The sequence below is a fragment of the Salvelinus namaycush genome, chromosome 37, assembly GCF_016432855.1.
Source record: "Salvelinus namaycush isolate Seneca chromosome 37, SaNama_1.0, whole genome shotgun sequence".
In the NCBI taxonomy this organism is placed as follows: Eukaryota; Metazoa; Chordata; class Actinopteri; order Salmoniformes; family Salmonidae; genus Salvelinus; species Salvelinus namaycush.
In genome coordinates, this window is record NC_052343.1 from 19,116,399 (window position 1) to 19,238,294 (window position 121,896).

A 121,896-nucleotide genomic window follows, 5' to 3' on the forward strand; every position below is an offset into this window, starting at 1 on the left:
TCCCATTACCATCCCCCCTAGACTGTCGGGCCAAAGGGATTCGTAACATAAGTGGGGGCTCATCCGGGATCTGTCATTACTGACACCCATACCGCTTGTGCAGATTGTTTTAGTGGTCTAGTTCAGTGTTGAACGTTATAGCTAAAATAGAATTAGTGTTTGCTATTTGTTGGCTCTGTGTAGTATTTAAAAATGGCTACATTTGATTTGAAGTCCTTTTTGGATAACCCTTCGTGGGAGGTTTTTGATAGGTGTCGTAGAGTTGATTTAATGACCTTGGCTGACCATTATTCAGTATTGATTCCACAGAATGTCGTTAAAGCGGAGGTTAAACAATTAGTGTTGAATGTTTTGTTGGAAGAACAGGTGCTTGTATTACCGCTGCCTGAGCCTACTACCCCTGTAGGGGATGTTGCTGCTCCTCCAAGCCCAGTGGTGTCTGAGGGCGAGGCTAAAGCTCCAGCCACATTGCCCCGTTTTGATCCACTCTCCCCACAGTCAACTGGTGATACCAGGAGGGATGGCCGGTCAATACAGTTCCAACTGGAGGCGGAAGAGAGAGCCCAAATTAGGCGAGAGACTCTCCAGTTGGAGATGTGTAAAATTGAGGCAGAACGAGAACAGCGGCAGGTAGATTTGGAGATGTGTAAAATTGAGGCAGAAAAAGAACGAGAACAGGGGCAGATGGAGTTAAAAATGCGCCAGATGGAACTGGAGGCAGAGACAGCGAGGCTAGCCTTCGTTCCTGCAGTGACTGTTAGTGAGCCGTCCTCACCAACTAGAGCTCCCAACACTTTTGACATTAGTAGGCAGATTGCCTTGGTACCTTTGTTCAGAGAGTCAGAGGTTGACTCCTATTTTTGTGTATTTGAACGTATAGCCGTAGCCTTGAAATGGCCTAAAGAGGTATGGTGCCTATTACTTCAGTGTAAATTAACTGGTAAAGCCCAAGAGGTTTTGTCAGCGCTACCTCTTGAAGACAGTTTAAATTATGAAGTGGTCAAAGCTACTGTTCTTCGCGCCTATGAGCTTGTGCCTGAGGCATACCGACAGAGATTTAGGTCTCATAAGAAGTCTTCTAGTAAGACTTGTGGAATTTGCTAGAGAGAAGGGAAATCTGTTTGATAAATGGCATGCTGCTAGCAAGGTAACTGATTTTAACTCTCTCCGGGAGTTAATTTTGTTGGAAGAGTTTAAAAATTGCTTACCTGAACGCATTGTAGTGTACCTAAACGAACAGAAAGTATCCTCCCTGTCAGAAGCGTCTGTGTTGGCAGACGAGTTTGTGTTGACGCACAAGAGTGTTTTCGGCTCATACTGAGAGTAGAGTTACAGAATTGCCTACTTATAGCCCTAGTCGGCCAGCAGTATATCAAGCACGCCAGAAAAATGAGCGTCCCTGTTTCTATTGTCATAAGGTGGGACATATGATTAATGATTGCTTCCTGCTAAAACGTAAACAAGGGATGCCTCTTCGTGCCAAGCCACCAACAGGTGTTGGTCTAATTCGTACGGTTGTGAGGTCTGAAACGAAACAGGTGCCTAAGGGTAAATGTATTTTGAAAGACCCAGTTCCCGACCGTAGTTATGAACCGTTCATTTTCGAGGGGTTTGTGTCCCTAGCGAATGACGAAGCGTCTCAGCGTCCGGTTAAAATCCTTAGAGATACTGGTGCGGCGCAGTCGTTTATATTGTCTGATGTGTTGCCCTTATCCGACGATACATACTGTGGTTCCAGTGTGTTAGTTCAGGGTATAGAAATGGGTTTTGTCCCAGTGCCATTGCACTTTGTGAAAGTACACTCTGAGTTAATCAGTGGAATATTCAGAGTGGGGGTACGTCCTATGTTGCCAGTAAAAGGTGTGACCTTTATAATGGGTAACGATATTGCCGGAGGAAAGGTAGTACCCGTATTGGAAGTATTGGATAAAAGTGACCACGCTCTCTCCAATGAGCTGGCACAGAGTTATCCACATGTGTTCCCTGCTTGTGCTGTCACTCGTGCTCAGGCACGACAAGAGAGTGACGTGATAGATTTGTCGAACACTGTTCTGTTCAAAGAGGATGATCAAGAGGATGGGTTGTGCGCTACCTCTGGGAAGCTGATCACCTCTGACAAACAGCCCAGGAAAGAAGCGAAGAATGTTGAACTTATTGCTGATGCAATACAGTTACCAGTCACTCGTGAGCAGCTGGTTGCTAACCAAAAGGTTGACACCAAGCTTGCTAAATGTTTTTCTAGTGTTGTCTCATTAGAAGAGGTAAAGAAGAAAAACGTGGCTTACTTCATTGATGGTAATCTCCTCATGCGTAAATGGACATCCCATGATGACGCGGGCGGCGATTGGAATGCTGTTTACCAAATAGTGATTCCTACAGCCTTTCGACAAAATGTGTTATCCCTTGCTCATGATCACCAGTGGTCTGGTCATTTAGGAATCACAAAAACTTATGATCGGATTCTTCGCCATTTCTTTTGGCCAGGTTTAAAACAAGATGTGGCTCAGTACTGTCGTACATGCCACACATGTCAGATAACAGGAAAACCAAATCAGGTTATTCCTCCCGCTCCTCTTTGTCCAATACCTGTCATAGGTGAACCATTCGAACATGTGGTGGTTGATTGTGTTGGACCATTACCGAAGACAAAATCGGGTAACCAGTTTCTGTTGACAATTATGTGTATGGCAACAAGATACCCCGAGGCCATTCCTCTGCGAAGGATTACAGCCCCGGTAGTGGGTAAAGCCTTAATTAAATTCTTCACAACATTCGGATTACCTAAGGTGGTACAAAGTGATCAAGGTACCAATTTCCTGTCCAAGCTTTTCAAGCAGGTGTTAAAATCTTTGTCAATTACGCACCGTGTGTCAAGCGCCTATCACCCAGAGTCTCAGGGTGCGCTTGAACGTTGGCATCAGACATTGAAGTCTATGCTACGTAAATATTGTTTGGAATCTGAGAAAGATTGGGATGAGGGAGTTCCTCTAGTTTTGTTTGCTGCTCGTGAAACTGTACAGGAGTCCCTAGGTTTCAGCCCGGCTGAACTAGTGTTTGGTCACACAGTGAGAGGACCAATGAAAGTTCTTAAAGAACAGTTTTTGTCCCAAGAGTTGTGTACAGGAGATGAAAATGTGTTGGACTACGTTAGTCGCTTTCGGGAGCGCCTACACCAAGCCTGTGCTCTTGCAAAGGAAGCTCTGTCTTCCTCCCAAAGGAGCATGAAAAGACACTATGATAAAGAGGCTGTTTCTCGTCCACTACAGCCAGGTGACCAAGTACTGGTGTTATTGCCTGTTCCAGGATCTTCACTGTCAGCTCGTTTCTCTGGTCCTTATTTCATTGAGAAGAAATTAAGTGAAACTGATTACGTGCTTCAAACGCCTGATAGAAAACGCCAATCTCGTGTGTGCCACATTAACATGTTAAAAGCATACCACACCCGACCCATCACCCAAGTGGATAGTTCAAAAACAGAGGAAGGTACGGCTGTCTCCGCTGCTTCTACTGCTATGATAGTGGACTGTCATATTGATAATGTTGAGGGAGATGGATTAGAGTTGCGCAATACTCAGCAGCAGTGCGTTAGATTGCCCAACTCAGAAATGCTGCTGTCTATCCAGTCAGGTCTGGTTCATTTAACGGACGGACAGGCCGACGATGTTGTGAGGCTACTACACAGTTTTCCATGTCTCTTTAATGACGTTCCTACTCGCACAAACGTGTTGGAACATGACATTAATGTTGGAAATGCTACACCTATCAAGCAACACCCCTATCGTATCAACGCTTCCAAAAGGAAGATAATGAGGGATGAAGTGACATATTTGTTGGAGAATGACCTGGCTACGCCAAGTTCAAGCCCTTGGAGTTCTCCTTGCATTCTGGTTCCTAAACCTGATGGTACGTCCAGGTTATGTACGGATTATCGAAAGGTTAATTCTGTCACAATGCCAGATTCGTTCCCGTTACCCAGACTGGACGACTGTATCGACACTATTGGAGCTGCTAAGTATGTTACTAAGTTGGACCTCTTAAAAGGTTACTGGCAGGTTCCGTTAACTTCACGTGCTTCGGAGATTTCTGCCTTTGTAACCCCAGACAACTTCCTACAGTACTCAGTCATGGCTTTTGGGATGCGAAATGCACCAGCCACTTTCCAACGACTGGTTAACTCCGTATTAGCTGGAGTACCCAACTGTAGTGCTTATCTTGATGATCTGGTGATTTATTCGTCTGAGTGGTCAGATCATGTTGACTCTCTCAGGGTAGTATGTGAATGGTTGGCAGCTGCTTCGCTAACCCTGAACTTGGCAAAGTGCGAGTTTGGAAAAGCTACTGTTACTTATCTTGGCAAAGAGGTCGGCCATGGACAGGTGCGCCCTGTTGATGCCAAGGTCTTGGCTATAACTGCATTTCCCGCACCTACCACCAGACGACAGCTACGCCGCTTTTTAGGGATGGTTGGCTACTACCGTAGTTTCTGTCAATTTCTCTGCGGTAGTTGCTCCATTGACCGATTTGCTCAGTCCGGCTAAATCATTTGTGTGGTCTCCGGATTGTAAAAGAGCTTTTGAATCTGCGAAAGCCCTCTTGTGTAATACCCCTGTACTTGCTGCTCCGGATTTTGAAAAACCGTTTCAACTTGAGGTAGATGCTAGTGCCAGAGGTGCTGGTGCTGTTCTACTGCAGCAGGACAAGAGTGGAGTGGATCATCCAGTGTGTTATTTTTCTCGGAAGTTTAACAAATGTCAGACAAGTTATGCCACAATAGAACAGGAAGCTCTTGCTTTGTTGTTGGCTCTGCAGTACTTTGAGGTGTACATTGGTTCCAGTGCCCTCCCAGTGATTGTATATACGGACCACAACCCCTTAGTGTTTCTCCACCGTATGTACAATCAGAACCAGCGCCTAATGCGTTGGGCCCTGATTGTGCAAAATTATAATTTGGAGATCCGCCACAAAAAGGGTTCAGAAAATGTATTAGCAGATGCTTTGTCACGTGTGTAAAAATAATGATGTTTGTATGTTTTGTAAATGTGTTCGCAATCCCTAGGGTTGCGCTTTTAAGGGTGGGAGTGTTACGGATACAAGTGTTCTGTGTGTATCCTGTGTTTCTTTTCTCTCCTTCTCCCCTACTCACAGGTGACAATAATCATTCCCCAATCAGTCATCAATCAGTCGCTAATCGGAAGACACCTGCTCCTTTTCCCTTACCCAATCACAGTCCCTTTCCCTTGGTTTAAAACCCCTGTCAGTTGTTTTCTCCCCAGCTCAATCTCTTTGTAACATGCCTTCTGTCTGTAGATCGCTTGTGTGTTTTGCAGCTACATGTCACTTTGTCCCCACCTGTGAGTATTGTTTTGGTTATGGTGTTTGAGTGTTTGTTTGATGGTGGGAAAAGGGGGTAACCAGACAAGTCGCCCTTGGGCTACACTACCCGTAGGTAAACATTGTTAAAAACACTAGTTAGAACTGGGCGGACCACCCCCTGTATTTTTGGTTAGTTAGTTAGCTGTTTGTGAAGTAGGCTAGTCTAGCTTAGGGGTGTTTTTGAATTATTATTCTTTCATTCCTTGGGTCCCGCTCAGCCCCTTTTCCTGCTCCCCCCATTTACCGTGTGTTTATAAATAAACATTTAGTGTTTGACGGTAATTAAGTTGTCTGTTATTTGTTCTCACTGTTACGTTTTCACTACTATAATTTGCATGAGTTGTGTTACGGGTCCCATTACCATCCCCCCTAGACTGTCGGGCCAAAGGGATTCGTAACAGGGAGCCATCGCCTAATGATGTAGACTCCGTCTGTCACCAGACCTCGACGGGTCTCCCCCTGGTGGCTGATCTGCTGTACGCCACACTATGCATACTATATCAAATCAATGTAAATAGTCTAGGTGTCCATTTGATGAATTGTTCAGCAGTCTTATGGCTTGGGGGTAGAAGCTAGTAAGGAGCCTTTTGGTCCTAGACTTGGCGCGCCGGTACCGCTTGACGTGTGGTAGCAGAGAGAACAGTCTATGACTTGGTGACTGGAGTCTTTGACAATTTTTGGGGCCTACCTCTGACACCGCCTAGTATATAGGTCCTGGATGGCAGGAAGCTTGGTCCCAGTAATGTACTGGGCAATACGCACTACCCTCTGTAGCGCTTTATGGTTGGATGCCGAGCAGTTGCCATACCAGGCGGTGATGCAACCGGTCAGGATGCTCTCGATGGTGCAGCAGTAGAACTTTTTGGGGACCCATGCCAAATCTTTTCAGTCTCCTGAGGGGGAAAAGGTGTTATCGTGCCCTCTTCACTTGGTGTGTTTGGACCATGACAGTTCATTGGTGATGTGGACACCAAGGAGCTTGAAACTAGACCCGCTCCACTACAGCATTCGATGTGAATGGAGGCCTGTTCTGCCCTCCTTTTCCTGTAGTCCACGATCAGCTCCTTTGTCTTGCTCACATTGAGGGAGAGGTTCTTGTACTGGCACCACACTGCCAGTTCTCTGACCTCCTCCCTATAGGCGGTCTCATCGTTGTCAGTGATCAGCCACTGTTGTGTTGTCAGCAAACTTAATGATGGTGTTGAAGTCATGCTTGGCCACGCAGTCATGGGTGAACAGGGAGTACAGGAAGGGACTAAGCACGCATTCCTGAGGGGCCCCAGTGTTGAGGATCAGATGTGTTTTTTCCTACCCTTACCACCTGGTTGTGGCCCGTCAGGAAGTCCAGGATCCAGATGCAGAGGGAGGGTCCTTAGCTTAGTGATGAGCTTTGTGGGCACTATGGTGTTGAATGCTGAGCTGTAGTCAATGAACAGGATTCTCACATAGGTGTTCCTTTTGTCCAGGTGGCAAATGGCAGTGTGGAGTGCGATTGCGTCATCTGTGGATCTGTTGGGGCGGTATGCGAATTGGAGTGGGTCTACGGTTTCCGTGAAGATGATATTGATGTGAGCCATGACCAGCCTTTCAAAGCACTTCATGGCTACCGACGTGAGTACTACGGGGCGGTAGTCATTTAGGCAGGTTACCTTTGCTTCCTTGGGCACAGGGACTATGGGGGTCTGCTTGAAACATATAGGTATTACAGACTCTGTCAGGGAGAGGTTGAAAATGTCAGTGAAGACACTTGCCAATTGGTACGCACATGCTTTGAGTACACGTTGTAGTAATCCATCTGGCCCCACGGCTTTGAATGTTGTCTTGCTCACATCGGCTACGGAGAGCGTGATCACACAGTTTTCCGGAACAGCTGGTGCACTCATGAATGCTTCAGTGTTGCTTTCCTCGAAGCGAGCATAAAACATTTTGCTTGTCTGGTAGGCTTGAGTCACTGGGTAGCTCGCAGCTGGGTTTCCCTTTGTACTCCGTAATAGTATGTAGCAGGATTCAATCTTAGTCCTGTATTTAAACTTTTCCCTTTTGATGGTTCGTCTGTGGGCCTAGCGGGATTTCTTATAAGCGTCCGGATTAGTGTCCCGCTCCTTGAAAGCGGCAGCTCTAGCCTTTAGCTCAGTTGCCTGTAATGTTGCCTGTAATCCATGGCTTCTAGTTGGGATATGTATGTACGGTCACTGTGGGGATGACATTTTCAGTGCACTTATTGATGAAACCGGTGACTGAGCTGGTATACTCCTCAATGCCATTGGAGGAGTCCCGGAACATAGTCCAGTCTGTGCTAGCAAAACAGTCCTGTAGTGTAGCATCTACGTCATCTGACCACTTCCATATTGAGCGAGTCACTTGTAATTCCTGCTTTAGTTTTTGCTTGTAAGCAGGAATCAGGAGAATATGATTATAGGCAGATTTGCCAAATGGAGGGCGAGGGAGAGTTTTGTATGCGTCTCTGTGTGGAGTAAAGTGGTCTAGAGTTTTCTTTTCTTCTGGTTACTCATGTGGGCATGTCACAATCATTAGTGAGGAGAAATGGCACCTTTAAGTCAGCGCAAGCCATTTCCCTTTCCCATGCAGTAGGCAGCTATCTACCTGTTTGTAGTCTTAGTATTTGATAAGCAAGCTGTCGATGTTCAGGGCTCATTGTTCAGACAGAATGCCACCCGCTCAGGCCTTTTGACAACAGAACTGCTGTTCTAGCATTTAGTGAGGGTTAGATGAGACTGGGAGTCTGCAGTCTGCATTCTCCCTCCATTCATTATGCAGACCTTTCCTACCCCAGAGAGCTACAGCCCTGGCAATTAAGGACACCTGTACCATGTCAGATATAGAGTTTATTCATTTTCGATTTTGCATCCCAGTATTACACTTTATATACATCACAGAAGACTGACATATAACAAAACCATTTGACATACACTACCGGTCAAAAGTTTTAGAACACCTACTTATTCTAGGGTTTCTTTATTTTTACAATTTTCTACATTGTAGAATAATAGTGAGACATCAAAATGATTAAATAACACATATGGAATCATGTATTAACCCAAAAAGCTTTAAACAAATCCAAATATATTTTATATTTGCCTTGATGACAGCTTTGCACACTCCTTTTTCTCCCCAATTTTGTTCAATTGGTAGTTAGTCTTGTCCCACTGCTACGGACTTGGGAGAGGCGAAGGTCAAGAGCCATGCGTCCTCCGAAACACAACCCTGCCAAGCCGCACTGCTTCTTGACACATGATCGCTTAACCCGTAAGCCAGCCTCACCAATGTGTTGGAGGAAACACCGTACAACTGGCAACCGAAGTCAGCATGCATGCGCCTGGCCCTCCACAAGGAGTCGCTAGAGCGCGATGGGACAAAGCCATCCCTGCCGGCCAAACCCTAAACTAACCCGGATGACGCTGGGCCAATTGTGCGCCGCCTCATGGGTTTCCCGGTCGCAGCCGGCTGCAACACAGCCTGGGATTGAACCTGGGTCTGTAGTGCCTGAGACCGCTGCCCCACTCTGGAGTCGGAGTTCCCAATTTTTTTTTATTTGATTAATTATGAAAAATATTAGGCCACTAGGTCATTTGACTGCAGGAAAGGACTATGGTAGGATAGGATAGGCCTTCGTCACAATAAATGGCCACAGAGTGTTATGGCTCTATCATGACCATTAATTCAACTTTGAGGAGAAACTTTTGCATTCATATGGAGATATGCCACAGGCTGCACTATTATAGTGTGTTTGAGTTTATAATGAGTGTCTAATTGTTCAATAATAGCTAAGACAGAGGTAATTAATAGGCTGCCTATTGAGCGTGGGAGAACAGGGATACATACGGTACATATAATGACATAACAGTGTAATTGACTCCTTTTTATCACACAACAAAATAAAGTCATGAGCAATTTGAAGGTCATTCGGACAGCGATCGTTGAGTAAGGCTTGCCTGAAGTCTTAATGTCTAAGTGCTGAATCCTGCCTGATTTACATCCCCACAAGGACACAGAACATTCAGTGTTTTCAGTAAATTAGATTTCTTTATGATGGTGTTTTTTTCTGTCAGTCACAATGCTGTTGCATAACACGGTGTAATGGGACTCATAACTGTCATATCAGCCATTTTGCTGTTATGGATGTCAAACCCAGCCAAGCCAGTACTGCAGCATATCTACATGACAAGCCTCATATACAGTTGCATAAACTACAAGTTAGTATTTTTGTTTTCATAAGCGAGTGGAGTGGAGCCAAGCGGCCCCCTTTTCTCTAGCTCTAATCCCTCTTACTGGGTGTAGTGATAAGCATGTTTGACTTGGCCCACATTTCCTGTGTTTCTGCCTTGCCAAACCATGTGACTCCCAGTCCCTGTAGAGTTGGATAATCTGAGTGATGCCTGTTAGGCACTGCTCTCCTCCTGGACCAAGCAACAGAACAGCAGGGAAGGAAAACAAAATGCCCGCTTTTCATTTGCTTTCCTCCCTCCCTCCCTTTTCTCCTTCCCTCTTTCCCCTCTTCAAATGTGTTACTGCTCATAGATAGATAGAATCTGTTGGTGGGAGCTGGTGGCTTTGTTGACATGCTTTGCCATCTCCCTCCCCATGTGATAGGATTGAACGCCATAGGGCCACTGGTGACCAAACCGTCTCTGGCCCCAGCCCATTGGCCCGCTGAAATCTGTGATAAACCGTGCCGATGCAAGCTGTAGCCAGTCAGATCAGACTGTGTTGATTGAGGAGGGTGGTGGATAGTTGCTGTACACCAGTTGAAGGCTATTGAGATGCAGCCCAGTTGTCAGGGACACAGTCTTTGGAGCTTACACTAATTACCTCTGAAGAAAGAAAAAAAACTATTGTAATTATATTGTTTATTAATAAGATCCATCTTTATTGTTTTCTAAGCAGTGGTAGTTATCAATACAAACCAATTTGATAATATTATTTCTGTTATTGTATGGGAGGTTTTTGGCTTGGACAAGGCTTACTTTACATACCTTACTCCTGTTATTGTGGTAAACGTATCTTACCATATATGATTAGATGTGTTGAACAAGGCGTCACCAGCCAGGCATTGTTGTGATCCCTGTGGACAGTGTTATTGTTTTGCTGGTCGGTGCCACAGACTACACTGTCCTGATTAGCGGCTGATAGTTCTGCGGATGGCACAAAACAGCTGCAGTCTGTTTACATGCACGCGCACACACACACACACACACACACACACACACACACACACACACACACACACACACACACACACACACACAATCCAGCCAGTGAATCAGATATGGAAGGAGAACCCTCACTGATGAGGCGGTAATTATTGTTTTCTCCCAAGGGATTCTGGGATAGACATCACACACACCTACAGGTTTTCTCTTCCTGTCGGCTCCTCCAGAACGTTGATCACCACCAGGGTGTAACTCTACCTCTCTCTCCTCTTTCATTATAGCATGTTCACATGCTGAAAACTTTACCTCAAAAACAATCATCACAAAACAAACCCTTTATTTAAGTTACACCTAGAAAAAAATGTGTAGGTTTTAGAAGAATAACTACAAGGGTCCTCAGCTTTGAGGGCAGTATGTTGCTCTATGTCAGTATGATCGATATGGAAATGTTTACATTTTTTCAATGTTTTCTTTAAGATAGGGCCTACTACTAGGGTTGTTGTTTATGGGACTCATAACTGCTGCTGCCAGTTAAACTTCTCTGCCTCTGTGAATGTCTCTCCTTGGATGTACTATACACAAAAGTGATTGACAGTGTTTCCATGGAGATGGTGTATATCATTACCTTGTAGAGGCTATGTCATGTTTGCTGTTGTCTGTCCTGGGAGAGGAGGTAGAGGAATGAAATGAAATGGCTGGAGCCGGAACGATTCCGTCTGAGGGAAGAAAGGAGTGCTGAGAAGAACCTTGTGTTGCTGCTTCAGGCTACTCTGACAGGCCTTGTCTACGGGAAAGACTGACGGACTGTAGTTTACATACCATAGATAGTACTTTAGGAGTACTTTTTCATCCATTTACACTATCTTCTCTAAATAATATGTGCTTACCTCATGTTTTTGATTTTCCATGCTTTATAAAGTTGATGATATAGCAATGTACAGTAGTAGGCAGGGAAATCAGTAACTGGCAGGTATACGACATCTTCATAATCATTGTGGTGTTTTTGTTAACTCACAGGTGCTGCATACTTATATAATGTTTCTTCTGCATGTTTGTTACCTGGATTAGATTCGTGAAATCTGTACTGAACTTAAACTAAATAAACTAGCCTGTTGTCTAAATCCTATGGTGAGACATTTAATTGGCTTTCACACTTTGGCGTAGGTTCCTTTTGATTGAGGTCAGTGTCTCATAGGATAAGGTTTAATCATGTATAGGTCATCTTATGTAAACAAGTGACCCACTTCACTTTATAGCATCAACAGTGTTTGTGTTGTGAAATTGCTCCTGCCATTGTTTGTAGAAAGTTACCACGTCTGGGTCAAATACATAATGTCAAACACTTTCAAATATTTGAGAAGTGCTTGATTTCGTTTGCCCAAACCTACAAGGGAACCAACGGATTAGTCCCAAAAGTGCAAACTCCAGTTAACACATATCATTACACTTATTATCTATTTGATGTTTGGCAGCATATCTCGTTCAGAATAGTGTCCAATTCATATTCCTGTTATAATATTGTTGTGTTTTATTATAAAACAATAAAATATTGTTGAAATGGTTTGTTAAATTGAATTGTTAATGATGACCTTATTAAGTTATTGATCTCTCCTCCAATTAATCATAGCCAGAGTATGGAATATGCCACACCGTGAATGTGTTGCGTTCACTCTACATCATTATCAATAGCTGCTGTGCTGACTGCTGACATAACATAATATGATGAACTGTTTTGGTCTTGCCAGCAATGTCTATCTTTTGACACATATCTTTTGACACATTTGCCCTTGAATTTACATGGTCATATTTCCTATTTCCTGTTGCATGACCATGTTGTTACTGAATATGTGGTGTTATTTGTTATGACTGACTCCATATTTCCTGTTGTTGTTTTGTTTTGAACAGACTGAAGAAGAAATCCCAGTCAGTGGATATTGCCACTCAAGGATTCTCCCCTACCCTGGTGCCAGCCTCACCGATCAACAAGACTGACCCACCTGTTACCAAGACAACCACGTTGGGGGTGCAGCAAAACAATGCAACCAATTCCCAGAGAATCTGCAGTCCACGGTGCAGTGAGCTGAAACGCGGCTACACCATCGGTAAATGAAAAGTGCTAGAATTCTGACCTGCCCATCTGTGTGGTCCATGTTCCATGTTCCTCCATTTGACTTTCCTCTGGGACACGAGTCTGTGGCAGGAAGAGGAAGGGATGTTGGAGGGTGTGTGTGTGTGTGTGCACGTGTGTGTGTGTGCACATGTGTAGGTGCATTGTAAGGCGACTGACTGATTGAACCTCAAGATGTCCTCATTGCCTCAATGAGGGAGTGCTGGTTGGTGCTTGCGGCAGCTACAGGCTACTTTATATTTGTGTGGGAATATATTTAGCTATTGTCAGAGGTGTAGTAATAACACTTGAGGAAGCACACTTTCTGAGTTGTTAAAATGAGTTTGGGGAGTTCATAATGTAATTCTGTGCACACACTATCTCTGAATCATTCTGCCTCTGAAATGTGATTGCTCATTGACTTCGCTACTTTTGTTAGCTAGCTTCAAGGATGGACAGAGTACTGCACAAAGTGTTCTGCATGTGTCAGACTTTTAATTAATCATTTGGTTTAACCTTGTACACACACACCTTGTACATCTTAACCCGCGGTTAATAGAGAGAGGATTGGCTGTTGAATCAAACTGACACCAATGGCAAAGTAGGAGTGCAATGTAAGTCGGTCAGTTGGTCAGTCAGGACTGATGAATGGTGAAAGGAATCAGCTCAGTTTGATGGAAGAAGAGGTCCATTAATGACCAGACAGTCTCAGCAGGCCTATGGGGGTGATGTAACAACTACACTCTCTAGTCTTCAATAATAATTTACCCAATTCTGTAGCTGTGAAATAACCATATACCGTGTTTGTGTTCTCTGTAACCGGCTAAGTTATTCTAAAAGAATTGTGTACAGGTTAATGTTCCCCAGAACACCGTATGTCTACAGCAGTTTTCCTTCATTTAGCCTTTACCTATTTCATTTGTGATATATAATAAGTTGTGTCAACAAGGCTGTTTCCCAGTGGTCTCTTGCCTCATGCCTCACAACCTCATGCCTTAGCAGCAGTGTTGGGGGTTACTCGTTTCAAAAGTAACACGTAACGTAATCGGGTTACTTTTATGAGTAACGGAGTAAAGTAACGTGTTACTTTTTCAAATTGGGTAATATTGTTAGTTACTTTGTCAAACAACGCCTGCGTTACTTTCAGAATCATATCTCTACCGGGATGGGTGTTTCCATGATCGGATCTTGACTTGTTTCCTCATTAAGTTCTCGAGTGAGTGGAGAAAGGCTGTTTGGAGAAATGTCATGACAGCTGCTGTCCATAGAAATGTATAGAGGGCACACCTCTGATCTTTGCCATTGATCGCTTCTTTGATAGCAAAGCCAATAGAGGGCTTTCCTGTCTAGTGGCAAGTGTGCCCTCTATACATCTCTATGGGTTCATGTTTGTACGCTCTATAACCAGAACTGGCGGCTTTAGAGAAAGATTTTGAATGAAAAGATAAGAAATCTGTACAGATGTTTGGTTTTGTCAGAGTCTAGGTGATGTGGGTAAGGCGGAGTCAGGCACCACACAGAGATGAGTAATAATAGTTACTTTACAAGGAGAACGAAAATCCAGAATCACAAATGAGACAACTGACAACAATAAACACATACAAAACCATGATGGCTCCAGAGGGTTAAATAGGGAAATAATTCAAATGGGAACCAGGTGTGTACAATACAGACGGAACAAATGGAAAAAGAAATGTAGATCGGTGGACCGCCGAACGCCGCCCGAACAAGGAGAGGCACCAACTTCGGTGGAAGTCGTGACAGGTTTACAGTATACTGTAGATGGATATTTAAGCAGCCCATATATAGCGCAACACTTGTAGTCTAGCACAGGAAAGCAACGCCACAGATAAAACTGGTGATCAAACCTGAGCTTCTAGCCTATCCTTGGAAGAGCACGCGCAGCTCGCCTTGCCCCCCCCCCCCCCCCCCTCCCGACAGTCAAACAAACTGTGAGATTATGAGATTTGTTTAATGAAAGTAACACAATGTAATATAACTAGTATTATAACCTGGGTCATTTGAGCCCTGAATGCTGATTGGCTGACAGCCATGGTATATCAGACTGTACAGTCGTGGCCAGAAGTTTTGAGAATGACACAAATATAAATTTTCACAAAGTCTGCTGCCTCAGTTTGTATGAATGCAATTTGCATATACTCCAGAATGTTATGAAGAGTGATCAGATTAATTGCAAAGTCCCTCTTTGCCATGGAAATGAACTGAACATTTCCACTGCATTTCAGCCCTGCCACAAAAGGACCAGCTGACATGTCAGTGATTCTCTCGTTAACACAGGTGTGAGTGACGAGGACAAGGCTGGAGATCACTCTGTCATGCTGATTGAGTTTGAATAACAGACTGGAAGCTTCAAAAGGAGGGTGGTGCTTGGAATCATTGTTCTTCCTCTGTCATCTATGGTTACCTGCAAACAAACATGTGCCGTTGTCATTGCTTTTCACAAAAGGGCTTCACAGGCAATGATATTGCTGCCAGTAAGATTGCACCTAAATCAGCCATTTATCGGATCATCAAGAACTTCAAGGAGAGCGGTTCAATTGTTGTGAAGAAGGCTTCAGGGCGCCCAAGAAAGTCCAGCAAGCGCCAGGACGTCTCCTAAAGTTGATTCAGCTGCGGGGTCGGGGCACCACCAGTACAGAGCTTGCTCAGGAATGGCAGCAGGCAGGTGTGAGTGCATCTGCACGCACAGTGAGGCGAAGACTTTTGGACGGTGACCTGGTGTGAAGAAAGGTTGCAAAGAAGCCACTTCATTCCAGGAAAAACATCAGGGACAGACTGATGTTCTGCAAAAAGTACAGGGATTGGACTGCTGAGGACTGGGGTGAAGTCATTTTCTCTGATGAATCTCCTTTCTGATTGTTTGGGGCATCCGGAAAAAAGCTTGTTCGGAGAAGACAAGGTGAGCGCTACCATCAGTCCTGTGTCATGCCAACAGTAAAGCATCCTGAGACCATTCATGTGTGCGGTTGCTTCTCAGCCAAGGGAGTGGGCTCACTCACAATTTTGCCTAAGAACACAGCCATGAATAAAGAATGGTACCAACACATCCTCCGAGAACAACTTCCGAGAACACATCCTCCGAGAACAACAATGCCTTTTCCAGCATGATGGAGCACCTTGCCATAAGGCAAAAGTGATAACTAAGTGGCTCGGGGAACAAAACATCGATATTTTGGGTCCATGGTCAGGAAACTCCCCAGACCTTAATCCCATTGAGAACTTGTGGTCAATCCTCAAGAGGCGATTGGACAAACAAAACCCCACAAATTCTGACCAACTCCAAGCATTGATTATGCAAGAATGGGTTGCCATCAGTCAGGATGTGGCCCAGAAGTTAATTGACAGCATGCCAGGGCGGATTGCAGAGGTCTTGAAAAAAAGGGTCAACACTACAAATATTGACTCTTTGCATCAACTTCATGTAATTGTCAATAAAAGCCTTTGACACTTATGAAATGCTTGTAATTATACTTCAGTATTCCATAGTAACATCTGACAAAAATATTTAAAGACACTGAAGGAGCAAACTTTGTGGAAATTAATATTTGTGTCATTCTCAAAACTTTTGGCCACGACTGTATACCACAGGTATGACACATAGATTTTTACTGCTCTAATTACATTGGTAACCAGTTTATAATAGCAATAAGGCACCTCGGGGGTTTGTGATATATGGCCAATATACCACGGCTAGGGGCTGTGTCAAGTAACTCCGCCTTGCGTCGTGCATAAGAACAGCCATTGGCCATATACCACACCACCTCGGGCCTTATTGCTTAAATATAACGCTTTACTTTCCACACAAAGTAATATTGTAAAATAACATGTTACTTTTGTTTACTTTTCAAATAACTAATCCCAACACTGCTTAACAGCAGGGTTAAATCATGCTTAATGTAAAACAATGCTAAGAGCTCTTTGTGAATTTATTGTGTCCTGTCCTTTGAGCTTATGTGGCTAATTATCAATGTAAATGAATACAGTTAATCCCTGCTACAGTGTAAGTGCTCTGTTAGTGGAATAGTGAGGGTATGGATGTTAAGAGTGTGAATAGTGTGTGGGTCCTTTATTGGCTTTTTTAATATTTCATCTCTGGTGACGGACATAAACATACATCTACATGTCAATAAATATAAAGACAGTTAGCTAATTGTAATAGTTAGTTAGCTAGCTGGCGCTAACACGATTTGGTTCTAGGTTGCGACATTAGGCCTATATAATGGGTAAGTAACTAGACATTGACTAGTGACGGTCCCTCATTCTAAACCCCTATCTTGATGTGCTTTATAATCCACCCTTCAGGCTAAAGCAACATATCCAGCCAGCCCATTTGGATCATATCATGCTAATGTATTCTAATAGGAGAATAAATAATAATGTAGCCTAGGGGGACATGACAGCTTTTTGTGCTGTCTGTCTGTGACAGAACCTACCTCCTGACAGAGCTGTCATTACACCATCAAGACGTTTTAATAACCACACAATCAATGAGCCTCCAACCAGGTTCAACGCTTGAATTTCCACCGATATTCTGAGATGAGGGAGGCGACAGTGGCACTGATTACGCCCCAAATGAAACCCTGTTCCTTACATACTAAACGATGTCTATGGGCCCTGGTCAAAAGTAGTGCACTATATAGGGAATATGGTGCCATTTGGAGTGCAGACACTGAAGGATCTGGCTGAGTAGGAGTTGTAACCACCTGGAAGTACCTGGAAGGGTGCACAGCCTTAAGAGTCTGTCAGTGGGAAGCTGGAGCTAATGGCTTCTGAGAGGGTTATTCACCTTGTCCTTTTGTACAGTAGCTCTCCTTTCTCTCTTTCTTTCTCTCTCCGTCGGTCTGACTCGTTATTCCCTAATGTATTAGCTGTGTCTCTGACCTATGGGGTTTGTTGTGGGAATCTGTCTCAAGGATGGTAGAGGCAACAGATTTGTCCGTTGCTCCAACCTTGGCCACAGTGTGAGGTGAGATGTATTATCACAGTACAGCACTGCTGTTTGACTTATCTCTGTGGACACATAGACTACAGAGATAGAGAGGACGGCGGTGCAGGCTAACACAAATATTCTGGTCTGACCGAGTGAACAGACTGACTATTATTAGGGCTGACCTGGGTGGCCAGTCATTCTGGGGAGACGGAGTCACAAGGCCCTCTCTAAAGGGTCTGACATTTCTTTGTGTGTGCGTGAGTGTGTGTGTGTGCGTGTGTGTGTGTCAGGTTGCGATTTGGCTGCTACTGTTAAATGGAACAATGTCAGGATTTCTGCTATCTTTAAATTCCCATCTATCAATTCTACTTGACTAGCTAGAGATGCTGCTCACCGTTATGGTTGGTGACAGTTATAGGCCTAGTCACTGCTTTAGGCAGAACATGAGTGTTCCTTTCTCATCGTATTTCTTCTGTCTAAGGGGGTTTGTTGCTTGTGTTTACCCATAGTAATAGTTGCCAGGGGCGGCAATTACAGTATGTGCACAACTGCTTGTCATCTCCCACTGACACTGTATGCATTGGGACAGTTACTTTGAATTGGGACAATTCACTTTTTCTAAAGTATCATTTTTTGGGGGGTATCTTTGATTGTAAGTAATTCATTTCAGGCCTGTTTTGGCAGCCTTACCCTTATGAAGTCAAGGTGAAGACGCACACTGGTCCAGGTTGTGGACCAGAAAGGTCACAATGATAACACACCGATAATGTCCTTCCATCCTTCCACTGCTCTGTTGTTGTGTGCTATATAGGGAACACAGTGCCATTTGGGACACATCCATGATGCCTTACCCAGTAGGACCATCAGTAGGACCATCAGTAGGATCATCAGTAGGATCATCAGTAGGATCATCAGTAGGGCCATCAGTAGGGCCATCAGTAGGGCCATCAGTAGGGCCATCAGTAGGGCCATCAGTAGGGCCATCAGTAGGGCCATCAGTAGGGCCATCAGTAGGGCCATCAGTAGGGCCATCAGTAGGGCCATCAGTAGGGCCATCAGTAGGGCCATCAGTAGGACCATCAGTAGGACCATCAGTAGGACCATCAGTAGGACCAGTATGGCCCATAAGGGAGGAAAGGTCAAAACTCTGATTCATAGCTCTACGTTATGTGATGACCTGAGGTTCTCTCTGACCAGCCATGTGTTGATATTTACTTACTGTGGACTTGCTGTAGCAGGGTGGTTGTGATTCCCTTATGGTTTAGCTGTAGCAGGGGGGTTGTGATTCCCTTATGGTTTAGCTGTAGCAGGGGGGTTGTGATTCCCTTATGGTTTAGCTGTAGCAGGGGGGTTGTGATTCCCTTATGGTTTAGCTGTAGCAGGGTGGTTGTGATTCCCTTATGGTTTAGCTGTAGCAGGGGGGTTGTGATTCCCTTATGGTTTAGCTGTAGCAGGGGGGTTGTGATTCCGCTATGGTTTAGCTGTAGCAGGGGGGTTGTGATTCCGCTATGGTTTAGCTGTAGCAGGGGGGTTGTGATTCCCTTATGGTTTAGCTGTAGCAGGGGGGTTGTGATTCCCTTATGGTTTAGCTGTAGCAGGGGGGTTGTGATTCCCTTATGGTTTAGCTGTAGCAGGGTGGTTCTGATTCCCTTATGGTTTAGCTGTAGCAGGGTGGTTCTGATTCCCTTATGGTTTAGCTGTAGCAGGGTGGTTGTGATTCCCTTATGGTTTAGCTGTAGCAGGGGGGTTGTGATTCCCTTATGGTTTAGCTGTAGCAGGGGGGTTGTGATTCCCTTATGGTTTAGCTGTAGCGGGGGGGTTGTGATTCCCTTATGGTTTAGCTGTAGCGGGGGGGTTGTGATTCCCTTATGGTTTAGCTGTAGCGGGGGGGTTGTGATTCCCTTATGGTTTAGCTGTAGCGGGGGGGTTGTGATTCCCTTATGGTTTAGCTGTAGCGGGGGGGTTGTGATTCCCTTATGGTTTAGCTGTAGCGGGGGGGTTGTGATTCCCTTATGGTTTAGCTGTAGCGGGGGGGTTGTGATTCCCTTATGGTTTAGCTGTAGCGGGGGGGTTGTGATTCCCTTATGGTTTAGCTGTAGCGGGGGGGTTGTGATTCCCTTATGGTTTAGCTGTAGCGGGGGGGTTGTGATTCCCTTATGGTTTAGCTGTAGCAGGGGGGGTTGTGATTCCCTTATGGTTTAGCTGTAGCAGGGGGGTTGTGATTCCCTTATGGTTTAGCTGTAGCAGGGGGGTTGTGATTCCCTTATGGTTTAGCTGTAGCAGGGGGGTTGTGATTCCCTTATGGTTTAGCTGTAGCGGGGGGGTTGTGATTCCCTTATGGTTTAGCTGTAGCGGGGGGGTTGTGATTCCCTTATGGTTTAGCTGTAGCGGGGGGGTTGTGATTCCCTTATGGTTTAGCTGTAGCGGGGGGGTTGTGATTCCCTTATGGTTTAGCTGTAGCGGGGGGGTTGTGATTCCCTTATGGTTTAGCTGTAGCGGGGGGGTTGTGATTCCCTTATGGTTTAGCTGTAGCGGGGGGGTTGTGATTCCCTTATGGTTTAGCTGTAGCGGGGGGGTTGTGATTCCCTTATGGTTTAGCTGTAGCAGGGGGGGTTGTGATTCCCTTATGGTTTAGCTGTAGCAGGGGGGGTTGTGATTCCCTTATGGTTTAGCTGTAGCAGGGGGGGTTGTGATTCCCTTATGGTTTAGCTGTAGCAGGGGGGGTTGTGATTCCCTTATGGTTTAGCTGTAGCAGGGGGGGTTGTGATTCCCTTATGGTTTAGCTGTAGCAGGGGGGGTTGTGATTCCCTTATGGTTTAGCTGTAGCAGGGGGGGTTGTGATTCCCTTATGGTTTAGCTGTAGCAGGGGGGGTTGTGATTCCCTTATGGTTTAGCTGTAGCAGGGGGGGTTGTGATTCCCTTATGGTTTAGCTGTAGCAGGGGGGGTTGTGATTCCCTTATGGTTTAGCTGTAGCAGGGGGGGTTGTGATTCCCTTATGGTTTAGCTGTAGCAGGGGGGGTTGTGATTCCCTTATGGTTTAGCTGTAGCAGGGGGGGTGTGATTCCCTTATGGTTTAGCTGTAGCAGGGGGGGTTGTGATTCCCTTATGGTTTAGCTGTAGCAGGGGGGGTTGTGATTCCCTTATGGTTTAGCTGTAGCAGGGGGGGTTGTGATTCCCTTATGGTTTAGCTGTAGCAGGGGGGTTGTGATTCCCTTATGGTTTAGCTGTAGCAAGGGCCAGCAGTGTGTGGGAGTGGCCCCTGGCCTATAGAGCCCCATGCATTTTGGCAGTACAGCAGTATAGCCGGCCCCATGCAGCACACTCTCCGTGCTAGCTGGTCATACCAGCAGAGCCTCTTCTGTGTGTTGAGAACAGCCAGCCTGGCTGAGGCTGAGGCTGGTCACATAGCATCAGGGAGCTTAGGCCTCAAATCCAGCCCTGGTGGGGAGTCAGTGGAGCCTCTCACGGAGACCTGTTTCTGTGTAACCCTGTCTGTGTCCTGCCTCCCCTAAAGCCTTTCCTACCTACTGTAACTAACCCCCCCAGAACCTCCACCACCCCAGCTCTGCGCCACACAGCCATGTGGCCCAACAATGTGATCCTACGTCAGGCGGAGTCCTGGAGGCTCTCCCCCACCCCAGGACAAGTCCTGGGTTTAAGGCAGACTGCAGGAAGGTAATCCTGTATAAGAACCCTCCATCGTTAAGCCTCTCAGAGCAGGGCAGGACTCTCCACATGACACCCTGGTATGGTCAGCCACAGTGTTTGCCTGATGATAAGAAATACCCACAGGAGACAGGACACAGAAAGACATTGTAACGTTTTGCTGGGTGCATCACATTGGGTTTTTGCTTTCCAAAAAATCAACAATCCAAAATCGTTTTTGTTTTGTTTCCCTCAGGTAACATTGCCTGAACAGCCCAGAGAGTGCTTGAAATGTAATGTCCTTTGTTATGGTGCAAAATCAATGTTTTATTATTCTGTCTGTTTGTTATTATGTTCCCCACCATGCTGATTAATTGCCTCCCTTCCCCAGTGTCTGTCTGTCTGCCCCCCAGTGTCTGTCTGCCCCCCAGTGTCTGTCTGCCCCCCAGTGTCGGTCTGCCCCCCAGTGTCGGTCTGCCCCCCAGTGTCGGTCTGCCCCCCAGTGTCGGTCTGCCCCCCAGTGTCGGTCTGCCCCCCAGTGTCGGTCTGCCCCCCAGTGTCTGTCTGCCTGCCTCTCAGTGTCTGTCTGCCTGCCTCTCAGTGTCTGTCTGCCTGCCTCTCAGTGTCTGTCTGCCTTTCTCTCTGTGTCTGTCTGCCCCCCAGCCTTTGTCTGTCTGTCTGCCCCCCAGCCTTTGTCTGTCTGTCTGCCCCCCAGCCTTTGTCTGTCTGTCTGCCCCCCAGCCTTTGTCTGTCTGTCTGCCCCCCAGCCTTTGTCTGTCTGTTCACCGGTGTCTGTCTGTCTGCTCACCGGTGTCTGTCTGTCTGCTCACCGGTGTCTGTCTGTCTGTCTGCTCACCGGTGTCTGTCTGTCTGTCTGTCTGCTCACCGGTGTCTGTCTGCTCACCGGTGTCTGTCTGTCTGTCTGCCCCCCAGTGTCGGTCTGCCCCCCAGTGTCGGTCTGCCTGCCTCTCAGTGTCTGTCTGCCTGCCTCTCAGTGTCTGTCTGCCTGCCTCTCAGTGTCTGTCTGCCTGCCTCTCAGTGTCTGTCTGCCTGCCTCTCAGTGTCTGTCTGCCTTTCTCTCTGTGTCTGTCTGCCCCCCAGCCTTTGTCTGTCTGTCTGCCCCCCGGTGTCTGTCTGTCTGCCCCCCGGTGTCTGTCTGTCTGCTCACCGGTGTCTGTCTGTCTGCTCACCGGTGTCTGTCTGTCTGCTCACCGGTGTCTGTCTGTCTGCTCACCGGTGTCTGTCTGTCTGCTCACCGGTGTCTGTCTGTCTGCTCACCGGTGTCTGTCTGTCTGCTCACCGGTGCGGTGTCTGTCTGTCTGCTCACCGGTGTCTGTCTGTCTGCTCACCGGTGTCTGTCTGTCTGCTCACCGGTGTCTGTCTGTCTGCTCACCGGTGTCTGTCTGTCTGTCTGTCTGCTCACCGGTGTCTGTCTGTCTGTCTGTCTGCTCACCGGTGTCTGTCTGTCTGTCTGCTCACCGGTGTCTGTCTGTCTGTCTGCCCCCCGGTGTCTGTCTGCCCCCCGGTGTCTGTCTGCCCCCCGGTGTCTGTCTGCCCCCCGGTGTCTGTCTGCCCCCCGGTGTCTGTCTGCCCCCCGGTGTCTGTCTGCCCCCCGGTGTCTGTCTGCCCCCCGGTGTCTGTCTGCCCCCCGGTGTCTGTCTGCCCCCCAGCCTTTGTCTGCCCCCCAGCCTTTGTCTGTCTGTCTGCCCCCCAGCCTTTGTCTGTCTGTCTGCCCCCCAGCCTTTGTCTGTCTGTCTGCCCCCCTCTGTGTCTGTCTGCCCCCCTCTGTGTCTGTCTGCCCCCCTCTGTGTCTGTCTGCCCCCCTCTGTGTCTGTCTGCCCCCCTCTGTGTCTGTCTGCCCCCCTCTGTGTCTGTCTGCCCCCCTCTGTGTCTGTCTGCCCCCCTCTGTGTCTGTCTGCCCCCTCTGTGTCTGTCTGCCCCCTCTGTGTCTGTCTGCCCCCTCTGTGTCTGTCTGCCCCCTGTGTGTCTGTCTGCCCCCCTCTGTGTGTGTCTGTCTGCCCCCCTCTGTGTCTGTCTGTCTGCCCCCCTCTGTGTCTGTCTGTCTGCCCCCCTCTGTGTCTGTCTGTCTGCCCCCCTCTGTGTCTGTCTGTCTGCCCCCCTCTGTGTCTGTCTGTCTGCCCCCCTCTGTGTCTGTCTGTCTGCCCCCCTCTGTGTCTGTCTGTCTGCCCCCCTCTGTGTCTGTCTGTCTGCCCCCCTCTGTGTCTGTCTGTCTGCCCCCCTCTGTGTCTGTCTGTCTGCCCCCCTCTCTGTGTCTGTCTGTCTGCCCCCCTCTCAGTGTCTGTCTGTCTGCCCCCCTCTCAGTGTCTGTCTGTCTGCCCCCCTCTCAGTGTCTGTCTGTCTGCCCCCCTCTCAGTGTCTGTCTGTCTGCCCCCCTCTCAGTGTCTGTCTGTCTGCCCCCCTCTCAGTGTCTGTCTGTCTGCCCCCCTCTCAGTGTCTGTCTGTCTGCCCCCCTCTCAGTGTCTGTCTGTCTGCCCCCCTCTCAGTGTCTGTCTGTCTGCCCCCCTCTCAGTGTCTGTCTGTCTGCCCCCCTCTCAGTGTCTGTCTGTCTGCCCCCCTCTCAGTGTCTGTCTGTCTGCCCCCCTCTCAGTGTCTGTCTGTCTGCCCCCCTCTCAGTGTCTGTCTGTCTGCCCCCCTCTCAGTGTCTGTCTGTCTGCCCCCCTCTCAGTGTCTGTCTGTCTGCCCCCCTCTCAGTGTCTGTCTGTCTGTCTGCCCCCCTCTCAGTGTCTGTCTGTCTGTCTGCCCCCCTCTCAGTGTCTGTCTGTCTGTCTGCCCCCCTCTCAGTGTCTGTCTGTCTGCCCCCCTCTCAGTGTCTGTTTGTCTGCCCCCCTCTCAGTGTCTGTTTGTCTGCCCCCCAGTGTCTGTCTGTCAGACAGAGTTAGTGTTCCAGACCGTGTCTGAAATGACACCCTATATAATGCACTACTTTTGACCTGAGTCCAGGATGCAATATATAGGGACTATGGTGACATTTCGGACGCAGCCCCAGTCAGGCAGCAGGAAGTCTCAGATGTTTAATTGTGCCCATTTAAAGTAATGAGGTAAAGCAAAAAATTACAAGTAAAGTTATGACCATGCTTGGAAGCATTTTTTTCAAAGGTTAATGGTATGCTTTACTCATCCCCTGGGAGACGTGGGCTAGGTTGGATGATATAAGGTTATAAGGCTGAATGTCACCTCTGTTTTCTGGATTTGGAGCTTTGAATTTTCTTAGTCATTGCATATTATTCTCTTTGTGGATGTAGTGCTCTCTCAACCCTTCTCCCTCTCTCTTTCCCTCTCTCTGTCTCTTTCTCTCTTTCTCTCTAGTAGTCTCTCTCTCTCCACATCCCTTCACCCACACTGCATTCATTAACCGTCTGAATTATTAAGAGGCATATCTCACGGTAGCAAAGATTTAGTGACCAGGTGGGTCACAGCTATCCATTACACCAGCCATGCTTCCATTGTCCTACAAGGCTAATTAAATCAGACGTTGTAGCTCTTGGTTTTATCAATCTAAACAATAAACAGGTTTGTTCCATTCAGGACAGTCTTTTCTGTGTCTGTGTACCAAATGGCACCCTATTCCCTACATAGTGTGCTGCTTTTGAATAGAGCCCTATGAGCCCTGATCAAAAGTAGTGTACCATATAGGGAATAAGGTGCTATTTGGGGCACAGGCTGTGTAGAGGAGATGTTTGACTGAATTATGGTTAGTATCGAGCACAGACCAAAGACCAACATCAGTCCAGACCAACACAAGACAAGGCTTTGTTAATGTGGCATACCGGTGTCTGTGTCTCTTTCCCAGATGAAAGGGTGGGTGTGGAGGATTTCCTGCTATTTACAGCTTGAGAGAGATACAATAATATGTTTAACCGGAGCTACTATAAAGCATGGTTAGCCAGATAATCAATCTCCATGTTGGGATTTGTGTATCACACACGCGCGCACGTATGCATGCACGCACACACACCTCTGGTCTGACACTAACACCCCTCCTGATGTCATCTCAATGTCATTGGCCTATGATATGACACTATGCTAAATAGCACCACAACAAATATCGTCCAGATGTTCTTTGGGGCTTGGATAGCTTCCAAATCTATCCCATGTTAATTATTGTATATTCCATCTACATGATTACGTTAGGGACTATCGTAAGACTCAGTATCACTAACAATACAAAGGACAGCAATAGAGTATTTTATCCTCAATGGTCTTTTATATGAGTCAACAACTCTCAGGTAGATTCAAGCCCTTGTCATAGAGACGTTAAATAACTGCGTCCCAATGGCACCCTATTCTCATTATAGTGCACTACTTTTGACCTGGGCACATAAGGCCCAAAGTAGTGCACTGTAGGGAATAGGGTGCCATTTTGGACAGAACTATAGATCAATGACAGTGGCAATGGGATTCATAACAATGGCCATGGGAGAGTTTCAACTTTACCCAGCAATGAAAAACATTTTATTTTCTCTTGTGGTCAATTCAGCAGTGGGGAGCTGAATTTACTGCAGTGTACTGTAAAATATCTGCCTTTGGGCCAGTGGTGTAATTACGTTGACGTGAAGTCTCTCTGCAGCCCTCGTCTCCGCTACTCCAATCTGCGTTCAATTTATAAATAACACCGCGCAAGTAATCACACTGTTTCCACACTTAGTTTGGAGAAGTAAGTCTGCAGCCAGCCAGCCAGTCAGCCAGCCAGCCAGACAGCCTGCCGTCCCATGCCAGAGATTAATTACATACAGCTCAAATGAAGAGTAAGCAGTGTGTGTGTGCTAGCCTATTGATTCATTTTACATCAGGGGGAAAATAAGACCTGCCTCTCCAAATAACTGTTGATATTTGTTTTCGTTTTGCTCATGAATTTATTGGATCGCGTTACATTGAAACAGCGGTTTCACCGTCCTGGGTTTGTGTTTTACACACCTGCGTTGATGCAGCAGGATCAACTCGGTAAGTTGTATTTATTGTTACCCATTAAATGTTTTCTTACTTCTTGCATATTCAGTGTTATATTAATCACAATATTATTCATCTCCTCTTTCCCCTCTCCTCTCCACCTCTCATCTTCCCCTCTCCTTCTCCTCCTCTCCTCTCCACCTCTCATCCTCCCCTCTCCTTCTCCACCTCTCATCCCCTCCTCTCCTCTCCACCTCTCATCTTCCCCTCTCCTTCTCCACCTCTCATCTTCCCCTCTCCTTCTCCTCCTCTCCTCTCCACCTCTCATCCTCCCCTCTCCTTCTTCTCCTCTCCACCTCATCTTCCCCTCTCCTTCTCCTCCTCTCCTCTCCACCTCTCATCTTCCCCTCCCCTTCTCCTATCCTCTTTCCCCTCCTCCTCTCCTCTCCTTCTCTCTCCTCTCCTCCTCTCATCATATCATAATGAGACAAGAGAGGGAGAGCTGATGGTCACTGTGCACCCCTGGTCATTATTCCTGGGGCCACCCAGCCTCCCAGTGGAGCCTGAGACAGCCACAGTACAGACACCCACGGCCACAGGAGGATAGATGGATGACCATGAGCCGGGGACAGGGGGACTGGGGTTTATAGTCACTGGTGAAAGATGGCTCTAGCTCTCACGATGCAGTGATCTATCACAACAGACCAGGACAACTGCGCTGTCCCAGAGGGAAAAAGAGGAAGCAAGGCAACGGATGGAATTAGTGTGGTGGGCTGGCGGTGGCGGTGGCTGAGTCACAACCAAGCTTTGCTTTCGCCCTCTCCCAACACTCAAGATGCTCTCCAGTCCAGTCTAGTACGTTGGGTTTAATAGAACTAATCTACAGATGGATGATTTTTTTTCTGGAACCATTTAGAAATGGTGAACAATAACATTTATGACATAGTATTAGTTTTGTGATAACATTTATAGTCAACAAAAAGTTATTTCAGTTTGTCTTCAATGTGCAGAGTGTGTTTTTATAACTCTTTGTTGAGTTGAGGGTTTTTTCCAAGCCAATTTCTGCAGTCCACACGAACTGCATAATTTTTTAACAATAATAAATCAATGTTTCAAATCTAAAGTTTTGATAGTTTTGGTCTAAAATCTGCCACTAACTGAACCGAAACAGCATAAGTGTCACGCCCTGACCTTAGTAATCTATGTTTTCTGTATTATTTTGGTTAGGTCAGGGTGTGACGAGGGTGGATATGATTGTTTTGTATTGTCTGGGGTTTTTGTATGTCTAGGTGTGTGTGTGTAGTCTAGGCATATGTAGGTCTATGGTGGCCTAGATTGGTTCCCAATCAGAGGCAGCTGTTTATCGTTGTCTCTGATTGGGGATCCTATTTAGGTTGCCATTTTCCAGTTTGGTTTGTGGGTTATTGTCTATGTGATGTTGCATGTCTGCACTCGTGTCATTTAGCGTTCACAGTCGTTTTGTTATTTTGTATAGTTTGTTCAGTCTTATTTATTAAAAGGGAAGATGTATATTAATCACGCTGCTCCTTGGTCTCCTCTCTACGACGTTCGTGACAATAAGTTTCATGAATTGTGGAAGAGAGAACCCTGACGCATCAAAGAACACAATATACTGTGACAAGAGGCATATCTTCTAAAAATAGAACCGTGTCTCTGACGGGATGATTCTCCTTTGCCAACTTCTTATGGCTGCGGGATCGATATGACAACAGCCAGTGAAAGTGCAGGGCGCCAAATTCAAACAACAGAAATCTCATAATTAAAATTCCTCAAACATACAAGTATCTTATACCATTTTAAAGGTAATCTTGTTGTTAATCCCACCACAGTGTCCGATTTCAAAAAGGCTTTACAGCGAAAGCACCACAAACGATTATGTTAGGTCACCGCCAAATCACAGAAAAATAGCCATTTTCCCAGCCAAAGACAGGAGTCACAAAAAGCAGAAATAGAGATAAGAATAATCACTAACCTTTGATGATCTTCATCAGATGACACTCATAGGACTTCATGTTACACAATACATGTATGTTTTGTTCGGTAAAGTTCATATTTATATCAAAAAATCTCAGTATACATTGGCGCGTTATGTTCAGTAGTTCCAAAAACATCCGGTGATTTTGCAGAGAGCCACATCAATTTCCAGAAATACTCATAATAAACGTTGATCAAAGATACAAGTGTTATACATGGAATTTTAGATCCACTTCTCCTTAATGCAACCGCTGTGACAGATTTCAAAAAAGCTTTACGGAAAAAGCAAACCATGCAATAATCTGAGGTCGGCGCTCAGAGCCCAATCATGACAAAAAGATATCCGCCATATTGTGCAGTCAACAGAAGTCAGAAATAACATTATAAATATTCACTTACCTTTGATGATCTTCATCAGAATGCACTCCCAGGAATCCCAGTTCCACAAATGTTTGATTTGTTCGATAATGTCCATCATTTATGTCCAAATAGCTACTTTTGTTAGCGAGTTTGGTAAACAAATCAATATTCACGAAGCGCGTTCACTAGTTGCAGACGAAATGTCAAAAAGTTCCGTTACAGTCCGTAGAAACATGTCAAACGATGTATAGAATCAATCTTTAGGATGTTTTTAACATAATTCTTCAATAATGTTCGAACCGGAAAATTCCTTTGTCTTCAGAAAAAGCAAATGGAACGGGAGCTACCTCTCATGTGAATGAGAGAGTACCAGCTCCTGGCACTCTGCCAGGCCTCTGACTCAATCTCCTCTCATTCAGCCCCCCTTTACAGTAGAAGCCTCAAACAAGTTTCTAAAGACGGTTGACATCTAGTGGAAGCCTTAGGAAGTGCAACATGACCAATATCCCAATGTATCTTCAATAGTGGCTGAGTTGAAAATCGACCAACCTCAGATTTCCCACTTCCTGGTTGGATTTTTTCTCAGGTTTTTGCCTGCCATATGAGTTCTGTTATACTCACAGACATCATTCAAACAGTTTTAGAAACTTCAGAGTGTTTTCTATCCAAATATACTAATACTATGCATATATTAGCAACTGGGACTGAGGAGCAGGCAGTTTACTCTGGGCACCTTATTCATCCAAGCTACTCAATACTGCCCCCAGCCATAAGAAGTTAAGGGTTCTTTTCTCCCAACATCAGGAGAATGCTGACACTGAATAGTAACACTTTGCTTATAGTGGTGATATGTACCATTCATAAAGCATGTATGCATGACATAAAGAGGCAATAATGCTGTGGTAATGTTAGTTATAGCTACCCTCTAGGAGCAGTGACTCTGGTAAGGCAAGGCAGCTGAGGCGGAGTCCATCTCAGCCCCAGTAATGGCCTTGAACACTAAATTGACGACCTACGAGTCTGTGAGAGAGCGAAATAATTGTCTGGGGTATGATTGGTGGCCTTGACTCCCACACTGCGAGCCCATTGGCCAGGGCTGATGAAGGGGCTGGGTAATTGCAGTCCCCGCTCAGCCTCTGCTCTGCAGCTTACAGTAACTACCGCTACTGAGGTTAACCACAGAGAGGATAGCAAATGGTATATCATAAAAAGGCTCTTGTTATAGGAGAGGATTAGAACTCCATTTTGTATGAGAAAAGACAAAGGACTGAAAGCAGACTTTCAAGTGAGGACGGCTTGTTTAAAACCAACTGTGAATAATGGCAGTTATTAAGGTGTGCATTCCAAATGTCACCCTATTCCCTATATAGTGCACTACTTTTGACCCGAGCACTATGTGCCCTGGTCAGAAGTAGTGTACTGCAGGGAATAAAATGCCATTTGGATGACTAAGTGACATTAATGATGGTTATATAAGTCCAGTATGTGATGTAAAGAGACAGCCAGTTCCATCACATGATTCAATTTGGCATTGTCACATTCCTAACAGACATTTTGCACAACATGGATTCATAGCTTCATGAATATTCGGCACCGCTTTCTGAGAAACATAATCATCTGTTGTGATGCTGTTGTTGACAGCTTTGAGGGGCTGGAGAGAAAGCTATACTTTCCCAATGAAGAGATGTACCGGAGAGAAGGAGGTGTTGGGTGACAGGCCCGGTTCCACCTGTGATTGCAGCCATTGTGAAGACCTGTCTGTTTCTCTGAGAGACTCCTAGTGCTAACTACAGTAAACAGTCTTTGTCTCTCTCACATCCTCTTAGTGCTAACACTCTTTTTACTGGCCTCCCTCTGTTATGCTATTGTAATAATAGATACAGTTGAAGTCGGAAGTTTACATACACTTAGGTTGGAGTCATGAAAACTCGTTTTGCAACCACTCCACAAATTTCTTGTTAACAAGCTATAGTTTTGGCAAATCTACTTTGCGCATGACACAATTTTATTTTTTTTGTTTACAGACAGATTACTTCACTTATAATTCATTGTATCACAATTCCAGTGGGTCAGAAGTTTACATACACTAAGTTGACTGTGCCTTTAAACAGCTTGGAAAATTCCAGAAAATGATGTCATGGCTTTAGAAGCTTCTGATGGTCTAATTGACATCATTTGAGTCAATTGAAGGTGTACCTGTGGATGTATTTCAAGGCCTACCTTCAAACTCAGTGCCTCTTTGCTTGACATCATGGGAAAATCAAAAGAAATCGGCCAAGACCTCAGAAAGAAAATGGTAAATCTCCACAAGTCTGGTTCATCCTTGGGAGCAATTTCCAAACACCTGAAGGTACCACCTTCATCTGTACAAACAATAGTACGCTAGTATAAACACCATGAGACCACGCAGCCGTCATACCACTCAGGAAGGAGACGCGTTCTGTCTCCTAGACATGAACGTACTTTGGTGCGAAAAGTGCAAATCAATCCCAGAACAACAGCAAAAGACCTTGTGAAGATGCTGGAGGAAACAGGTACAAAAGTATCTATATCCACTGTAAAATGAGTCCTATATCGACATAACCTGAAAGGCCGCTTAGCAAGGAAGAAGCCAGTGCTCCAAAACCACCATAAAAAGCCAGACTACGGTTTGCAACTGCACATGGGGACAAAGATCGTACTTTTTTCCTCTGGTCTGATGAAACAAAAATAGAACTGTTTGGCCATTATGACCATCGTTATGTTTGGAGGAAAAAGGGGGAGGCTTGCAAGCCGAAGAACACCATCCCAACCGTGAAGCACGGGGGTGGCAGCATCATGTTGTGGGGGTGCTTTGAAGCAAGAGGGACTGGTGCATTTCACAAAATAGATGACATCATGAGGCAGAAATTTTTTGGGGATATATTGAAGCAACATCTCAGGACATCAGTCAGGAAGTTAAAGCTTGGTCGCAAATGGTTCTTCCAAATGGACAATGACCCCAAGCATACTTCCAAAGGTGTGGCAAAATGGCTTAAGGACAACAAAGTCAAGGTATTGGAGTGGCCATCACAAAGCCCTGACCTCAATCCCATAGAAAATTTGTGGGCAGAACTGAAAAAGTGTGTGCGAGCAAGGAGGCCTACAAACCTGACTCAGTTACACCAGCTCTGTCAGGAGGAATGGGCCAAAATTCACCCAACTTATTGTGGGAAGCTTGTGGAAGGCTACCCAAAACATTTGACCCAAGTTAAAAAATGTAAAGGCAATGCTTCCAAATACTAATTGAGTGTATGTAAACTTCTGACCCACTGAGAATGTGATGAAAGAACTAAAAGTTGAAATAAATCATTCTCTCCACTTTTATTCTGACATATCACATTCTTAAAATAAAGTGGTGATCCTAACTGACCTACATTTTTTCTAGGATTAAATGTCAGGAATTGTGAAAAACTGAGTTTAAATGTATTTGGCTAAGGTGTATGTAAACTTCCGACTTCAACTGTATGTATATAGTGCTTTTCAAAGACCTAAAGACAGTTGTATGGAACACGGTGTATGGAACACACTGCTCGATAGAGTACTGAGAAATGTCATCTTCACACACATATTCTAACTAGTGTCATTGACACTTATTTCAGTCGATATGCGTACGGTAAGGAACCTCAATCACCCTCTCTCTTAATTATTACACAATGAAACGCGGGTTGTTTGTGTTTGCCAGCAGGTGCATTGTATTGCATGAGTGATTTCCTTTTTCAGTTTTTTACATGTTTTATGTTGTTGAGAAATGCACAGATGTTTGTGTTTGTGTGTGTGCATGTGTGTGTGTGTCTGTATGTCTGTGTGTGCATGCTTGCGTGTGCATCTGTGTATGTGTGTTCACAATGTGTTGTGAACAGGTTATGTAACCAGACGGTTGACGGGGGAGCTGCCTGTGGGCTAGTTGTTTGTTGTTTCATAATGAAATGCTTCCTCTTCTGGGGATTATACAGCCAGCCTACCTGGCTCTCACTGGAAACTGGTGAGATGAACACTCTGCCAAGCCTCAGCACCACTCTCTGACGATGACAAAGCCTCTCTCACACACACACACACACACAGACACACACACACAGACACACACACACACACACACACACACACACACACACACACACACACACACACACACACACAGCCTGCTAGGCTAGGGCTTACAGAGGCAACTGGTAACACTAGATCCTCTGTGCATGGATTCCTGTACAACAAGTTGTGTTGTTTGGTAATGAAGAGATTGCTTAGAACCAGAGAGACAAGTAGTTACCAATACAAACCTTAGCTGGTCCTCTTAACTAGAGATTCTTACAATCCGATACATTTATATAATGTATAACAGTTGTTAATATGCTGAGCTAGTAACCAAATGACAGAAGTTAGAATACACTCCAAGGTCCCATTAGAATGGATAGAATGGCAGTAGAATCGTTTAATCAGATACAAACCTCCTTAATGTCGTTAACTTCTACCGACTCAGAAACCCGGATCCGGGAGCACCCCCCCACCCCCCCACCAGTAAAAAAGCTGAATAGCATAGCTAGCATAGCGTCACAAGTAAATACTAGCATCTAAATATCATTCAATCACAAGTCCAAGATACCAGATGAAAGATCCACTTCTTGTGAATCCAGCAATCATTTCTGATTTGTAAAATGTTTTACAGGGAAGACACAATATGTAAATCTATTAGCTAACCACGTTAGCAAAAGACACCATTTTTCTTTGTCCACCATTTTTTCTCTCCACCAGTAGCTATCACCAATTCGGCCAAATAAAGATATTGATAGCCACTAACCAAGAAAAAACCTCATCAGATGACAGTCTGATAACATATTTATTGTAAAAAAAAACTTACAGCTGTGCCATATAAATTGCAAAATAGTTGGGAAGAGATTTTCGATGTACCCATTCCATGGCACATGGTGTATGAATTGATACGCAAAACAACGCCGGATTCAAAACTTCGAATTTTTCAATTTAAATTATTGTACAAAATTCTTGCAACTAATAGAATGTTATATATATGGGGGATACAATCTTCCCAGCTCTGTAGATTCTGCTGTGAGGAGGCAGAGTCATTAGACCATTTATTTTGGTATTGTCCGCATGTAGCTCGTTTTTGGTCACAGGTCCAGGAATGGTTGAAGAATTGCAACATTTGCGTAGAACTAACGCTACAGATAGCAATACTGGGGGATTTGAAAAGCCATAGTCAATCAATCAATAATATAATAATTATTTTAGCAAAAATGTTTATTTTTAATTTACAATCCGTGGAAGCTATGAGAATAGGAAGATTCAAATCTTTTGTGAAGCATCACAGCACAGTTGAAAAATATATGGCAAATAAAAATCCGAAATGGATGATGTTGGAAGATAGATGGGAAAGGTTGAGTGGAGCTGAAGGGTGGGACTAATAACAAGATAAACAATGTAGGGCATACGGGATCTGTGAAATGTGTATAGGTGCGGAGCTATTGTGAAATAGCACAGTTACAAGTGGAAATCAAACTGGATGGACAACAGAAATAGAGGAAGGACTAAGAACAAACAAGAGAGAACTATTATAAAGTAGACTGTGTCTGTAAAATGTGTATAAGATGTATAAATTGAAGGTAAAAACAGAAATGTTTATCAGTTTACTCCAATTGGGGGATCGGTGGTAGGGTTTGCGGGGAATAATAATAAAGGTATACTCTTTAAAAAAGTATGTATGTCTATGTAGGTATGTGTATGTATATATGTGTATATGTATGCATACGTGAATGGATATATATATTTACCCAAAAAAATATGGGGGATTGGAAATGATGCAGACAATTACATTGGAAGCAACATTCTTTCCGCAATATTAAGCTGATCCACCCCCAAAAGAAAAAATAAAAAAAATAAAAAAAAACATATTTATTGTATAGGATAGGTTTTGTTAGAAAAATGTGCATATTTCAGGTAGAAATCATAGTTTACAATTGCACCCACCATCACAACTCGACTAGAATAAATACACAGAGCAACGTGTATTACCTAATTACTAATCATAAAACATTTCTTAAAAATACACAGCTCACAGCAATGGAAAGACACAGATCTTGTGAATTCAGACAATATTTCAGATTTTCTAAGTGTTTTACAGCGAAAACACAATAAATCGTTATATTAGCATACCACATGTGCAAACGTTACCCGAGCATTGATTCAAGGCAAAAAGAGCGATAGCATTATCACCACCAAAATGTATTAATTTTTTCACTAACCTTCTCAGAATTCTTCCGATGACACTCCTGTAACATCATATTACAACATACATATAGAGTTTGTTCGAAAATGTGCATATTTAGCCACAAAAAAACGTGGTTATACAATGAGAATAGTAGCAAAACTGGCCTGAAAATGTCGGGCGCCATATTGGACAGTGATCTAGTCTAATGAATAAATATTCATAAACTTGACTAAAAAATACAGGGTGGACAGCTATTGAAAGACAAATTAGTTCTTAATGCAATCGCTGAATTACATTTTTTAAATTATCCTTACTGTGCAATACCGGGTGCGCCAAAGCGAAGCTACCCCAAAGAAAATGGCGGAATATGCGTTTAACATTTTTCTACAGAACAACGATTTATCATCATAAATAGTTCTTACTATGAGCTGATCTTCCATCAGAATCTTGGGCAATGTATCCTTTCTCCGGTCTAATCGTCTTTTGGTCGAAAGATGTCCTCTTGTCCCGTCGAAATGGCCACTAACGTTCGGCATGTACTAGAAAAGTGCCCAGCTCTTGGAAGTGCGTCACAAAGAAATGCCAGAAAATCGCACTAAACGGATATAAATTGCTATAAAACGGTTTAAATTAACTACCTTATGATGTTTTTAACACCTATAACGAGTAAAAACATGACCGGCGATATATTACTGGCTAAACCAAAGCTTGGAAAGAGGCCAGTCCGACGTCCATCGTGCGTCGAGCGCATTGAAGAAAAGAAAGCTCCTTCCGCCTTTCTGTCTTTTATAAAGTCCCTGATTGCGCAATCGACTCCATTCAAATTGTCACCACTTACTGACATCTAGAGGAAGGCGTAGGCAGTGTTTGTAGCCCCATAGGATTCACAGGGACTTAAAAACTGAACTGGGAACAGGGACCAAGATTTCTGAAATCTCACTCCCTGGCAGGAAGGAGTGCTGTAGAATGAGTTCTGTTCCACTCAGAGACATAATTCCAACGGTTATAGAAACTAGCGAGTGTTTTCTATCCAATAATAATAATAATATGCATATTGTACGAGCAAGAATTGAGTACTAGGCAGTTTAATCTGGAGACCAATTTATGCTAAGTCGAAACAGCACCCCCTATATTCGCTTAATGTGAAAGGAGAGATACATTAAACACCCAAACTTAATGTTGTTCATGTGAAAGGAGAGATACATTAAACACCCAAACTTAATGTTGTTCATGTGAAAGGAGAGATACATTAAACACCCAAACTTAATGTTGTTCATGTGAAAGGAGAGATACATTAAACACCCAAACTTAATGTTGTTCATGTGAAAGGAGAGATACATTAAACACCCAAACTTAATGTTGTTCATGTGAAAGGAGAGATACATTAAACACCCAAACTTAATGTTGTTCATGTGAAAGGAGAGATACATTAAACACCCAAACTTAATGTTGTTCATGTGAAAGGAGAGATACATTAAACACCCAAACTTAATGTTGTTCATGTGAAAGGAGAGATACATTAAACACCCAAACTTAATGTTGTTCATGTGAAAGGAGAGATACATTAAACACCCAAACTTAATGTTGTTCATGTGAAAGGAGAGATACATTAAACACCCAAACTTAATGTTGTTTGAAACCGAACGAAACTTTAATCTCTTCACTCAATAAGGCTCATTTTATTTAATGCCTCTGGATGTTTCATAAATGACTCTACACAGGGCTGAACAGGGCTGAATAAGCAGACTGTGTTATAGTTTAGTCGGTCTTCTGGATGGTACGTAGCTATGGTCCAGGTCGTTAGTGCACGTTCGTCCACTAACTAGAGGAGGAATGCACACTAATGCCCTGGAGCAGAGCTAGATGGTATGGTGAGAGTGTATCTAATTCTTCCTCTATTAGGCTGCAACAGACAGAGCTCAGGGAGGAAACCCAATCCCCCTCTGTGTGTGGAAGTAACAGATGATTTGATGACTGCTCTGGGCAGCTTTACAGCTTTAGTAGCTATATATTACAGAGCAACAAGCCCCAGGTGGTGGTCTGTCCAAAACCCATCACAACAACCCTGCCCCGGGCCAAGCGTCCCAGGGGCCCAGACAGGGGATGGTGTTCAAGGTCACTATGGAGCAGAAAGCAAGTTGTAATCCCTCAACTAAGAGCTCATACTGCAGGCAGCCTCATCCATCATCATGTTCACCTTGGAACTTGGAACTTTACCAGTGTTATTGACTGAGAGTTCATCAATCAGTCTGTCAAATAATTTGTTGCAACGTGTGTTTATAAAATGGGGCCAGACAGAGAGGAAGCCAAATTGATTCTGTGGTACTGTTACAAATCAATGGTAACAGTTTACTTAATCTCGGCAACCCTGACTCAAATCTCTTGTGAACACTGGCCTTTTGTTTTACTCTTTCACAACAGACTACACTTTACCAAAAGCCTGCATTTACAATGTTTTATAACTTTTTGTAAAGTACCAAAACACTTCCTTAGTAATAGGAGGAAACCTTGAGAGGGGCCAGACTCTGCCTGACTCTGTTTATATGGCTCTGGATGTGCCCATGTTGACCTATGGCTTTGTCAAAATTTAGAGTAAATCTGTCACCCATCCATGTGCTCCTAAAAATAATAGGTGATTTATAAACCCGGCTGGACTTTTCATTGTAAACAGCAGATGGAGCACAACATATGTCTTACCTTAGAGAACACGGCCATTGTATCTATTCATTCGTTTAGACGACTTTTATTTCCAGTTCAGGGTTTTAAAACTAATTTGTCTTTCTCTCTTTCATTTCTTACCATATCTCTGCTAATGAATAATGAATTGGACTGTTTCCAGTTTCCAATTCTGCTCCCCAATTAATTCACCTTGTCCTGGTCTGTTGGGTTCTTCACTGTTCCACACACATTGACCCATTCCAAATGCCATCTCTTCTTCCCTTGGTGTCTGAAGAGACACTTATATGCCGCAGGCGAGTCCCTGGCCTTATGCTGTATGGTGGGACACTTATATTAAGTGGAGTGGCTGCCTGGCTATGTGCTTTCCTCAATTGAATACAATGTTATTAATATGAGAGTGAGATTTGTTCAGTTCCCATGATTGTCATGCATGTCATCTTTCAGTAAAGAAGTGCAAGTTGCAAAAATTGAGGGAAACAGTCAGATAGGGGTGAAACAGAAACCCTCCAGGGCGAGTACATGCCATAACATAAAGGTTCAGACTTCTCATTCAGGGAGACAGTCACTAATTTATAAGACCTAAATAACCATCTTGATAATGGACTTACCACCTCTAGGCCAAGGCATAGGCTAAATATTAGAATATAAACAATATAACAATGCCCTATAACAATAAACATGTATTAATTGCATAGGTCGAATATTGTAGCTACATAATGTGCTTTATGATCTTGTGTTTTTCACAACTTTTTAATAGAATTGTTCATCATTGGGGCGGCAGGTAGTCTAGTGGTTAGAGCGTTGGGCCATTAACCGAAAGGTTTGAGCATCGAATCCTCGAGCTGACAAGATAAACATCTGTCGTTCTGCCCCTGAACAAGGCAGTTGACCCACTGTTCCCCGGTAAGCCGTCATTGTAAATAAGACTTTGTTCTTTACTGACTTGCCTAGTTAAATAAAGGTTCAAAATAAAAACCAATAACATGTATTCATTGACTGCAGGGCACTGCTTGACGCCGACAGGTAAGTCATCAGGGAAGAACAAGTTGTTTCAGTTCCTATTTCTGCGTCTGCTGAAGTGTGCTGGTTTCACTGCATTACACTTTTTTAAAGACTTTTATCTAGATCTTATCGCGATTGAGTTATGACAGTGATATCAGAAATGGCTTATTTTTAAACGGTTGTTAGTGATAACTAAGGTGCATCCATCCATGTAGTAATATTCGTTCCACAGTATGGACTACATTCTGTCTGTCAGGGTCGCGCTGTCGAATAGAATCTGGCCTACCTCGACCTCGACTCGGGGAAATTCCGATGGCTCTTCCGCAGAACATTCTGGATCTGTGCACGACAACATTACCAACATTAACACAGGTGTAAGTATAGACTTGGAGCCGAACTTGTTCAATCTATCATGTGTAATGTTTCAGAGTTCAGACTACCGTAGATAGTCAATCAGTGTTTATTGAATTTTTTACATTTTAACAACCTACAGTACATTTTCAGTAGCGTACATTTTCAGTAGCGTTGGCATAAGGTGAAGAAGTTGCAACACAGTCACGAGTTGGGCAGTGGAGTTTACACATTTCCCTGCGCAGGCTTCTTAAAGGCACAGTCTGCAATATCAACCAATTCAATATACCCAAATGCACAAATACCTTAATACAGATCTGAATGACCTTTTAACTTCACCCGAAAAACTAAGGATTGTGTGCTTTGATTGAAGGTTAGTTTTAAGAGACACATCTGCAATTCAGGCATTTTACAGTGGGCACTATTCTGCACTCAGTTACACCAGTTCTGTTGTGAACAATGACAATCTTTAAGCCTGTGGTAATGCATACTACTACATTAATTTAACACACACACACACACACACACATACACATACGCATACACACACAGAGAGCTCTGAGCAGTTTCCTCATCAGTGGGCCAACGCTTTCTTGACTTTACACATCAGTTCATGTAAGGGGCCTAGCCTGCTCATTCATCACAGACGGGACAGAAGGCTACCGAGGGGCTCTTCTCAGGCCTGACTACCTGCCTCTCTCCTCTCTGTAGGGCCATGGCCTGCAGCCACACACACACACACACACACACACAAAGTCACACATACTGTCTGCACTAGGGAGAACTAGAGAGACTCTTAATGAACTGGCCTCAGTGGCGTTTGGTTTCCCAGGAAGGCACAGTGGGCAGCAGAGCATGCATCTTATTAATCTCTGTCCTAATTAGACCAAACTATTATCCTGCTGACTGCTACAGAGCCCACTTTAGCTCAGCTACAATACACATCCTTCTAGTGTCTCAGCTGTACTACACCAGTGTCTATAATACTATTTGAAATCTTTCAAACACTTTGAGCGTTTATTTTAGCTTGCCTGGAGTGCCATGTGGGCGAGGACTGGGGATGGTTCTAATGGTTCTATAGCTACAGGCAAGCTCTGTCAAGCACAGCTAAAGTATTGGGCATGATTTCAAATAGTATTTGAACCCAGGTCTGGAATAGGCCTTCACATAATTGGATGTCTTTTTCATAATGGTGGATTTTTTTTTACAACCAATTGTGTGTAACGTTTCATTTTGATATACTGTGATGGTGATGGATGGTGTCTGTCTTTGTGGGGAAGAGTTGTTAGGCTGTAGTGAATACTCAGGGAGAAAGGTGTAGACTCACACGCAGAGCACAGCAGGTGTTTATTACGCCTTCGCAGAAGGCAGGAATCGTGGTCACAGGCAGGCAATGATCATACACAGGTAGGCAAACAGGCAGGTGAATCAAAACTAGGACTGGTTCTCACAATCGAGCTAGGAAAAGGCTTAGTAGAGTCAAAACAAATAATACCTCACAAAGGCACAAACAGAATGAACTGAACTAAATAAGGAGCTGATGAGACCAGGTGAGTAACTAACACAGGTGAAATCAATGCACAAAAATGAAAGACAGGGCTACGTTCAAGAACACAACGAAACAGAACACAAGGTTGACTAAGAAAATAAATACAGAACCTTACATAGGCCTATATCATATTGGTTTTTGATTTCATCTTTCTTGGAGTATAGGTCTCATTAGGGATTTATTTGGATGGAGGAAAATAACTTCATTAACAATAGCAACTCACATTGAAATGCATTTAGGGCAAAAGAATATTTCCATATTCAATTTCCATATTTATTTTGAGCCTCGCTGGTTAGGCATGTACAGATAGCTAATCTGATTGAAGATTTGTAATGCGTCACTGGTTTAGCCCCAGTGTGTCCTCACAATAACCCAACAAGCAGTGATTAATTCAATGATCATTAATGAAATAAACTTACAGATGCTTTATAAGGGTGATTGAAGAGCAATGATGCTTTGATGTAAACAGGCGTAACAACCTTTGACCTTTCATTGTAAACAACAACTGCGTCATACTGTCATCATGTGCAGCAGTGCTTTAGGCTACAGCACAGTGTTTGTATTGGCTACTTACTGATATCGACTAGCTACAATTCAACATGTTTAGTATGCCCAAATGGAACTAACATACATTCCTTTGAGATTCACCGCCAGTCCATTTAAAGCAACGGGCTGCTGTATGATATACTGTACATCAAATAGCATCAAAGGGAAGGTTGGGTCACTAGAAAAACATAAACAGGGGAGCAAATTCATCCAGAAATATTATATTAAGATATTATTATTGGACACTTCTGTTCATTAGATCTCTCTGTTACCTAGATACCAACAGTAGACACCTTCACAACAATCAAAAGCAACATTTGCAGCGATGCATCTATCTGACCCGGCATGTTAAAGGGGGATCCCACTGATTTCTGACCAGGATGCAGTGGCAGCATTATTTGTTTCTAGTATTTTTTAGAGTTAATGCCTAACTGACAGGCCAGCAACCGCAGCCTGGTTAGGAGGTCAATGTCTGACCGACCCTCCTCTTAATATCTGCCATGACTGTTTGATTAAGCAACACTCACATCCAACATCTTCTCTGTCTTCTCAACCATAATTGAAAGACGTGTTCACTGTTTACCCAGACTACCCATGAGCCTGAGCAACAACCCACTGCATTTCAATATGTTGTGCCAAAGTGTGCTTTTGTGAGTAAAAAAAATCACCTTTATTTAACCAGGTAGGCCAGTTGAGAACAAGTTCTCATTTACAACTGCGACCTGGCCAAGATAAAGCAAAGCAAATGGAATAAACAAGCGTACAGTTAATAACACAATAGAAAAAAAGAAAGTCTATATACAGTGTGTGCAAATGGCGTGAGGTGGTAAGGCAATAAATAGGCCATAGTAGCGAAGTAATTACAATTTAGCGAATTAACACTGAAGTGATAAATGTGCAGATGATGATGTGCAAGTAGTATACTGGTGTGTAAAAGAGCAGAAAAGTAAATAAAAACAATATGGGGATGAGGTAGGTAGATTAGATGGGCTATGTACAGCTGCAGCGATCGGTTAGCTGCTCAGATAGCTGATGTTTGAAGTTAGTGAGGGAAATATAAGTCTCCAGCTTCAGCGATTTTTGCAATTCGTTCCAATCATTGGCAGCAGAGAACTGGAAGGAAAGGCGGCCAAAGAGGTGTTGGCTTTGGGGATGACCATTGAGATATACCTGCTGGAGCGCATGCTACGGGTGGGTGTTGTTATCGTGACCAGTGAGCTGAGATAAGGCGGAGCTTTACCTAGCATAGACTTATAGATGACCTGGAGCCAGTGGGTCTGGCGACGAATAGGTAGCAAGGGCCAGCCGACTAGAGCATACAGGTCGCAGTGGTGGGTGGTATATGAGGCTTTGGTGACAAAACGGATGGCACTGTGATAGACTGCATCCAGTTTTCTGAGTAGAGTGTTGGAGGCTATTTTGTAAATGACATCGCCGAAGTCCAGGATCGGTAGGATAGTCAGTTTTACGAGGGTATGTTTGGCGGCGTGAGTAAAGGAGGCTTTGTTGCGAAATAGGAAGCCGATTCTAGATTTGATTTTGGATTGGAGATGTTTAATGTGAGTCTGGAAGGAGAGTTTACAGTCTAGCCAGACACCTAGGTATTTGTAGTTGTCCACATATTCTACGTCAGAACCGTCCAGAGTAGTGATGGTAGTCGGGCGGGCGGCTGCGGGCAGCGAACGGTTGAAAAGCTTGCATTTAGTTTTACTAGCGTTTAAGAGCAGTTGGAGGCCACGGAAGGAGTGTTGTATGGCATTGAAGCTCATTTGGAGGTTTGTTAACACAGTGTCCAAAGAAGGGCCAGATGTATACAGAATGGTGTCGTCTGCGTAGAGGTGGATCAGGGAATCACTCGCAGCAAGAGCAACATCGTTGATATATACAGAGAAAAGAGTTGGCCCGAGAATTTAACCTTGTGGTACCCCCATAGAGACTGCCAGAGGTCCGGACAACAGGCCCTCCGATTTGACACACTGAACTCTATCTGAAAAGTAGTTGGTGAACCAGGCGAGGCAGTCATTTGAGAAACCAAGGCTGTTGAGTCTGCCGATAAGAATACGCTGATTGACAGAGTCGAAAGCCTTGGCCAGGTCGATGAAGACGGCTGCACAGTACTGTCTTTTATCGATGGCGGTTATGATATCGTTTAGTACCTTGAGCGTGGCTGAGGTGCACCCGTGACCAGCTCGGAAACCGGATTGCACAGCGGAGAAGGTACGGTGGGATTCGAAATGGTCAGTGATCTGTTGATTAACTTGGCTTTCGAAAACTTTAGAAAGGCAGGGCAGGATGGATAGAGGCCTATAACAGTTTGGGTCTAGAGTGTCACCCCCTTTGAAGAGGGGGATGACCGCGTCAGCTTTCCAATCTTTAGGGATCTCGGACAATACGAGAGGTTGAACAGACTGGTAATGGGGGTTGCAACAATGGTGGCGGGTAATTTTAGAAAGAGAGGGTCCAGGTTGTCAAGCCCAGCTGATTTGTACGGGTCCAGGTTTTGCAGCTCTTTCAGAACATCTGCTATCTGAATTTGGGTGAAGGAGAAGCTGGGGAGGCTTGGGCAAGTAGCTGCGGGGGGTGCAGAGCTGTTGCCCGGGGTTGGGGTAGCCAGGAGTAAAGCATGGCCAGCTGTAGAGAGATGCTTATTGAAATTCTCGATTATCGTGGATTTATCGGTGGTGACAGTGTTACCTAGCCTCAGTGCAGGGAGGAGGTGCTCTTATTCTCCATGGACTTTACAGTGATACAGGATACGATAAAGATTTAGCATTAAAGCCGTCAGAGAGTTCAGATGGAATATTCTGGGTGGTGTTTGCTGCCCGGGAAATGTTCATCAAGTTGTCAACTCTCATTCCTGTGTGATAATCACACAGATACTTTTAAAGACTGTCTCATTTCCCCCTGTGATCTCTGTGGACCACTGTGGTTGGACAGGGAGCTTAGCTGACTGGTTGGAGGGTTGATGATGTCGTACAGTTGGTAGATTTCAGCTAGGATGGTGGTGAGTCCAGTGGAGATAGCAGACTAGAGAGAGGTGGTAGATATGTGATACTTACTTTCTTCTGACCAAGGCCTGGCTGGCTGCTGAGTGACACTGGCTCACTGAGGATCAGTAAAGAGAGATACTGCAGAGTTTGTGGTTCTCCTTTTAGCTGAGCTCATCACTTCTCACCTCAGGGTATTGATTCAGGCTGTAACCTGAGAGGTTTCTTGGTGTTGGAGATGCAGCAGTCAGAGATGTAGAGAGCCATAGGATCAACAGGTGAGCTCCTTCTCCTACTGCATTGATCCACAGGCAGAAAGGGTTACATTCCAGTGTCCACATGCATTCTACAGTAGCCTACTTATGTAGAATGCATGTCAAATACATTGCTTCATTCTGAGCAGTATGCTAGTATGGTTATTGGTGAGAATAGAGCTTTGGTCTGGGGAGTCTAGGGTAGGCTACTGGGGTCCTTTGGTCCTTGACAACAGACCAGGGGCCTTTTCAGTGACTATACATACAGTATTACTGTGGAATGTTTATATGCACAAGCCTCAGGTAACAAGAACATTGTTATTACATAGTTGTTCAGGGTTTTGTGTAAATTTCTTCCCCACATTTCTATTTATCTAAAGATTTAATAAAATTATATATATATATGAAATCTGAATGTATGTTAAAATTGTAGAAAAATCCTTTTAAATATTTCATTTAAAAATCAAAAAATATATACAGTTGAAGTCGGAAGTTTACATACACCTTAGCCAAATACATTTAAACTCAGTTTTTCACAATTCCTGACATATAATCCTAAAAAATAAAAATAGTAAAATTCCCTGTCTTAGGTCAGTTAGGATCACCACTTTATTTTAAGAATGTGAAATGTCAGAATAATAGTAGAGAGAATTATTTATTTCAGCTTTTATTTCTTTCATCACATTTCCAGTGGGCCAGAAGTTTACATACACTCAATTAGGATTTGGTAGCATTGCCTTTAAATTGTTTAACTTGTGTCAAACGTTTCGGGTAGCCTTCCACAAGCTTCCCACAATGTTGGGTGAATTTTGACCTATTCCTCCTGACAAAGCTGGTGTAACTGAGTCAGGTTTGTAGGCTTCCTTTCTCCCACACGCTTCTTCAGTTCTGCCCACAAATTTTCTATGGGATTGAGGTCAGGGCTTTGTGATGGCCACTCCAATACCTTGACTTTGTTGTCCTTTAGCCATTTTCCACAACTTTGGAAGTATGCTTGGGGTCATTGTCCATTTGGAAGACCCATTTGCGACCAAGCTTTAACTTCCTGACTGATGTCTTGAGATGTTGCTTCAATATATCCACATAATTTTCCTGCCTCATGATGTCATCTACTTTGTGAAGTGCACCAGTCCCTCCTGCAGCAAAGCACCCCCACAACATGATGCTGCCACCCCCGTGCTTCACAGTTGGGATGGTGTTCTTCGGCTTGCAAGCGTCCCCCTTTTTCCTCCAAACATAACGATGGTCATTATGGCCAAACAGTTCTATTTTTGTTTCATCAGACCAGAGGACATTTCTCCAAAAAGTACAATCTTTGTCCCCATGTTGCAAACCGTAGTCTGGCTTTTTTATGGCGGTTTTGGAGCAGTGGCTTCTTCCTTGCTGAGCGGCCTTTCAGGTTATGTCGATATAGGACTCGTTTTACTGTGGATATAGATACTTTTATACCCGTTTTCTCCATCATCTTCACAAGGTCTTTTGCTGTTGTTCTGGGATTGATTTGTACGTTTTGCACCAAAGTACGTTCATCTCTTGGAGACAGAACGTGTCTCTTTCCTGAGCGGTATGATGGCTGCGTGGTCCCGTGGTGTTTATACTTGCGTACTATTGTTTGTACAGATGAAGGTGGCATTTGGAAATTGCTCCCAAGGATGAACCAGACTTGTGGATGTCTACAATTTTTTTTCTGAGGTCTTGGCTGATTTCTTTTGATTTTCCCATGATGTCAAGCAAAGAGGCACTGACTTTGAAGGTAGGCCTTGAAATACATCCACAGGTACACCTCCAATTGACTCAAATTATGTCAATTAGCCTATCAGAAGCTTCTAAAGCCATGACATCATTTTCTGGAATTTTCCAAGCTGTTTAAAGGTACAGTCAACTTAGTGTATGTAAACATCTGACCCACTGGAATTGTGATACAGTGAATTATAAGTGAAATAATCTGTCTGTAAACAATTGTTTGAAAAATTACTTGTGTCATTCACAAAGTAGATGCATTAGCCGACTTGCCAAAACTATAGTTTGTTAAAAAGAAATGTGTGGAGTGGTTGAAAAACGACTTCAATTGTATATATAGTCTAGCTACTGTATTCAGGAGACAGAAAAACATGCCTTTATGTTAAACCAATAAATAAATAAATAATAACTTTACCAACTGAACATTGCACACGAGGCAATAACCCAGGATGCGATGGAGAGATCATGGTGTGATTAGTCGCCCTGGAGTGCGTGCTAATGAGGCAGTCTGGATGGGGTGACACTCACTGAGCCTGTGACAGCATCAGGGTTTGATTTATTGACCTGGAGCCAGTGTTAATGACGGGGCAGAGGCAGGACGAAGGGAGGGAGAGGAAGAGAGGGGAGAAAGAGAGTTCTGCTTAAAACACATTGACTGGTCTGCTCCCCTCTCCTCTCTGTCCTGACACAGCAGACACAACACAAAGTGCTGCTCCAGCAACGTTTGGTTGTACTGGGAGGTGGTGATGGTGTTGTATGCAGGGGACTGACTGTATAATGCAGAGAAAGAGGGACAGAGAGAGAGAGAGAGAAAGAAAGAGAGGGTGTTAGCAAAGGGATGTGGGCTGTTGCTGTGTGCTTCCTGGGTGTAGTTTGACAGCTCACTAAGCCAATGCATATTCATTTCAAAGGCTGCCGTGCTGTTATCGCCACATTAGAGTCAGGGAAGTCAAGGCCATGTCTCACCTTATATATCCTGTATATGGAATAAGTGAAATGTTTGCCTCCTTGTGTGTTTTTATGGGCCTGTCATACAGAACCTGTCTGAGAAGAAGGTTGTCATTGTAAAGTACTATGTATCAACATGTTGTGACTGGTGTAATTACAGTGTTACTCCACAGGTATAAGAGCTGAAGAGAACTTAGTGTTACCATTCGGTGCCCTCCACCCCTCAACACCCTGTCCTGAGCAGCTACATGACTTACCTAGCTAAATAACATGAATGACAGTATACTGAAGTAGGACCCCTCCCTCCCCTCTCCACCCCCTCACCCCACCTCTCCTCTCCCTCATCTCTCCTCTCCCTCATCTCTCCTCTCCCTCATCTCTCCTCTCCACCCCCTCACCTCACCTCCCCTCTCCACCCCCTCACCTCTCCTCTCCACCCCCTCACCTCTGCTCTCCTCCTCCCCTCTCCACCCCCTCCCTCCTCCCCTCTCCACCCTTCACTTCTCCTCTCCTCTCCACCCCCTCACTTCACCTCTCCACCCCTCCTTATCTACCCCCTCTCCTCTCCACCCCCTCACTTCACCTCTCCACCCCTCCTATCTACCCCCTCACCCCTCCTCTCCACTCCCTCACCTCTCCACTCCTCACCTCTCCTCTCCCTCTCCTCTCCACCCCCTCACCTCTACTCTCTACCCCCTCACCTCTACTCTCCACCCCTTCACCTCTCAACTCCTCTACACCCCCTCACCTCTCCACCCCACCCCTCACCTCTCCTCTCCACCCCCTCACCTCTCCTCTCTACCCCCTCACCTCTCCTCTCCACCCCCTCACCTCTACTCTCCACCCCCTCACCTCGCAACTCTCCTCCCCATCCCCTCAATTCTCCTCTCCACCTCCCCTCTACCTCTACCCTCACAACCCCATGGCCAGACAGACCAGCTACATTATAAAGTAGGGTAGAGTAGAGTACCGTTTCATTACCCCAGACAGAGCTCTTGCCTCCTCTGCTGTTAACAGGAGTGAGTGAGGGGATGCTATAAATAACTTTACATCCACCTCTAAACCAGGGTGTTGAGAGGAAATTACCTGGCTGTGTATTAGTGTAGGCTAGCAGGGGAAATGAACGGGACATTACAAAACAATTCTCCCCCTGCACTGTTCCCCTACAAAGCATTTGTTAATGCACAGGAGGGGGTGTGTATTTCTTGCTTTGGACTTCCCTTTGGAGTCAGTCCAGATACAGCCATTTGCACTGCAACACTGTCTCAATTCCAATCTACTGGCCTGCAACATTCTTAAGGAACAGGGACGTTGGTCACCAGTTGTTTTTCATTGCTATTCCTCTGTGTGTGTGGTGTGAACTTGCAGGGCTGTACAACACTAATCACAGAGTCAGAGAGAAGAGCTGTTCACATCTCCAGCTCCACTGCTTTCCCTGCTTACCCTGCCTACCCTGTTTACCCTGCCTATCCTGTTTACCCTGCATACCCTGTTTACCCTGTTTACCCTGCCTACCCTGTTTACCCAGCCTACCCTGCCTACCCTGTTTACCCAGCCTACCCTGCTTACCCTGTTTACCCTGTTTACCCTGCCTACCCTGTTTACCCAGCCTACCCTGTTTACCCTGCCTACCCTGTTTACCCAGCCTACCCTGCTTACCCTGCTTACCCTGCTTACCCTGTTTACCCTGTTTACCCTGCTTACCCAGCCTACCCTGTTTACCCAGCCTACCCAGCCTACCCTGCTTACCCTGTTTACCCTGTTTACCCTGTTTACCCTACCTACCCTGCTTACCCTGTTTACCCTGCTTACCCAGCCTACCCTGCTTACCCTACCTACCCTGTTTACCCTGTTTACCCTGCCTACCCTTTTTACCCTGCTTACCCAGCCTACCCTGTTTACCCTGCCTACCCTGTTTACCCTGCTTACCCAGCCTACCCTGCTTACCCTACCTACCCTGTTTACCCTGCATACCCTGTTTACCCTGCATACCCTGTTTACCCTGTTTACCCTGCTTACCCAGCCTACCCTGCCTACCCTGTTTACCCTGCCTACCCTGTTTACCCTGCTTACCCAGCCTACCCTGCTTACCCTGCATGCCCTGCCTACCCTGCTTACCCTGCTTACCCTGTTTACCCTGCTTACCCAGCCTACCCTGCTTACCCTACCTACCCTGTTTACCCTGCTTACCCAGCCTACCCTGCTTACCCTGCTTACCCTGCCTACCCTGCTTACCCTGCCTACCCTGTTTACCCTGCCTACCCTGTTTACCCTGCTTACCCTGCCTACCCTGTTTACCCTGCTTACCCTACCTACCCTGTTTACCCTGTTTACCCTGCCTACCCTGTTTACCCTGTTTACCCTGCCTACCCTGTTTACCCTGCTTACCCAGCCTACCCTGCTTACCCTACCTACCCTGTTTACCCTGCATACCCTGCATGCCCTGCCTACCCTGCTTACCCTGCCTACCCTGCTTACCCTGCCTACCCTGCTTACCCTGCCTACCCTGCTTACCCTGCCTACCCTGTTTACCCTGCTTACCCCGCCTACCCTGTTTACCCTGCTTACCCTGCCTACCCTGTTTACCCTGCCAATATTGCCTACCCTGTTTACCCTGCTTACCCTGTCTACCCTGTTTACCCTGTTTACCCTGCCTACCCTGTTTACCCTGCCTACCCTGTCTACCCTGTCTACCCTGTTTACCCTGCCTACCCTGTTTACCCTGCCTACCCTGCTTACCATGCTTACCCTGCCTACCCTGCTTACCCTGCCTACCCTGCCTACCCTGCCTACCCTTCCTACCCTGCCTACCCTGTTTACCCTGATTACCCTGCCTACCCTGCTTACCTTGCTTACCCTGCCTACCCTGCTTACCCTGCATACCCTGCCAACCCTCGCTACCCTGCTTACCCTGCCTACCCTGCTTACCCTGCCTACCCTGTCTACCCTCTCTGCCCCACACATCCCTGTCAACAAACACATTCTATAACTCGCAAAGTTCATCTTGACCGTAACGCATTCTCACTGATTTGAGCTCACAGAAAGTTACTTCCCCGAGGTATCCTTCAGGCTAGTGATAGAAACCAGTCACAGACACCATCATGCAGGCATTCTCTGCTGCTGCGGTCCTCGTTGTGCCTATTGGACTGCCTCTTGGCATGAGTTACATCTTTGTTTTCTAAATATACAGCCTCCCTTTCAGTCAGTCACAAGACCGGACTCACACTGTTCAGCACCAATGTTGTGTTTTTATTTCAAATGCCAAAGATAATGTTGTTGAAATAGATTGTATTTTCCATGAAGAAAAATTATGGGACTTAATAGTATTTTTGTAGTAGTGGGAGAGGTTTAAATTGTTTAACTTAAGCAAAGCAGTTAAATATAGTCAAAGTAACATTTTGTAAAATAATTGGTCTGATTACTTTGATTGACGACACAATCAACCTTATTACTTTGGATACAACAGTAGAAGGCCTGATTACCAACAATGATGAGACAGCCACTAGGGAGGAGGTGAGGACCCTGTCGGAGTGGTGCCAGGACAATAACCTCTCCCTCAACGTCAACAAAATCAAGGAGCTGATCGTGGACTTCAGGAGACAGCAGATGGAGCACGCCCCCATCCACATAGACGGGATCACATTTGGAGAAGGTGAAAAGCTTTAAGTTCCATGGCGTACACATCACTGACAATCTGAAATGGACCATCCACACAGACAGTGTGGTGAAGAAGAAATTTGGCTTGGCCCCTAAAACTCTCACAAACTTTTACAGATGCACAATTGAGAGCATCCTTTTGGGCTGTTTCACCGCCTGGTACGGCAACTGCACCGCCCGCAACCGCAGGGCTCTCCAGGGGGTGGTGCGGTCTGCACAACACATCACCGGGGACACACTGCCTGCCCTCCATGACACCTACAGCACCCAATGTCCCAGGAAGGCCGAAAAGATCATCAAGGACATCAACCACCCAAGCAACTGCCTGTTCACCCCGCTATCATCAAGAAGGAGAGGTCAGTACAGGCGCATCAAAGCTGGGACCGAGAGACTGAAAAACAGCTTCTATCTCAAGGCCATCAGTCTGTTAAATAGCCATCACTAGCCGGCTACCACCTGGTTCCTCAACCCTGCACCGTAGAGGCTGCTGCCCCATGTACATAGACATGGAACCACTGGTCACTTTAATAATGGAACTAGTCACTTTGTGAATTGTTAGATACTACCACACTGTTGGAGCTAGGAACACAAGCATTTCACTACACCTGCAATAACATCTGCTAAATATGTGTATGTGACCAATAAAATGTGATTTGATTTGTGGGGCAGTTAGATCACACATTTCATCATAAATAACTCCACTCACACTACTATACACTCTCCTACTACAATACCTCAGTATATGAACTCTCCTACTACAATACCTCAGTATATGAACTCTCCTACTACAATACCTCAGTATATGAACTCTCCTACTAGAATACCTCAGTATCCAACTCCCCTACTAGAATACCTCAGTATCCAACTCTCCTACTAGAATACCTCAGTATACAACTCTCCTACTGCAATACCTCAGTATATCAACTCTCCTACTAGAATACCTCAGTATATGAACTCTCCTACTAGAATACCTCAGTATCCAACTCCCCTACTAGAATACCTCAGTATCCAACTCTCCTACTAGAATACCTCAGTATACAACTCTCCTACTGCAATACCTCAGTATATCAACTCTCCTACTAGAATACCTCAGTATATCAACTCTCCTACTAGAATACCTCAGTATATCAACTCTCCTACTAGAATACCTCAGTATCCAACTCCCCTACTAGAATACCTCAGTATCCAACTCCCCTACTAGAATACCTCAGTATCCAACTCTCCTACTAGAATACCTCAGTATACAACTCTCCTACTAGAATACCTCAGTATCCAACTCTCCTACTACAATACCTCAGTATATCAACTCTCCTACTAGAATACCTCAGTATATGAACTCTCCTACTAGAATACCTCAGTATATCAACTCTCCTACTAGAATACCTCAGTATATCAACTCTCCTACTAGAATACCTCAGTATCCAACTCCCCTACTAGAATACCTCAGTATCCAACTCTCCTACTAGAATACCTCAGTATACAACTCTCCTACTAGAATACCTCAGTATCCAACTCTCCTACTAGAATACCTCAGTATATCAACTCTCCTACTAGAATACCTCAGTTTATCAACTCTCCTACTAGAACACCTCAGTATATGGCAACTGTAATATAGAAGTACAGAAGACAATGAGGCATTGTTGAAGTTTTAAATAAATGAAAAACTATTCCAGACCGGTGTGTACGTTTTAAAGTTTGGACGGCTGAAACGGTGTAAGAGGAGAACAAGATTAATAATAAGCCAGAAGTATGACAAAGATTTAAAGTGGGATATTTGCTGTCGCAAGTCCCATTAATGAAATGAAGAGCAACAGTATATCAGCTGTGGTGATAAGACTGTTGCTTTAGTTCTGTTTCTTTTGGATAGAGAAAGATGCAAATTAAATGAGATAACATGACCTTGACCCACATCTGTGAAATCTGGCGTTACACAACCCACTGTTTTTGCGGAGATAATCAATTTATGAGACTTGCTGTGGCCCCAGGCACAGTTGCTCCCATTATTTGTGACTTTCATCTCGCTTAGTTGCCATCTTGCACCATACTCTAAAATACAACGCTTGTATTCCCAGTATGCACTACACTATTAAAACAAATACACATTCAATGCTGTTGTTTAGTGTGCAACAATGTGTCACACAAACAGAACATTTGATTAACTGAGTAACTTAATTTGTGATGGCAGTGTTTAATCAATTGTCTCCTATAGATCTAATTTTGATGAATTCATTGTAAATGTCAATTTTTGTTACTGGATAACATTGTGTACAGGATGTTCTTCTTGCCCTAGCAGAAAAGAGCAGAGTTTATCTGGCAGGCTGTTTATTAGAAGTGAACAGGTTCTCTGTAAAGGGGTAAGAGGGGTTATCATGTGTTCCTGTGGTGTAGACCCACTGAGATCTGATGATCTTTGTTGTTTAACGTTGTGGTTCTGCTCTGCTCCCGGTGTGAAGAAATAGCCATGTTTCTGATGGCACATCATCACACTCCATGTTGAGGTTCAAATTTAGACCGTTCTCTCCCTCACTATGCAACACCCTGCTGCTGTGAATGTAGCTCTGAGTCTCTCCCTACCTCTCTCTCTGTCTCTCTCACTAATGTATCTCTTCCTGCTCTCTCTTCCTCCCCTCTCTCTCTGTGTATCTCTCTTTCTGCTCTCTCTGCAGCTCTCTCTCTCTGCAGCTCTCTCTCTCTGCAGCTCTCTCTCTCTGTAGCTCTCTCTCTGTAGCTCTCTCTTCCTCCTCCCCCCTCCCTCTCTCTCTCTCTCTCCCTGCTCTCTTTCTTTCTCATATTGGTTTTAGAATCAGGTGGTATTTATTCTTGGTCTTGGCTTAGCCCTCATACCACGGCAGTGTTTCGGTATCACATTAGTGTTATGTCTATGACCTGAAACAATATGTAACAGAGCTTCATGTCAGATACACTGCTGTTATACAATTGTATTAGTGGGGTGTCAAATAAACCAAACCAGACAGCAGGACACCATACCGAATGCTTCAATGCACGTCTGTTCATCGTCTGATCGCCGAAGCTATCGCAGGCTTTATGGTGCGTTTGACAGACTACAAACATTAACCCTACTACATTGCCTATCATGGTGAATACAGAGTGGAATACCTCAGTATTGTACTTCTATATTACAGTTGTCATATGCTAAGGAATTCTCCCTCTTCAGTGCAGTGAGTCCTGAGCCCCAGAAATAGAATGGCTGCATGGCGAAGGACTCATGTTTTCAGCCGAGCTGCTCGGTGACACAGACAGACGAAGTAAAGGACGTTTTAGGCTTCTGATCTGATCTGCTGCGTAGGCTGCATACTGAACATAACGGGGTGAACCTAGCCGACTGAGAGGATGTGCTCTGTACTGTACCGTAAGCCTTCCACCCCCAGCGCTCGGCCCCTGCTCTCTTCCAGCCCCATCCCTGTGATCTCAGATCCAGCCCTATACCCTCTAGCCCCAGTCCTATACCCCATACAATACCCGAGTCACGACCCTCTCCTGTCTCCCCCAGCCCCAGCTCCATCCCTTGTCCAAGTTCACAGATCCTGCCTCCTGCCTTCAGCCCCCTCTCTCTCCTATCTCCCTCCCAAACCTCCCAGCTCCATCCCCTCCTCATCTCCTCTCCTCAGTTCCTCATGGATGTCAAGGTGCTGTGTGTCTGCTGTGAGAGAAGAGGCAGCAGCAGAAGGCAAGGTGAACTGGAATCAACGCATGTCATTGTGCTGCATGGTGGAGGGCTACAGAGAGAGAGAGAGAGGGAACAAAAGAGAGTAGGAGAGAGAGCTAGAACAGCGAGAGCTTGCTAGGAGAGGGAGAGAGAAAGAGGTTCCACTCCGCTCACATCGTAGGCTGACTGGCTCGCACGCTCACTGTTGACGAATGAGCTGTCTACCCGTGTGGCTGGGAAACGGCGGCTTGTGACAAGGCAAGCTAGGGAGAGAGAGGAACATGAACGTAATGCGTACCTTGCCTCGCTTGCTTTCAGATACCAGCCAGAAGAAGACTCAAGAGAAGAAGGATGGCAGCAGACGCATGTCGTTCCAGAGACCCAAAGGAACCATTGAGTATGCTGTAAGTAAACAGAGAGGCTCTGTCTGGGTGTTTTAATGCTTCTTACTGCTCCTGCTGCTGCTGCTGTGCTGCTCTGTGTGTCTACTGGCTGTTGCCCTAGTCTGAGTAATAGCTGCTGTGGTGGTGGTGTGTTATGTTGTGTTATGAAAAGGAACCTGGCCATGCTGGCTCACATCGTTAGGAGTGTGTGTGTGTGTGTGTGTGTGTGTGTGTGTGTGTGTGTGTGTGTGTGTGTGTGTGTGTGTGTGTGTGTGTGTGTGTGTGTGTGTGTGTGTGTGTGTGTGTGTGTAGGGAGAGAACGAAGCGTTTAGTATTTTACAGTTGCACGTGTGCAACGTTCAGTGTCTGTTTACATAAAGGGGGACTTTATATGACCATCCAGAGCTATTGCCTCTCTACCGTGTGATGGAAATGTATTCTAATAGATTAGACTTGTATCAATCCTGTTCCATTCTGCATTCTGATGTATAGGAGGAGAGACGATTGTAGCTGTGTACGTATGTACAAACCAAGAGAGAGAGACACTCAGTCAGAATGTGTAGTCTATATGTTATCGTTCATTCTGTGCGGTGCTTAGCAGCGAGCATTCCACCACTGTTTACGAATGACCTTCCACCTGGTGTTGTCATTGCTATTCATTTGCCATCTCTGTTGTGTGTGAGAGTGAGACAGAGAGACAGACAGACCCGTATCCGGATGATCTGAAAATGGAGTCTGTCTCTGCTGCTGCTCTGACTGGTAGTGTTCTTGAAATGACCCTCAAATCCAGCTTCAGTCAGACAGGTTTCTCTCTTTCTTCTCTTCTCTCCCTGGTAACACTGCATGGAGAGCGGAATGCTGTGGAGCTCGATCAGCCTGGCCACAGAGGAGAGGAGAGGAGAGGAGAGGAGAGGAGAGGAGAGGAGAGGAGAGGAGAGGAGGAAAATTGGTGGACATCTATCATTTAGCCAGCACATTGATTTCCACCTTGTTTGATGACATGGTTCAGCATCCAGAGACATTTTTCTCCCCAATATATTTCCTCTCTCTTAGTAATTGCTCTGCTGCTTTGATTCAGCAGTGATTGTGTGCGTGATCCCAATGCTTTCTGTTATCTCTGGTGTTGCTGTTGCACTTGACATGTTTTATACAGGTGTCATTCAGAACAGCCCCTACCCCCACCTCTCATCCGCTCTGTGCCACAGGGTGATGGACACGGGTGATGGGCAACAGGGTGATGGACAAGCCAGTTGTTTTATGCTGGGGTGTGAAAAGTGTACAATGGCAGGAGGATAGGACAGGATATTTGTTTTAGTAAAGACAGTTTGTCATGGACTAGTATTAAAGAGAGAGAGGTGTTACAGTGGATAAACATTGGATTCAGGGAAAATATGCTTATCATATCTCACTCACATAGCAGCACGCACCACCATCTCCCCAGCCTGCTGGCCACTACACCCCCCTTCTCTCTCTCTCTCGCTGTCTCTATCTCTCTGTTTCTCTCGCCATCCTCGTTCTCTCTCTCTCTCTATACTCTTTTTTAAATTATAGGAATCATATAATATTCAATAAATATAGTACATAACATCTGATTTGGACCCAAAACATTCTAACAATGAGTAAGACATGGATCAAATTGTGGATCAAATTATATTTCAACAAAATAATGTTGCTGGAATGTTAATCTTATCTGTTTCTAACAACAGAAAAGATTTCAGAACATTCTGAGATGGTGGGTGTCGAAATCCTCTTTCTTGTCCTTTTTGAGGTGGAACGACCCTACAGCAACGGTAGGAGACATTTTAATGTGTCTTCATACTGCAGTTAATGACTCTACACATGTTCCAGTTGTGTGGCACTTCACCACAGTGTGAGGTAAGGACCCCTAATGACTGTAGTATGCACTGTGCTGCGCTGCAGAAGGTTGTGTGTGTGTGTGTGTGTGTGTGTGTGTGTGTGTGTGTGTGTGTGTGTGTGTGTGTGTGTGTGTGTGTGTGTGTGTGTGTGTGTGTGTGTGTGTGTGTGTGTGCGCGGACGTGTTTAACTTCTGGTCCCCACAAGAATAGTAAACAAACAAAAATGTGACCAAATCAAAAATCAAATCAAATGTTATTTGTCACGTGCGCCGAATACAACCGGTACCAACAATGCCGTTTAAAAAAATTAAACATTAAAATTAAAATAAGAACAAGAAATAAAAGTTACAAATAATTAAAGACCAACTGGGGACATTTTGTTAGTCCCCACAAGGTGAAATGCTATATCTAAGGGGTTAAGGTCAGAATTAGTGTTAGAATTACGTTAAGGGTTAAGGTTAGGAGCTAGGGTTAGGATTAAGAGGGTTTCTGTTTATGCTAGTATCGAACCTTGGGTTGCACGGGCCTATTGCAACTTCCTGCCCTATTTCTATATTGTACAGGCCGGTCTGGGGAGGGTGAGAGAACATGAAATGCAGAGCTAGGGTTAGTTTTAGGAGCTAGGGTTAGTTTTAGGAGCTAGGGTTAGGTTTTTGGGTTAAGGTTGGGTTAATTTTTGTTTTATTTTACCTTTATTTAAGTAGGCAAGGCAGTTAAGAACAAATTCTTACTTACAATGACGGGCCTACCCCGGCCACAACCTCCAACCCGGACGACGCTGGGCCAATTGTGCCCAGCCCTATGGGACTCCCAATCACGGCCTGTTGTGATACAGCCCAGGATCGAACCAGGGTCTGTAGTGATGCCTCTAGCACTGTGATGCAGTGCCTTAGACCGCTGTCCCACTCAGGAGCCCCAAATTAAGGTTAGGTTAGGGTTAGGGTAAGAGTACGTGTTAGGTTTAGGGTTAGGATTTTGAATGGGACTGAATTGTGTGTCCCCACAAGGTTAGCTGTACAAGACTGTGTATGTGTGTGTGTGGTGTTTGTGTGTGTGTGTGTGTGTGTGTGTTGAATTGATTACTAGAAATGGATGAGACAGTCAGAGGGGAACTGGATCCTCACAATCACTCCTATTGATAGCATTATTCACACTGGTGTGGTGGTGGTGGCGGACCAGAATGGGCCCACTGTTCAGGCTTTTCACATCTGTATGTATGTGAGAGAGGGAGAGGAGATGAGAGGAGAGCTCAGTCATCAGCACTGTCACCATCCACGCTGTCACAATAACAACTCTGAGGAGCAGCAGTCAAACGTCAACGCATGTACAGCAGCTCCACTATCCTCTCACCTACTATAGCACCATGGAGATGTAGTAGTCATGGCAATGTCATGTTCTGTTAGCTTCTTCTAGGCCAATGTATGTGTCCCATATGGTTCCTATAAGGGATGTAACGAATCAGCATATGCATCGGCCCCTGGTTCAGATGTTTAAGTAGCAATGGTCATCAAAACCTTTGATGGATGAAGATACACCCAACTTTTTGTATTGTTAAAATCCATCAGATATTGACTGAGTTATAGCACATAAAACATTTTACTGGCACGGACAAATAATGGAGTTCCGTGATTTTGGTGGGAATTCAGGTAATTTATTGTACTTTTTTTTATTATTTGTTGAAATAAAGATAATGATAGGTGCCTAATTTGCAGAAATACACCGTATTTGCATATATCCATAAATTAACATAAAGGAGGGGAACAGGGCTGCAACCACCAAACACCTGCTCTGTCTACCCTACCTGCTGTCTACCCTACCTGCTCTGTCTACCCTACCTGCTCTGTCTACCCTACCTGCTGTCTACCTTACCTGCTCTGTCTACCCTACCTGCTGTCTACCTTACCTGCTCTGTCTACCTTACCTGCTCTGTCTACCTTACCTGCTCTGTCTACCCTACCTGCTCTGTCTACCTTACCTGCTCTGTCTACCCTACCTGCTGTCTACCTTACCTGCTCTGTCTACCCTACCTGCTCTGTCTACCCTACCTTCTGTCTACCTTACCTGCTCTGTCTACCCTACCTGCTGTCTACCTTACCTGCTCTGTCTACCTTACCTGCTCTGTCTACCCTACCTGCTCTGTCTACCCTACCTGCTCTGTCTACCCTACCTGCTCTGTCTACCCTACCTGCTCTGTCTACCCTACCTGCTCTGTCTACCCTACCTGCTCTGTCTACCCTACCTGCTCTGTCTACCCTACCTGCGCTGTCTACCCTACCTGCGCTGTCTACCTTACCTGCGCTGTCTACCCTACCTGCGCTGTCTACCTTACCTGCTCTGTCTACCCTACCTGCTCTGTCTACCCTACCTGCTCTGTCTACCCTACCTGCTCTGTCTACCCTACCTGCTCTGTCTACCTTACCTGCTCTGTCGACCCTACCTGCGCTGTCTACCCTACCTGCGCTGTCTACCTTACCTGCTCTGTCTACCTTACCTGCTCTGTCTACCCTACCTGCTCTGTCTACCCTACCTGCTCTGTCTACCCTACCTGTACTCACCTGCTCTGTCTACCTTACCTGCTCTGTCTACCTTACCTGCACTGTCTACCTTACCTGCACTGTCTACCTTACCTGCCCTGTCTACCCTACCTGCTCTGTCTACCCTACCTGCTCTGTCTACCCTACCTGTACTCACCTGTACTGTCCACCCTACCTGCTCTGTCTACCCTACCTGCTCTGTCTACCCTACCTGTACTCACCTGTACTGTCCACCCTACCTGCTCTGTCTACCCTACCTGCTCTGTCTACCCTACCAGCACTCACCTGCTCTGTCTACCCTACCTGCTCTGTCTACCCTACCAGCACTCACCTGCTCTGTCTACCCTACCTGCTCTGTCTACCCTACCTGCTCTCACCTGCTCTGTCTACCCTACCTGCTCTGTCTACCCTACCTGCTCTCACCTGCTCTGTCTACCCTACCTGCTCTGTCTACCCTACCTGCTCTCACCTGATCTGTCAACCCTACCTGCACTGCCTACCCTACCTGTACTCACCTACACTGTCTACCCTACCTGCACTCACCTGCTCTGTTTACCCTACCTGCACTCACCTGCTCTGGCTACCCTACCTGCACTCACCTGCTCTGGCTACCCTACCTTCTCTGTCTACCCTACCTGCTCTGTCAACCCTACCTGCTTTGTCTACCCTACCTGCTCTGTCTACCCTACCTGTACTCACCTGCTCTGTCTACCCTGCCTGCTCTGTCTGCCCTACCTGCTCTGTCTGCCCTACCTGCTCTGTCTACCCTACCAGCACTCACCTGCTCTGTCAGCCCTACCTGTACTCATCTGCTCTGTCTACCCTGCCTGCTCTGTCTACCCTACCTGCACTCACCTGCTCTGTCTAACCTACCAGCACTCACCTGCTCTGTCTACCCTACCTGCTCTGTCTACCCTACCTGCTCTGTCTACCCTACCTGCCCTGTCTACCCTACCTGCCCTGTCTACCCTACCTGCCCTGTCTACCCTACCTGCCCTGTCTACCCTACCTGCTCTGTCTACCCTACCTGCACTCACCTGCTCTGTCTACCCTACCTGTACTCACCTGCTGTCTACCCTATCTGCACTCACCTGCACTGTCTAGACTGCCTCATGAATTACTGTTGTTGTCACGTTCTCTTGCATAATTCAACAAGTGTGTCAATAGAAGGATACCCTCAGATTAAAAATCAACACACCTGGCTTGAATTGGATTCACAGTCTCCTCTGCTGTTCTGTGTCCTCTGCCTCTGACTGGGAGAATGTCTGTCCTAGCTGTCAGTTGTAATAGCTGTAAAATTAGGCATCTGAATGATGAACAACGGCACAGCAGTGGCACACACAATGCATGCCATTAGGGTGGTAAAGACAAAGTCGCTATGGCTGTCACGTTCCTGACCTGTTTTCCTTTGTCTTGTATTTATTTAGTTGGTCAGGGCGTGAGTTGGGTGGGTTTGTCTATGGTTGATTTTCTATGTTGGGATTTTTGTGTTCGGCCTGGTATGATTCTCAATCAGAGGCAGCTGTCAATCGTTGTCCCTGATTGAGAATCATACTAAGGCAGCCGGGGTTTCACGTGTGTTTTGTGGGTGTTTGTTTCCGTGTTAGTATTCGTGCCACACGGGACTGTTTTCAGTTGTATTAATTTTGTTATTTTGATTCATGTTAGTGTTCAGTTTCGATTTAATAAATTATCATGAGCACTACCCACTCTGCGTATTGGTCCGATCCATCTCGCCTCTCCTCGTCCGAGGAATATGACGATAGCCGTTACAATGGCAACTGTCATCCCATATGCACATATCCAGGCTTCATCAGACAGGCTGCATTGTAAGCCTCTGGAGCGATAGTCCTTCTGATATTACATTCTGGATGATTAAACCATTTGCAGAACGTATAATCTATATTCTTTCCTGTTTGATTACGCACACTGACTAGTTTTCTTGTTTTGTGACTCACATTTCACCTTGTTTTGGATTCTGACCTAGCAAGCATCAACGTGATGGTAGGCTACACAATGCTGTTCCACGGGTCTGTCTGGATCCAGTCTGATGTTCCACCACAGGGTAGTGTGTTGGTCATGTGTGGCTTTCCATGGCACCATTAGTCAGCTCTGTCTGTCTGTCCTTCTTGAGTCAGTTTGTCCTCTCAGTCAGACAAGGTGACCATTACCAGTCACCAGGATGTCTGTAACATACTGTGTGTGTGTGTGTGTGTGTGTGTGTGTGTGTGTGTGTGTGTGTCCTCCTAATATTAGATTGTCTAACTGTTAGACTCTAACAGTTAGGCAATACACATTTAATAATTAGATTCGTTAATTAATAATTCCCATCAACAGACAGTAAATTACCATCCAATAGGGAAACAGTGCTGAAACAGGTTGTATTGGTGCTGAATTGAGGAGGTAAAGCTAAAAAGAATTAGTCCATGGATGAGATGTTAGCAAATGGTACTCAGGAAGAATCAATGTAGTGTGCTGCTACAGCTGAACTAGTCTGGAATGAAGACTGTGCTGCCTGCATTAGTGTTGAAGTCTGGCCAAGACTTTCGACTCTGTCAATCACCATATCCTCATCGGCAGACTAAACAGCCTTGGTTTCTCAAATGATTGCCTCACCTGGTTCACCAACTACTTCTCCGACAGAGTTCAGTGTGTCAAATCTGAGGGCCTGTTGTCCGGGCCTCTGGCAGTCTCTATGGGGGTGCCACAGGGTTCAATTCTTGGGCCGACTCTCTTCTCTGTATATATCAATGATGTCGCTCTTTCTGCTGGTGAGTCTCTGATCCACCTCTACGCAGACGACACCATTCTATATACTTCTGGCACATTGTATATAAACATATTTTTCTACTGTATTATTGACTGTATGTTTGTTTTACTCCATGTGTAACTCTGTGTTGTTATATGTGTCGAACTGCTTTGCTTTATCTTGGCCAGGTCGCAGTTGTAAATGAGAACTTGTTCTCAACTTGCCTACCTGGTTAAATAAAGGTGAAATAAAAAAATTAAAAATAGTTAACTACTTTTGACCAGAGCCATGTGCTGGCCCTGGTCAAACGTAGTGCACTACATTATATAGGAAATAGGGTGCCTTTTCAGATGCAGCCAGAGTGTTTATTGGTTATATTGAAAAGTTCCTTACATCATTTTGTTATTTCCAGTGTTTATACAGGCATTGTTTGATATTGAGTCTGTCCAAGTGTTTTAGTTATCTAGCTTGGTGTCCGGTTCAGTTAACATCCAAAATAGCGAGTGAGTGAGGTCCTCATCACAAAGTATTTCACACTTTCCTCATGTAGTTCGCACTGGAACGATGAGAATTGTTTTGTTGTCTTCTAAAGATGGTTTGGGATTTTAAGTTGTGAAAGAAACAGCATTTGTGGTATAATTTAAAGGTGCAATATGCAGAAATCGTTTGCCATTTCCTGGTTGCAAAACTTCTAATAGTTTGCCTAATTTCAATTTGTGACAAAACAAGCAGTGTAGAGAATCATTGTACCATCTAAACTACTGTGAAATATATATTGTATTTTGAGCTGTTTGAAGCTGGTTTACAAAAACAAAAGTAAAATACGCAGAAACGAGCCATAAGAACAGGAAGCATAGAAATAGCGCACATAGAACCGATGTACAGCTTCTTAGACTTGCTTTCAATGACATATCTATAACTCACATTTCTATGTGAATTTAGTCCGGTCATATTGCAGGTTTTAGTCACTCCTCCCTAACACCAGACACACAGATAAGAGAGGTCCATGGTTGCTAACATGCTGACTACACCCGCGCCATCATGTTGATTTTGTCTATCCCCACCAGATGCAATCATGACACATAGGTTAAAATACCAAAATCAACTGTGAATCAATGATATTAATTTCGGGTCTAAACACACATGAAACATTCATGGACATTTAGTTAGCTAACTGTTGCTAGCTAGGTTGTCCTGGGACATGAACATTGGGGGCTCTATTTTCTGTTGGCGTTTAGCCAGTGCAATTGTTAAATGCACGCTCTTTTGCAATTTCGACCTGTTAAAGCTGGCACTCTTCTGTTTTTTAACCCTTGCACCAGGATTGGTCATTTAGCTGTCTTATATGAGCTCACTTGCACTGAGGTGGAAGGGGTGGCAATATTTGAGGTGTGTCCTTAAAAACGTGTGCAAAAGGGACAATTTCAGGTAATGCTGGTGGGGATATTTAAAATCAACCAAAAGCTGGACAGCGGTAACACGATTGGTTATGGCGTGGATTTTGAGAGCGGAGGCGCAGTCTATTCAGCCATGACACACAGTGCCCATATGCACATGGAACGCAAAAGATAAAATTTTATTTGTCACATGCACCGACTACAAAAATGCTAACTTACAAGCCCTAAATAACCAACAATGCAGTTAAGAAAATATTGACTAAATAAACTAAAGAAAAAAAACTAATGTCAATGAGTGGGGGTACAGGTTAGTCGAGGTAATTTGTACATGTAGGTAGGGGTAAAGATAATAAACAGCGAGTAGCAGCAGTGTAAAAACAAAGGGGGGGGTGTCAATGCAAATAGTCCGGGTGGCCATTTGATTAATTGTTCAGCAGTCTTATGGCTTGGGGGTAGAAGGAGCCTTTTGGACCCAGACTTTGCGCTCCGGTACCACTTACCATGTAATGGCAGAGAGAACAATCTATGACTTGGGTAACTGGAGTCTTCAACCATTTTTTGGGCCTTCCTCTGACACCACCTAGTATATAGGTCCTGTATGGCAGGAAGCTTGGCCCCAGTGATGTACTGGGCTGTACGCACTACCCTCTGTTGCGCCTTACGGTCGGACGCCAAGCAGTTGCCATACCAGGTAGTGATGCAACCGGTCAGGATGCTCTCGATGGTGCAGCTGTAGAACTTTGAGGATCTGGGTGTTACGCGGAGCGGAACAGGTGAACCCAAGAGCAGACTCAGACGAGGAGACTGGGATGAAGTAACCAAGGTATTTATTGAAACACAGAGGGAAGATGGAGAGCAGGCCAGGGAAAGCTCGGCGGGTTGCAGGAAACCAGGTGCGGAGGCTGAGGCTGTAGCGAGATGTTTTGGGACAGGGTAAGCATGTCCGGAGGGGAATCCAAGGGAGCAGTAGAGTGGGGAATCCAGGACAGTAGCAGGACTGATAAGAAGTGGGACTGGAGATAGGGACCAGAGTCAGAGCAGCCAGAACTGTAGCAGAGAGGAAAACAGTGTCACACAAGGGAAAACAGGCACAACAGGATCTAAACAGGAACAAACGGCTAGAAACGTAGACTGACTGAGCAGAGATTACGATCTGGCAGCATGGAAGTGGCAGGGCTGAGTATTTGTAGAGCTCTTGATTATGGAACAGGTTGCAGCTGGTGGGGATCTGCTTTGACTACTTCAGCACACCTGTCTCCACCCACACTTTCCACACACACACACAGAGAGGGGGAGAAAGCACTGGGGGAGTGGCAGCAGGCCAAGGAGACACAGGATGAGCAGTAGAGGGAGTGGCAGGAGCAGATGTAACACTGGGGACCCATTCCAAATCTTTTCAGTCTCCTGAGGGGGGAAAGCCATTGTTGTGCCCTCTTCATAACTTTCCTGGTGTGTTTGGACCATATTAGTTTGTTGGTGATGTGGACACCAAGGAACTTTAAACTCTAGACGTGCTCATCTACAGCCCTGTCGATGTGAATGGGGGCGTGTTCGAACCTCCTTTTCCTGTAGTCCACGATCATGTCCTTTGTCTTGCTCACATTGAGGGAGAGGTTGTTGTCCTGGCACCACACTGCCAGGTCTCTGACCTCCTCCCTATAGGCTGTCTCATCGTTGTCGGTGATCAGGCCTACCACCGTTGTGTCGGCAGCAAACTTGATGGTGTTGGAGTCGTGCTTGGCCACGCATTCGTGGGGGATCAGGGAGTACAGAAGGGAACTAAGCCGCAACCCCGGGGTGGCCCCCGTGTTGAGGATCACCGTTGCAGATGTGCTTTTTGTGCCCGTAAACCCATTTCGTTTCATTTGATTAAAAACCAAGCATAGTCTGCCCTCCTCTCAATGAAGGTAGTTTTTTTTGTCCTGTCCAATGCATTCTCCAAGTAGCCAAGACTATCATAAAGGGTTTGGCTCGTGACACCGCTTTGAAATACATCTAGTTTGGGAACATCCACTTTTTTATCTATGTAGGCTATTGTAAAAAAATATATATATCCTGCTCCTCTAATTATTTAGGATGTGCTTAAAAAATATCCTCCATGTAGGCTATATGCCTAAAAAAAACTCCATGTAGGCTATATGCCTAAAAAAAACTCCATGTAGGCTATATGCCTAAAAAAAAACTCCATGTAGGCTATATGCCTAAAAACCCCTCCTGCTCCTCTAATTATTTAGGATGTGCTTAAAAAATATCCTCCATGTAGGCTATATGCCTAAAAAAAAACTCCATGTAGGCTATATGCCTAAAAAAAAACTCCATGTAGGCTATATGCCTAAAAAAAAACTCCATGTAGGCTATATGCCTAAAAACCCCTCCATGTAGGCTATATGCCTAAAAAAAAACTCCATGTAGGCTATATGCCTAAAAAAACTCCATGTAGGCTATATGCCTAAAAAAAAACTCCATGTAGGCTATATGCCTAAAAAAAAACTCCATGTAGGCTATATGCCTAAAAAACCCTCCATGTCGGCTATGCCTAAAAACCCCTCCATGTAGGCTATATGCCTAAAAAACCCTCCATGTAGGCTATATGCCTAAAAAACCCTCCATGTCGGCTATATGCCTAAAAACCCCTCCATGTAGACTATATGCCTAAAAAAAAACTCCATGTAGGCTATATGCCTAAAAAACCCTCCATGTCGGCTATGCCTAAAAAACCCTCCATGTAGGCTATGTGCCTAAAAAACCCTCCATGTAGGCTACATGCCTAAAAAACCCTCCATGTCGGCTATGCCTAAAAAACCCTCCATGTAGGCTATGTGCCTAAAAAAAACTACATGTAGGCTATATGCCTAAAAACCCCTCCATGTAGGCTATATGCCTAAAAAACCCTCCATGTAGGCTATATGCCTAAAAAAACCTCCATGTAGGCTATATGCCTAAAAAAAACTCCATGGAGGCTATATGCCTAAAAAATACTCCATGTAGGTTATATGCCTAAAAAAAACTCCATGTAGGTGTTACGATAATTTTGTTCTCAATGTTCATAAACTGAACTTCAATTAAACTACTCTGTCTGTTAATAAGAATTTGTAAGGTTCTTATTGAAATGAAACAGACAGAGGCCAGTCTACAATCGTCAGAATGTTTATTTACGAGAGCTCTGCTGTGCATATACAAAAACGTTCCTTTTATAATATTCTCTTAACCTACGCACATACATACTAATATTTGGATTCTCTCTTTTTCTCCTGGGGTCTCACCACAGTTTATTACCACTCAGCTGACAGTTCCAGTCCCCCCCAGATACGGGAAATCTGGAGGGGCTCTCCCTGTCCTATCTTATCTCCCCAGAGTTATTGCCGGGTCAGTTCAAACATAGTTTAATGATCCACTTAGTTGTCTTTAGTCACACACATACATTCCTCTCTTCCCAGGTACATGCTACATAACCTATTTCTTATGAACTAACATTATTTATCAATATAGAAAAACAGGGTAGAATTCAGTTAGTTATAGTTCTACGTTAAATGTATACATCATTTAGTCATTATTCATACAATTCATAACAGTAGGCTATATGCCCATCATGGAACAAGAGATGAGATGATCCGGTGACACTCGTATTTAGAAACATTCAAGTTATGTTCATGTAACATTAGCTTTTTTTAAACATTTTGTTTGATTAAAGAACAAGCCCTTATAGGCTACCCTTACCCAACCTTATCTTTCTTATCCTGGCCATGCATAGGCCAAGTAGCCTATCCATTAAAAGGTTTCTAAATGGTCTCCTTTTGCTCTCATGCTTTTGCATTATTCACATAGGCCTATCTGCAGTGCATAGGCTACTCTACTCCATTCGGCTTGTATCCATCCCCATTTCCAAAGAGCACCTCTTGTCTGGTTACCAAAGACGCGCTCCTCCAAACATATTCAAATTACGGGAGCCTAGTATTTTTTATTTGAGGAGAAGTGCGATGCGTAAAGGCCTATACTTGTTGAAGTCAGTTACAACAATGTTGACTGTCAACACTCCAAACATATTGATCAAACAGTGGATGTTTTTTCTTTCATGTTGCTATTACTCATTACTTTAGCCTATGCTATTGAATAAACTGTATCAATCCACAATGGACTAGGAAGAGACTATTCTGTGCCCCCAGCCGAATTAGAGTAGATGACAACGCAAAGACCGTCAATAACCGACAGAACAGACCAGATGGCTGGTGTGTATACGGACATATTCAATCAATCCTTATCCCAGTCTGCTGTCCCTATATGCTTCAAGAGGGCCACCACTGTTCCTGTTCCCAAGAAAGCTAAGGTAACTGAGCTAAACGACTACCGCCCCGTAGCACTCACTTCTGTCATCATGAAGTGCTTTGAGAGACTAGTCAAGGACCATATCACCTCCACCCTACCTGACACCCTAGACCCACTCCAATTTGCTTACCGCCCCAATAGGTCCACAGACGATGCAATCGCAACCACACTGCCCTAACCCATCTGGACAAGAGGAATACCTATGTGAGAATGCTGTTCATTGACTACAGCTCAGCATTTAACACCATAGTACCCTCCGAACTCGTCATCAAGCTCGAGATCCTGGGTCTCGACCCCGCCCTGTCCTTCTAGGTACTGGACTTCCTGACGGGCCGCCCCCAGATGGTGAGGGTAGGTAACAACATCTCCACCCCTCTGATCCTCAACACTGGGGCCCCACAAGGGTGTGTTCTGAGCCCTCTCCTGTACTCCCTGTTCACCCAAGACTGCGGGGCCATGCACGCCTCCAACTCAATCATCAAGTTTGCAGACGACACTATAGTGGTAGGCTTGATTACCAACAACGACGAGACGGCCTACAGGGAGGAGGTGAGGACCCTCGGAGTGTGGTGTCAGGAAAATAACCTCACTCAACGTCAACAAAACGAGATGATTGTGGACTTCAGGAAACAGTAGAGGGAGCACCTCTACTACACCTATCCACATCGACAGGGCAGTAGTGGAGAGGGTAGTAAGTTAAGTTCCTCGGCGTACACATCACGGACAAACTGAAATGGTCCACCCACACAGACAGCGTGGTGAAGAAGGCGCAGCAGCGCCTCTTCAACCTCAGGAGGCTGAAGAAATTCGGCGTGTCACCAAAAGCAAAACTTTTACAGATGCACAATCGAGAGCATCCTGTCGGGCTGTATCACCGCCTGGTATGGCAACTGCTCCGCCCACAACCGTAAGGCTCTCCAGAGGGTAGTGAGGTCTGCACAACGCATCACCGGGGGCAAACTACCTGCCCTCCAGGACACCTACACCACCCGATGTCACAGGAAGGCCATAAAGATCATCAAGGACAACAACCACCCGAGCCACTGCCTGTTCACCCTGCTATCATCTAGAAGGCGAGGTCAGTACAGGTGCATCAAAGCAGGGGAAACACCTATCTCAAGGCCGTCAGACTGTTAAACAGCCATCACTAACATTGAGTGTCTGCTGCCAACATACTGACTCAACTCCAGCCACTTTAATAATGGAAAAATGTATGTAAAAAAATGCTTCACTAGCCACTTTAAACAATGCCGCTTAATATAATGTTTACATAGCCTACATTACTCATCTCATATGTAACCTGTCCAGTTAAACCGCTGTATGGTCTTGGCCACCGTGCTGCAGCTCAGTTTCAGGGTCTTGGCAATCTTCTTATAGCCCAGGCCATCTTTATGTAGAGCAACAATTCTTTTTTTTTCAGATCCTCAGAGAGTTCTTTGCCATGAGGTGCCATGTTGAACTTCCAGTGACCAGCCAGTATGAGGGAGTGTGAGAGCGATGACACCAAATTTAACACACCTGCTCCCCATTCACACCTGAGACCTTGTAACACTAACGAGTCACATGACACCGGGGAGGGAAAATGGCTAATTGGGTCCAATTTGGACATTTTCACTTAGGGGTGTACTCACTTTTGTTGCCAGCGGTTTAGACATTAATGGCTGTGTGTTGAGTTATTTTGAGGGGACAGCAAATTTACACTGTTATACAAGCTGTACACTCACTACTTTACATTGTAGCAAAGTGTCATTTCTTCAGTGTTGTCACATGAAAATATATACTCAAATATTTACAAAAATGTGAGGGGTGTACTCACTTTTGTGATATACTGTATATACTGTACTCTATACCATCTACTGCATCTTGCCATCTTTATGTAAGACATGTATCACTAGCCACTTTAAACAATGCCACTTTTATATGTTTACATACCCTACATTACTCATCTCATATGTATATACTGTACTCTATACCATCTACTGACCTTGCCTATGCCGTTCTGTACCATCACTCATTCATATATTTTTATGTACATATTCTTCATCCCTTTACACTTGTGTGTATAAGGTAGTTGTTGTGAAATTGTTAGGTTAGATTACTCGTTGGTTATTACTGCATTGTCGGAACTAGAAGCACAAGCATTTCGCTACACTCGCATTAACATCTGCTAACCATTTGTATGTGACAAATAAAATTTGATTTGATCTTGGGACAACGGCATGCCATATTAAGCCATGAAAACGCTCGTCACACTTATAATTAAGCCAAGCCCTCCTCACACTTAGCATTGATTTATTCATCAAAACCCAGCCTTTTCGTGCTAACGCCAGATATTCCTCTCATAATTACAGCAGTGAAAATAGCAAAAATATTCCTGACCCACCCCTGGACCTATAGCCCTACCGCCAGCGCCAAGATTTACCATTGAATTAGGTTTGTTAAAATAGAGCCCTGGGTTGTTATTTTACCTGACATGAATATGCTCCTCTTTTTAACTGGTTCTTTGGAGAATTTTGGCCTGGAGTCATACACAATCTTGTGTTTTTCTCCGACAGTTAATCCACAGATAAAAAAGGAAAACTAGTTTCGTTTTTAGTTAGTTATCTTTAATTACTCTCTCGTTGGTTTGTCAAGCATCCACGTGGGTTTGGGTTTTCTGATATCCAATAAGGATGGGACTTGCAGAGCGTGGAGTTTCTCAAATAGAACCAAGTACTATTTTAGCGCTTGGCTAGTCAGATGCTAGTTCACACGTGTGAGCGGTGTGGGTGAATTGATAAAATAACATGTATGTGTACATTTATTTTGCAACGCTCGCACATGCAACATGGCCGTTGTGGTTTGCCTCTAAGGCTGAGCTTCTGTTTTTGTATTTGAGCTTCTGTATTTCTCTGTTCTTCTGTTTCTTCTGTATTTGTAGCGTTTGCAAATGATTCTGTTGGTGTCATATGTGACTGTCACAGACACAATATTCCTGCTTTATTCATTTTCCAATGTGTCTGTTGAGTTCTTCTGACGCACACGTTAATACCTGCTTGCACTGCTTATGACTCTGTGTATGTGGGTGTGTGTGTACATGATGTCCGTGTGTTGTGTGCATGGCATGTGTGTGCGTTTTTTCTGTCTTTCCGTCTAGGCCCAAGACTGTCCTCCTGTCTGGGGAGAAGTTGTTTATCTTACGAGTGTAGAAGAGCAGACAATGACATTCCTCCATGTTGTTTTGAATTGTTTCCTTCCTCTGTCCTATGAAGTCACCTAACTGAGCCAGTCTTATGACTGTTACACAGCCCCATGTTCTACCATTATACAACTCAGAGTCACTGTCAGCAGCCCTGTTTTTATACACACACACACCGTCTGTTCGGTTCCCCTGCCTCTCCCACGAGCCCCCTCTCCCACACACTAGGAGTTCTTGACATCCCTGTCATTGTTAGTTGGTAGGCAGAACCCCACAGGACTTGTGAGTTATTTACCAGCTCAGGCACATGTCTCTGTAGTGCAGTTATATAGCTACCAGAAGAATCTGGCTAATGCACTTTAAAGGACACAGCTGGCTACAGGAAGTAGATCGAATAGTTGCCAGTCTGCCTCAATGTCAACCCACACAAGCTGTTATATCTGTGACACTCAGTCTGCATCCTCTAAGAGACATTGAAATAGCACACATACAGTACTGTACAAGCTGTAAGTTTGTTTATCCACTGGGCCAAATATACTAAGATGTCAACCAAACTGGATGATGATTGAATGTGAATGTCAGTTGTTTGCCTGGTGGGTTGGTATCATGTGAGTAAGGTCATATGGTGAAACAAGGCTCATATTGACATTCATGTAAACATATGCTATTCCTTACCTCCAGTTAGTGTAGTCAGTGGTGCTATTTATGAACACCCCTCATTCACCATCTCCAGTCTAATACACTACTACACTACACCAAGCCAGTCTGAATAGACTACTGAACTACACCAATCCAGACTGAATACACTACTACACTACACCAATCCAGTCTGAATACACTACTACACTACACCAAGCCAGACTGATTACACTACTGCACTACACCAAGCCAGACTGAATACACTACTGCACTACACCAAGCCAGTCTGAATACACTACTACACTACACCAATCCAGTCTGAATACACTACTACACTACACCAAGCCAGTCTGAATACACTACTGCACTACACCAAGCCAGTCTAATACACTACTGCACTACACCAAGCCAGACTGAATACACTACTGCACTACACCAATCTAGTCTGAATACACTACTGAACTACACCAAGCCAGTCTGAATACACTACTGCACTACACCAAGCCAGTCTGAATACACTACTGCACTACACCAAGCCAGTCTGAATACACTACTGCACTACACCAAGCCAGTCTAATACACTACTGAACTACACCAAGCCAGTCTGAATACACTACTGCACTACACCAAGCCAGTCTGAATACACTACTGCACTACACCAAGCCAGTCTAATACACTACTGAACTACACCAAGCCAGTCTGAATACACTACTGCACTACACCAAGCCAGTCTGAATAGACTACTGCACTACACCAAGCCAGTCTGAATACACTACTGCACTACACCAAGCCAGTCTGAATACACTACTGCACTACACCAAGCCAGTCTGAATACACTACTGCACTACACCAATCCAGACTGAATACACTACTACACTACACCAAGCCAGACTGAATACACTACTACACTACACCAATCCAGTCTAATACACTACTGCACTACACCAATCCAGTCTGAATACACTACTGCACTACACCAATCCAGTCTGAATACACTACTACACTACACCAATCCAGTCTGAATACACTACTACACTACACCAAGCCAGTCTGAATACACTACTACACTACACCAAGCCAGTCTGAATACACTACTACACTACACCAATCCAGTCTAATACACTACTACACTACACCAATCCAGTCTAATACACTACTGCACTACACCAAGCCAGTCTGAATACACTACTGAACTACACCAAGCCAGTCTAATACACTACTGCACTACACCAATCCAGACTGAATACACTACTACACTACACCAATCCAGTCTAATACACTACTGCACTACACCAAGCCAGTCTGAATACACTACTGAACTACACCAAGCCAGTCTGAATACACTACTGAACTACACCAAGCAGGTCTGAATACACTCCTACACACCAAGTCCATGTTAATCTCTGAGAGGGGAATATAAGACAGCAGAGTTTCTCTCCTTCTCATGTGGGACCCAGGAGGACCAGCCAGCCAAGCACAGTACAAGAGTTTTGATATTCTGTGCTTCTCTTCTGTTTTGTGGTCCTCCAGGTGGAGACGCGGGACACACTGAACAACATAGCGCTCAAGTTTGACACCACACCCAACGAGCTGGTTCAGCTCAACAAGCTGTTCTCCAGAGCCGTCTGTCCTGGCCAGGTGTGAACACGATCTACTGTACACCCATCACTGGTTTCTTCCTTTCAGAGATCCCTTGGGCAGCACCTTTTTTGTTCCAGCCCCACACTAGCACACCTTATTCAAATAGTCAACTACTGTAGTCACAAACCCCTTGATTAGGTTGAATCAGGTGTGCTAATACTGGGCTGTAACACAAATGTACAGTCCTGGAGGAGTTTCCTGAGGAATGGATTGGAGAACACCAATCTACTACACTCATGCTTGGTGTGTCTCTCTCAATGCATCTATCCTCCATGCCACAACCACTAACACTCACCCACTCCTCATCCCTGCTCTCTCTTCCCACTGATTCTGTCAATGGCATATACTGGTGTCACTACTAACCACTCCACTCACAAGAGTTAAAACAATCTGTGTGTTTATTCCACTAAGACATCTGTGTCATGGGAAACAGAGTGTTGAAATCCCTCCAGTCCTCAGGCAGTACCATTAAAAAGGTTCAACTTCATGGGTCCTGTTCATTAGGAGTAAAACGTTTCACAATAAAAAATGAAAAACAAGCATGTCTTATTGGGCAAAGTTCAGATAGTACCCCCCTCCTTTACATAGTTTTGGATTGTTTCGTTCCGTAGCTACAGAACAGAACCCTGATAAAGCCATTTTGCTGGGCTCAATGTCTCCTCTTTTGGTTGTGTCCTATTGAACTCTCTCTCTGAGGCTCCAAGTAGCACCCTAAAACATGACACACAGCCAAAGTTGGTCTTTTCCTGGCGTCAGAACCAGAGCCACTCGAATCTACTTAAATGGAGAGTCAAGGCAGGAAGTCTGCAATCACATTGATAGTCAGAGTCAGTAGCAGCTCTCAGCAACATGATGCACAATGCAGGGTTGTTGATGTTGTTTCCAACCAGCCAGCCAGCTCTGGAGGGCTCTCAGCATCTCTACTGGGTTCCATGACCAAACACTGCCCTAGCACCACCAATATTATCACATGTGGAACATACACACACACACACACACACACACACACACACACACACACACACACACACACTGGGACCAGAAAAACTCCACTCCTGTTCTGTCCCTTGCTACACTTGTCAGCATTAGCCTGCCATGGCGTCACACTGGGCCTATTCAGTCAGAACACTCACCACCACTTAACTGTCTGGCCCTGCTCTCAGGGGGACAAGGAGACACAAGTAGGGCCTCTCAAGATCCTTAACGCCAACAACACATGCTAATCTAGTGCTTGAACAACAGACACACTCGCAGGACAATAACTAAATTCAACATATCCTATGATGACTTAGTCATATCATTATGAACTCTTAAAAACATCAGACACCGGGTGAGATATATTACATCTGATGATTTTAGGACACACAAATTGTGCTTTCACTTTTTGTTGTTTGTCTGTCTTGGGATGTCATAAATCATGCTGAAAATATTTTCATAGTCACTTCTGTCTTTGCATGTATGTTCCTTTCTCTGTGTGTCGGCCTGTTTAAATCCAGACATGGATTGTGTTTGCAGGTTCTGTACGTTCCTGATCCTGAGCACATATCCAGTGTGGGGAGCTCCCCTTCCCTTAGCCCCAGCAGCCCTCTGTCTCCCACCTCCTCAGACGCTGACTTAGAGAAGGTGACGGTATGTTGGCATTCACACACGCACTCGCAATGAACGCGTTGGCATTCTCCCTTCACCATGCGTCTGCTCTCAAGCACTCACACACATACGTACAACACCTATCATAGAGTGAGATAGAAGGCTTTATCAGAAATCCTGCATAAATATCTATCACAAATCCGATTTAAAATGTAAAGGGCCAACTCTCATACTGTCCAAACAATCCAGGACAGACAATAAGCGATGCGTTATATTTTATGAGCAGAATAAGTCTGTAATGTACTAATTCTCCATTGATAGCTGACCTACAGTATACAGACTTGATGTATGGCTCTGGCTCCAGGTAATAGAATGGCTCTTTGTTCTGCCCATTAAGCAATAGTTACAGTGATGTTAGGTTAACTTCCCTCACACAATTCTGTTCTGGGGCGGTGATAGCTGAAATGCCACTGCTTTTACTGTTCCATTTAGTCTCCATTTAAAGAAGCATGCAGCCAATAAAGTTAGTTTGTTATTTACTGAACGGTCGTGTTGACAACCTCAGTATATAAGAGGGAATAATGTGTTAGTTAAGGTGTAATCCAAGGGAGGGACAGGGGATCAAATATCTGCAGGTTTTCACTGTTCCAGCAACTATGGTGGATCTGTAACCATGTCAGTGCAGTATAGCTTGGGAAAATGCCCTTAAGTGTGGTTGGTTCTAGCAGGTCTGGAATCAGGCCTATCTAGTCCTCTGTAAAGGAATACTGGAAGCTGACATGTTCCACTGTTCTCAGGTCAGGAGTGTCACCCTCCTGCTCCATAGATTGCCCTCTCCACCCTGCCCAACCCGGCACCAAACGAGCCCATCATTAAACACACAGGAACCTTCTGACCCCAAAAGAAATATGACTGTTTGTCCCAGGTGGTCTCCATGGCGACCAGGCACTGTTTTGTCAGAATGTTATCAGAAAATGGGTTCCTCTGCTACTGCTGCCTTGCTAAACTAGCTGCATAAATTCAACACTACTCAAGCTGAAAGAAGGATCCCGTTCGTTAGTTTATTTAGCGCTTATCTATTTAGGTCATGCCTATAAGAACAGGAGCCTATTTCTTGGCTCTCAGCGGAGGACGAGGATCTGAGGGAGAAGGGCTGTGTGTGACTGTGGAGAAATTAAGCCTTTTAGTGTGATGCTCTGTCTGATATTTAGAGAAACTAATGAACGGAGCTCGTTCTCTCAGATGACCAGCGAGACAGCCTGCATGTCCCAAATGGCACCCTATGCCCTATGTAGTGCAATGCTTTTGACCAGAGCGCTATGGGCCCTGGTCAAAAGTAGTGCACTACATAGGGAATAGGGTCCCATTTGGAATGCGTACAGCAGTTATTCCAGAGAGAGGAAGCATGATGTGTTACTAGGACAGACAGGGGAGTGTAAATCACCTCAACAGGACGTGGAGTAAAGATCCAGTATGGTTTACAAGGTAGAGGAGGAAGGACCTTAACCTGCACAATGCTTTTTCTAAACCTCAATGATCTTTTTTGTTGCTACACACACAGGAGGTTGGTGGCACCTTAATTGGGGAGGACAGGCTCGTGGTAATGGCTGGAGTGCATTAGGTGGAATGGTATCAAATACATCAAACACGGTTTGATGCCATTCCATTGAGTCCGTTCCAGACATTATTATGAGCCGTCCTCCCCTTAGCAGGCTCCACTGGCCGCACAGAACAGGCTGTAATGTCTGGCAGGCATGAAATGTCATGGCTGGCTAGCCATCGTGCTGGCATTCGAATCTCATGCTGTGACCATAGCCAGCCTAGCTCACTGTCCTCCAGACCTCTCTCCCTCTCCCTCTCCTATCCTGTTCTGTTGTGTCCTGGCACCCTTACTTCCTTCCTTCTGTTGCACAGAACAGAGTAGGCCTCTATTTTTAGGGCCAGGGAAATAGGACTAGTGTAAATTACCTGCCTAGCCCACTGCAGGGTGGCTGGTGCCCAATGGGCTGGTTCCAAACTACAGCTGCTCAGGTAACCCAGCCCGGACCTTGGGGTTTCACCTCTACTCTGCCACCTTGCCAACATCCTCCTGTCTCTATAGGAGAATCAGGAAGAAAGGTTCAAGGGATGCAACCAATGAATTTACAGTATATGTTTTTTCTGCTCATGGTTGCAGAACATGGACATGTCCACATGGGGGAGCTGTGGTTAAATCTTCCACAGTATTCCACTTCTAGCCTTCTACTCTCTCTCTCTGCCTTTGATGTCCAGTCTACATTACAGCCTGTCTGCAAGGCCATACAGTACAGGACGGAAGCTCAGGGCATTGGCAGGCAGGTGGTTTGTCCTGAAGGGGTCTGGGAAGGAATGAATTCCTTGTCCTAGTCACTAGTCATTCTATTCTGTTATTTTCTATTGTAGTGTAAATGGCACTGGGTGTTATGGAGTGTTAATATATGGGGTCAAACATTTTGCTAAAAGAGTCCCTCGGTCTTCCTCTCTGCACTAAAGATCCTCATGAATTATTATAGCAGTGTTCCCCAACTAGCAGGTGGTTTTGGGTTTGGTGGAGTTTTTTGCCCCCCCAAGTTTTCTGAGAAAAAAATATACATTACCAGTACCAGTCTAAAGTTTGGACACACCTACTCATTCAATGGTTTTTTGAACAAAAATATCAACGCAACATAAAACAATTTCTAAGATTTTACTGAGTTAAAGTTCACATAAGGAAATCAGTCAATTAAAATAAATTCATTAGGCCCTAATCTATGGATTTCACATGACTGGGAAAACAGATAGGCATCTGTTGGTCACAGATACAGTTGAAGTCAAAAGTTTATACACTTAGGTTGGAGTCATTAAGACTCATTTTTCAACCACTCCACAAATTTCTTGTTTTGGCATGTCGGTTAGGACATCTACTTTGTGCATGACATAAGTCATTTTTCCAACAATTGTTTACAGACAGATTATTTCACTTATAATTCACTCTATCACAATTCTAGTGGGTCAGAAGAGTACATACACTAAGTTGACTGCCTTTAAACAGCTTGGAAAATTCCAGAAAATTATGTCATGGCTTTAGAAGTTTCTGATAGGCTAATTGACATCATTTGAGTCAATTGGAGGTGTACCTGTGGATGTATTTCAAGGCCTACCTTCAAACTCAGTGCTTCTTTGCTTGACATCATGGGAAAATCAAAAGAAATCAGCCAAGACCTCAGAAATAAAATTGGAGACCTCCACAAGTCTGGTTCATCCAGGGAGCAATTTCCAAACGCCTGAAGGTACCACGTTCATCTGTACAAACGATAGTACGCAAGTATGAACACCATGGGATCACGCAGCCATCATACTGCTCAGGAAGGAGACGCTTTCTGTCTCCAAGAGATGAACGTACTTTGGTGCGAAAAGTGCAAATCAATCCCAGAACAACAGCAAAGGACTTTGTGAAGATAATGGAGGAAACGGGTACAAAAGTATCTATATCCACAGTAAACGAATCCTATATCGACATAACCTGAAAGGCCACCTCAGCAAGGAAGAAGCCACTGCTCCAAAACCGCCATTAAAAAAAGCCAGACTACGGTTTGCAACTGCACATGGGGACAAAGATCGTACTTTTTGGAGAAATGTCCTCTGGTCTGATGAAACAAAAATAGAACTGTTTGGCCATAATGACCATCGTTATGTTTGGAGGAAACAGTGGGAGGCTTGCAAGCCGAAGAACACCATTCCAACCGTGAAGCACAGGGGTGGCAGCATCATGTTGTGGGAGTGCATGGCTGCAGGAGGGACTGGTGCACTTCACAAAATAGATGGCATCATGAGGCAGGAAAATTATGTGGATATATTGAAGCAACATCTCAAGACATCAGTCAGGAAGTTAAAGCTTGGTCGCAAATAGGTCTTCCAAATGGAGAATGACCCCAAGCATACTTCCAAAGTTGTGGCAAAATGGCTTAAGGACAACAAAGTCAAGGTATTGGAGTGGCCATCACAAAGCCCTGACCTCAATCCTATAGAAAAGTTGTTTGGCAGAACTGAAAAGGTGTGTGTGAGCAAGGAGGCCTACAAACCTGACAAACCTGAGCAAGGAGGCCTACACCAGCTCTGTCAGGAGGAATGGGCCAAAATTCACCCAACTTATTGTGGGAAGCTTGTGGAAGGCTACCCGAAACGTTTGACCCAAGTTAAACAATTTAAAGGCAATGCCAATTAAATACTAATTGAGTGTATGTAAACGTCTGACCCACTGGGAATGTGATGAAAGAAATAAAAGCTGAAATAAATCATTCTCTCTACTATTATTCTGACATTTCACATTCTTAAAATGAAGTGGTGATCCTAACTGACCTAAGACAGGGAATTTTTACTAGGATTAAATGTCAGGAATTGTGAAGAACTGAGTTTAAATGTATTTGCCTAAGGTGTATGTAAACTTCCGACTTCAACTTTATAAAAAAAAGTAGGGGCGTGGATAAGTATCTGGTGTGAGAGCTATTTGCCTGCAGTGCTTACACATCTCGTTCACATAGTGTTGTTCAGTGTTGTTCAGGCTGTGGATTGTGGCCTGTGGAATGTTGTCCGACTCCTCTTGAATGCGAAGTTAATGGATATTGGCGGAACCTGGAACACGCTGTCATACACGTCAATCCAGAGCATCCCAAACATGCTCAATGGGTGACATGTCTGGTGAGTATGCAGGCCATGGAAGACCTGGGACATTTTCAGTTCACAGGAATTGTGTACAGATCCTTGCGACATAGGGCCGTGCATTATCATGCTGAAACATGAGGTGATGGCAGCGGATGAATGGCACAACAATGGGCCTCAGGGTCTCATCACAGTATCTCTGTGCATTCAAATGAACGTTCAATTCTCTGGCAACAAATATGGTGGACATTACTGCATTCAACATGCCAATTGCACTCTCCTTCAACACTTGAAACATCTGTGGCATTGTGTTCTGTGACAGAACTGCACATTTTAGAGGAGCCTTTTATTGTCCCCAGCACAAGGTGCACCTGTGTAATGATCATGCTGTTTAATCACCTTCTTGATATGCCACACCTGTCAGATGGATGGATTATCTTGGCAAAGGAGAAATGCTCACTAATAGGGATGTAAACAAATTTGAGAGAAATAACATTTTTGTGCATATGGAACATTTATGGGATCTTTTATTTCAGCTCATGAAACATGGGACCAACACTTTACATGTTGCATTTATATTTTTATTCAGTATAGTAGGGGGAAACTCACCCATCCACCACCAATGTGTAGCAACCAACCATTTTTGTGCCAGAACGCTCACCACACATCAGCTATCAGGTGGAGAGGTGAGGAGTGATATATGCCAATTAGGAATGAGGGGGATGATAAGGTGGTCATGATGGAATTTGGCCAGGTTAGGAATTTATCCATGACAACGGGTGAACACCCCTACTCTTACAATAAGTGCCATGCGATTTTGAATGACCACAGAGAGTCAGGACACCCGTTTAACTTCCTATCCGAAAGACGGCACCCTATGTAGGGGAATGTCCCCAAATGTAATCAAGGTTTGAAATTATTATGTTTTAATCAAATACTATATGTTTTTAGGCTTCTTGAAGTCAATTTGCAATCTACAAATATTTGTTTTATTACGTTCCTGCTCCCCGACCATCCGCTCAAGAAAAAATTGTCCTGCGTCTGAATCTAGTTTATGATCCCTGCAATATAGGTTTACTAAGTGGAAAACAAACAACCATCACATATATAATATTAGAGGGGTTGTGCTACTATGGGCATGTCCCAAGTGGCACCCTATTCCCGTTATAGTGCACTAATTTTGACCAGGACCCTGGTCAAAAGTAGTGCACTATAAAGGGAATAGGGTGCCATTTGGGATGCACACTTGGCAAAGCAAACAGCAGCAGCTCTATGGATGGATGCAATATCCATAGCATTATGTCAGAGTCAGCTTTCTTCCTTTCCACCTGGTAAGCAGCTCTAGACTGGATTGATTTCCCATAGCCTCTGGGATCAAAGCACCATGTGATAACACCATCCCATCCCTCTCTCCATTCCTCCATCTTTAGCCTCTCCCACTCTCCGGTCGGCCAGTGTACACCTCCTCTCACAGACACACACACGTCGATATCTTTGACAATTGTGGGGTTCACATTGGTATTTAAGTTCTTATAGATGGAGTCTGATGTGTTATGGGGTGCCCTTTCCCCCAACCCCTAGCCCTGAATTAGAACCCTGATCAGGCTAACACATGAAACATATAGTCCTCAGCATATATGACCGCTGTCCAAGTACCTGAGGGAAACAGTATATTATGCACACCTGGCCTAATGCTGGTTTATGGTATGAACAACACCATGATGACAGATAGAGACTGGAACACTGTTAAAGTGTATCTCTCATACAAATGATAGGGCAGAGTGGGAGGGTTAGCTCACAGTGTTATGTTAGACCACCTCACACACACATACACACACCCTTCCTTCCTGTGATCTGCCTCCTCTCCTGTGATGATAGGGGAATGGAGGATATTGTCTAAGAGAGGAAGGAGGACATGTTAGGACTGTTTATTTTAAACCAGGCCAGTGTTCGGATTTCTGTTGTCAGCTATGTGCTGCTGGGGAAGGGGACAGTTAGTGTGTCCCAAATGGCACCCTATTCCCTACATTGTGTACTATTTTTGATCAAAGCCCTATGAGCCATGGTTGAAACTAGTGTACCATATAGGGAATATGTTGCCATTTGGGATGCGGCCTAGAGCTGTGTGTTATTGGAAGCTGTGAATACCTCTTGTCATGTTGCTGTAGTATTACTGCAGCAGAACAGAGAGGACTGGAGCATGAGTCACTAGGAAGTCAATGTGCCAGTGAAGAGAGGATGGGTGAAGCACTGTAGATATCCACCTGAAGTTGATGACAGTGACCGACCAAGGAGAGCACCACTCAAGTGTCTTCTCTTTCCTACTGATGTATAATGTTCCTGTAACGGTGGTGGTTCAGTGAAGGCCTAGGTTTTAGTGCAAAGGGCTAACACAGTCTTGTTGTGTGTCGGAGTAGCCGGGTTGGAAGTCCAGCCAGTAGTTGTTTTTGTTTGTTCTGTTTTGTCTAGCATGTTGAGCTGCCCCCTCAGCCTCATTAGCTGCCTGTGTGTATGTGTGTGTGTGTGTGTGTGTGTGTGTGTGTGTGTGTGTGTGTGTGTGTTGCTAGTTGTGTGCCGGTGGGTCAGTAGTCGTGGGCTGGTGTCAGAGACAGAGACAGGAGAGGTGTGGGAGGGTGTCAAGAGGCCAGCAGACAGCTGTGGGTTTGGTGTTTCACACACAGCAGACCCGCACGCCTACTGTTCATCTCTCCGTCTACGCCATTTTCCCACACCCTCCTTCCCTATCCCTCCATCCTTCATTCCTCCGACCTTCCATCCCTCCATCTTCTTGTTCCCACACCCTCACTATCCCTAGATCCATCCCTCTGCCTGGCTCCTGTTCCCACACCCTCCCTATCCCTCCATCCCTCCGTCTGGCTCTGCAGCCAGTCACACAGCCTGGCACAGTAGCAGGCCATGTGGCCTCGCTCACAAAGACCAGTCCCACCATGTATGGTGTTTGCAGGCAGCAGATGCCCCATCTGTGGATAAATCATTATCATTGTTTACAATGGAGGAGCTGGAGATAGTGTCTAGAAATGACTGTAGTATGGTTGGCACAAACGTTTATGGATGAAGACCGTCATAATTAAAATGACCTGCATATTTTTCCTACTTTTTTTCGAACAGCTGACTGAAGGTGTGATAGCCAGGCATTCATGCGGTTGAGTCAGTTTCTGTGATAACATGGGCTCTTAAAACCTCTCCGCTAGCGTCCCACCTGGCCAACATCCAGTGAGATTGCAGAGCGCCAAATTCAAATACAGAAATACTCATTATAAAAATTCAGAAAAGATACAACTATTTTACATAGGTTTAAAGATTAACTTCTTGTGAATCCAACCACGGTGTCAGATTTCAAAAATGCTTTACGGCGAAAGCATACCTTACGGTTATTTGAGAACATCGCCCAGCAGACAAATCATTACAAACAGTAACCAGCCAAGTAGAAGAGTTACACAAGTCAGAAATAGAGATAAAATGAATCACTTACCTTTGATGATCTTCATATGGTTGCACTCAGAAGACATTAATTTATTCAATAAATGTTCCTTTTGTTCGATTATATCCAAAAACCTCCGTTTTGTTCGCGCGTTTTCTTCAGTAATCCACAGGCTCAAACGCAGTCACAACAGGCAGACAAAGAAATCCAAATTGTATCCGTAAAGTTTATAGAAACATGTCAAACGATGTTTATATTCAATCCGCAGGTTGTTTTTAGCCTAAATAATCGATAATATTTCAACCGGACAATAACGTCATCTATATAAAAGGTAAACAAGAAAGGCACTCTCTCGGTCACGCGCATGAAAAGCTCTGTGCCACGGCAGGGTCCACTCATTCAGACTGCTCTTACTCCCTCATTTTTCAGAATATAAGCCTGAAACAATTTCTAAAGACTGTTGACATCTAGTGGAAGGCATAGGAACTGCAATTTGAGTCCTAAGTCAATGGATACTGTAATGGCATTGAATAGAAAACTACAACAACAACAACAAAAAATCCTAATTCCTGAATGGATTTTTCTCAGGTTTTCACCTGCCAAATCAGTTCTGTTATACTCACAGACACTATTTTCACAGTTTTGGAAACTTTAGAGTGTTTTCTATCCAAATCTACCAATTATATGCATATCCTATCTTCTGGGCCTGCCTGAGTAGAAGGCAGTTTAATTTGGGCACGCTTTTCATCCAAAATTCAAAATGCTGCCCCCTACCCAAGAGAAGTTTTAACAACGTGATGAAACTGTGTTGCCCCTTGCTGAACCAAGCAAGGTGTTGTAGCAAATGATGAATAGAATGGGCTTGGAACCTCTAACCCTAGAAATTTGACGATTAAACACATGGGTACACTCGCAATGGCTGCCTGGTATTGTGATGCAATCATTTTCATGGTAGAATGTTCATTCAAATTATGTTAACTGATGTGGCTCAAGCAATGGAATGTATTGTTTGTAATGTCAGTTGAGTTGAATCAACAAATCATAGCACATATTGATGGGTACACTTCCTGCTTTTACTTCCTGCTTTGCTCCTATGGGTACGCTAGCAATGGCCGCCAGTTCACCCATTATGCCATCATTGACTTGAATGGGGAAGCCCGTTCTATTCATTCTATTTCTATGGCAGCACATGCAGTCAGGAGCAGAAGAAGGGAAAAAAGGTGCGTCTAAAAAGCAAAAACAAATATTATATTTTTTGCTATTGTAGCGGTTATTACGGAGACCGTGGTCATTTGGCTGGCCAAGTCCTCCTCGTGAGATGCAGCAAATACTACTGTAGAAACTGGATCTGTACATAATAACACATCGTAAAACTTCAATCTCTATCTCTACTTGTCATAAGAACAGTAACACTGTCTGTTTGTTGAGTGAACAGGGTTAAATAGGGTCTTTGCTGTCGTCGTGGCCCATATGATCAGGGATTGGGCTGGGTCAGGAGCATGGGTTTACCCTGAGTCTATTACTGGGTTACATGAAGCTGATATGACCAATAACACAGACAGACTGCTGACAGACACACACACACATCTCTAGTTAGGTAATGTCTGCCTGATATCTCCGTTTCATGTTCCATGAGACTGAGTGAGTGTTCATTTCTCAGTGTACGTTGCGTACATCGGCAGTGCTGGAGTTCAGTTAACATTTCAGTACAGGAAGAATAATCAGTCTACTGATATACACACACTTGCATGTCGAAGTGTATGATGTATGTAGATAGAGGAATAACAGAGCTGTATTTAAATAGTCTTCATGTGCACTTCTCATCCTGTTTCTATTAAACTAATCAAGCATCAACTAGCAAACCACCATAAAGATGAACGCTTCAGCCTCATATAGATATATTTATCTAGCTAATTGCCATTATGAACTTCAGACTACAGGAAGTGCATTAATTTACTAATGTATCTGATTAGACATACATGTCTCTCTCTGTCTCTGTGTGTTTGTTGACCTGATTGGCTAGCAGTGCAGAAACATTGCTACAAATGAACATTCACTAGCTATACTGTATATTTAGATACCCTGGCTGATTGGTTTGATGTAGGGAGACATACACTATATATACAAAAGTATGTGGACACACCTTCAAATTAGTGGATTCGGCTATTTCAGCCACACCTGTTGCTGACAGGTGTATAAAATCGAGCACACCGCCATGCAATCTCCATAGACAAACATTGGCAGTAGAATGGCCTTACTGAAGAGCTCAGTGTCTTTTAACGTGGCACCGTCATAGGATGCTACCTTTCCAACAAGTCAGTTCGTAAAATTTCTGCCCTGCTATAGCTGCTCTGGTCAACTGTAAGAGCTGTTATTGTGAAGTGGAAACGTCTAGGAGCAACAATAGCTCAGCCGCGAAGTGGTAGGCCACACAAGCTCACAGAACGGGACCGCCGGTGGCTGAAGCGCGTAGCAACATCAGCACAAGAACTGTTCGATGGGAGCTTCATGAAATAGGTTTCCATGGCCAAGCAGCCGCACACAAGCCTAAGATCACCATTCGCAATGCCAAGCATCGGCTGGAGTAGTGCTCCTTAGTTCCAGTGAAGGGAAATCTTAACGCAACAGAATACAATTACATTCTAGACGATTCTGGGCTTTCACCTTTGTGGCAACAGTTTGGGAAGCCCCTTTGCTGTTTCAGCACGACAATGCCCCTGTGCACAAAGCAAGGTCCGTACAGAAATGGTTTGTCGAGATCGATTTGGAAGAACTTTACTGGCCTCCACAGAGCCCTGACCTCAACCCCATCTAACACCTTTGGGATGAATAGGAACGCCGAATGCGAGCCAGGCCTAATCGCTCCACGTCACTGTCCAACCTCATTAATGCTCTTGTGGCTGAATGGAAGCAAGTCCCTGTAGCAATGTTCCAACATCTAGTGGAAAGCCTTCCCAGAAGAGTGGAGGCTGTTATAGCAGCAAAGGGAGGACCAACTCCATATTAATGCCCATGATTTTGGAATGAGATGTTCGACGAGCAGGTGTCCACGTACTTTTGGTCATGTAGTGTACATGTCTTTCTCTGTCTCTGTCTGTTGGTTGACCTGATTGGCGAGCAGTGCAGAAACATTGCTACATGTAGACTAGCTATACTCTACTGTATATTTAGATACCCTGGCTGATTGGTTTGATGTAGGGAGACAAATAAACGTAGCTCTGATTTTGCCAACTCCTTCATTATTATCACTTGATATATAATCAGGTCACATGCAATGTAACATGTCGCTTGAGTATGTGACATAGACATAGAATTAATAGAACAGCTTGAAAGCTCTAACCCTGGACATTTGATTGGTAAACTCATGAGTACGTACATGCACAATGGCTGCCAGATATTGTGAAGCAATAATCTCCATGGTATTTTTTAATATTCTAATAACTGATGCTAGATTGCCACGGTAATGTAGAATGTTCATTTAAATGATGCTAACTGAAATGGAATGTCTTTTTTGTAATGTCAGTTGAGTTGACTCAACATATCACAGCACAGATTGAAGGGTATACTTCCTGCTTTTACTTCCTGCCATGGGTACACTCAAAATGGCTGCCAGTCCACCCATTATGCCGTCATTGACATGAATGAGATGACCTTTCTATTCATTCTATTTCTATGGTATGTGATGTGTGCAAGACGTTTGTTACTGAGATCTAAGATTGCTTGTATTGATTACATTCAACTCAATGTTGTTTGAGCGTTGAGTGTTGTTGAATTGATACGCCTGCTGTTGATACTATACTATTTGACTTGATCTATTCTATATGACTTGATCTATTCTATATGACTTGATCTATTCTATATGACTTGATCTATTCTATATGACTTGATCTATTCTATATGACTTGATCTATTCTATATGACTTGATCTATTCTATTTGACTTGATCTATTCTATTTGACTTGATCTATTCTATTTGACTTGATCTATTCTATATGACTTGATCTATTCTATTTGACTTGATCTATTCTATATGACTTGATCTATTCTATATGACTTGGAGGATAATCTAAAGCCATAACTAACTGTTTCATAAACATATCACTAAACGCTAAATGTGTTCATTCTTGTCCACCATTTACTTCTCCCTCCTCTCCTGTTATTCAAAATGGCCACCCCTCCCTGTAGGAATCCGATGGTGCTCCCAGGCCAGAGGCTCACCATCATCATCATGCTCCGGTGTTCTCAGCACTCCGCCAGGCCCGTGTAGTGTCATCCACCTCTGAGGAGGAAGAGGCCCTGACAGAGAAGTTCCTCAAAATCAACTGCAAGTACATCACAGACGGCAAGGTACATATCATGTATATTCATATATATTACAGTACTATAGAGTATATATAGTATATTCTATATATAATATATGTACAGTATTATAACGTAAGCGCATGGAGAAGTTCAGAGGACCATCAGGAATGATGGCCCTCCACCAGTCAACATCCACCTCTAGCAGTTCAGATCCATGCTATTGAACAACATGAAACCAATGTTGATCCATTCAGTCTAAATCAAAGCTTTGCAGCTTCCCCCCCCACATGGAGGTCAGTATTGGAGCTTCCTGTTCATAGTCAATATCATTCAGTTGCTTTTGGATACCTACAGTACAGTACAGCCATTTTGTTTATTTATGCTGGAAAGGTAATATATCTCTTCCACTAAATGGCTGACACATTTCTTTCACTGCAAGCTTTTCTATGCTCTAGCTATATTACTCTGTCTAACCCTCTTTCTTTCTTTCTTTCTTTCTTTCTTTCTCTCTTTCTCTCCTCTCTCTCTCTCTCTCTCTCTCTCTCTCTCTCTCTCTCTCTCTCTCTTTCTCTTTCTCTTTCTCTTTCTCTTTCTCTTTCTCTCTTTCTCTTTCTCTTTCTCTTTCTCTTTCTCTCTTTCTCTCTCTCTTTCTCTCTTTCTCTCTTTCTCTCTCTCTTTCTCTCTTTCTCTCTCTCTTTCTCTCTCTCTTTCTCTCTCTCTTTCTCTCTCTCTTTCTCTCTTTCTCTCTTTCTCTCTTTCTCTCTCTCTCTCTCTCTTTCTCTCTTTCTCTCTCTCTCTCTCTCTTTCTCTCTTTCTCTCTTTCTCTCTCTCTTTCTCTCTCTCTTTCTCTCTCTCTTACCCCCCCAGGGTGCGGTGAGCGGGGTGTTGCTGGTGACGCCCAACAACATCATGTTTGACCCCCACAGGATGGACCCTCTGGTGCAGGAGCACGGCTGTGAGGAGTACGGCTACATGTGTCCCCTGGAGGAGGTCATGTCTGCAGCCATCTACAAGGAGATCACTGACAGCAAGATAAGAGAGGCCGTGCCCGCGTAAGAGCCCTGTCAGTCTGTCTGTCTGTCTGTCACACATAGGGTCCCGTTCATTATAGCACATCGTAGCATCCGTTTTGTGCCTACTGAACCACACTAACAGGGATGTAGTGGAGAGGAGTTGCGTTTACGCACCTGTTGCACAAAATTAACGTTGTTTGCGTTTACGTTACACATCACTCGTTTACCCACTTCTTTTTCTACCACTCCATCCCTGGTTACACATCACAGCCCCTCCGTAATCACTTAATCAGCCCAGCACTGCAGGCACACACTGATTACATCAGCAACCATCCAACAGATTAATTATATCCCCCACGCCAAAACGGAAAAGGAAATGGCAATTAGAGCAAGGTTAATGAACTATGCATTCACCCACCTACGTCTGGATTGCTCGCCCATTTGCTTGATGTAATAATATATCCACTTCAGCAGCCAGCTTAGTTTATCTCCATGGCATGCCACCCACATACACATCTCCTACCGTCTCTGTTTTTATTAGCAATTTAACGTGGATTGTTTGCTCAGATCAAGATAATTGTGTTATATTAATACTATGATGAAATCTTACCTAAGCATTAGCTATTTGTAGCTGTGGTCCTCTGTGGCTCGGTTTTTAAGAACGCGGCGCTAGCGATGCCAAGGTCGTGGGTTCACGTCCTGCTCAGATCACATACACATGCTAATTATGTATGCACTTACTGAACTGTAAGTTGGATGAAAGTGTCTGCTAAGAGACATTTATTATTATTGTAACTATAGAGCTATGCTTAGCCCTTCCACTGTAGTGCACATCCAGCATGTCTAGGAATATTCAGTGCTGGATTTGGGCTATGTTAAGTGTTCAGATCTCATGGAGCATCTATTGTGATGTCTAATGGTTATTGGCTGCAGTCCAAACACGTTATTATTACCCCCTCACCCCTTGCCCTAGCCACTTTCCCTCAGGGGAATCCCCGTCGGAAACCGGATGCAGATTATTGCCATTTTAAGTGGAGGTCCAATTCACTAACGTTGCCCCCTCAGCCCTCGATTTAGCTCAAGGGAGCGAGTGAACCACTTTGGTCACGTGCGGGGTTGATACAACCCACAATTCAATGCAAATTGTAGTCACATGTCAAACTCTGGTGGCCGCGAAGTGTCACATTTTTGGCATGTCAGAAAAAAGTATGAAGCTAGCTTGCTAGAAAATATATATAGACATTGATTTTAGCGTTGGCAAATTGGCTTAGTCTCATAGTGAGGAGCCTATAAAATGTAGCTAGATTCATAAACATATTTTTGGGAATTCTGAAATTTATTGGAATAAATTACCAAACAATTAAACTAGCTAGCCAGCTATAGGTAACTGTAGCTAGCCAGCTATAGGTAACTGTAGCTAGCTACCTGACAGGAGTGCTAGCTAGATACGTTAGCTTACTAGGTACATTAATAGCTTTAGGTTGGTTGTTTTTAAGCTCAACTTCCAGATTTCCACTAAGGACGTTGCCTCTCTGATCATCACAGTCCCTGGCTTGGGCAAGGGACATTTAAGGTACACTCGGATGTGACGATGTAAAACGTCGTTCAAGGGCTGAGGGTTTAGGGCCGAGGGCTGTCTACTTTGAGGTTGAAACACAGCCATTGTCTCTGTGTGAGGACAGCTGTTTTCTCATGTGATGCAGGCAGACTCTCTGTCTCAAAGAGCACACAATAACAAAGTCCTGGCTGTGTGCCAACCAGTGTTTTATTATCATACACACAGTAGGAGCAAACTATTTTAGTCCCACAACAGGTCTTTGGAGAACCTGTGGAGTCTAGTGTGCTGTTACAGTATGTAGAGGAATCCTGTTGGTTGGCTGGCTGCACAGTGTTTTTGTTAATTTACTGTACAAACCCTATTCAGATTATTATGCAGAGCAGTTCACTTACAGATGCGCCAAACAAACATAGATTCATATTAGATCCATATTGAGAGGATGTCTTGTTTCACCTGGTCTCTCCACATTATACTGTAATAAACAAAGAAACGGTGCCATTCTGCTTCATTCAAATTCAGACCTCTCTAACTTGTATTTTCTTCTTTACTGTTTTCTTCCCTCTCCAGGCATCTGGAGCCTTTGACGTCAGAGCGCGGGCCCTCCACCTCCTCTCAGCCGGACCCGGAGCAGCGTCTGAGAGTCCCGGGCAACGACAGCGGCAGCGCGGCCACCCGCAGTACAGAGGGCTCCTTCTCCGAGGACGTCTTTACAGAGTCAGAGCTGTCCCCCATTCGGGAGGAGGCCACTTCCTCCGAAGACCTCCGACTTGACAAGTCCTCCTCAGCCACAGCCTCCACAGAGTCCATCCAAACTGTCACCCATGTGGAGGCCTTCATCCCTCCAGGGGAAGCCCCAGGGGCCACAAGCAGCGCCTGCAAGTCAGTCAGCCAGCCGCCAGGGGAGGGCCAGGAGAAACAACCCACCACAGCAGAGGACAATCCAGACAGCCACACGGCCCAGAGCCAGTCTCCCATGGGCTCCAAGCAACACAGTGTGGATGTGGAGAAGGCAGCACCAAGCACACCCACCACCAGCCAGGGACCAGGCCAAGGACCCTCCTCACGTCCTGCCTCCCAGAGATCTACCACCGGGCCTGGGGAGCCCTCCGGCCAGGAGGGGGGTCCAGGGGACAGGCCCAAGCTGAGCAGAGAGGGGTCCCAGGACTCTGAGACGGACGTGGAGGAACTGAGGAAGATGTGGAAGAGTCACACTATGCAACAAGCCACAGAGCAAATGGAGAATATAACACAAAAGGAGGAGGGACAGGACTCTGCAGAAGGTAGTGAGATAACGTGTCTCTGTTGTATTATGAAAATATGAAATACATAGCCTTTCACTATGCACTTATATTGTTTTTCAATAGGTGCGAAAATATGTTCAGCTTCTATTTCGACCCTACTTGAGTTCTCAATATGAAGGCAAGTCAATAGATAGTTATTGCAGATTATTACACATCCTCACTGACAGGTATGCTGCTGCCATTTGCCATCTCTGCAATTATCATCATCATGTTCATGTTTATTCTAATGAAGCTCCCAGTGCTATCACAGGAAAGTTGGCTCCGGCTGCTTACGTACACCTTGGCTGCAGGGTGCTCCTGATAACCTCCTGTCACAGCGTTGTGCCTCCCCAGTTGTAATTGGACTAAAAAAGTGAAAAAGAACTGTGGAAATGTGTGGTGTGCTGTTATCACCTACAGGAATGAGCAGAGGCATTATACTCCTCTTTGATCTAGCTCTGCTGTTAGCCGGTCTGCTGCCACGTGCACTCAACTCCAAGATAGGCTAAAACCTCAAAATCAAACACAGAGAGAACACAGGAACACCCACACCTAACATCTGAGGGGAAACACAATAGCGTTTAGACGGCCTGCATTAAAAACCCTCAGAGACACGTGCAGCATTTAAAGTGACTTAACTATTTACATTTTATAGCTGCCTTCTCTTTTTGGTTTGATGTCTTTTTCAGTAAACATTGAATATTTCTTACCCTAGAACATAGACTACCACAGTAGTGTGTAGGCTCAAACCACCACTGTGTTCTGTGTCATGCCTGCTATAGGTGCTATGTATGTTATTCTTCCACTGTTCTACAGTTCTATGTGAGCTGTAGTGCCTCACTTAGTTGTGTTCAGACCTGGGCTCTGATAGTATTTGTCTTCTTTCAAACACTTTTGCTGCACCTCATTGAGTTTGCCTGGTGCATTGGAACCAAAGGAATAGTCCCAAAGGTGCAAACCCCACCCATTTGGCACTCCAGGCAGGCTCAATCAAACTGTCAAAGTATTTTTGAAAGAAAATGAATACTGGTTGAACCAAGGTCTGGTTGTGTTCCCATAATTTATATCACCATAATTCTCACCCCACAGAGAGTTCCTATAATGTTTGCTCTTATTGGCTGGGATCACAGCAGGGTTCTGTTTTACTCCACACCACATTACCATGGCAGACGCGAGCCAAGGCCCCACTTCAAAACAAGCCCAATTACTGCGCTTTCAAATATAATCTTTCCCACTGAGCTGTGTTTTCTAAGTACTGTAGATGAACCATTTCTCTGGCTCTGTTTGTGACTATAGGTCCCAGTCTGTGTTATGTCACAAAGTGTCACTCTTGTAGAACTCCCACTGATTTGACCTTCTAATGGGTCGTTAATAAAAGCAGGAATATGTTTTGGTGTCACGATCCGTTATGATCTATGTTTATTGGGGTCATCTTCCTATTATTCTGGCACAAAATGACTGTCTGTCGAGATACCTGGTGAACAGAGGAGGAGATCTAGGTCATATAAAGACCCTGTTATCAAATAGATCTGAAATGTTTTCTTATTTACAGATGGATTAGGTCCAGTGGTGTAGTGATGGACTACTAGATAATAATAATAAGAGGATTTAAAACCAGGAGTAGGCCTACATTTGGTCAGTCACTAAATTGAAACAAATTCTGAACGATTGAAATCAGATTGGTATCTGCTTTGGTCCTGTAACTGTTAAGATGGATAAGATAACAATTCATTATCATGTGATTATTTCCTGTTTGTCATGTGGCTCTACAGTGTCCATGGAGCGGCGGAGGCACCGGTCCCACAAGTTCCTGTGTCTGCGGGTGGGCCAGCCCATGAAGAAGACATTCGTGTCCAACGCCAGCGCCTCCATGCAGCAGTACGCCCAGAGGGACAGGAAACACGAGTACTGGTTCGCTGTGCCGCAGGAGAGGTGTGTGTGTGTGTGTGTGTGTGTGTGTGTGTGTGTGTGTGTGTGTGTGTGTGTGTGTGTACCAAGGTTTGCAGAGTCACTGTAGTGCAGCCCCAATGTCTGCCCAGCGCCAAGTCCATCTCACTATGCTGTCACCAGACCAGACAGCTAGATTATTTATTTATTCACCCACTCTGTAGACACACACTCTCACACGTACATACACAAATATCTATAGAATAGAATACATTTATTTTTCACAGAGGGAACTGGACCAGGCTGTGAAAAGCAGTCCAGCTACAGTGGCTTGCGAAAGTATTCACGCCCGTTGGCATTTTTCCTATTTTGTTGCTTTACAACCTGGAATTAAAATGGATTTTTGGGGGGTTTGTATCATTTGATTTACACAACATGCCTACCACTTTGAAGATGCAAAATATTATTTATTGTGAAACAAACAAGAAAGAAGACAAAACAGCTGAAAACTTGAGCGTGCATAACTATTCATCCCCCCAAAGTCAATACTTTGTAGAGCCACCTTTTGTAGCAATTTCAGCCGCAAGTCTCTTGGGGTATGTCTCTATAAGCTTGGCATATCTAGCCACTGGGACTTTTGCCCATTCTTCAAGGAAAAACTGCTCCAGCTCCTTCAAGTTGGATTGGTTCTGCTGGTGACCAGCAATCTTTAAATCATACCACAGATTCTCAATTGGATTGAGGTCTGGGCTTTGACTAGGCCATTCCAAGACATTTAAATGTTTCCCCTTAAACCACTCGAGGGTTGCTTTAGCACTATGCTTAGGGTCATTGTCCTGCTGGAAGGTGAACCTCCGTCCCAGTCTCAAATCTCTGGAAGACTGAAACAGGTTTTCCTCAAGAATTTACCTGTATTTAGCGTCATCCATCATTCCTTCAATTCTGACCAGTTTCCCAGCCCCTGACGATAAAAACATCCCCACAGCATGATGCTGCCACCACCATGCTTCACTGTGGGAATGGTGTTCTCGGGATGAGAGAGGTGTTGGGTTTATTCCAGACATAGCGTTTTCCTGGATGGCCAAAAAGCTACATTTTAGTCTCATCTGACCAGAGTACCTTCTTCCATATGTTTGGGGAGTCTCCCACATGCCTTTTGGCGAACACCAAACGTGTTTGCTTATTTTCTTCTTAAAGCAATGGCTTTTTTTCTGGCCACTCTTCCGTAAACCCAAGCACTGTGGAGTGTACGGCTTAAAGTGGTCCTATGGACAGATAATCCAATCTCCGCTGTGGAGCTTTGCAGCTCCTTCAGGGTTATCTTTGGTCTCTTTGTTGCCTCTCTGATTAATGCCCTCCTTGCCTGGTCTATGAGTTTTGGTGGGTGGCCCTCTCATGGCAGGTTTGTTGTGGTGCCATATTCTTTCAATTTTTTAATAATGGATTTAATGGTACTCCGTGGGATGTTCAAAGTTTCTGATATTTTTTTATAACCCAATCCTAATCTGTATTTCTCCACAACTTTGTCCCTGACCTGTTTGGAGAGCTCCTTGGTCTTCATGGTGCCGCTTGCTTGGTGGTGCCCCTTGCTTAGTGGTGTTGCAGACTCTGGGGCCTTTCAGAACAGGTGTATATATACTGAGATCATGTGACCGATCATGTGACACTTAGATTGCCCACAGGTGAATTTTATTTAACTAATTATGTGACTTATGAAGGTCATTTTTTGCACCAGATCTTATTTAGGGGCTTCATAGCAGAGGGGGTGAATACATATGCACGCACCACTTTTCCGTTTTAAATTTTTTTTACATTTTTGAAACAAGTAATTTTTTTCATTTCACTTCACCAATTTGGACTATTTTGTGTATGTCCATTACATACATTCCAAATAAAAATACATTTAAATTATAGGTTGTAGTGCAATAAAATAGGAAAAACGCCAAGGGGGATGATTACTTTTGCAAGGCAATGTACATGTATATACACTACCGTTCAAAAGTTTGGGGTCACTTAGAAATGTCCTTGTTTTTGAAAGAAAAGCTATTTTTTGATCCATTAAAAAAACTCTCAACGTCAACAGTGAAGAGGCGGCTCCGGGATGCTGGCCTTCTAGGCAGAGTTCCTCTCTCCAGTGTCTGTGTTCTTTTGCCCATCTTAATCTTTTATTTTTATTGGCCAGTCTGAGATATGGCATTTTCTTTGCAACTCTGCCTAGAAGCCTCTTCACTGTTGACATTGAGACTGGTATTTTGCGGGTACTATTTAATGAAGCTGCCAGTTGAGGACTTGTGAGGCGTCTGTTTCTTAAACTAGACATTCTAATGTACTTGTCCTCTTGCTCAGTTGTGCACCGGGGCCTCCCACTCCTCTTTCTATTCTGGTTAGAGCCAGTTTGCGCTGTTCTGTGAAGGGAGTAGTACACATCGTTGTACGAGATCTTCAGTTTCTTGGCAATTTCTTGCATGGAATAGCCTTTATTTCTCAGAACAAGAATAGACTGACGAGTTTCAGAAGAAAGTTATTTGTTTTGAGCCTCTAATCGAACCCACAAATGCTGATGCTCCAGATACTCAACTAGTCTAAAGAAGGCCAGTTTTATTGCTTCTTTAATCAACACAACAGTTTTTAGCTGTGCTAACATAATTGCAAAAGGGTTTTCTAATGATCAATTAGCCTTTTAAAATGATAAACTTGGATTAGCTAACACAACGTGCCATTGGAACGCAGGAGTGATGGTTTCTGATAATTGGCCTCTGTACGCCTATATAGATATTCCATTAAAAATCAGACGTTTCCAGCTACAATAGTCATTTACAACATTAACAATGCCTACACTGTATTTCTGATCAATTTCATGTTATTTAAATGGACAAAAAAATTGCTATTCTTTCAAAAACAAGGACATTTCTAAGTGAACCCAAACTTTTGAACGGTAGTGTACATTTTGTGTGTAAGGTATGCGTAACTGGCTGCAGGGAAGTCAGGCGCAGGAGAGCAGAATTGGGTAGCAAACGGAGCCCTTTATTACGGCGAACAGACACACGGCACTAAGAACAATAAACAAATACGGGTTGACATAACCCGGCGCAAACCAGTCTGACGTGCACATACACGTAACAACAATCAATTCCACACACAGACATGGGGGGAACAGAGGGTTAAATACACGTCAAATAATGAGGGAATGTAAACCAGGTGTGCGGGAAAACAAGACAAAACAAATGGAAAATGAAAAATGGATCGGCGATGGCTAAAAGACCGGTGACGTCGACCGCCGAACGCCGCCCGAACAAGGAGAGGAACCGACTTCAGCGGAAGTCGTGACATTGTGCAGTATTTCAGTGTGCTTTGGATGACATTTCTGTCCACAATAGCACAAATGAACTGTTTTTGCCCTTTTATGTAAATAGGTATTAATCGTAATGAGATCTGTCAATTTCGACTCCGCTGGGATGTTGCACATTAATGTCAGCAGTATTCATAATGAATGTATCGTTTAGGCCTTTCAAAGAACACTCAGTACAAGGAAATATGTATCTTCATCAAAAGCTGTAAAATATGTTTATCTAGTGAATTATTCCAAATTGCTTCAACAGCTTAATTCAATTAGTTAATGCTGAAAAGTCACTTTGTTGCAGTGTTGGGGTCCAAGCACAGTGCTGCCTTTGTCTCTAGTCCTGGAGAGAGAGAGGACAGAAAGTTATGAATCTGATCAGATGTTTGACCAGCCATTCTTTGACTTTGGAAATTCTACCCTTCAGCTGTGTTCATTCCCAGTAGCCAGTAGGCTTGTGTTGACCAGCACAGCACACTCCTCTCAGTCTCACATGTTAATCTCATTTGAAACAGGCAGACAGGCCACCAGTCTTGTCTCTGGTCACAGACACAGTCACACCACCATCACCATGGCCATGTGCCATTGTAGGGTGGTTGGAATGTGTTTATCTCAGAAAGGCTCCTGTAATGCTGCCCTGTTACACTGCTGGCTCTGTTCCCATAGATAGCACAGTGCCTTTATACACACCCATGCACAGACGCGCACACTTACACATACTCACGTACACGCACACACTTTCGTACACACAAACACACGTGCACACATGCACGCACACACACAGACTGGCAGACTGACTATGTCTGCTGGATGACCTAATTGAGTGGCGACCCAGAAGATGTGTGTAAAGTATCCTGACAATGGTGGGAGAGTTCCAGGCAGTGGGGAAAAAGACCATATACAGCCTGATACATACAGACACAAGACAGCAGAGTGGCATAACAGCCTCATGCCATTTAGAGACGGCCATTTTGAGACTAAAGCATCCACTTTACATGTGAAATGAAAGCATTGTGAGGGTTAGGATGTCAGAATATGGCAACAATTTGGCAGAATATATTCATAACACTATTCAGAACCAATAACCGTTGACATAAATTGCCAGTCATGGAATGTTTATGTACTGATTATGAATACGGTATGTATTGTTATGAATGTGTTAGGAAGTGCTTATGTAGGTACTGTTCTCTTCAAGTGTTACCATCATTTCTGTAATTTTGTGTGTGACTGTCTGTGTTTCTACCTCTCTCCCCTCCCCAGGTCCGAGCACCTGTATGTGTTCTTCATCCAGTGGACCCCAGACATGTATGGGGAGGGGGTGAAGGGCATCGGCCACGAGCCAGGGTTCATGGTGGTCAAGAAGCCTTCGGGGTTCGAGACAAGAGAAGACGAACCCCTCACGGATATCAACAATAAAGAGTGGGAGGTAAGGACTAGAGAACTGAGGTGTTCCACACTACATTCTACACTCTGTGTTGTTTCTTACATGGCTGGATGTTGCTGTACGTGTAGTAGTATGTGTAGTAGTTACAATACAATGAGTGTACAAAACATTAGGAACTCCTTCCTAATATTGAGTTGCAACCTCTTTTGCCCTCAGAACAGCTACAATTTGTTGGGGGTAATGACTTTACAAGGTGTTTAAAGCATTGCACAGGGATGCTGGCCCATGTGGACTCCAATGCTTCCCACAGTTGTGTCATGTTGGTTGGATGTCCTTTGGGTGGTGGACAATTCTTGATACACACGGGAAACTGTTGAGTGTGAAAAACCCAGCAGCGTTGCAGTTCTTGACACACTCGAACCGGTGCGCCTGACACCTACTACCATACCCTATTCAAAGGCGTTTAAATCTTTTGTCTTTCCCATTCACCCTCTGAATGGCACACATACACAATCCATGTCTCAATTGTCTCAAGGCTTAAAAGTCCTTCTTTAACCTGTCTCCTCCCCTTCATCTACACTGATTGAAGTGACATCAATAAGGGATCATATCTTTCACCTGGATTCACCTGGTCAGTCTAGGTCATGGAAAGACCAGGTGTTCCTAATGTTTGGTACACTCTGTATATTTACCTTCTCATCCAGCCTATGTTGTAGTCCATATATGTCCTATTTGTTATATGCTTTCAGTCAGTCAAGTGATTTATTTTGTGGTGATATGACTGTGTGTAGTGTTAAATGGAATGTATTTGCATTGTTATTCTGCCGTCATCATTATCTATGCTCCTTAATGTTATTTGTGTGTTCAAATTATTGCACTGTCATTGATGATTACATTGTTTTGATCAATCTGTCCAAGTGTTTGCTTGATGTGTTATAGTTATTTTCATTGTGTAATTTGTGTGAATACTATTTCCTTTGGTCGGAAATGCGCAATTTTCACTCAGATTACAACAACCACAATGTTTTGCATGATTGTGAAATCATTTTGTTCCAAGTCAGTTGTCCACGTTATTAATGCAGTGTATATGGCATGCATTAATATCTCTGTTGTCGTCGGTCACCCCAAACTATAGTTGTGCTGGATGACCTGACTGACTGTGGTGTTCCGCAGTTGTAGACAGATGGATGGAATGGTTCCCGTTGTGAAAAGCTGGTTGTTTCAAGGCCGGGAAGGCACATGGTGAATTCCTTAAAACGTGTGGGCATTCTTGTGACTGTAATATACATAGTTGTGTTCAGTTCTCTCATTCTCTGCCCTATCCTTAATAGTGGCTTTGTGGGATTTTAATTTCCCCTCAAATGTGGAAGTGGGGTTTTAGGATTTAAAAACGTCCAGTGGATGGACATGGCTGCTCAAAGTCTGTCCAATAGGTCGGCTGGCTAACACGTGCTTGAGGTACAATGGGGAGAGGATGCATTCTTTGCATACAGAAATTGGTACGCAAGCTGTGGCTGGGATTTACATTTTAATGTAAAGGAATGATGTAGGAAACAAAGTGGGCTGATTTGTTTGGGCCTGGTCCTGAAGAGGCTACATGATCCAGTGATTTGAATAAGTAAATAGTTGCCTCTTTTACGTTGACCCTTTAAGGTAAACATTGATTTTAAACAACACTTAGATTATTAGTCTGTAATAACTGTAATGCTGTTAGCCTTTTATTATACTTTATTTGGCCATTGATCATTAGGTCTACTGAGCTGTATGTGTATTGTATGTCATGCAATATGGCAAGTATGACAATTCAAGCTACTTCAACGATTAACGTTTGATGTGTGCCCGAACTACTCAAAGGGGATCCACCAAGCTTTTTATTGTTACAGTGACGTTAAACGAGAAGTGCATTTGATCTCCCTACAGTACCTCAATACATTTTTTTTTTAATGTACTAGTATTGTATCTTTAAATTGCTCTAGTGAAGTATGCAAATAGGAAGTTCCCTCTGTTTTTGAGCAAATAAGGAGCTGGCTTTGCTCCCGTCCTGCATTGCCATTGGCTCTTGCGGGTGTCAAACAAACCCCCGAGACCCTTCTAAAATGTTTCTATTTTAGTTAGCTAGATTCCCCGCCCGTCCGGTGTCTGGTTCAACATCGACTTGTGGAGATTGGAATTACTTCAAGAATCTGGAATGTGACTGTCGAGCTCAACCTCACCCCGAAAGAAAGAAATGTTCTCTAGAAGGGTGAAGGAAGAAACACCGCTGACCCCTAAGTACACTTATGTATGTATTTATACAGTCCGTGTTTTAGCTACGCGTGTTTTGTTGTTGTTAGCCTGCTAGCTACATTGCTGGATGGCTAGCTTGCTAGCAAAATGCAGAAGGATTGCCCAGTGACTGACTGAAATCAAAATAGCCACTGACATATTTTATGAGTCTAAAAAGACAGCACTTGATGTTGTCGCTACTTTCTTCTTTGTATCACTCCTTTCTTTGGTTCTCGTTTTGGAAAGTTTTGAGGTAGTTTTTTCAGTGAACATAACAGTTTGTGAACATAGTGCTACGTTGTATCTAACGTTATTAACTAACGTGCAACATTGTATCAATGCACTGTGTATAGCTTACAGTTCTACAATTTGCATTGACAGTGATCGGCTTCTCTGTAATGGTGATATATTATATCTATAATGTTAGTTGGATGGGCTGATGCAATATGTCTGTTTTGGAAAGAATGACCTTAATGTAAGTTGTTATTTGGGAGGAAGGGAAGCAGAGAATAACATGTTTATTGTAGCCTGGTCTCAGGGCCTTGTGCTCTTGCAAACTCCATTGCTCATTGTCAAACACAAACAGGCGGGCACTCAGGCTATGGTCGTTGGCCAGCCTGAGACCTTCCTCCTAAACACAGAAGATAGGGACTGCAGCAAATTGGCCTGACTTGGCTTTTCTCAATAGACTGCACTTTAGTGTCAGCTAAAGTTAGGCTCCAAATAAATATTTAATGAAGACTGTAGTTTACCCTTTTCTTTGCTTTATTTAGAACTGTGTTGTGGCAGCTTGTTTGAGAACGTTATTTACACAATGATTAAGGTGACTAAAGAGGTGTTTCAAGGTAACTTATTTCCTCTTGACCCAAGTTTGCCCAATCCAACTTGACTCAACTAACTTTTAACTAGTTTATGGCAGCAATTCATGTATAGCCTAATTCTATAGTAGATTCAGACAATTTCATAATTGTTCTAGTTTTTGACATGCAGTATCATAACGTATTTATGGATAGGCTTCATTTGCAGGTGTACACTGCTCCAGTCCCTGAGGGCCACCCACCCACAGCACTGCTCGTGTCCATAGAAACCTATTAAGTAGGCCTACTGTATCTGGAGTTGTGCACCCCTTGAATGGCTTTGTTATTGTATTTCATATGACCCCATGATCGCACTTCGTGCTGATTCATGGTCACATCCCCTTGAAGAGCCGGGCCTCAAGGGGCTTAGCTACCTTCTGAAGTAGAAGTCTGGCTTTAAGATGTTATTGTGGAGGAAGAACTTGTAGCTTTTGTTAGACTCAGCCAGAACTGCTGATAGGCTATTTTGAAGGGGGATTCCCGTGTGTGCTAGCTTCCATGAACTCTGTCTGGCAGAGATGTTTGCTTCAGCGCATGATTATTAATGATGATGATGAAAAGCAGCACTAGCGCTGGGAATTGCCCGGGACCTCACGATACGATATTATCACCATTAGGTGCCGATAAGATATGTATTGCGATTCTCACAATTCTGCTTATTGCTCACTATGTCAGCTGCAGAGAGGCGAGAGCATTAGAAAATTAGTTTTGATCAGTCATGTAAATGCAAGTGCTGAAAACATGTTGGCTCACTTTAAAAAGAAGGTGCTGAACACGCTATAGGATGAAAAATATTGGAGTTTTGGCGCAGGTACAGCCAACTAGCGCTAGCTAAAGCTACTTAGACCCGCCCCCCGATACTTGGAGTCAAAGTATCAATATAATATTGCCCAAAATAATATTGTGATATGTAACTGTATTGACCCCCCCATCAATAAGTAGTTCTACTACTCCCTTATTGGTGTGTGTTTGTCCTCAGTAAATCATCTCTGCTCAGCAGGTCAAACAAGGCTGTCTGGGACTTGTTTTCCATGGGTTAATACACATACTGACAGGCTGTGTTTTGATATGCTTTCTGGACTTGGCAAATTAAATCGTTACATCAGAATACTTGGAGTTCATCTGTGCTCTTGTCCTGCTATACCAAATGGGTGATTCAATTTGACTTGCAGATTCAACATGTCTGTACACAAACAGGCTGGCAAGTGCTTAACGGTGCACTGGTGTTGTATCACATACAGTCCAACGGATCCTCTAAATTGAATAAGATTATCAGAAGAATGTCCTTGTATGGCTTCTCTGGTTTAAGTCGTTTTTGTTCTGGCTGTGTCAGAATGGCTTGTCTGCCTCTCGTCCCTCTGGCTGGTCCTAACATCCACTAGTGGTGTTGATTTAGATTACACAACCATGCAAAACACTATTCTATTGGTTCATATCAACCACATCTTGTTCAAATATTAGACTTTAAGCCAAGCCTATTTAATGGAGACCTGAATATCACATACCAGTAGATGTATAAATATAGACAGTGATGTCAGGTCTCTCCACCTTCAAATGTACTGTCTCTCCTCCCTCTGCTGTGCTCATCCTTTTTCCTCCATCGCCAGCAGCTGAGTTACACTTCCTGTTCCTGTCTCCGCCCCCCAGGTAGTGTCACTGACTGAGTACCACCGCCGGATCGATGCGCTAAACAGTGAAGATCTGAAATCTCTCTGCAAGCGGCTTCAGGTGCCCCACTCAGCAAAGCTCCAGCTCTCCATTCCCTTTTTCTAGATTATGTCCCAAATGGTACCCTATTCCTTATGTAGTGCACTATGTTTGGCCACTATTATGTAGGGAATAAGGTGCCATTTTAGATTTGCCCCTGGCAGGCTCTGTTAGAGCTCCTCGGTGTGTTTCTGACCTCTTTCCTCTCAACCAGTTGTCCTACCTGGGCTAACCTTGACTTGGGCTCTGGGATGGGCCAGCGCTATGATGCTGCAGCCTCATGTAGCAACTGTCCAAAGAATCCCTATGAGAATAATTTGAAAAGTTGTGTGCAACTAATACCTGGTAGAGAAAGGGAGGAGGGTAATTGATGCCTTCATGAAGTTCCCATAATGCCTTGCATATCCACTTCTCACAGCTCCTCACTGACCACTGTTGTGGTTAGTTTCCAGAAGGCTTCATTACTGTTATTATTAGCCATAGCTAATTAGATAGCCTAGTCCCAAGGCTGTCATAGAGACAAAGAATGTGAATCATAATACAATATGTTGTAGCCCATCTCTGTTGAGGGAGGGGGATTTTCCTGAGGTTTCTCAACTCAATCAAATGTGGAATTTGTGTTCCTCCACTTGTGAATGACTCCTCACAAACTGTGTTCATCCATCCACATCTGGGTAGTGAGGAACTGCTGCTTCCCCATCCGCCTCTGCTTTCTATTGGAGGGAGAGGGGGAGGGAGGGAGGTAGATGGTGGGTGGAAGCCGGATTCTATTCAATCCATTAAGTGGGTTTGCGAAGGACAATGCAGGTAATTCAACAGGACTGTAACGTGATCCCGGTCAGGCCACCAGTGGCTAGGCTCTCTACAATCAGGCCTGTTATGGAGAAAGATAAACAACCCCGCTGGAACACAAACAGTCCAACACTGTGTCCAGCTCAATCACAAATAGGCCTTCTGGACCACTCATTATTTACTGTGTTTTGCATTTTCTCCAGCCAACATTCCTATTGTGCTAACTATATAAATATCCAGAATCAGACATTGTACAATTTAGCCTCCTGATTTGCCCTCTGTATATGGATATAATGCACATTTCCAAGTGTTATTACAATTCTGGAGAAGCCTACATGTTTTTATGCGCCATTAAGGATCTCATAAGCCAAGGCTGGCTCCTTACCTGTACTATGTGTTACTGACATAAAGGAGTCTGGTCTATGTTCTCCCTAAACCCATTGCTCCCAAATTGATGATTTTCACAGCTGACTTAATTTGTTATATTAAGTAGGCCTATCTTGTATATTTGTGTTTCCTGGGGCTCATATTAGCCTGTAAATAATCCTGCCTCTGCTGATATGAGACTTTCATATCTTTAAAACCACCTGCTTAGAAATCATATGACACACCCCCACTCCTAGTAAATGACGTGGTATTGGTTTATTAGCCTATAGAAAACATCTAGCACAGTGTTCATCCCAGTCTGTGTCCCAAATGGCACCCTATTCACTAAAGGGCACCACTTTTCACCAGGGCCAACTAGTGCACTATATAGGGGATAGGATGCCATTTGGGACATATATTAAAGCGATAAACACCCCATAGCCCTTACTAGTTAAGCCCCCCCCCCCCCCTCCTGACTGTTGTCTGTGTGTTTTCAGATCACCACCAAGGAGGAGGTGAACTCTAAGCATGCCACCTCTATCAAGACAGAGCTGGAGCCTGAGACCTTCAGACCCAACCTCAGTGAACCTAGCGAGCTGCTGGAGGCACAGCAGATAGAGAAGGTAATAACGCACAATGGCTTGATCCATACCCGTTGGCATATTGATGCACTAACACTGATTGTCAATAGGCTGCTTCCTAAAGAATCGTCATGATTGACCTTCAGCCAGAGGAGTGCTGGCCCTCCCTGGGGAGCTATCTGTTTAGTGACAGCAGGTTCTTTAGCCTCATCAGAGAATCTCTATGAATTACAATACTGGGATGGTTGGGGTTTTCAGATAAGGTCTGTTAGGGTTTTAAAATGGATGAGGTGGGGTTAGTCTTCAGGAAAAAGGCATATTTGCATGTAGGCCTATAGCTGTTGGGGAAAATGGATTCTTGTTAGGACATGCAACGAAGGAAGGAGCCTTAGAATGTGTGTGACTAGCCTGCTATGCTCTTATTGTAGGTCTCTCTGTGATCGACACTTAAAGCCTGTTCTCCTGAGACTGTTGTGCTCTGGGTGTGTGGAGCTCAGTTACTCTCTAACAACCAACTGTGGGAAAAGGTCACTGCAGCTGTAATGGACCATTGATGTCTGTGGCCTTTTCTCTCTTTCATTTCTGCTTATTTTCTTCCCCCCCCCCCCCCCCCCCCCCCCCCGGTGTCTGCCTCTTTTCTCCAGCTGGCCAAGAACCTCCCTCCCCGTACCATTGGGTACCCATGGACCTTGGCCTATGGCACCACCAAGCATGGCATGAGCATCAAGAGCCTTTACCGGGCCATGCAGGGGCAGGACACCCCCGTGCTGTTGGTCATCAGGGACAGTGATGGTGGGGTGAGTGGGACAGCAACACTTCTCTATTAGACCTGAGTTCAGATCTGTGCACGTAACTCAAATGTGTGTGAAAGTCTTCCATTAACATCAATGCATAGTTTATGCGAAAGTGTGAGACAAGCACGCTCATCTGAAGTTAGGATTGAGCCTTTGAGCTGTAATAGATACCATGGTCCCATACTGTCTGTTTCCTGACCTGGTGTGTTCTGGTTGGTTGTGTTGCTGCAGGTGTTTGGTGCGTTGGCGTCCGAACCCTTCAAAATCAGCGAGGGATTCTACGGCACGGGAGAGACCTTCCTCTTCACCTTCTGTCCAGAGTTTGAGGTAGGCTGACCTCTCTGATTGGTGATTCTCTTGACAATGAGGAGCTTATGTAAGATGGCATGAGGGTTTGTAATGATATATCTACACAGATGGTGACGTGTGCTGTTCTGTGTTGACAGGTGTACAAATGGACAGGTGACAACATGTTCTTCATGAAAGGAGATATGGACTCCTTAGCTTTTGGTGGTGGAAGGTACGTACCTGCTATTCTTTTTTTTCTTTTTTATGTAATTTTTTTATTTAGCATTAAACTTTGAAACTGGGTTGTCAGTTAAGATGTTATGGTTAGTCTACATTGCACAGTCACTGCTAGGTGTGTTCAGAAAAGTAAAATGGCGCCCATAATCTTAAGTTTATCAGACCAACGCTAAAATGTCAGAACAGACTCACAGCATGCATGTGATGTTCTTGCTGTCTGGATTGAGTCTCTGAAGATGCTGTGATGTGTTTGTCTTGATGTGTTTCAGTGGTGAGTTTGGCCTGTGGTTGGATGGAGACCTGTACCACGGCAGGAGTCACTCCTGTAAAACCTTTGGCAACCCCATGCTCTCCAAGAAAGAGGATTTCTATATACAGGACATTGAGATCTGGGCTTTTGAATAACAAAACCCACCACAGGAAAAAAGAGAAGGACTAAACATCCCTACAATGGCAATGTTGTCTCAAACCTAACTGCACATCACCACCCTGCTCCAACCCACTGTCTGGGGCTCCCAGGACGGAGCCAGCTGAAGGATGCGTGTTGTGCGTTCATACGTTACTACTGCAGTTATAACAGAGCTTTTCTTTGTGAATGACCTTGTGTGTATCTTGTTACAGCTGTGTGCAGCGTCTTTGAGGAGGTGTACTGTCCTGTGCTGTACTATACTGTGAGGCATCAGGGGATGTGTGGGTTTGTTAGAGACCGTAGGGACTCCTTGTTGCAGAACCAAGGAGGAGCAATCAGATTGCTTTCTCTGGCCTCAGCAGGAGATGATGTCGGCTCAGGTTTGTGATTGATTGAGAGAGCGAGAGAGAAACTGCCGTAGTCCAGATTATCTGAATTTTGAGACACTCAAGGAACCCCGCCCCTCAGAACTTGGTTGAAGTCAGTCAGTAGGATGTTACTATATGTGGTGTTCCAGGCCTTTAGTGGAGAGATCCAGTAATAAAATAAACAACATGCATTCCTTTGTTCTCAGAGGAGACTGTTGAACCTAACATGGTTCTGGTTGGTGTTCAAAAACTGAAGGGAGACTCTCAGCAGGATGATGAGGACACTATTATGAGGGTAGGAAAGTATTTACATCTTTGGTTTACTTCTGAGGCAAGAACTACTTATAGAGTGTTGTGTATTGTAGTCCTATTGTTCACCATCATAGCAAACACCATCACAGCACATAGCTAGAATCAGAATATTACCCATCGTTGTACTAATAATGTTCTGTTCAGTGGGTGTACTACGTGTGAGTTCAGCTACCACCGGCGCCCCTCAGGAGTCGTGTGTACTGTTCGTAGACAGTAATGTGTTGCAATAGATTTGTGGAATATGCAAATTACTGTCATGTGACCTCAAATAATCCAGGTTGGCGCTTTTCATCGCCTGTCCGTGACTCTTTATCAGAGAGGACTTGTAAAGCTTTCATGTCTTGATTCACAATTGCTTTTCTGGGTATAATTTGAAAAGCCTGAGACGTGGTTAACTGTTTTCCATGCATATGACAATTGTATATTATTTATATATATATATTTATATATATATATATATATATATTCATTTTATATATATATATATATATATAATTAATTATATGTTGCAGTTGTGTGACAGTGATCTTTTTGTGCTGATATTTCAGCTGTTACAAATATGTATATTACCCTGTAAATTCATGTTAAAATAGTGGATTTGTTCCTATATAGAAATACATATATGATTGGTGGGTTGCTTCTAGCACTTGAATCCGGTCTAGAAGCGTTATAAACCAGGTTCTTAGACTTCTAGTACCAGTAGCTGTACAGTACTTTTTGTTTAGAATCATAAACATGTTAACTGTTAGTAGAAAGCTTGCTGCTATAATATTAAGGGTAAAGCTAAACTAATGCTCTGTGTAACTAAAGGGGAGTGTTGTCCGGGAGTGAGGAGGCTGAATGTCAAAGAAGAATTTAACTTTCATCACAAGTTCTGTTGAGTGGTGAGTCTTCATTAGTTGGTAGACTGACTGTTAAGACTGTGAACTAAGAGAAAATATGTACATTTAAACTTCACAGCAGCTTTCCTTCCCCTTTCTGGTCTTCCACACCAGTATCTATGGAGTCACAAAGAATAACATGGATAAGTCCTCCTAATTATTTTACAGGAATACAATGTATTATTGATGTATAAATAACAATAAAATTGTAACCTGGGACATGTTTGTATTGCTTTCAATCCCCTCCTTCCAGCATTTGCGCTAACTTTTTGATTGTGTATTGAGTGCCACCTCGTGGACATATGTATTAGTGCATTTCAGGACTATTGGTCATCACCTGAGTAACATTATTCTAGTTTTATTGAATAAAAAAAGTGGGTCGATTGTAAAGATAAAACATCAGTTTCCAAAGGAAGAAATTTAACTGCATAATTGCTCATTTATTAAACAAAATACAATTACAAGTAAATATTCTCACCAACACAGTGTGAAATTCTGTCATGAATTCCTCCCTAAATGCTGAAGAGATGGATGGGGCAGTGGACCATCGGTCAGGGATTTGTTTTGTGGCTGAGCTACATTCAACTATCTCAGCTCCTGAATCTGCTCCCATCTCATTGTGCTATTTGTTTCTGTTGCAACCCTCCCCTCTTCTTCCTCCAGGCACACAGGAGGGTGAATGTGTGTGTCACTTGTGGTTTCTAGACACTGCAATCCTCAGACAGGCATTAAGTCACGCTTTTATTCCAGCAGGTGTTCACAGCTGAAGAATTACTTTTTAAACAAGTACCAGAGATGTGGGGGGGAAATCCCTTGTCACAATGTGTAAAAACCCTTTTTTAAAGGCAGGAAATCTATAACTTGGCAAAAGTTAAGGACAGGCGATCTGACTTGAACCAATCAAACAGTTTAATACATCATTTGATTGTAAATGTACAAGGAACATACTTTTTCAGAACAAAATAAGGACACCGTTTGGAATAAGGGTAGACAAACAGCCAACTGTGTTTTTTGAGCCGTCATTCACACTCCGCTTCGTGTGGGGGAACCAACTGTGTAAGTGCTTCGGGTTGAAAGAAGTCATTGGCATGAAGAGAAATAGAAGACAACCACAGTAGTTTACAAGCAGGACGGACATGTTTTGTCCTCATGTTCAATTAGCAGCAAAGTGGTTAGACAGACACCTGTAGTCAGTCCTGCTGGTTATTTGGTCAATTTTGCAATTAAGAGTTGCTAATGCAAACCTCTTATTACGCATTGTCTGTTACACTATGTAAATGCATGGTTGATGTAAATTCTGAATATACAAGGCATTACTAAATAATTGTCACCGTCAATTTAGACCTCGTCCTCAGAAGACGTCCTATCATTGAGTAGACCTCGTCCTCAGAAGTTCTATCATTGAGCAGACCTTTAGGCAGCGATAAAGACATATGATCAAGGTCAAAGGCTTCAGCACTGAATAATGGTCACATTAGAGACCTGTACGTCATCCCTGTTGATAGTGATTATAGGATGGTATAATATTAAAGAGGCTATACAGATCTTTTGCCTCTAGGGGTGCGCTTGAGACAAAAAGGGATCCCTGGCCTAAATGGATAGAAACAATGTCCAGAAATTACATCATTGGACAGAAAGTGGCATGCCTCCCCACACTCAACGAGTAAAAGCATAAATTGTTGGCCTACAACTAAATGGTTTCATATAAATCATACATACAGCCAAAATGACTTGACAGTTAACTACACTTTCAGATTGTATCTTTAGGTCACTATACTGTTTGTATGTCATGTCACCATTAAGGCTGCTGGTGTGTGTTCTCCACCAGGGGTCAGTGATGGCACTGCTCTGTAAACGTATTCAGTAGAAAGGAAATGGAAGAAAACAGGCAGAAACAGAGTAGGAGACAACCTGAACTTCTTCGTATTCCATTGCAAAATGTTTTGCTATGTTTGTGCACTAATGAATACGACCCTGTTGTCTAAGGCTGGTGTGCGTTCCACTGGGTTAGGGCTCAGATTAGAGCACTTCTCAGTACACCAGGTACTTGAACTCAGAGTAGATGAGGGGAAACATGACAGTACAGGCGCGGTACAGGATAGCTCCACTCGTGAATAAGGCTCGGGGTTTGGTGAACCACGACTCAGACTTGAAGCTGTAGTAGATGGCGTACAAGGCCACGGCAAAGAAGTGTCCAATCAGAGTCATCGGACGGGGCGTCAACCTGGGAATAGAATGGATTGAGAGCCAATTAAAACCATAGACAATTGATTGATTGATTGAATTTGATCATTAATAATAGTAGGCTGCCCAATTCAGAGACATTATTTCCATTGCGATCCTCTAATGTCAATACAGGTGCATATACAGTATACAATACAGGTGCATATACAGTATACATTTATATACACTGAGTGTACAAAACATTAGAAATACCTGCTCTTTCCATGACAAACTGACCAGGTGAATCCAGGTAAAAACTATGATCCTTACTGATGTCACCTGTTAAATCCACTTCAATCAGTGTAGATGAAGGGGATGAGACAGGTTAAAGAATGATGTTAAAGCCTTGAGACAACTGAGACATGGATTGTGTATGTGTGCCATTCAGAGGGTGAATGGGCAAAGCAAAATATTTAAGTGCCTTTGAACGGGTATGGTAGTAGGTTCCAGGCGCACCGGTTTGAGTGTGTATTGCAACGCTGCTAGGTTTTTCACGCTCAACAGTTTCCCGTGTTTATCAAGAATGGTCCACCACCCAAAGGACATCCAGCCAACTTCGCACAACTGTGGGAAGCATTAGAGTCAACATGGGCCAGCATCCCTGTGGAATGCATTCGACACATTGTAGAGTCCATGCCCCGACAAATTGAGGCTGTTCTGAGAGCAAAAGGGGGTGCAACTCAATAATAGGAATGTGTTCCTAATGTTTTGTACACTCTGAATATTTAACATACATATTTTTTGAATGGGGAATATTGCATTGACATACACAGTCAAGGATCAACTGTAAGAGTTTTGAAGTGTGTCGAACACATTAGTGAGACTCACACTGAGAGAAGACCAATGGGACCGTTGACGCACTCCCCACCCAGCTTGAAGTAAAGGAAGCATGCCTTTCTCAGCTGGTGGAGAGAATCTGAAAGACACAAACACCAAACAGCTCATATGAATATGCATGTCAGTCATGAAGGAGGTTAAGCTAAATGATACAGTATATCTCAGTGTAGTACCCTGCTGGTAAAATCCACAGATTAACACTAAAAATTATTTCAGCAGAAATGATTTATGCTGAATATCTCCTAAATGTCCCTCTCTGTTTGCTATAATCGGCCTAGCTAAGTGTTTAGTGTCAGTAATTTGCGGTATACGGACATGTACTGAGAAGAAGTACTGGACCGTTAGAAAACAAACGATTGAAGTAGAGACATTGGTAACAATTTAATTAAAGCCTACAGGTATAGTGCATTATAATGTTATAATGCACCAAAAGACTTGGCATAACCACGTATGACCTTATTCTATTCATCATGTGTTGGCAGGGGATAGTAAAAAGGACAGAGAAGGAGACTCACTGTCTGTTGCAGCAAACAACTCGTACAGGGCTTGAGCCAACACATTCACCACAAAGGAATGTGATGACTTGCGTTCCCAGTGGAATTTTTTCTTTGCCTATTATGAAAAAAATAAAAAATAACATGTTTTCAATTTCAGCCTTATGCAGTAAATCCTAACATTGCTCTGTAACTATTCCTTTGACTACTACAACACTGTGGATTACAGAAACAATATGCCCTGTGCCACATATAAAACTCCCTAACGTTCTGTGGTAGCAAGTGATTGCAATGTAATATGGACCCACATTCCACAAAACAACAATACACATTCCAACCAAGGCCATTCAGACAGTGATAATGTGTGTGGCGGAGTCTGGTCTGGTGGAAGCTGACTCAGGACCAGATATCCCTCTTGTCGGCCATTCTGTCTGAACCCATCTACTGCCTATCCCTTCTCTGTAATACCCACTGTCCAATCATTAACATAATACTGACTGTAAGTCACTCTGGACCAAAATGTAATGGAAATGTAATAATCATAAGAAAGGGGGATGAGATTAGGGATGTGAGTTTACCTGGAGCATGGCTGTGTTGTCGTACAGGTCAGGGATGTTCTTCATCAGGCTCCTCCAGATCAGGACGTCGTTGAGGGCCACACTCATCCCTCCTCCGGTCAGAGGGTGTCTCATGTTGTAGGCGTCACCCAGCAGGAGCACACCTGGAACAGGACAATGGCCCATGTTAGCCCCAGTCCACACCTCACTAACATTACACATTTACACTGCTAGAGGGACCATCTTTTTCAGCAAAACATCTTATCTGGTCAGGCTTTCAATCTACTTACCTAAAGATAAAATAATATACTGTTAATGATCATAACAAATGGAGCAATGCAGTTGGTCTAATATTTATTTTGAGGGTTTCAAGGTTTATTGCTGGTTTAAAATAAAACATTGATCTACCATGCTATAATGGTGTGATAGACTCCCCACAGCCAACATTAAACTCTCCAAGTATGCGTTCCAAATGGGACCGTATTCCATTTGCCCTTGGGGACACAGCCCAACACTGTGGTCAGTACTAGTGTCCTACCTGGCTTGTTGACTGGGGACGGAGGCAGGAAGCTTGCTGGCATAGACCTCAGCCGGTCATTCTGCAGAGCCACCATGAACGGCTCCTTTAGGTGTTCTAGAGAAGAGACAACAGAGTCAGGTCAGAGGTCACACATTCATCACCACAAAGATGGGTGGATAAAGAATTTAAATCAACACAGAGTGAATGTCAACCTATAATGCCGTATTTTACTCTTCGTGTCTTGAAGCTCTCAAGTACATATTCATGTGGGTGCTTTACATTGGTGGTGGATATGGTTAGTTTGCCCTTAAGTCTCACGAGGCCTGAGGCCATCCTTCCATCCCTCCATACAATGTAAAGGATGTTGAACACATGGGAAAGCTATACTGTTTAAATCTCTATACTGTATACCCTAAATTCCATACCTGGTAGTTGTGGGTGTATTTTCTCAGCCATGTACTCAGTGAGGTTCCTGGGCATCTCTCCCCTGATGTCCACCAGCACCCTGGTGTCTGAGGAGGAGATCTGGTAGATGAGGACAGGGCTGGGGTTAGCCAGGACCAGCTCAGCATGGTGGGGCTTGAACTGGGGAGAGTTCTGACCACGACCAGAGAGGACAGAAAGGAAATACATTAGTCTGACTGCATTTTATGAATTGTTTGTTTGGTTGGTTGGTAAAACATTTCTGCTAGCCTCCCAAGTGGTGCAGTGGTCTAAGGCACTGCATCGCAGTGCTAGCTGTGTCACTAGAGATCCTGGTTCGAGTCCAGGCTCTGTCGCAGCCGGCCGCAACCGGGAGACCCATGGGGCAGCGCACAATTGGCCCAGTGTCGCCCGGGACGGTTTGGCCGGCAAGGATCTTCCATCGCGCTGTAGCAACTCCTGTGGCGGGCCGAGCGCTGACACAGTCGGCTTCCTCCGACACATTGATGTGGCTGGCTTCCGGCTTAAGCAGTGTCGTGTCTTTGGCATCATTAAAACTGAAGACTTATTTATCAAATAACTCTCTGTAATTATTATTACGCGATTAATCATGTAACTGTAATTAACTAGGAAGTTGGGGCACCAAGGAAAATATTCAGATTACAAAGTTATAATTTTCCTAATATAACTTTCAGATATTTTAATATCTGATCAAATAGTCTTCGAATTAATGAATTATTATTTACCTCACGTTAGTCTCATTCCAAACGTCGTAAATTGTTGGTTATCTGCACGAACACAGTCTTCCCTATGAGTCATCCATAATTGTCTTAAAATCATTTATTTACTAACTAAGTACTCACAGAAATGCATAACAAACAGTAGATATGTTTACAAGGAAATGATAGGAGAATGTGCCCTAGTGGGCTAAACCGGCATGGCGGCTTATTAAACAGAGTGATAATTATAACAATTGAAATGCTAATCCTTTGCACATGAACGCTCACTCAATCGGGAACAATTGCAATCAATATATATATTTACGCTCAGTGTGTCGTCGGGATCTCTGTTGAAAAGTTTGTTTCTGTTGGAGAGTCTTTCCGTCCTCTCTCTGTCGTGGTTAGAATGGATAGTTCAGAGTGACATTCATTCATGTCGTTATAGAATAGATGTTTCGGCGGTTGTTGGTCTTCGCGTTCAATGATACCGAATTCCTAGCTGCAGACTAGTAATTAATATCAAAGACTTGTTCTTATACTGTCGGTATCAATAGTCTAAGAGTTTAACCACGTGGTATGGTTCAAAAGATTCAGCCATCTACTCAAACCTTGGCCCTCTCGTGGTAAGCTGGTCTGCAACCTTTAGCCATCTCGTAATTGAGGTAAGCTCGGTCTCCTCTCAAACCTTGGGCCTCTCGTTATCGAGGTAAGCTGGTCTGGTGATAGAAAACCAGGGTGGGGGTTTTATTCGGAAGAGCAGAAAAGGGCCTGTCCCAGGACGCAAGACCATAACTGTGCTCATGGGCGGTCCTCTGATTTAGTTAAACTCCAAAGGGAATTGGAGTTTCCTTCATTAAACAGTCCAAAATCACATTACACAATTTCACAAACAGTATCATCCTCACTCATATCTGAGGCTATTGTATAAACAGCGTTATGGTAATGTGGCCGCATTGTCTCCCATGAGTTTCACAAAATTGTACCAAACGGACCAGTTCGTAGCTGGATTCTTCACCGATCTTTTATACCTTCTCCAGAACATAATTGATTATGTAGATAAATTCCTTTGGTCTCTCTATGAAAACTCACTCTCTCTCTATACTGTGGCCATGAGGAGATAATCCCCTCCAGGAATTTACGACCTCTCTGACCACAGCAGCCTGGTTGCAGGAGACAGAGAGAGGGGGATGGTGCTCGCTGTACCCAAAGAGGGCAACGTCATGACAGCGGACATTGTGTCAAGAAGCAGTGCGGCTTGGTTGGATCGTGTTTCGGTGGACGCATGCCTCTCGACCTTCACCTCTCCCGAGTCAGTATGGGAGTTGCAGCGATGAAACAAGAATAACTACCAATTGGATACCACGAAATTGGGGAGAAGAAAAATATATTTATAAAATATTAAAAAGTGTCTTCTAAATGGCATATGTTGGTTGGTCGGTCGATTCATTGATTTGCTCATTCATTCATTCATTCAACATAATACTTGAACAAACCTTCATGATACATCCAACAAAGTGAGAGGAGGTCTGGGCCTTCCCAGCTACCAGGCTCTTCCTGAACTTTGAGAAACAGCCGTCAGCTACGACAGTTACTGCTGCATTGACCTCCTATGGGACAGGTTAACACAATTACATCAGTTAAAAACACATCTGTTACACTGCTTGTCTTATCAATGGATCCTAGTGAATTGCTAATCAATAGGTGTAAATACTGTCAAGTGTAATTGTAAGTATCACCATGGGGCTATTTTACACAGCAACGGCTATCTGGAGAGTACCAGAGTATAAGCTGCATCGCTAGCTTAGAGTTGACCTTTGTGTCTCCTGTCTCCTTGTCCCTGTACTGCACTCCTGTCACACAGCCATCCTCTTCCTCCAGGCTGGACACGGTGCCTTCTATGAACGTAACACTAGGGGAGAGCAAAGTACCAGTTATTAAGAAACAGTAGTTATAGTGACGGTATTAATAGACAGGTTCTTCTGAACACATGACCAGACCAGGAAGAACATAATCAGCCTATAAGAACTAAACCCTGGAGTTGGTCCTGGTCAAGTAATGTGGTCAGGAAAAAATGTGTGGCCCTAGTGATAGTAATGACATGTCCAACAGGTATAGTGAAGGTTCTCTCCCAGCCTTACTTTGGCTCAGCAAGCGCGGCTCTGCGCAGGCCCATGATAAAGCGCCCATGGTGGAAGGCCCTGCCACACTGGATACTGCTGTCTGCCTGGGGATATGGGATCTCCACCTCTGTGCTGCTCTCAATGTCATGAATCACATAGCCGTTCACTACGTGGGCATCCAGCCCCTCCACTGAACCTGAGAGGAGAGCCCAGGGTTAGGCAAGGGTGATGAAACACTATTCATTATTCCTTCAACTCAGGTCTTTAGTCTGTGGCAAAAAGGAATGTCTTTACATTACATAGGGACTTAGGTGTCTTTGCTACAGTTTGTTTGGTCCCACTTTAAACAAACAACGTTTAAGCCCTATATAGGTCCTGCAGTGAGCCTTGCTCGTTGAGCACATTCAATGCAAGGGCTTGTTGCGAGTGAGCTCATTGGTCGTTTGCCCCACGCTATCACCTTTTTACACGTAGACCCCACACTAAAAGATCTCTAGTCCATGCTCCAGAGACCACTCACCCTCCATTCCCAGTTCTTGCAGGGCCTTGTATCCACCAGGCTGCAGCAGCTCTCCCACTATCCTGTCAGGCTCCTTCAGGTCCCTCTCTATCACAGTGACCCTCCGGCCGTCCCGGGCCAGCACCGCAGCCATGGTCGACCCCAGGACTCCCGCCCCTACTATGATCACATCCGGCTCCTGAGATGCAGGAGAGTCCCCTGCTGCTGGGGGGCTCTCCATGCCTGAGGAACACACTCTTTTCCTCCTGCCACCTCCCTGTTTGGAGAGAAAGCGAGGAGGGTGGGGAGAGAGAGAAATGAATTCAAATCATTAAATTGGCATGTTCATGGTACTTTGCAATGGTGTTTGAAAATGTGTATGGTTTTCCTATAACAAAAAGGCTTCATTAGAGCTGTTCTGCTAAATCTCAAACAATTATGAACATTCAATGAATTGTTTGAGATTTAAATAAATACATAGATCGGCAGGTTTCAGTTGTACTTACCCATAGAAGGTTAAAAAAAACTTAAGAGTGTCTTTGCACTATAATTGGACACTATTTTATTGTGTATAGTGTATAATGAAGTAGGCCAACGGGTGAGAATAATCGTATTAATCTAGCTTATTTCTTGTTTTTGTTCTTCAACAGATTGTACAGTTATTATTACTCACCTTCTTTGACGCGCTCTCTCCACTCCTGTGCCTGACAGCTGAGGGTTTCGGTACAAATGTATTGATGACCGGTAGGGATAATAAAAGTTCAAGCGGTAATTGTAGAATTTGGGGTACCTTGAATGTATGTCCGTGGTACCTGACATAAGATAGCAGCATCCCCACTGCCAAGAACACTACAGCCGCCAGGATTATCTCTTTGTGAGCAAACTCCAAAACTGCGTCGCATTTCTTATAAATGTAGGTGAAACTTGCAATTCCAAGAAAAGTCCACATCTTTATTCTATTATTATACTAGGCTACTTGAACTGAATAGGCTAACTCATTCAATAAATTACCACTGCTCAGAATGTTTCCTAACCTATAACCTGAAACTAAATTGCAAAAACAAAAAGTAGCCGAGATCATGGAATAGAATAAATTGCCCAATAAAATCTCACAGTTCAGCAATTATTATTTCAAAAATAACAAATATTCTATTTCAGTTACTTTAGCAGATCGTAGGCCTAGTAATATTTAAAATATATATATATCCGTTAATCCAAAAGAAAAGTATTCAAAACCATGACAATTATTCCACCCGACATGTCAGATGGTTTCAAGGGATGCTAAATATTTTATGATAATGAGATAGGTACAACCTCGGTTCGCAGGTTTGGTGTCCGGCCCTCTGTATCTGAACCGTCCAATCAGGAACAGCACATCGGTGAGCAGAGCTCACGCTATCAGGCCATTGGCCAATCCTCGGCTGCTGGTTTGGAGCGCTGGCTGAGAGAGGATAGTATGATATGATGTCACTGGAAAGGTGTCTATAGACCCGTTTCTGTGTTTGCAAACTTTGCCACACGAGGGCGATGCGCGTAAATTGATGGCAGAACAAGGGGAAGTTCTTATAGAACACAGGGGGAAAAGCCTATATTTACATGTTGCTTATGAGTGCATTTCATACTACTTTTTTGTTATAACTAGATTCTAAGCCTTGTATGAATGTCTTGCTTAATATAATGCTTGTGTCATCATCGCAAATCAACTGCATTATACTTTTTAAAAAACTTCACCTTCAACCAGTAACATGGCTTTTGCTAAAGCCTATGTCAACGAGCGTTAGCATTCTAGCTAACAACTGCTGCATCCAAAATAGTTATTTTGCAAAGATCACAACCAAATAATCTTAGCGACTGTTCAAGCAAGAATCAAAACATCGTCGTAAGCGTATGAGAACCCCAAAAAGTTATTTTATTTATAAGTAATACAAACGTAAATGTAGGCTATGTTGAATGCGCGCAGATGGCGTTATCTTTCTTACTGTCAGTGTGTCATGCTGGAAAGGGGTCTATCGGTCTACAATGTTACACTACGGAGGAAGTTACCAAACCGGTTCGCAGTCAGTACTCTTTGCCAGACATAGGAAATAACTCTGTTATGGATTGTGTTACATACCTTGCCTTGGGGTGATTATGTAGATAAGTAGGATTGTGAGGATATCAATACAAACATGTATTTTATTTCTGAGGGCATCCTAGTTTATGTTGGGCAGCCTTATTAAATATTGTATAACGTTTTTTTGAAAGCCTTTTTGCCAAGACCCCTACACGGACATGTTTAATGTTACTCTAACATTAGAAGCCAAGTAGCAACACTATATTTATTTATTTTAAAAACTATAATAGTAATGCAAAGCACTGACCCAATAGGGTTTGCTTCTTTTTATTCAACTCAAGTATAAAAAAAACTACCAATCGATCAGTGATCAATTAATTAATTCAATATTTGAAATGCCATATAATTTATACTCCCATTAAATTCATGTTTCTGGTCTTTACCATTGATGGCCTCACAATCGAATCATATGTCAACATTACAGGAGTGTGCTTTAAAATAGTCCACATTCACAAGACTCATCCACTGATTAATTCTTTATACTATAACTGTAATAATAGTTAGTCACGTGAAACTATAACACTGTGTATGAATACGATTATGAAAGGTCTGGATGGACACTATAACACTCAGGACAAGGGGTGTCATGGTCAAACAAGTCTTCACCACATGTCTTCACAGGTAGTGGTTAAAGACTGTTTCATATTTCTCCTGTTTGCCTGTTGTGACTTTTGGCTCCCCATTTTGCTTGACAAAGTCCTGAGAATAAACAACAAAAACTGTCATTAACATTATACTGATTTGGTAGACATTGAAACAACAGTGTTGTTACAAACACATGAGTGCTGTAGAGATGGTACTATGTTGTTATTCCACTAGTGACCTCACCTCCAGCTCCTCCAATGAGGCGCTGCCATCCTCTACTTTCTGACCAATCCCATGGCTGAAGCTCATGTAGCGCTCCTGTCAGAAGACAGTGATGTTGTGTGGGAAAGCTGATATAGTTTGAGCATAGCTAGCTAATACATAAACATTCTTTAGCACAGATAGTACATTTTGTTTTCTTGCAATGCCAACATACCTGGTAAAATAAGGTTAAGTCCATGAATAAATTAATTTATATATTGTCTTAGTACCTTGACCATCCCAGTGATTAAGTGAATACGTGAACGAATTAATGAATGAAAATTATGCCTCATTCCCTTGACCATGCTGGTGATAACTCCTTCCTCTATGATCCTGACTGCGTTCCTCAGGCCGCGTGCGAAGGCGTCCTTGGCTCCGACGTGGGCTATGAACAGGTCCTCCAGGTCCGTGGACTCCCTACGCACCTTAGCATCGAAGTTCAGACCCCCCGGCTGCAGACCACCCTGTTCTATCACAGTCTGGGGAAGATAGAACCATGCATTTTCTTATGTTCTTTCTGCTGACGTTCTGATATCTGATAGGTATCATCATAAAATAACTTTATTAGTAATTGTGTGTGTGTGCATACATTATCTCCTATGTCACCTTCATGATCATGGTGGTGTTCCTGATGTCCATGGGGAACTGGTCTGTGTCCCAGCCCAGGTCAGGAGAACCCGTGTTGGAGTCCACAGAGCCCAGCATGCCAAACCTACACACCAGGCTTATTAGGTTAACTGGACTGGAACATCCAGATTACCAGGAATGACATCAACCACCCAGTCCAAAAAAGACCACTAGGCCCTACCCTCTATGTACTTCTGAAAGGTGTAAGAAATATGGTGAAAATTATAACTCCCCTATCAGAGGGCAAGGTGGAGCATTAACATATTGATTCGACATATCCAATCTCTTCAGACCTACACAAGTCCATCGATGTAGAGAGCAGGGAATAGGGGGTCGGTTTGGGATTGGGAGACGTGAAAGTCAACATGGCGACTTACAGAGGCCATGACGACGTCGTGTTCATAGGAATGCCCAGCCAGAGTGGTGTGGTTGGGTTCGATGTTCAGCTTGAAATGGCTGTCCAGTTCATAATGCTTCAGGAAGCCTATGACACTCATTGCATCTATAAAAAAAGGTGAAACGGCAACATGTACAAACAATGTAACATGGAAATTAAAGGCATCAGACATTTTCTAGCATCTAATTGTTAGATGTGGTTAGTAATGCAGAAACTGACTCGAGGGCATCCATAGTTCAACAGTAACCACATAGTAGATCCTTACAATGTGTACATTGTGTTAATGTTGTGTTATACAGCTAAAAGCCTTACCATAGTTGTACTGATGTTTACATGGCTCTTTAGGCTTGGGTTCAATGAGGAACTGGCACTTCAACCCTATCTTCTCCTTGTACTCTGATATACAATAACACAATAAGGTTATCATCTGCAAATGGTAGGTGACAGTTAAAATTTGGCACAGTATTATGGTAACAATGTATTACACACACAGCAGTACTAGCTACTTACTGACAGCCATTTTGAAAAAGTTTGCCATGTGTTTCAGTTCAGTGCCAACATCAGTGTTGTGTATCGAGTAAAATCCCTGCCGCCCCAGAAGACTGCACAAGGAGACAAAAATACATGCACCAGGTTAGGTGGTGGCAAAGACAGGGTCAGTGAAGTCATGGTGGTTAATTATGAGATATTATTTCTTCTCTCATCTCACCAAAGTTCTCTGCTCCCAGCTTCTTGGCTACATCCAGTCCTTTCTTCACCTGGGCCCCAGCATAGGCCAAAACATGGCAGTCAGGGTTGGTCGCTGCTCCATTCATGTACCTATGGTATTGGCAATAAATAAAAATTAATTTAAAAGAAATGTAGGCTCCAAGTCAAATGGCAAAGAGATGGCTTCATCATGAAATCTGGACAATTAGACATAAATATTATGCATATAGCCAATAATATACCATATATCCTCTATTATACAGCCTACAACAGATTATCATCTCTTCCACTTTGAAGTGTGAAAATAACCTTTGGAGTGTAAAAATGACTAAGGTTGATGAGGAAAGCTGACCTTGAGTGAGCGAACAGATTGCAGGTGACCCACAGCACCTTGACCCCAGTCCTATTCTGCAGCTGCAGGGCCAGGTCTGTCATCTCATCCAGGTTGCTGTTGGATTCCTCCAGAGTGCTTCCTTCAGGGGACATGTCCCTATACAACAGGATGGATAGGAGGGTAACATAGATCAGTTAGTATACAATGACCATGGGTGAGAGAACAAGCATCTTGGACGGGTGCTACTTCTTTAAGGCATAAATGGCCACTCTATCAATGTCTCTACCAACTACCAAGATTAATTGATTTGATACTGTAGGAACAATGTGACAATACCTGTCATGAAAGGTGTAGTACTTCACCTGAAAAGAACATACACATGAATCAATATGGTTTCTTTATTTTTTTTTAAAGCGGTACATTCTAAAATACAAAGTTTTAAAGGTACAGTATTTGGGTGGAAGCTCACTCACACTAAGTTTGGTGAAGAACTCAAAGGCTGCATGGAGTCTCTTCTTGGCACATTCCATGGGGGAAGCACCCTCATTCCAGGGTCTGTGTAGTGTCTGGAACCAAAAAGGGTCAGCACCTGGTGGTGGGTTAAATGGAGGAAAACAAAATACATCACATGAAGTCATCGTGACAGACCCATGATGAGATCGGGGTTGTTTTTTGATGAAAGAGACAGTGATTTATTGAATTAAATGTACAAATGTTTCTGTAGTCTATGTACAGTATACATGAGAGTGACCTGAAGCAATCAATGTGTGTTAGTGAACATTCATTACCAGTCCCACAGAAGGAGTGCCAGTAACAGACTGAGAATCTCAGCCAGTCCTCCATATGTCTGCCCAGCAGCACCTGCACAGGTAAACAGTTACATGAAGCCTGCTATGAAAACCTCAGGTGGGATCATTCAGGTGTGTAAAGGAGGTAGAGTCTCACTGTGCAACAAGAAGACAAAAGACACTTCCATGACACCTGACACACACAGCCCTTCTTTCAAGTTCGCCACACCTACTTATTCTGCATTGTAGTGTTGGAAACACAAGACGTCTCGAGCGCCAGCGTTGGGTACATATGGAATCTTCGGAATACCTGTGTGATACATTAATCTCGGTTAACCCAGAACTAACTCGAACAGTGCTTGATTTGGGAAGGAGCTCACCGGAGCTGAGTACAGGTGTTGTGCCGAGAACCCCCCTTCCCGTGAACGCGCACAATTCTTCATTGCTGCGACTTGCTTGCAAATTGAGATTTCTGATCACGTTAGGCTGCGTTTCTTTTTTTTTTAATTACGTCGGCTTGATCGCGGGGGAGGCACTAGTAATGTCTGCAGTTTTCGGT

General features: G+C 44.1%; 2 protein-coding genes and 1 pseudogene across 9 annotated transcripts; 1 reads left to right on the forward strand and 2 right to left on the reverse strand.

Annotated features, from left to right (window-relative positions):
* Nucleotides 1-38,384: 38,384 nt before the first annotated feature.
* Nucleotides 38,385-107,351, forward strand: LOC120031444 (oxidation resistance protein 1-like). 8 transcript variants are annotated; one of them, XM_038977205.1, is made up of 16 exons: nt 38,385-38,451; nt 38,687-38,804; nt 54,448-54,533; nt 72,719-72,826; nt 74,345-74,458; nt 86,700-86,861; nt 87,684-87,868; nt 89,955-90,667; nt 92,440-92,599; nt 97,152-97,317; nt 102,045-102,125; nt 103,760-103,885; nt 104,488-104,640; nt 104,869-104,964; nt 105,084-105,157; nt 105,432-107,351. In XM_038977205.1, the coding sequence occupies exons 3-16, from the start codon at nt 54,495-54,497 to the stop codon at nt 105,565-105,567; spliced, it is 2,313 nt and encodes a 770-aa protein (XP_038833133.1). In that variant the 5' UTR covers nt 38,385-38,451; nt 38,687-38,804; nt 54,448-54,494; the 3' UTR covers nt 105,568-107,351. The 8 variants fall into 8 exon arrangements, with proteins under 8 accessions (XP_038833133.1, XP_038833129.1, XP_038833131.1 ...); XM_038977201.1 differs by lacking the exon at nt 54,448-54,533 and having other exon boundaries at nt 38,663-38,804; XM_038977203.1 differs by lacking the exon at nt 38,687-38,804 and having other exon boundaries at nt 38,397-38,451.
* A 196-nt stretch (nt 107,352-107,547) lies between these two features.
* On the reverse strand, nt 107,548-116,818 carry LOC120031445 (squalene monooxygenase-like). The gene is made up of 11 exons (XM_038977209.1): nt 116,198-116,818; nt 115,546-115,801; nt 115,044-115,221; nt 114,718-114,814; nt 114,399-114,512; nt 112,189-112,360; nt 111,782-111,877; nt 111,265-111,407; nt 110,708-110,804; nt 110,184-110,271; nt 107,548-109,356 (listed from the first exon to the last, which is right to left on the reverse strand). Exons 1-11 carry the CDS (start codon nt 116,471-116,473, stop codon nt 109,164-109,166), a joined length of 1,710 nt encoding a protein of 569 aa, XP_038833137.1. The 5' UTR covers nt 116,474-116,818; the 3' UTR covers nt 107,548-109,163.
* Nucleotides 116,819-118,252: 1,434 nt separating this feature from the next.
* LOC120031672 lies at nt 118,253-120,905 on the reverse strand (annotated as a pseudogene).
* Between the last annotated feature and the right edge of the window lie 991 nt (nt 120,906-121,896).

What these genes read in the sequence shown, in the direction of transcription:
- LOC120031444 (XM_038977201.1), top strand. Translation starts at nt 38,664, where the DNA reads ATGGACTACATTCTGTCTGTCAGGGTCGCGCTGTCGAATAGAATCTGG. An exon ending in GAGCCGTCTGTCCTGGCCAG is followed by an intron (nt 72,827 to 74,344) that starts GTGTGAACACGA and finishes TTGTGTTTGCAG; the next exon opens with GTTCTGTACGTTCCTGATCC. An exon ending in CTGACTTAGAGAAGGTGACG is followed by an intron (nt 74,459 to 86,699) that starts GTATGTTGGCAT and finishes CCCTCCCTGTAG; the next exon opens with GAATCCGATGGTGCTCCCAG.
- LOC120031445 (XM_038977209.1), bottom strand. Translation starts at nt 116,473, where the DNA reads ATGTGGACTTTTCTTGGAATTGCAAGTTTCACCTACATTTATAAGAAA. An exon ending in ACAACACAGCCATGCTCCAG is followed by an intron (nt 110,805 to 111,264) that starts GTAAACTCACAT and finishes TTTTCATAATAG; the next exon opens with GCAAAGAAAAAATTCCACTG. An exon ending in CCCATTGGTCTTCTCTCAGT is followed by an intron (nt 109,357 to 110,183) that starts GTGAGTCTCACT and finishes TTCTATTCCCAG; the next exon opens with GTTGACGCCCCGTCCGATGA.